General features: G+C 34.2%; 16 protein-coding genes, 1 non-coding gene and 1 pseudogene across 32 annotated transcripts in view; 9 read left to right on the forward strand and 9 right to left on the reverse strand.

Annotated features, from left to right (window-relative positions):
• LOC107432310 (uncharacterized) overlaps positions 1-532 on the forward strand; it is a 3,133-nt gene extending 2,601 nt beyond the window's left edge. For both annotated transcript variants that reach the window (XM_048466161.2, XM_048466160.2), the window contains exon 4: positions 1-532. This exon is cut by the window's left edge. In XM_048466161.2, coding sequence (XP_048322118.2) covers positions 1-287 — 287 coding nt within the window. In that variant the 3' untranslated portion in view covers positions 288-532.
• A 7,221-nt stretch (positions 533-7,753) lies between these two features.
• LOC107432311 (uncharacterized) lies at positions 7,754-9,380 on the reverse strand. Its single transcript, XM_016043423.4, has 2 exons — positions 8,197-9,380; positions 7,754-7,994 (listed from the first exon to the last, which is right to left on the reverse strand). Exons 1-2 carry the CDS (start codon positions 9,340-9,342, stop codon positions 7,929-7,931), a joined length of 1,212 nt encoding a protein of 403 aa, XP_015898909.3. The 5' UTR covers positions 9,343-9,380; the 3' UTR covers positions 7,754-7,928.
• A 5,053-nt stretch (positions 9,381-14,433) lies between these two features.
• LOC107432315 (probable L-type lectin-domain containing receptor kinase S.5) lies at positions 14,434-20,405 on the forward strand. Its single transcript, XM_060813009.1, has 3 exons — positions 14,434-16,581; positions 17,059-17,271; positions 17,360-20,405. Exon 3 carries the CDS (start codon positions 18,149-18,151, stop codon positions 20,129-20,131), a length of 1,983 nt encoding a protein of 660 aa, XP_060668992.1. The 5' UTR covers positions 14,434-16,581; positions 17,059-17,271; positions 17,360-18,148; the 3' UTR covers positions 20,132-20,405.
• Positions 20,406-28,632: 8,227 nt separating this feature from the next.
• Positions 28,633-30,431, forward strand: LOC107432313 (probable L-type lectin-domain containing receptor kinase S.5; annotated as a pseudogene).
• Positions 30,432-33,286: 2,855 nt separating this feature from the next.
• Positions 33,287-35,726, forward strand: LOC107408728 (probable L-type lectin-domain containing receptor kinase S.5). The gene has a single exon (XM_016016137.4). It carries the CDS (start codon positions 33,602-33,604, stop codon positions 35,591-35,593), a length of 1,992 nt encoding a protein of 663 aa, XP_015871623.3. The 5' UTR covers positions 33,287-33,601; the 3' UTR covers positions 35,594-35,726.
• Positions 35,727-36,837: 1,111 nt separating this feature from the next.
• LOC107409556 (metal tolerance protein C2) lies at positions 36,838-40,703 on the reverse strand. 2 transcript variants are annotated; one of them, XM_060812849.1, is made up of 11 exons: positions 39,950-40,703; positions 39,736-39,844; positions 39,554-39,593; positions 38,980-39,056; positions 38,749-38,837; positions 38,334-38,403; positions 38,157-38,195; positions 37,931-38,081; positions 37,767-37,856; positions 37,548-37,585; positions 36,838-37,134 (listed from the first exon to the last, which is right to left on the reverse strand). In XM_060812849.1, the coding sequence occupies exons 1-11, from the start codon at positions 40,404-40,406 to the stop codon at positions 37,113-37,115; spliced, it is 1,182 nt and encodes a 393-aa protein (XP_060668832.1). In that variant the 5' UTR covers positions 40,407-40,703; the 3' UTR covers positions 36,838-37,112. The 2 variants fall into 2 exon arrangements, with proteins under 2 accessions (XP_060668832.1, XP_048321806.1); XM_048465849.2 differs by lacking the exon at positions 36,838-37,134 and having other exon boundaries at positions 37,315-37,585; positions 39,950-40,699.
• A 621-nt stretch (positions 40,704-41,324) lies between these two features.
• Positions 41,325-45,571, reverse strand: LOC107409700 (nudix hydrolase 23, chloroplastic). 8 transcript variants are annotated; one of them, XM_048465107.2, is made up of 8 exons: positions 44,998-45,553; positions 44,004-44,135; positions 43,737-43,813; positions 43,434-43,569; positions 43,203-43,343; positions 43,047-43,105; positions 41,997-42,066; positions 41,325-41,805 (listed from the first exon to the last, which is right to left on the reverse strand). In XM_048465107.2, exons 1-7 carry the CDS (start codon positions 45,295-45,297, stop codon positions 42,006-42,008), a joined length of 906 nt encoding a protein of 301 aa, XP_048321064.2. In that variant the 5' UTR covers positions 45,298-45,553; the 3' UTR covers positions 41,325-41,805; positions 41,997-42,005. The 8 variants fall into 8 exon arrangements, with proteins under 8 accessions (XP_048321064.2, XP_048321062.2, XP_048321061.2 ...); XM_048465105.2 differs by having other exon boundaries at positions 41,957-42,066; XM_048465104.2 differs by having other exon boundaries at positions 41,325-41,790; positions 41,957-42,066; positions 44,998-45,552.
• Positions 45,572-45,860: 289 nt separating this feature from the next.
• LOC107409711 (uncharacterized) lies at positions 45,861-49,547 on the reverse strand. The gene is made up of 6 exons (XM_048465114.2): positions 49,302-49,547; positions 47,898-47,990; positions 47,270-47,402; positions 46,666-46,954; positions 46,493-46,547; positions 45,861-46,299 (listed from the first exon to the last, which is right to left on the reverse strand). The coding sequence occupies exons 1-6, from the start codon at positions 49,422-49,424 to the stop codon at positions 46,225-46,227; spliced, it is 768 nt and encodes a 255-aa protein (XP_048321071.1). The 5' UTR covers positions 49,425-49,547; the 3' UTR covers positions 45,861-46,224.
• Positions 49,548-51,616: 2,069 nt separating this feature from the next.
• Positions 51,617-54,533, forward strand: LOC107409643 (actin). Of its 2 annotated transcripts, none has more exons than XM_048465939.2 (5): positions 51,617-51,768; positions 52,548-52,617; positions 52,749-53,142; positions 53,299-53,912; positions 54,151-54,533. In XM_048465939.2, the coding sequence occupies exons 2-5, from the start codon at positions 52,558-52,560 to the stop codon at positions 54,214-54,216; spliced, it is 1,134 nt and encodes a 377-aa protein (XP_048321896.1). In that variant the 5' UTR covers positions 51,617-51,768; positions 52,548-52,557; the 3' UTR covers positions 54,217-54,533. The 2 variants fall into 2 exon arrangements, with proteins under 2 accessions (XP_048321896.1, XP_048321895.1); XM_048465938.2 differs by having other exon boundaries at positions 51,620-51,768; positions 52,545-52,617.
• A 6,482-nt stretch (positions 54,534-61,015) lies between these two features.
• Positions 61,016-64,843, reverse strand: LOC107432329 (probable protein phosphatase 2C 68). Its single transcript, XM_016043443.4, has 4 exons — positions 63,896-64,843; positions 62,657-63,021; positions 61,765-62,001; positions 61,016-61,665 (listed from the first exon to the last, which is right to left on the reverse strand). Exons 1-4 carry the CDS (start codon positions 64,194-64,196, stop codon positions 61,417-61,419), a joined length of 1,152 nt encoding a protein of 383 aa, XP_015898929.3. The 5' UTR covers positions 64,197-64,843; the 3' UTR covers positions 61,016-61,416.
• A 1,377-nt stretch (positions 64,844-66,220) lies between these two features.
• On the reverse strand, positions 66,221-68,186 carry LOC107432346 (uncharacterized). The gene is made up of 2 exons (XM_016043468.4): positions 67,665-68,186; positions 66,221-66,520 (listed from the first exon to the last, which is right to left on the reverse strand). The coding sequence occupies exons 1-2, from the start codon at positions 67,998-68,000 to the stop codon at positions 66,431-66,433; spliced, it is 426 nt and encodes a 141-aa protein (XP_015898954.1). The 5' UTR covers positions 68,001-68,186; the 3' UTR covers positions 66,221-66,430.
• Positions 68,187-68,758: 572 nt separating this feature from the next.
• Positions 68,759-73,533, reverse strand: LOC107432337 (DNA polymerase delta small subunit). 5 transcript variants are annotated; one of them, XM_060813065.1, is made up of 14 exons: positions 73,337-73,533; positions 72,895-73,021; positions 72,107-72,213; positions 71,885-72,011; positions 71,533-71,640; positions 71,164-71,279; positions 70,994-71,077; positions 70,587-70,655; positions 70,404-70,500; positions 70,264-70,330; positions 70,063-70,190; positions 69,688-69,789; positions 69,489-69,556; positions 68,759-69,041 (listed from the first exon to the last, which is right to left on the reverse strand). In XM_060813065.1, exons 1-14 carry the CDS (start codon positions 73,400-73,402, stop codon positions 68,985-68,987), a joined length of 1,323 nt encoding a protein of 440 aa, XP_060669048.1. In that variant the 5' UTR covers positions 73,403-73,533; the 3' UTR covers positions 68,759-68,984. The 5 variants fall into 5 exon arrangements, 4 of the variants coding, with proteins under 4 accessions (XP_060669048.1, XP_015898943.3, XP_060669049.1 ...); XM_016043457.4 differs by having other exon boundaries at positions 70,264-70,355; positions 70,429-70,500; positions 73,337-73,501; XR_009634997.1 differs by having other exon boundaries at positions 68,993-69,041; positions 69,489-69,567; positions 70,264-70,355; positions 70,429-70,500; positions 73,337-73,520.
• A 1-nt stretch (position 73,534) lies between these two features.
• TRNAA-UGC (transfer RNA alanine (anticodon UGC)) lies at positions 73,535-73,607 on the forward strand. Its single transcript has one exon. It is a non-coding gene; the product is annotated as a tRNA-Ala (tRNA).
• A 273-nt stretch (positions 73,608-73,880) lies between these two features.
• On the forward strand, positions 73,881-78,362 carry LOC107432334 (probable plastid-lipid-associated protein 13, chloroplastic). 2 transcript variants are annotated; one of them, XR_009634960.1, is made up of 8 exons: positions 73,881-74,227; positions 74,328-74,449; positions 74,550-74,633; positions 74,797-74,893; positions 75,164-75,380; positions 77,140-77,192; positions 77,591-77,929; positions 78,051-78,362. XR_009634960.1 is itself a non-coding variant. In XM_016043452.4 (8 exons), exons 1-7 carry the CDS (start codon positions 73,976-73,978, stop codon positions 77,684-77,686), a joined length of 921 nt encoding a protein of 306 aa, XP_015898938.3. In that variant the 5' UTR covers positions 73,881-73,975; the 3' UTR covers positions 77,687-77,698; positions 78,051-78,362. The 2 variants fall into 2 exon arrangements, 1 of the variants encoding a protein (XP_015898938.3); XM_016043452.4 differs by having other exon boundaries at positions 77,591-77,698.
• Positions 78,363-81,028: 2,666 nt separating this feature from the next.
• On the reverse strand, positions 81,029-81,853 carry LOC107432347 (VQ motif-containing protein 25). The gene has a single exon (XM_016043469.4). It carries the CDS (start codon positions 81,734-81,736, stop codon positions 81,191-81,193), a length of 546 nt encoding a protein of 181 aa, XP_015898955.1. The 5' UTR covers positions 81,737-81,853; the 3' UTR covers positions 81,029-81,190.
• An 11,029-nt stretch (positions 81,854-92,882) lies between these two features.
• Positions 92,883-96,408, forward strand: LOC107405111 (uncharacterized). The gene is made up of 5 exons (XM_060812614.1): positions 92,883-93,309; positions 93,397-93,489; positions 94,905-95,613; positions 95,707-95,850; positions 96,016-96,408. Exons 3-5 carry the CDS (start codon positions 94,909-94,911, stop codon positions 96,391-96,393), a joined length of 1,227 nt encoding a protein of 408 aa, XP_060668597.1. The 5' UTR covers positions 92,883-93,309; positions 93,397-93,489; positions 94,905-94,908; the 3' UTR covers positions 96,394-96,408.
• A 37-nt stretch (positions 96,409-96,445) lies between these two features.
• Positions 96,446-98,143, forward strand: LOC132799866 (uncharacterized). The gene is made up of 5 exons (XM_060812615.1): positions 96,446-97,089; positions 97,188-97,283; positions 97,355-97,483; positions 97,585-97,841; positions 97,944-98,143. Exons 1-5 carry the CDS (start codon positions 96,541-96,543, stop codon positions 98,080-98,082), a joined length of 1,170 nt encoding a protein of 389 aa, XP_060668598.1. The 5' UTR covers positions 96,446-96,540; the 3' UTR covers positions 98,083-98,143.
• A 6,479-nt stretch (positions 98,144-104,622) lies between these two features.
• Positions 104,623-108,887, reverse strand: LOC107432351 (delta(12)-fatty-acid desaturase FAD2). The gene is made up of 2 exons (XM_016043475.4): positions 108,724-108,887; positions 104,623-106,109 (listed from the first exon to the last, which is right to left on the reverse strand). Exon 2 carries the CDS (start codon positions 106,096-106,098, stop codon positions 104,953-104,955), a length of 1,146 nt encoding a protein of 381 aa, XP_015898961.3. The 5' UTR covers positions 106,099-106,109; positions 108,724-108,887; the 3' UTR covers positions 104,623-104,952.
• Between the last annotated feature and the right edge of the window lie 7,107 nt (positions 108,888-115,994).

A 115,994-nucleotide genomic window follows, 5' to 3' on the forward strand; every position in this document is an offset into this window, starting at 1 on the left:
CTGAGTACCCAAAGCCGCCGCCATTATCGAGCACCTCGAGCTCCTCGTCGTTGTTGCAGGAGAAAGATACGATTGCGAAGCCTGTTATGGTGGGTGACGAGGGTACAGCTGAAGATGAAGAAGAAGAAGACGAGAAGAAGCCGTTGATGATGACGAAGAAAAGAATGAAGCTTGGGATGGTTAAAGCGCGTTCCATTAGCAGCTTGCTTGGACAAAGTGCAAGTACTAGTGCAATTTCAGTGGTTGATAATAACGGCAAGTCGTTGACCAACTTTACCCAAAAATAGCAAGAATTAAGCAGTAAGTATTCCATTATCGTAGAGGTGTGTGAGATAAATAGATAGAAGAAAAAAAAAAAAAAAAAAAAAGTGAGAGAGAAAAGAAAGGGTGTGGTGCAACTTCTTCTTTCAAAAACTTTGCAGTTTGTTTGCATTATCAGAATTAAAATAGATGCTTCTTCTTTATAATCTCTCTCTCTCTCTCTCTCTCTCTATATATATATATATATATAGCCCTTAATCATCTTTCTTTATAGTCTCTCTTTCTCTCTCTCTATATATATAGCCCTTAAGGGTATTGCTCACCTTTTAATTCCCTTTATTTATTTATTTTTATTATTTTCTATTATAAAGTACGGAACTTCTGTAGGACAGCCTAACCAAGATGTACTACTAATAGTACTCCTGTATGCCTTTTGACCTGTGTTATTTTTCCAAATTCATAACATTGAAATGCCTTTTGGAGCTGAAAAATCAATGTTTTTTATTTTTTTTATTATTTTTGGGCCGTAAAATGTAGAGAAATGAATGGTTGGTTAGTTTTAGAATGCTTCTCAATTTATTTATTTTTTAATTTATTTTTAGGTTTGCATTTGAAACATTGGACTATTATAATTTAGAGAGAGCTAATTTATTTTCTGTCATATAATAAGTATGTAAATTATTTAAAAAAATGTGGCGTACTTTAATTAATTATTATTTATTTCTTTATCAATATATCAATTTTCTACATATGGAAACTAAAAAAATAATATTTTGGTTCCTTTATTTATTTATTTATTTTTAATGTCAAGACACGGATAGACACTATCAGTACAAAATTTAATTACTAGTTTTTTGGAATATTATAGGAAGATGACGGCTATTCTCATGAACCATCTCCAATAGTCTAGAATTATTGTTAGATGGAGGGACAGAATTATAAATAATTTAGGCCAACATGCCAATGTAGCCCCAAAAAAAAAAAAATGATTATCCTGTCAAAAAAATTAATTATTAAAAAAAAAAATTGTTTTCGATCTTTCTATACACATCTATTGGCAATTTCTACACTTCTCCATATGTGAGATGGTGGTTTTAGTAACTTTAATAATAACATTTTTTAACGAAAATAACATTAAAAAAACAAATAATAATGTTTTATTAATTTCAAAATAAAAAAATTTATTTTCATATTTATTCCAAACAAACATGAATTTATTTTTTTAGAAAAAACGTAAATTTAATTTACAAATTATCAAAATAATATTATTTTTGAATATATATATATATATATATACACATAAACCATATTTATTTACTTTTTTTTTTTTTTAAATAGACCACATGTCAAATTGACGTACAAAATTTCATTTTAATTTAATTAAGTCTATTTTAGACCACCTTACATCTTTGACTTTTTTTTCCTTTTTTTTTTGGTTAACAAGAAAAGTAAAATAGTATCTTCAAAGGGCCGTTTTCAAAATTTGAAAATCTCGAAATTTGAAAAGTTTATATCAATACTGGTGATCATTGTTGGAAGGATATGTAACTTTGCTAATGTTCTGTCTTCCCAAAATCAATCTTATAACAATTAAATGTTTTTTAAGTGATAAATAGATAAAGATAATTGTGTGCATGACCTAATTATATATATATATATATATATGTTTTTTAAAATGATCTGATTAGATTTAAAACATGATATGTTTTTGGTTTTATTTAATACGATTTGATAAGGTGACTAAGACATATTATAAGTATAGTATATACGCACTTATGTATTTATATTGAGGACATTAACAAATGGGTACGGGCAGTTTGTCTTCTTGGTCCCGGTTTCGTTCCATCCTAAAGCAAAAGACGACTGCGGAATATGGTTTACGAGCTTATACAATGAAAATACTATGAAAATATTGGATAAGTTGGGCACAAAATTTTATACTAATAATTCGTACAGCCCATTCTATTTCAAGATAGTATACATCTATATCGTAATAATAATTTAAAAATATATATTTTAGTATTTTCTATTTGGAATCAATTTCAATTAAGACTCAATAAAAGGGAAAAAAATATTGAGACTCGTAATTATATATATATATATATATATTTTCATAAAATAGGATATTTTGATTTGGATCATTATTCAATAAAACAATTATAGATTGATTATTCTTGTATAAACAATCCATCTTACTGGAAACTAAGCACATCAAAGTACTCCATTAAAATGCGAGTGAGGTTAATTTGATTGATATCTTATTTATATTCATAATAGATAAATTATAAATTTTAAATACGAGGAATTGTTGTAATTGATAAAAAAAAACTCCTAAAAAAAATAAATTAAAATCTTCATATTTTTTTTAGTTACACTGTAAGGATGCAGGACTTTTACCCCAAATTAAAAATGCATTAAATTTTAGATATATATTTTTATTGATTACACCATTAGATTAAGCCTATTCTTATTGGTTACACCATTCAATCAAGTCTATGAGTAGTTAAAATCCTCAACTTATTAAGTCGGACCAAACTAATGAGCACTAAAATACATTAACTTCAGTAATTAACATTTTTGGGTTTTGTTAATGTAGACTTTAGTAATTAGCACTAAAATACACAAAAAAGCTCTCCCATCTCCACCATAGCCTAGCGTAGTTAGCAGTAAGAGCATCCCTAATGAACTTTTTAAATGTAGTATTTTTATTTTTATTTTAAAGAGACAATGTTTAAAAAAGAATTCCAATGAATTTTTTATTTTGACTTTTTAATATAAAAAGTTGGTTTGGCTCTCCAAATGTAGAGAGCCAAAATCACTTTTTATTTTAATATTATATTTATTTAATTGAATGTAACATATTTTCCTATGCTACTATTACAATATTTAAAAGGTATGTAACTCATATAAAAAATAAAAAAGACTATAAGTAAAATAATAAATGTTATAGAAACACTTAAATAGAAAATTTATTAGATAACATTTTCAAATTTTACTAGTTATTTTAAAAAATATTTTTTATTATAAAAAATATACTCCTTTATTTTAAAAAGTTCTTTAGAAATCTAAATAGATTTAACCAATTCATTTCTTGTTTCCTTCTCTAAGCATATCTTGCGAAATACAGTGATCAACATCCCCACCCGAAAAGAAAAAAAGAGACTGCGAAAGACAGTGCCGTATTTTTTATTTTTTATTTTCTGTTGTACCCAAAAGTACATATATACTAAAAAGGTTGGTATATTTGTTTTTAATTTTTTTATTTTATTTTATAGAAATAGTAGCGTTACAACTTACAAGAACTTTAGATAGTTACTTATTCTAAGTAAATTAAATGCATATAAAGTTTCTTCCAAAAAAAAAAAAAGAAAAAAAAAAGAAAAAAGTCTATACAGTTAATTTTAAAATCTACTGGAAAATTAATTAATTCACGTAAAGCGGGAATTTCCTAGTAAATTATATTGTTAAAAATAAAATAAAAAGGGTTTTCCAAAAAAAAAAAAAAAGAAAAAAGAATGTTGTTATTTAGTAACCGACGACGCAGTAAGTAAGGAGGAGATAGTGAATCAGTTATTATCATAATTAAGATTGATTAAGGTTGAGTAATCTAGTATATAATGAACTTAATTTAACGTTAATTTAAAGATTGTTTCCCTTTTTAATTATGGGGAGTAAGATTTAAGAATGTCTTCAATAATTGATTATTATTATTTTTTTTAAATTTCAAATAAATTTATATGTAAGTGTACGATCTAAGCTAGGTATATAGATATGAATGATGGAATAGAAAAGATGCCAGACCAGAAAAGATATATATATATATATATATATAAGAAAAAAAAAAAGGGATACAAAAAACAGAGATGCTATATAACCCCCTGATGGCAACATTTTATTCGAGGAATTAGCTACTGTCGAAAAGCCTAATTTGGTTTTGTAGAACTCTTTATTTGCTTGAAGAAGACCATCATTGCCTCTTTCCTGAATTAATTTCTTATCTAAAACAAAGAAATTAATAAAATCTGTGTTCCACTATCTCCGAACAAAATTAACACAATCAGTCAACTTCAACAGGGATGAGAGGTCCCAAATGTGTTAGCAAAAGTCTCTAGTACCACCAAAAATATAAACTTATTTATATATATATATATATATAAATAATGGAAGGCCTTGATTTGGTCGATGGATCTTTCTCTTTCGACAGCTTTTATACTGTATGAAAAAACTGATTATGGAAAAAATTTCATCAACATTATGGTTTTTTGATTTTGCAACCCCAAATATATAACACAAAACTCCTCCTGTAAAAAAAGAAAAGAAAAAAACAATGGTATTTGTTTTGAATAACGATGCATGGCAAAACGTCGTTTAATTCAAATATAAATGTAGGCATACTAAGGTTTTTAACAGAGAGGATATAATTTTATTTTTATGCATGGTATATAATTAATTGAGTTTATATATAACAGCCCTTATGCCTTAGATAGCTCTAGTTGGTCCACAGAAATAATTCTTATACCCTTCACCGCCTTTTTCAATTATTTATATTCATGTATAGCTTCCATTTTTTTTTTCCTACAAAAAATAATTATTTTAATATATTGTTTGGCTAGGAAAGGAGGAAAAAATAAAAAATTGTCATTTTTGTGGTTTTTGGATACAATTAAAAATGTCACTCCTGTGGATGGACCATGAAATGTGACAATTTTAAAGAGATTCTTGTTGGGGTGGAAGATGGAGACCCCCATTGCCAAATCCTTTTCCAACAAAACCAAAGATTAATGCTTTTTGCCAGCTGGTTTGAAATCTCATATTCAACCAGAAATTTTAGGGCAAAAATAGGAAGAAAAATAGAGAAAATAAAAATTTGGAGCTCCATGAATAATATATATGTAAAAGTAGCTGGAACCCAGCTCTGGGATTCAGAAATCCTGATTGCACATTTCCTTCTAAATATGGAATCCTAACATGCAGGCTTGCAGGTCAAATTTGTTTATAAACATAATGAATGAATTACCAATCAAAATGTGCTCCGGATATTTTTTAGACTTTTTTTGTCATATAAGCCAAAAGGAAAAAACAAAGGGTGGGGTAAAATTTTTGTCAATCAAAATGGAAAATATATATATATATATTTCATTTTTTTATACAGTAATTTCCCATTTTTAAGACATATGATCTCTATGCATTGTATATCAATCTTTACTTAGCAGAATTGTCTTTTGAGAGACCCAATTAGTAATTGAAGTGGATCTTAGCCACCAAAAAAAAAAAAAAAAAAGGGAGAGAAAATTTACAAGGAATTAGCTAGGGTTAGCACCAAAGCAGTGTGCGAGCGTCAACATTGTAGGGCCCCAAACGCAAGCTATCATGGGGCTAGTTGGGTGGCCTGCCACTTGGGAATATATCGAACTTTTTCTATAGGAAATCAAACTAGTTATAAAATTATGTATTACAGTCGTAATCATATAAATATGATTATAAATATTAAGCGATCGAATTAAAGGTAAATATAGTATTTAAATAATTAATACTTAACTAATTTGTATTAATTAAAAAAATGAGGTATAATATAAAGTATTTGGAACAGGTAAAAGATAGCCGGCGGCGCAAGGTACAAAGACAATATTAATTAAATTAGAAATATGTGAGGCAGGGAAGGGAAGGGAAGGGAAGGGAAAGGTGAGTTTACAGCCAGGCTGTTGCACATCACAAAAATTAACGTCCCAACAAAAACCTGTCAAATGATGCAAATCACAATCATTTCATCTATGATTCAAGTTTCCCAAATGGTGGAGCCTTTAGAAATCTACAGTGCTCCGGTGCTTCGGAACCAGAAGTATATATATACTCCTACATTCATAATGAAATGGACCCCAATGTACAATTTTCTTTTTTGGTCAACACTATAATTGAGAAGTAAGGATTTCAATCAGGTTAAGGCTTGAATCCAAAATATACTTTCAATAGTTTTACTAGGAGACTAAACCTATGAATTCTAGGTTAACATGTATCTCCAATGTGAAAGTATGTATTATATTTTCTCAGAACACCAAACATTTGCTCTCCTTTTTATGGGCCCACTATGGTCTAAAAGATGGATGATATCAACTATTGATAATGATTATTATTTTTAATGTTTGTGATATTGGATGAGTGATCGATTTTGTTTGTGACTGAAAAAATCCATCATCTAGTTTAACATATATATAAGAATCTTTGATTCCCTTAACTTTTGAAAAGCTTAATATATATATATATATATATAATCAAACATTGTGGGATGGATAGGCAAGAAGAAAAGAATATACAGTAATTCAAAGAATATTATAATTGGAAAACTTCTTAATTATAACAACAATGTTGACAATGCAATTGTTAATACATTGGAAAATGTGTTAGAGAAACGGATAAAAGTTGAGACAAAGCTTCGATTGGATATTGTTTTGGCAATCTCCCTACATATCGAATATCAAAGAAAAGAAAAGGAAAAACAAATCTCCCTGCATGTTAGAAAATTATATTCCTCCTAGTGCCAATATATATCTATATATATTATCCTTTTCGGATACTGTTTTGAAAAATCATTAAACAGACAATTAACTATGAAATTTCTTTCCCATGTGATTCTTAGAGACTTTAAAGATATGGACTTCTTAATCACACTACAAAGTAGATATAATTCAACTCTTACTCAATTTGTCTTTCAGGTCTAATTCATTTTTGTTCTATGGGGATGCAGACTTTTACCATTTGCTTTCTTAATTGGATACATGAGAAAATTCTCCACTATAGCTATACCATCCATATATTCACAATTAGGCTTATTGCCAATTTGCCATTGATTCTATCAACAAATTATAAGTAGAATTTATGATATACATTGATATAAATTCAAAATATTATGCGATTCATAAATTAAAAAAAAAAACATTTAAGAAATTTTAACTATATATATTTGTCTCTCTCTCTCTCTCTCTCTCTCTCTGTGTATATACATATATATATATATAAAGGTGGGCAAATTGTACGTAGATTCCAATCCAATTGTGTGGCATCTATATATTTGGATCTGACGGAATGGGATAAAACTTTGATATAATAGAGATTTATTAAATATTAATTATATACTTTTTCATGCGCTATACTTCTTTGGAATTAATAAGTTTTTTTTTTTTTTTTTTTTTTTTTTTTTTGGTTATGAACTAAGTGCTAAACTGCAAAATTTGGACCCACATGCGAATTGCAAAGGACAAATAAAAATGCTTTTTTCTATAATTAATTATTATAAAAATCTGGTTTTCGTTGTCCATTAGCAAATTGTTGCTATTGGCACAGTACCACATATATATCGGAGTAATATATTTATATAAAGTCGGTGTCCTACCTTGTTTCTTGTTGGATTATCTGTCTTTTATAAAAAAAGACAGCAGACTAAGTTAATATGTACTATATATTTATACCTATGCTCTATGCTCTAGTATTATATATATTGATGAATTATTCAAGAAAAAAAAAAATATTAACATATGAAATCGATTTCCAGTTGTAAAACATGCAGTAATAGTACATAAAGTTTTCGCACACATCCATATAGGAAAAGAAAATATAGTTTTCCATGATCATACTTTGTACCCAATCCATCTGTGCAGTTTTGGTACTTTCTTTCATGCCTTGGGATTATAATAGCAGCATGAAAGGAGGTTCTGCCAACTTGAACGGCTAGACATAACCTGTAAAGAATGAAAAGAAAAAAATTGTATTAGTTTCAATTATCCAACACACATTTTAACGGTAATTTCTACAAATTAAAGAAGACTAACACCCAAAAAAATAATAATAATAATAATAAAAAAATAAATAAAAAACAGGGAAGGAATTCATGTGCATGTAATAGTGCATTTTAGCTTGTTCTATGTGGATGATTGAACTAACTGCATCTGATTTTGTGATTTGATCATTTCCAGGACCCAACTTGAGCTTATTTTCCTTAGCTTTCCTCTTCATCTTCTCCTTTTGAACCAATTCATCACATGCAAGAGCACTCCCACTTCTGATCAAGAAAGCTTCTTTCATTCTATTACCCTCTGCAGGTCCCACATTAAGAGGATAAATGGTTGTTGTCCCATTAGCAAAACTGGGTTGTTTCATCAACTTCATATTTGGAATCCCAGTATTTACATGTCTAAAATTAGCTCCATGAACTTCAGGAATATTAGTCTTTGCCACTTGATGATTAATAGCTTGAATATTTGCCTGATTATAGTTCGAATAAGACCTTTCCAAATCTATTGAGAAACATGCATCACTGAATTGATAACTTGGATTTATGCTCAGATCTTCTGAACCAGGAGTGGATGGACTTGGTCTTTGGCATTGTAATCCCTGATAATCTCCTCCAGCCACTACAACTGCCTGAGTTACCAACTGCATTAATTCGTTGGCTTCGCCGATGTAATCCAGTGGTCTGTCAATCCCAGCAAGAGCTGTTGAAAAATATGAACTCTGCCTTGTAGTCGAAGTATTGGGGAATGGTGTGATTGAATGCTGAAGAGAAAATTGCTCTTTTCCATTAGATATGACACATGAAAGATGTGTATCATATTCACAGATTTGGCACCTGTAAAGCCAACGAATCTTGTAACCGGGTTTAGTACAAATATCACAGCAGAAATCATATGGGGATGAATATGCCAGTTTGAGCTTGTGGGTGTGGGATGAAACTGCAATGGAAAGAGGCAGTGCTAAGCATAGAGTATGATAGTAATGGCCAATTTTAGCACAAGCATAATAGAAGCCATTAACATGACCTCCACAAGCCCTGCACTGCAAATTCCCATTGGAAGTTAAAGCGTTTGAATGGAGGGTTAGATAGTGGTTTGGATGAGCAGGGTGTTGGGTTTTTCTAGGCATGTTGTAGCAGACCTGGTGAAGGAAAAATGGACAGGTTTTGCAGGTGTAAAAGTCTTTGTCTGACAATATCTTGAGCTTGCAGCCTGAGCAGCTGATGTTTTCTTTAGGGGGTGGTGACCTGGTCTGTTCCAATTGATGTTCATGGCTGAAGTGGTAAAAGCTCTTCATTGATTTTGTTCCTCTTCCAAAAATTTCACTTTTTATGGTTTTCTTATCTTTCAGAAGTTATATATCAAACTACATATATATCATATAGTTACAATGTTATATATATAATTATATCTTGAGACATATTCTCAAAGTATCCAAGGCTGAATTGGAAAAAAAGAAAAAAAAAAAAAAGTGTGACAGACAATGTTATATATATAATTATATCTTGAGACATATTCTCAAAGTATCCAAGGCTGAATTGGAAAAAAAAAAAAAAAAAATGTGTGACAGAACTTTGACAGATAATAGTACTCTTGAGTCTCAAAAAAAGGTAACATTGAGCCGGCACATACAGCCCACTATTTGGCAACTTGCCCTTTTTGGCTAGTTGAATAGTAATACATATGAGAGTGACATTTTAATTTTAATTTTAATTTTTTTATTTTTCATCCACCAAATGGCTTATATTTTCATAGGCAATTGGCCCCTCTTCGATGGCAAAACTTTACAGACAAATTAAGCAGTGGATTATGTCTTTTCGTCCTTTTGTTAGAAATAAAAAAAATTAAAAAAAAATGTGAAACAGGCGATTAAAAAGAGTAACAAACGCCAAAGACAAAACAGCGAAACAAAAACGTCCTCTCTACCTGCAACCTAAGCTCTTAGCAGACACGATATGGCATTCCTCTTTATCCTTGATTAACTTTTCAATTGCTTCCAAGCTAGAGCTTTTTTACAAGGTTAAGTATTGCAAAACTTTATTATATTAATTTTTCCACTGATAAGCTTGGAAAAATCCGTCTCATGGATGACATACAGTACCAAGCTTTGTTTTATTTTTTATTTTTATTTTTTCTAAACTTTTATTACCATTCGTTTGTATTCATTCTGTCTCTGTCTCTTTTTTAGTCTTTTGAGACAAGATGGTTTTCATGGTCTAAAAGAGTTGGATGATAGAAAAATTTGGTATATGAGAAACTAGCACATAGCAGCCCCGGAAAAGCATACCCCAAAGAGATCAACATGCTTTATTTTCTTTCTGGTAATGCTTAAGGAATAATTTGTTATATGGCAGTCCATAAGATAACCACCCTTTCCCTTTTCTTCACACATGATTTCGATTTTATACGAACTAATTCTATAATCTTCAGCTAAAAGTTCAATTTTGATGTCCTGTGAGCATTACAAAACCAGATTAACTCCGCGCATTGATTTTGTTCTAAACGTCTCCTGTTTGTAGTTCATTTACTATATATAATTCAACTTCTAAAATTTGCTGAGTAACCATAATCTCTAAAAAGATGCAAGCTTCTTATTGGCATAAAGGTACAGAAACAAGTGCCTTTTTTCTGAGACTTCCTAGAATTTTGACTTCTTGCCAATAAAATAAATGGATAAAAATTAGCTGGAATTCTAAAATGTCATAATCTGATGGTTCTTTGAATTTTCTTTTAAGACAATGCTTTAGTGTCACGCAACTTGTTCTTGTTTGGATTTTCCTAATAATGATGTCCAAAATAAGACCTTGACTTGGTCCATTAAGTTGGAAAATTTTCTATCAATACTCATAGCTCCTTTTAAACAATTAGCATTCTCAGAGAGAAAGGCAGAATTGAGGGAGAGAATGGATGACTTGAAGCATTTCAGCCATCCTCATAACTTGATCTTCTATCAAGTTCAACAAGGAGACAAGATTTGTTGCTCGGGCCGCAAATCATCCTGCTCGTAATCTGCATACTACTACTGGCCATGCAAGTTTTTCATTCATGAACAATGTGCAAATTACAACGGGTCAATGGAGCACCCTTCACATCCAATGAACCATCTCACGCTTTTCCATATCAAACATATTCTGGCTCTTTCTTGTGCAATGCTTGTGGTGTAGAAGGAAATATCTTTTGCTTCCATTGTCCCATTTGTGATTTCAATTCCATGTCCATTGTGCATCTTTGCCTCAAGTTTTACAGAGCTTCAAACTCCTGCCCACAAGTTAAGCCTTACATATGCTCTCTCACACTATAACTCATCTGCACATGTTTGTCATATCTGTCACAAAGAATGGACTAGAATTTATGGACCTACAATTGTTTCGGCGGCAACTTTCGGGTGCACACTTATTATGCAACCATGGAGGAGAAGCCAGGACAATACAAAGAAGAAAATGTCTTGGTTGGGCTCCATATGAAGCACAAACTCAGGAGGAAGAGGATGGTTCTATGTCCGTTCTGGAGCAACTTGCAGAACAAAAGGCACAAACCGAAATCATGGCCTTAAGAACTCAGTGTGAGATGTATAAAATTCAGCTTCAAATGGAAATGAATCAGCAATTTGCACAGATGATGGATTCCTCGTTTAATTTTAGCTCTTTGATATGAAGTTGCTCATAATTAATATGACACTTTGGAAATAAAATAAAATAGGCTTAAATCTGAAATTGATATATATGTTGCCTTCGTTTCATGGATGTATTAGTATTTCTGAAACTTTTTATAAATGGATGACACAAATTTACTGCCTTTTTTTATTTATTTTAATAATTATTATTATAATTATTATCTTGGGCCAAGCAATTCAAGTACAAATATTTTATTATATCATTGCAATCCAAAAAAAAGAAAAAAAAAATAAAAAAATAAAAAAAAAATAAAAAAAAAGAGAGACTAGTCACGGATATTTGGTCAGTTCACTTATAACCAAAAATGTCATTCTCCACATCCTCATCCACATCCTCATTTTGCTAATAATATGCTACTGGACATTAATTTTGAGAATGACTAGTCTTTGCAAGTGGATATTGATGGCTTAAATATTTAGGTCTCAAGTCGATTGATTTTACACCTCCTTGTAATTCACTCTCATTATCAAAATCACTAAAGAAGGGACAAAAAGAACTAAAAGAAAAAAAATCCCTGCATATATTCCTTAGGAAAAATCAAAATTTTCTATTCACCTAATCAAACCAATAATTTCAGGCTCAGATTTTTTGTGCACCAATCTGAGAGTTCAGATGGAGAATATCGTTGATCGTTTCAGCCACAAGTACCAAATTGTTCTTGAAAGAGGCAGATGATCAGATCAAAAACAATAATGGTGGACCACTTTTTTGCTTTGGCAGTGAAGAACCAGTAGATCAAAGTAGTCCAACCCACAGTTGTACATAAAATCCCATGCAAGAGCAGCTTTCTTCTTCATAAACCATGTTCTAATCTACGCCATGAATTCCAACACCCTTTGCATCCGAAACACCCTATTTTTCGATTGAAAACCAGATGTCCGCATTATAAGACACATTAATGAATAGACCTTCTGAAGGATTGGTTTTTGATTGTGCCAAGTTCAGGATCAACATCCATAGAGAATGTTATACTCATGTAAAATTGATTGTCTACAAGAGAATATTCACAAATTTCCCAATGTGTGGGAATTCAAGGATTTGGGTCCAAGATACATATTAATTTAGGATCCATAGTAGTGTTTATCTGATATATATATATATATATATATGTATGTATGTATATCCAATTTGTCTCCACCATTTGTTCTTCTAACTAGGTTATTGTCTGCTTCAAATCAAAGTTGGGAAGTCCCCCTCTGTTTTTCACAATAAAAGAATTACCGTGAAAGATTGAATAACAACACCAAAAGCGTCTTGTAATGACAAACTAAGGAAAGCTTCAGCAAAAACTAAGCTTCAGCAAAAACTTGTCAAGTTGAAAAAGAAAAAGAAAAGCGACAAATCAGTTACTATTAATTAAATATTTTACTATTGTTAAAGTCTGTCCTTTGATACTAGACATTTTGTTAATTAGGACTTGCACTTGCAAATGGATATTGCTTATTCTATTTTGGATCTTCCAAATTGCAATTTGCTTTTCCAACTTCGTTATAGTATCTTATGATAGCCAAACACAGTAAGGAAGGAATAAAGAAGTAAGATTAAAAAAGAAAAAAAGGAAAAAAAAAAAAAGAAAAAAAAAAAAGAAAAAAAAAAAAGAAGAAGAAGAAGAAAAGAAAAGAAAAAAAGGAAAAGCACTGCATTCCTTTAGAAAAAGCATAACACTTTATTTCCACCTAATCAGTAATTTCAGACTCAAGTTTTGCCCACTATTCTGAGAAGGTTTCTACAGATTTCATCCTACAACATTTGAAGATTACATGTAAAGAGTCTTATGACGGACAGATGAGATGGTGATTACTGATCATTTCAGCCATGAGCACCCACTGATATTCAAAGAAACCAATCAGATTAAAAACCATAGTCGACTAGTATTCTGCTGTGAGGAACCGGTAGTACAGTCACACCTACAGTTGTAGTAGTAATCAATCGAACTACCTTCTTCATAAGTCGTGCGCTGATCTATCCCATGAAATCCAACACCCTTTGCACCAAAAACACCTTCTTCTTCTTCTACTGGTAGCATTGCCTTATGATGGAAGAAGGAATATCATTTGGGATGCCTGCCATACACTTTGCAGAAGCAGCTTCACTTACAATTGTTCTCTCTGCAACTTCGACCTTCATGCCAAAATTGTTGGGTTTCCAATTGGAACATTGCTCAACAGGAAACTCACGAACACCAGTTCGCCCTCTTGCAGAAAGAAGCCCATGAGATTCACCTGTGATGCCTGCGGGAAAGATGGAAATGCCATATCCTATCTTGGTGCCGTCTGTCAAAGTCTTTACCACGCCATGTTAGAATCATCACCAACAGTCACCTGGTCCTTCGAAGCTGATAACCCTGCAGATGACAAACTCTGTGAGGTTTGTGGTACTCTCTTGTCAATGATTGGACTTTGAATGTGCCAAGTGCAAAGATCAACTTCCACATATAGATGGACCTTGTAAGATTGAAAACTAATTAAGACGCCTACAAATAATTTTCTTTTTATGTTCCCACTTCCCAGTAGTGTAATTTCATTTTTTGTTTTGGATTTTTTTTTTTTTTTTTTAATGTAGTTGACAAATTATGTAAAAGTGACTTGGTTGGATTTCAAGCAGGTAACTTTATGCATGATTAAGGATTTTCTTATTATTATTTTCGGTCTCTTATTAACAGACGTTTTGTTTTTGTTTTTTTTTTTTTTTTAAGTTCTATTTAAAACAGTTTGATTAAAAGCCTGTTTTTCAAGTGGACGGGTGAGGAGTTGGTCCCAGCGAATTCATTTTTTTAAAATGTGGCACCATCCATGCCTTCAATTAGTCCTGGCAAACAGCAACTCAGCAAATAAAGATTTGACCAAAAAGACAAAAAAACCGCAATATAGATGAAAATTGGCAAATTGTACAAACAACGCTAACTATAATTTGTTGCAGTTCCTTTTTCTTTTCCAAGTAAAATTCTGTTTTTCTTTACTTGGCCAAAAAAAAAGTACAATTTTTTTGGATATTCAAAGAAAAAGAAAAAAGAAGTAAATTATTTTCTTCAATTCCCCAATCATAAGGCTCTAACTGGGGAAATTATATGGTTGTTCCCAGAGTCACAGTTTCATTGTCTCTGATCCCAGCCCAGGCCAGACACACTCGAACGAACGAGGACCACTGCAACTGTTTGCTGCTCTCCATCGGCCACCAGTGTCATCTTAGGGGCACTACGACCACTGTTTAGTGTATGTTTCATTGCATTCCATTGGTTTCTTCTTTTCTTTCATGGAATTCATAGGGACAATCCATCAAAAATGAAATTTTGATTCTAACCCATAATTCAAAAAATGATTTTTGTGATTGTGAATATCAATCTATGTAAGCTACAGAGTGCTAGGGAGGGAAAGAAAGGGAGACAGAGAGATTTGAGATGAGTAAGCACCCTGCTCATCATGAACACCTTCTCTCCCTCCACGGAACCCCAACTCTTGTGGATGGGCAGGAAGTCTTATGCAATGATTGTAGGAGTCCTTGCTCTGGCTGTACTTATAACTGTGTGTCCTGTCAACCTCCGTTTAGATTATGCTGTTAGGCAATGCACTTTTAAGCGTGAAACTCATAAACACCCTCTCACGTTTCTTGGATCATCTCCAAATTGTTCCAACAATTTTAGATGCAAGGTGTGTGGTGAAATTGGTTATGGGTTTTGTTTGCTTTGTGTGAGCTGCCAATATGTGTAGTTTATTGCCAGTGACTATAAGTAGTAAACTTCATGTGTACGAGTTTACGCTTACCCAAACCAACTCCATTGATGCAAATTCTGATGAAGCCTGCTGTGATTTTTGTGAGGAGGAAGCGAATCTGGGAGGATCGGTTTATTATTGTGAGAGTTGCAAGTATAGTGGCCATTTGGGTTGTGTGATGTCTGCCCCGAATCCACCTGTCAAGTTCTCTTATAAGGATGCTAATTATTCATCCACGGACTCTTTAGATAGACAAGAAGTGAATCAAAGAATATGAACTCGAATTTTGGGATTCAATTTGGTAGAAGCAATGATGATGCACTGCTTCAATTGAAGCATTGTAAAGTAGAATTTGGTTCTACTGGTTGTACTATTTCTGTTTCACACACACAAAATGAAAATTCAATTGATAATTGCAAGTTTCTTCATTCGGGGAAGAGACTTGAACACTTCAGCCACCAGCATCCCTTGATTCTCAATGATGAATATGGAGATGAAGTAAATTGTTTTGGGTGCTCACGACAAATATCTAGCCTGGCCTAGAGCTGCAACCAATGCAACTACTTTCTCCAAGAATGGTGTGCCATGTTACAACGCATTATTAAGCATCCACTTAATTGCTATGGATGTGAGGCCGGCAAAGAGCCTTGAGGTAACTTCACCTACAGCTGTCATTTCTGCAATTTCAGCCTACATGAGTGTGCTTCAACTCCAAGCACCATTATAAGTGAAGTCCATCAGCTTCTTCTCACACTTCGTCCCAGAGGAGCAAATTTCACTGGTTGTATGGCATGTGGTGAGGACTATATTGTTGCCACCTTCCAGTGTGATGAATGCAGTAATGGTTGACTTCCCATGTGCTTTGTTACCGTATAGGGTTGGGCATAAATGCCATGTACATCTCTTCACCCTCAAGTACTCTAATGTTGAAGATAATTCAGATGAGTTGTACTATGGTTTCTATGAAGAAAGAAGAGATCCAAACCTCTGGATCTACCGTTGTGAAGAAGCTGATTACCCTGCCCAAACCAAATGCTTGACTGCTGAGCTATTTGAGTATGTTCGATCAAGCAGTCTCATTTAACATGACCATCACAAGCACATTTAATCTCATCATGAATTGCCCTGACACACCCTAGCGAAATGCACAAGGTGAATTTGTTTACTGACCTGAATTTTTTTTTTATTTGCTAAAATTACTTTCCATGCTTGGAATAAACCATATTGCTTCATATTTGATTGTAATGGCAATTGAATTCCTCATACTTAAATATTTTTATCAACTGTTGTATCATATATAAAAGGAAAACAAATTCATGTTGTTAAAAAAACCCCAAAAACATATACAAGTTGATTATTAGTTTCTGCCTTTAGGCTTATAGCTTATGAAAGACTGATTACTTAACTGTTTCATTTTTCTGGCTGTTAAATATGTTAGTTTTTTGAGAGAGCCAAATTATCCTATACAGCATCAACATTAATAAAATCTATATATTTTATAGACATCTCTTCTATTTATTATTATTATTATTATTATTATTTTTAATCTGAATTTAGCTGCCCTCTGTAAAGTTTATAGTGATGATTTTTGCCAAGATATTCAGTCATTAGTAACTTTTATTTTTCCAGGTGAACTAATTCCTATAATCAGTTTCTGAATCACCACCTTCCTCACTGGCAATATTTGGACTGTGGAGCAGTTAATGGGTATCCCAATGGAATATTGGAAAAGTTCTACTTGATGGGCTGGAAGCCCTTTCAGAGTCAACTGGTCCTGATGGAATACACATCCTCATTGCAGTGAAATTACATAGAGAAACAAAAGAAAAATTTTCTGGTCCTGTAAGAACCTTCTAATAGATATCATTCTTATCTTTTCTGCTTATGTAAGCTCACCCTTTTTTTTTTTTTTTTTTTTGTTTTTTTTTAGTAGTTGTAAACTCACCCATTTCATTAATACAACATGCTGAAGGAGAAAGGTATAAATATTATGTGACAACGACTTCCCCAGCTGCTTCCTTTCACTTGCTCAGAATGCCGGTACTCTTGACCTTTTCCGGATATTATAACTTATATGGTTTACTTTCAGACTTGAATTATATTATGGAGGCGTGTTATGGTTTAGAAAATTAAATATCATATTGTATTTTTATTTTTTTAATATTCAGTTAAATCCCAAAGTTTGAATTTTGAATATTAAAAAAAAAAAAAAAATCCTGGTGGAATATATCAAGTTAGACGGTAAAACACATTATTTAAATTAGCATTTCGTTTAATTTTATATTCTACAATGCGACAAATCAAAATCCTGTCAACTTGATATCTGAAATTCTAAAATAATCAAATTCTGCTCTGTTGATTAAATAGCTAAACAAAATTCAGATGTTTATAAACAAAAAAAATTCTCAACTGGATATTGCCAAAATAATTGGAAGAATTTATAGTAGCCTGGATTATATATCAACTATAAGGACAAGCAAAGACCATGATGGTGAATATATAAATATATTTATTTATAGACTTCTTGCTAATCCATAGTGTTTCTTGTCTTATGAATCAAATTCCGGGTAAATACAGAAAAAGAAGGAACCAGGAAGTTTATTTAGTCTGATTTTAAGAAGACAATCACCTTCAAAATTTTCTTCCTCCAACTTTGAAACTTCACCTCCTTCCTTCCTTTTAAGTCCTTGAGCTTACCTTGGCCATCCATATCCAATCAATGCCGCTAAAACAAAGCTTGCTAATAGCCCTCTGGCTCTGCTTTGCTGCTTTTGCTCAAGTGGGATGCTTGAATTTTAGTTATCCAACATTTCAAAGAGAGGATGAAGAGAGTCTCCTTCTTTATAACTCATATGTAGTCTTTGGTGCCATCCAAGTTACACCTGATGTCTCTAGCGGTCCCTTGATCACAGATATGTCGGGAAGGGCTTTGTCCAGAAAGCCATTCAAGTTGTGGAGAAAAGGCAAAGGCAATAGTCGCATTATAGCATCTTTCAATTCCACCTTTGTCATTAATATCACTCCCAAAACAGTTCCGGGAGGAGAAGGGTTGGCATTTATCTTAACCGGGAATACCATTCGTCCTGAGAACAGTGAAGGAAAATGGCTTGGGATTGTAAACGCAAATACAAATGGATCCTCTCAAGCCAAAATAGTGGCAATAGAATTCGACACAAGGAAGAGTTATGAGGAAGACATTGATGACAACCATGTGGGTTTGGATGTACATAGCATCTACTCGAAGAAACAGGTGCCTCTTATTGACTATGGTGTCAATCTTTCCACAGGAAGTAATATAACAGTAAAAGTTGAGTATGATGGAAAGAATATCAGTGTCTTTGTTACTCTGACCAATGAAACAGCAGGGGAAATGAAGAATCCTGTTTTAACCATGCCTCTCGATCTCTCTGATCTTCTTCCAGAGAAGACTTATGTGGGGTTCTCAGCTTCTACAGGCATCCATACCCAGCTAAACTGCATACTATCGTGGGACTTCCACAGCACAAATATAAGTGAAAATCCAAACCTGTTGTGGGTTTGGATTACAGTCCCAGGGATAGTAGCTTTGTTAGGCGGAGGGGCTGCCTTTTATATGTATTGGATAAGAAAACGTGATAGAGAGAATCTAGAGGATGCATATCCAGGGATTGAAGAAGAGATTCAAGGTTACTCCATGGGCCCTAAGAAGTTTAGACTAAAAGAACTCAGAAGAGCAACAGGAAAATTTGACTTGAAGAACATGCTAGGAAATGGTGGTTTTGGGACTGTCTATAAAGGAGTCTTGGGAAATCAGGATGTAGCAGTCAAGAGAATCTCAAAGAATTCAAGGCAAGGCAAGCAAGAATTCATATCAGAAGTCACCACAATTGGCAGTCTCAGACACAAAAATCTGGTGAAATTGATAGGGTGGTGCTATGAAAGACATGAGCTCATTATTGTTTACGAGTACATGCCGAATAGAAGCCTGGACAAGTACATATTTAGTGATGATCAGAAGCTTGGCATGAACGTAGCAGAATCAATGGTACTGAGCTGGGAAAGAAGGCACAGAATAATATATGGAGTAGCTCAGGCACTAGATTATCTCCACAATGGCTGCGAGAAGAGGGTGCTTCACCGAGACATAAAATCCAGCAATATAATGTTAGACTCTGAGTTCAATGCTAAGCTAGGAGACTTCGGATTGGCTCGTACCATTCAACAAAGTGAGAAAACTCATCACACAACAAAAGAAATTGCAGGAACACCAGGTTATATGGCTCCAGAATCATTTCTTATTGGTAGGGCAACTGTTGAAACAGATGTTTATGCATTTGGCGTTCTCGTGCTGGTAGTTGTATGTGGAAGAAAGCCTGGATATCAAAATGAGAACAGTTACAACAATAGCATTGTGCTTTGGGTCTGGGACCTGTACAACAAGGGAAGGATCCTCAGTGCTGTTGATTCCAGACTGGAAGATTTTGATAGGGATGAAATAATTCGGGTGCTTATACTAGGTTTAGCCTGCTGCCATCCAAACCCACATCAGAGGCCCTCAATGAAAACTGTTTCGAAAGTTCTTACAGGGGAAGCTGATCCTCCGCTGGTTTCCACTGAAATTCCTTCTTTTGTTTGGCCACCCATGCCTTCATTCTCAGATTACACAGAAACTGGTCAACCAGGAGGCCAAATTACCCCATTTACAGAACTTACTGGAAGATAACACCATCTAAAGGCAAGAACTGTACCGTGTGCTGTCATCCTATAATTCCTGCTTCTATATAACTATGTACATGTTGCTTTTAACACCATGTTGGTAGGATGGTAATTCTGTATGCATATAATATATTTAGAGCTTTGGCTGTTAAATTTTATAAAGTTGCTTCACTCTATGTTCAATACTACAATAGAAGTTGGTATTCCTATGGTTGTATTTGCGTTAAGCGCATGTATATATATAATAAGCAAATGCAATATGCAAGCCCGCATGTGTTTGGAACCACATACAACTTTATTTCCTTCTCTCTTCTCTCTCTATATTACCATTATGCTGTTGAATATTATTACTCCATTTAAATGATTGGTCTTTATTGAGTTACTTAGGCTTTGCCTAGTTGATCTCAACAAGCTCTGGCTGATGGCTTCACTTGCTAAACCACCTTCAAAAGTAAGTAGGGTAACGATACATGGTCAAAAGGGTTTGAAACCTTGTTAACCTTTCCAAAGGAGATTTTGATCACTACACCATTTTTAATCGTCGGTTATGAACCAGATATATATATGTTTATAGTCCCACCTACTATTGTAATAATCAATGCAACTTTCTTGTTCATAAATCCATTATTCTACCTGCAGCATCTTATTTGATCAATATTATGAAACCCTGTAATTTGGACATCCAACCCCACTTCATGACATGTGCTTTGAACACAACTTCACCCTTTTATAATGCATTCTGCTAAGTTTGTACCGACATGCCGTATGGGAAGACAATCATGAAGATTTGGAACCCGGTGTACTGAATCTGTTGGCTATTGAATATCTGATACCATTAGGTGATGAAAGTCTTGCTACTGGAAGAGATTACAACTAACTAAATGTTCCATAGCTATGATAAAATTCTCAAAAATACTGAAAATTTATTACGTAATCCAAAAAAAAAAGAAAAAAACATATTATGGAGATGAGAAACATAAACCATTAAAAATCCAACATATTTTATAATCTTAAAAACTTCAATCTTTTTCCTCTCTCTCTATTCTCTTACTTTTCTTTTATTTACTGTATCGGATTTTAAGCTGCTAACTATAGCTAAAAATTCATGGTTAAGGAGTTTTTAAAGAAACCCGCAATTTCAACGATTTTCAATAATTAGCCCCAGCCACAGTTAACACAACATCCTAAAAGAGAGAAGTTTGCAAAGCAAGAAAGGCCAATCTATGCAATGAGGACTGCAACTGTTAGCTGCTGATCTCTGTTGGGCAGCAACTCCTTAAGGGTTATTTCACTGCATTCTTTAGTGTGTGTTTCATTGCTTTCTGTTAGTCATGGAAATCATAGACAGAGAGACCATCAAAATTATTTTTTTTTTTATGCTGATCCATAATTCAAAAATTGGTTTTTATGTTTGTGAACATTAAATCCATAAGTAACTGTGCTAGAGAGGAAAAGAGGGAGATGGGTATTGAATTCTTGCGGGCACATTCACATACCAGATCTGAGTTTTATTTCATCCTTTCAGATTCCGAAGCTCGTTGCTACATGTGCCAGCAACTTGTTTCAGCTTACAATTACCTTCGTGACAAATTCAACATTTTTCTTCACATATTATGCTCCATCATGTGAGAGATTAGTAAGAAATATTCAAATAGCTTTTGATGGGAATGTAAACTAACCCTTTTTCGTTACATACACGCATAAGAAAATGAGTGGCATGACAGTTATGTGGCAACAACTCCAACCAGACCTTCCTTTCGCTTGCTCTCAATACTGGTATTCTTAATCTTGACTTTGTCTGGTTGTTGAAAATTAAAACTCATATAGTATAACTTTCAGACTTCAATTACATTATGCAGGATTTAACTCCTGTTATGGAGGATTTAGATAAAACTCAAAGTTTGAATTTTTAGTAAAATAATATTCTTGATTAATGGTGTCCCTTTCTTGTGAAAAAAAGTGCAATCCATTGTGAATGTCATTTGAACTTTTCTTGCTGAATTTTTCAATCGGAAAACGGAGGGGATGGTAAAACATTTTATTTTAAATTATCAATTTTCGAATTATAAATTTTAATTACCACTTATCATTTTCGTTGACTTTTATTTATTTAATTGTAAGACTTGAAAACTTCTGCCTACACAGAAATCTGAATAGCCAAAGCTCTGAGGGGGTGACAGCTGAATAATTAGAGAAAACTTCAAATATTAAATAACAAATACCTATTCATCAACTGGCCCAAAAGAACTCGTAAGGGAGCTTATGTTGTGGCTTAGACAGCCACAGGCCGGTTATCGATGAAAACTTGAAAGTATCAACTATAGTGACAAGTAACAACCATGATGGTGATTCTGTAAAAAAAATTTTAAAAAATGGCCATGTCGGTGAATATATATAACATATAATAATATAAATAAATGTGTGTACTCCTTACTAAGCAATTTTATGTCCATTTTAATTTTTAATACATCATAAATAGAGAATAAGAAAGTTTCTTTAGTTTTCCTCTATATTAATAGCCAGGTTCACCTCTATCACCTGTAGTATCTTCTTCCAATAGTTTCGGAAATTCACCTTCTTGCTTTATGTGCTTAAGTTTGCTTTTGGCTTTTTATATTCAACAATGTTAATGAAAATAATCTTACTATTAGTCCTATGGTTTGCTGCTTTTACTCAAGTAGTATGCTTGACTTTTAATTATCCAACATTTGATGAAGAGGTTGAAGAACATCTCATTAGTAAAAATTCAGATGTAACCAAAGGTACCATCCAATTTACACCTAATGTTGGTGGAGATTCCATTGAGAACTCTTCTGGACGGGCCTTTTACGGGAAGCCATTCAAGCTGTGGAGAAAAGGCAAAGGTAATCATAGCATCTTTGCATCTTTTAACTCCACCTTTGTCATTAATATTGTTGTGGTTCTCTGACCACTTTAGAGAAGAAATATGAGAAGAAAATAAAAGAATTCTATTAATCTCTTAAAAATAGAATACAAAAATAAAAACTTCTCTCATGGAGGATTCTCTCTTGGAACCTCTCTCTTCACTCTCCAATTCTCTCTGGAATTGCTCACTCTTCTCTCAAGTTCTCTCTGGAACTTAAACAACTCTCTCTCTTGGAGTTTTCTCTTGCTCTCTTGGCTTGATTTTCATGGAACGGGAAGGAGCCTATTTATAGGCAAGCATGGCCACAATCTTCAACAACTTAGCCCACAATTGTTGATCGGTGCAGCATGTCAACAATGGTGGCTGTCAACAATGGTGGCTGTGGTTGGTGCGGTTGGTGTGGTTGGTGAGGTTGTGGGTTGGTGCGGCTGGACTTCACAATTCTCCCCCTCCAGCCGCATTTAAAACTGATGGTCATCTGCCATCTATTCCAGCTATGTCTCTGCATAGCTTCAGCTTCTCTTGAGCAACAACTTTTGTTAGCATATCTGCTGGATTCTCTTTTGTGTGGATCTTCATCAGTTTCAGCAACTGTTGATCTATTACTTCGCGTATCCAATGATAGCGGATGTCAATGTGCTTTGTACGGGAATGATACATTGAGTTTTTGCTCAAATCCATGGCACTTTGGTTATCACAATGTATCTTGTAGTCTTCTTGCTTGATGCCCAATTCTGTGAGAAAACGCTTTAACCACAACATTTCCTTACCCGCTTCCGCTGCGGCAATGTACTCTGCTTCAGTAGTGGATAAAGCAACACACTTCTGCAATCTTGACTGCCATGACACAGCTCCCCCTGCAAAAGTGTAGAGATAACCTGATGTAGACTTTCTATTATCAGGGTCTCCGGCCATATCTGCATCTGTATAGCCTTCTAAGATTGGATCACCTCCCCCGTAGCACAAGCACAGCTTCGATGTACCTTTAAGATACCTGAGAATCCATTTGACTGCTTCCCAGTGTTTCTTTCCAGGATTTGAAAGAAATCTGCTCACAACACCTACTGCATGAGCAATGTCTGGTCTGGTACATACCATTGCATACATCAGACTTCCTACCGCTGAAGAATATGGTACTGAAACCATCTCCTCTATCTCTTCTTTGGATGAGGGGCACATTCTCTTACTCAACTTAAAATGATTTGCAAGTGGAATGCTGACCGGTTTGGCTTTATCCATGTTGAATCTCTTTATCACCCGTTCAACATACTTCTCTTGAGATAGCCATAACCTTCTATTCTTCCTGTCTCGGATTATTTGCATTCCCAAAATTTGTTGAGCTGGTCCTAAATCTTTCATATCAAAAGACTTAGACAATTCTTTCTTCAGCTGACTAATCTTCATTGCATCTTGTCCAACGATCAACATGTCGTCCACATATAGCAAAAGTGCAATGAAGTTTCCACCTGAAAATTTTTTAATATAAACACACTGGTCTGCTGCAGTCCTTTTATAGCCTTGACTCACCATAAACGAGTCAAACTTCTTGTACCATTGTCTTGGTGCTTGCTTGAGGCCATACAAGCTCTTCTTTAGCTTGCATACGAGGTTTTCTTTCCCTGAAACCTCAAATCCTTCTGGCTGCTCCATGTAGATTTCTTCATGTAAATCACCGTGAAGAAATGCTGTCTTCACATCCATCTGCTCAAGCTCTAGGTTTAGACTTGCTACTAAACCAAAAATGACTCGAATTGAAGTCATTTTTACCACTGGTGAAAAAATCTCATCAAAGTCAATTCCTTTCTTCTGAAGAAATCCTTTGACCACCAATCGGGCTTTGTGTTTCACCACCCTTCCGCTGCCATCTTTCTTGAGCTTGAACACCCATTTATTCTTTAGTGCCTTCTTTCCTGTTGGACGCTCAACCAACTCATAAGTATGATTTTTCTGCAAGGATTCCATCTCATCTTGCATTGCTTGCAGCCACTTTTCCTTCTCTTGATGAGAAACAGCTTCCTGGAAACTCTCTGGCTCCCCTTCTTCAGTAAGCAGAATATACTCAGATTCTGAAAATCTCTTTGATGGAATTCGGCCTCGCTCAGATCTCCGAACTTGTAAACCACTGGTTTCAGGAGGTGTACCATCATCTGACCGCTGTGATGGCCCTGCAGCTGCTTGAGAGGATTGAGTCTCCCCCTGCTCATTATCCCCTTCTTCCTCCTGGTCTGCTTCTGGTATATCTTCATGCACCTCATTATCCTCTGTGGCTATTTGTGCTGGTGCTGGATTAGGACAAAAATTCTCGGCACTAGAACTATAATTAGGAGACATTCTGGGCTTTTCAATGTCTTCCATTTTCTGGTTTTCTTGGAATACTACATCCCTGCTTCTAATAACCTTCTTGGTTTTCGGGTCCCAAAACCTGTATCCGAATTCTTCGTCTCCATATCCTATAAAGATGCATGGAGTAGATCTTGCATCGAGCTTCTGTCTGAGCTCCTTGGATACATGTACATAAGCTATACAACCAAACACTCTTAAATGAGAGTAGGAGGGAATCTTACCCGACCACATTTTCTCCGGAATATCAAAATTCAACGGTACTGACGGTGATCTGTTGATTAAGTAGCAGGCGGCACGAACAGCTTCTCCCCAGAATGGCTTTGGCAGCTTAGCCATACTGAGCATACTTCTGACCTTTTCCATAATGGTTCGGTTCATTCTTTCGGCTATTCCATTATGTTGTGGGGTGCGAGGGACCGTCTTCTCATGTCGAATGCCGTGTCTTCTGCAGTAGGCATCGAACTCCTTGGAAGTATACTCGCCTCCATTATCTGAGCGGAGACATTTCAGCTTCTTTCCTGTTTCACGCTCTACCATGGTATGAAACAGTTTGAAGTAATCCAATACCTGGTCCTTTGTCTTCAAGAAATATACCCACACCTTCCGTGAAGCATCATCAATGAAGGTCAGGAAATACTTGTTGCCACCTAATGATTCCACCTCCATGGGACCACAAACATCAGAGTGCACCAGACTAAGCAACTCTGATCTTCTTAATGCAGAGGAACTGAAAGAGACTCTATGTTGCTTACCAAACAAGCAGTGATTACAAGGATCTAGCACAGCATCCTTGCAAACAGTGATAAGCTTCTTCCTTGCCAAAGTGGACAATCCTTTTTCACTCATGTGACCGAGTCTCTGGTGCCACAGATTTTGAGACGCCTCTCCTTCTGCAATATTGAGGCTGTCTGCACATATCTTCACATGAGTCTTGTACAACGTTCCACAAATATGTCCTCGGGCGACAACTATGGCACCTTTCGTCATTTTCCATGTGCCTTTGCTGAAGTAGTTGTCATAGCCTTGCTTGTCTAAGGCTGCTCCCGAAAGTAGATTAAGCCGAAGGTCTGGAACATGACGGACATCCTTCAAAGTGATTGTACAACCAATATTCGTTTTTATCTGAATATCACCAGTTCCCATAATCTTTGCGAAACTGGAATTTCCCATCTTTACCGTACCAAAGTCTCCTGCTTTGTACGTTTTAAAGAAATCTCTGTGTGGAGTGACATGGTAGGATGCTGCAGTATCGACTACCCACTCAACATCTTGGGTTGATATATGAAGGCATGTCTCTTCTTCGGTGGAGCAGAGCGCCACTTCTCCTGTACAAGTGACTAGTGTCTCTCCATCCTTCTTCGGCTGATTACCTTGGAGTCTCTGCTCTCTCAACAACTTTCTGCAGTTCTTCTTCATGTGACCCTCCAGGCCACAATGATAGCACTTATACGATGATTTTCTGCCGTCTGTAGATCTGCCTCTGCTCTTGCTCCTGCCTCTCCCCCTATCTCGACCACCTCTTTGCTGTCTTCCTCTCTCTGTGACGAGGGCATGTGACTGATCCATGCCAATGTCCTTTCTCCTGGCCTCTTCATTAAATAGGGCATCCTTAACCATAGACAGAGTAAGTTTGCCATTCGGGGCCGAATTGCTGAGAGAGACTACCAATGTCTCCCAACTGTCTGGAAGAGAGCTTAGAAGTAGGAGGGCCTGATCCTCATCCCCTAGTTGGTAATCCACAGCAGATAGTTGATTTACCAAGCTCTGGAACTCACTGGTATGCTCGGCTACAGAAGTTCCACTCTGTAATGTTAGATGTACCAATCGCTTAAGCAACAGGGCTTTGTTCCGAGCAGTCTTGGCCTGGTACATGTCCTCCAATTTTGTCCAGAGGGCATATGCATCCGTTTCCTTCGCTACATGATGGAAGACACTGTGGTCGATCCATTGCCTGATCTGACCGATCGTTTTCTTGTTTAATTTCTTCCATTCTGCTACTTTGCTGGGATCGGGGTTTTCGCCTTTAGCTTCTATAGGATCAAACAGATCCTTACAATTGAGGAGATCTTCCATCCGAGGTCTCCAAAGTGTATAATTTGTGGCAGTGAGCTTAACCATAGCTCCCGAAGATGATTCTTCCATTGACATTATGGCTTGACCAAAATTGGAGCTGAATTTGGCAAAACGGAGTTAACCGTTGCGTCCGGAACGGCCGAAAATGGTGGACTTGACTCTTCCGGGGTCAAAATATAATTACCAGAAATTTTGGGGCAAAACTGTAAATTCACAAAATTTCTGGGTCAACCTGCAAATACAGAAACTTCAGGGGTCAATCTGTAATTTCCAATAGTTCAGGGGCTTCACCGTAATTTCAGAAAACTACAGGGGTCACTCTGTAATTTCCAATAATTCAGGGCTGTTCCGTAATTTCCAAAACTTCAGGGGCTGTTCCGTAATTTCAGAAAATATTGCTGACGTGGCAGATGGTGCTGACGTGGCACCACGTGGCAGATGACGTGTCAGATGACGTGGCGACACGTGGCAGATGGCGTGTCGGCTGGCGTGGCAGATGACGTGGCAGGTGTGCTGACGTGGCTGCTGACGTGGCTGCTGACGTGGTCGTCTTCAACCTCCAGACGGCGCGTGCGGCGCGTGGGCGCGTGAACAGTTGCAGAAAAATTTCAGTCGGCGCGTGCGGGCGCGTGGAAGGTCCGTTTTCTCTCCGGCGAACTTCGTTGTTCTCCTCTCGTCGGGTACTTTCACCTGGGATTGTCAAATTAATTATTTGAGCAACTTTCCGAAACACCAACTTGAAGAACAGTAGCTTTGTTTCTTCAAATTTTGGACCCAAGCTCTCAACCAGGAGCTCTGATACCACTTGTTGTGGTTCTCTGACCACTTTAGAGAAGAAATATGAGAAGAAAATAAAAGAATTCTATTAATCTCTTAAAAATAGAATACAAAAATAAAAACTTCTCTCATGGAGGATTCTCTCTTGGAACCTCTCTCTTCACTCTCCAATTCTCTCTGGAATTGCTCACTCTTCTCTCAAGTTCTCTCTGGAACTTAAACAACTCTCTCTCTTGGAGTTTTCTCTTGCTCTCTTGGCTTGATTTTCATGGAACGGGAAGGAGCCTATTTATAGGCAAGCATGGCCACAATCTTCAACAACTTAGCCCACAATTGTTGATCGGTGCAGCATGTCAACAATGGTGGCTGTCAACAATGGTGGCTGTGGTTGGTGCGGTTGGTGTGGTTGGTGAGGTTGTGGGTTGGTGCGGCTGGACTTCACAAATATCACCCCCAAAACATATCCAAGAGGAGAAGGGTTGGCGTTTGTCTTAACTAGAAATACCACTATTCTGGAGAATAGTAAAGGAAAATGGCTTGGGATTGTAAACACAAATACAAATGGATCCTCCCAAGCCAAAATAGTAGCAATAGAATTTGACACAAGGAAGAGCTATGAGGAAGACATTGATGATAACCATGTGAGGGGAAGAGCATCTTCTCGAAGAAACAAGTATCTCTGGTTGACTATGGTGTTAATCTTTCCTCAGGTAGTAATATAACAGCACAAGTTCAGTATGATGGAAAGAATATCAGTGTCTTTGTTTCTCATACCAATGAAACAAGGGAGCTAACAAAGAATTTGGTTTTAACCATGCCTATTAATCTCTCTGATTTTCTTCCACAGAAGATTTATGTGGGATTCTCAGCTTCTACAGGCATTTATGCCCAGCTAAACACTATACTGGCTTGGGAGTTCCATAGTACAAGTATAGATGGAAAGTCAGATCTGACATGGGTTTGGATTACAGTAGGAGTGGTAGTAGCTCTGGGAAATGCATCTTTCTTATTCTTGTATTGGGTAAGAAAATTTGAAGAGGATCAACAAGGAGATGAACATCCAATGATTGAAGAAGAGATTCAAGGCCACTCCATGGCTCCAAAGAAGTTCCGACTGAAAGAACTCAGAAGAGCAACTGGCAAATTTAACTCCGATAACAAGCTTGGAAGTGATGGTTTTGGAACTGTCTACAAAGGATTGTTAGGAAATATGGAGGTAGCAGTCAAGAGATTCTCGAAAAATTTAACTCAAGGAACACAAGAATTCATAGCAGAAGTCACCACAATCGGCAGCCTCAGGCACAAAAATCTGGTGAAATTGATAGAATGATGTTATGAAATCCATGAGCTACTAATAGTATACGAGTACATGCCAAATGGTAGCCTGGACAAACTCTTGTTTGGTCAATCAATGCCCAGCTGGGAAAGAAGGCACAGCATAATACATGGGGTAGCTCAGGCACTAGACTATCTCCATAATGGATGTGAGAAAAGGGTGCTTCACCGTGACATAAAATCCAGCAACATACTGTTGGACTTCGAGCTCAATGCAAGGTTGTGAGACTTTGGACTGGCACGTACCATTCAACAAAGTGAGAAGACTCACCACACAACAAATAAGATTGCAAGAACGCTAGGTTACATGGCTCCAGAAACGTTTCTCATTGGTAGGGCAACCGTTGAAATTGACATCTATGCATTTGGGATCCTTGTGATGAAAGTTGTATGTGGAAGGAAACCTGCAAAACAAAATGAACTGAACAATTATAACAACAGCATTATTCTCTGGGTTTGGGAGCTTTACAGGAAGGGAAATATCCTTGATGCTATTGATAACAGATTGAGAGAGTGACATGGAAGAGATAGTTTCATGTTCTGATGTTGGGATTAGCCTGCTGTCATCCAAACCCAATTCAGAGACCCTCCATGAGAGCTGTTTTGAAGGTTCTTGCAAGGGAAGCTGACCCTCCACTTATTTCCACTGACATTCCTGCTTTTGTATGGCCTCCTATGCCTTCATTCTCAGATTACACAAATACAACTCTGGAAGGAGGCATCCTAATTACAGAAATCACTGGAAGATAACATTAGTAGCACGAGCCAAAGAAATGTAATTCTCTGCTGTCTGCTTTCTAATATATGAACAGATTTCTTTTCACATCAAAAATGATAATAGGATGGTAAGGAAAAGATCCTCTGCTTTATTTTATTATTTTTTTTTTTATGCTTGTTTTGTACTTGTTTTTGAATTTTGGTCATTCTTTTCAACTCCATTTAATCTAATGTTTATTATGAATACCACAAATTTAATTTAATGGCATAGGGTTTTCACATGATCCATTAAAATCAAAAGAAAAAGTCACACGTATTGCATATTATTGAGTTTTAGTTAGTCATGTGAAAATCACGTGACATTAAATTACGTCACATCCATAAAGGTTTTTAAATTAAATCAAATTGAAAAGAATGGTTAAAATTAAAAGGTATAGTCATACACATAAAAAAAACTAAGCAGAAAATGCTGGTTCATTTTATAAATATGTATACATATATATGATTTTGTAAATATGCAGAATTTTTTAAAGAATAGCAAATAAATTAATCTCCATGTTCTATGCTACGATTAATAAGAAAGTTGGTATTACTAGGGTCGTATTTGTGTTATGAGCATGTAAATATGCATTTTTTTTGTTTTTTTCGTTTTTGGATTTAAGCATGTATATATATATATATAGATATTATAATAGAATATGATCAACAGCTTGGCCGTTTCATAGACAAATAATAAAGCAATCCCGTATGAGTCAGGAAATATATAGAACTTTTACTCTCCCTCTATTACTTAATGATGCTGTCTGAATTTTTGTTACTTCTTATAAAATATAAAAAGGTAAAATACATAAATTATTCAAAGATTTTTGAAATTATCTCATTCAAAAACTTAGCAATACTTATTCTTCTTCTTCTTTTTTTTATTTTTTTATTTTTTTATTTTATTTTATTTTATTTTTTTATCTTCTTTACGTAAAACTTGACTGGTCGTTTGTATTTGGGTAAAATACACGTTACACTCTTGAAAACTTTAATTGTTTTTCATTTTACCACCTAAATTAAAAATGTTGACACATTACCATTTATGTTATTGTTTTGCTATCATTTCCTGCAATTCTAAATAGCTATTAAAAGCGAGCTAACGGAATACACACATATACAGCTTATGTGATCATCAATTGTCCTTAATTTTGGTCATATGAAGTGGACATGTGGCTATTTCAATTTAGGCTGCTCGACATTTTAATTTTCCTAAAAAGTTAACTAGTGGGATCCACCACTGACCCAATGATAATGGATTGATTTAATTTAATTTTTTTTTTTTTGACTTTGTTTAAAAATAAAATGGATAAGTTAATCTTTTAAGTTTTGTTACAATTATATTTGTAATTTTAAATTATAAAAATTAACTGATGAAAATTAATAAATGAGCTTTAAATGTGATTTTTCCTAAATATACATTTAATTCTAATTAAAAAAATAAAAACATGAATGAAAATTTTCCAAACTAAAATACCATATAAAAAAGTCAACCAATCGGTTAAAAGTAGCCGCCAAATTGGAAGTAAAATGGCATGTGGAAACTCAACTTTCTCGTGAAATTAATGACCATTGTGGAACTGTGGAAAAAACATGCACTGTGTTTTCTGTTATTGATCGTTTTTTTGGTAATTTGACCTACATTAAGCACAAAAAGAAGGGAAATTTAGGAAATAGATTATCCCAAGGGACAAGCTTCAGTTTCTTAAGGATTTGGACCAAAATAAAATATTGACAGGACAAGAGCAAATATTGATCTGATCATCCCAGAAACTACATGAATATATACCCAATTCTATAATTAATGTATGATAAATAAGTGTATATACATGAGATCCAAAGTTAATATCAGATTTTTAATTTTTAAAATTTTTAAATTGCATTAAAAGTTAAAATTATATTTTTTAATATTGAATTCTAATAAAATTTATTTATTTTAAATAAAATTTTAATTTGTCATTAAATTTATATTGTTTATTTTTAAATTTTAAATATTAATTATTGATGTGAATTAAAAGCTAATAAAAAAAAATCTAATATTAAAATTATCAAATCATTTTAATATGGCATGATTGAAGCAAGACTGGCCACCTACAAACATTGGCATGGCATGCATAAAATGAAAATTGCAATATTTTATTTTTAGTTAGAGGCAAAAATGAAGGATAAAAAAAATGGTATATATGGGTAAGAATGGAAATGAAGCAGTAATTTAACATTTAGAGGAAAAATATACATGGTACCGTATCTAAACAAACTGCAAGAACATGAACCATCTTCCTTCCCTGGAAATCATAGTGATTCGGCGGACCGTAGAATCGTAACCAATACGGAATATGGAAAATGTTTTAGAGACTTGATGGCTCTGATGTTGTCCTTATTCAGGCATGTCCATTGGTATAATTAATGTCCTCATTTCTCAGAAATTGCTTTGAGAAATTCACAAAATGAAAATTTCATAGGTCATTTTCAGCATGATTTAAAATATATAAAATTTTTTCGATATTTTTTTAAAATTTTTATTTTTTGAAAGGGTCGAAATAAAACAAATTTACATCATTTTTTATAATTTTTTTATTAATATTTGATATTTTTTGATACTTTCATGGAAATTTTTATATTGATTTTCAGACTGACAATGGAGAGAAAATTAATATTCAATCAGATTTTTGGTGGCTATTTTAGAAGATGGAAAAGCCATGTTATGAAGGACTTTCACATCACTTTCTTTTAAGTGTGCTCCAAATTTTCCGTACTTGTGTAGCCCGTCAAGCCATTATTTGTTACCAAAGATATAAATTTCCAATATGAAGAATAAAGTTCCCTAATTGTGTCTCTTTTGTGGGTCCTTTTTTTTTTTTGGGGGGGGGGGGTGGGTTTTCCCCAGTATTTCTGGATCAAATTAGAACATTAATTCCTTGCTGATAGTCAAATGAGAACAGGTTAGAATATGATCAAACAAGTTCGATTCAAAATTTCATTTTCATTGAACTACTTCCAACTATGAGCACAGAAAATTCTTCCCGACTTAGATTTACAAGTCTTTATATAATAGCTTACGCAATTAGAAGCCTGGATATAGTTCAAAGTACAACTATGGACTTTTAGTTGGTCCACGGTTACTCTTAAGGACTTATAAAGAAAAAGAAATTACGATGAAGTTTCTTTATAGTTTTGCTCTAATACAAGAAATGCCATGCATGTTATCCTTAAATATAATCACCTCTTCGACGATCTTCTTCCAAAGAACTTTGAAAATTTCTTATAGCTTTCCTTCTGCTCTCCACGATCCAATAATCAATTCTCATGGTTACCATGCATTTTTCCCTGCTACTTAAACAAATCCTACTAATAGCTCTATGGTGTTCAGCTTTCTTTGCTGATCAAGTGGGATGCTTGAGTTTTAGTTATCCAAAATTTGAAACCAAGAATGAAGATGATTTCATTCGCAGTCATTCGTACTTAGTCCAAGGTGCTATACAAGTTACAGCCGACGTCCGTGGAGGTGATATCACAAATCTGTCAGGGCGAGCCATGTACAAAAAGCCATTCAAGCTGTGGAGAAAAGGTAAAGGCGATCATCCCACCATAGCATCATTCAATTCCACATTTGTCCTTAGAATCACTCCCGACCCAAATCCAGGAGAAGGATTGGCATTTATCTTAACTGAGAATACCACCCTTCCAGAGAACAGTGATGGAAAATGGCTTGGGATTGTAAACCAAAATACAAATGGATCCTCTCATGCCAAAATAGTGGCAGTAGAATTTGATACAAGGAAGAGTTACGAGGAAGACATCGACAACAACCATGTGGGGTTGGATGTGAACAGCATCAACTCCGAGAAACAGGTGCGTCTTATCAACCATGGTGTTAATGTTTCCACAGGCACTGATATAACAGTGAAAGTTGAGTATGACGGGAAGAATATCAGTGTCTTTTTTCCTGTGTCAAATGAAACAGAGAGGAAAATGAAGAATCCAGTTTTAACCATGGCTGTTAATCTCTCTGACTTTCTTCCAGAGAAGACTTTTGTAGGATTCTCAGCTTCTACAGGTAATACTCATACCCAGCTAAACTGTATAAGGTCATGGGACTTCTACAGTTCAGATATAGGTGAAAATCCAAATCTGCTGTGGGTTTGGATTACAGTCCCAGGGATTGTAGCTTTGTTAGGTGGAGTACTTGTCTTTTACATGTATTGGACAAGAAAACATGACAGCGAGGATCTTGAGGACTCATATCCAAGGATCGAAGAACAGATTCAAGGTTATTCCATGGCCCCTAAGAAGTTCAGACTTAAAGATCTAAGAAGAGCAACAGACAAATTTGACCCAAAGAACAAGCTCGGAAATGGTGGTTTTGGGACCGTCTACAAGGGAGTCTTGGGTAATAAGGAAATAGCTGTCAAGAGAGTGTCTAAGGATTCAAGTCAGGGCAAGCAAGAATTCATATCAGAAGTCACCACCATTGGCAGCCTCAGGCACAAAAATCTGGTGAAATTGATAGGGTGGTGCTTTGAAAGCCATGAGCTCCTTATTGTTTATGAGTACATGCCGAATGGTAGCCTGGACAAATTGATATTTAGTGATGATCAGAAGCTTGGCATCCCCATAGCTGAATCGAAGGTACTGAGCTGGGAAAGAAGGCAAAGCGTAATTCATGGTGTAGCTCAGGCACTGGATTATCTCCACAATGGCTGTGAGAAGAGGGTGCTTCACCGAGACATAAAATCTAGCAACATAATGTTAGATTCCGACTTCAACGCTAAGCTTGGAGACTTTGGATTGGCTCGTACCATTCACCAAAGTGAGAAATCTCACCACTCAACAAAAGAGATTGCAGGAACACTAGGTTACATGGCTCCAGAATCATTTCTTATTGGAAGGGCCACTGTCGAAACCGATGTGTATGCATTTGGGGTTCTTGTGTTGGAAGTTATCTGTGGAAGGAAGCCTGGTAATCAATATGAGCAGAACAATTACAACAACAGCATTGTCCATTGCCTCTGGGAGCTTTACAGTAAAGGAAAGATACATGATGCTGTTGATTTGAGATTGAAAGAGTATGACGAGGAAGAAATGGTTCGTGTTCTGATCTTGGGATTAGCCTGCTGTCATCCAAACCCACATGAGAGACCCTCCATGAGAGCTGTTTTGAAGGTTCTTATAGGGGAAGCTGATCCTCCACTGGTGTCCACTGACATTCCTACTTTTATGTGGCCTCCCATGCCTTCATTCCCAAATTACTCAGAGACCTCTATGCAAACCAGGTTCACACAACTTACTGGAAGATAAAAGAAATCTTTGCTGAAGACCAGAAAAATGAATTGGCATGCTGTTTTGTAATTCCTGCTTATACATAACTAGGTGTAATTTTCTGCGGTCGGAAATGCGCAGTCTTTCCATATTACAGGTTTATTTTTCACAATTAGCAAATAGGATGGTTATTTTGTTTGCAGGTTAAGAGCTTTTCGGTTGTTAGGCCGTAATGCAGGCATTTCTCTTGATGCAAATAAATCTCTATTTTTCCTACTTTATAACAAAAAAGGCCCTAGCTGGTATAATAAGTTCATTACAGTTGAAACTGTGGTAAGGGAGAAAATCTTGCATGCAGCGGTGGTACCAGCTCACTTAGTACCACTTCAAGTAATTTTATGCCATATGTAAGAAAATGCCATGTCATACCTGCTCATCAACTCAATTAATTTTTTTTTTTGGAAAATGTAAAACTTTTGCACGCGCTTTACTGCTTCTTTCTTCCATCCGTATGGCTCCTACAGCTAACATTTTTTATAGATCTCTCTTCCTCTCCTGGTCGATTTCTTAAGAAATTGAAGAACACCAAATTGTTATGGGCTTATGGTAATGGTAGGTTTTTGAAGAACAAAAAAACTAAGAAAATACAAGATTCAACCAAAGGTTTCAAAAACAAAGCTCAGATGAAAAGGACAAAAAAGATAGCGGGTTTTATTTTTCTAAATTTGAAGGGCCAAAAAACGAATACAGATTGAATGTCTCCATGGCTTCAAACAACCTTAGCTTCACTAGATCTAAACCTCAACCAAACCCTTTCTTTTTGCGCTTTTTTTTTTTTTTTTAAATATAAACTTTAAAAGAGCCAAAAAAAAGAAAAAAAGAAACAAAAAAAATGAGGAACAGAGAAGATAGAGAAATACACAGAGAGATAGAGAGAGTTAAGCTGTGAAGCTTCATAAAAACAAAAAAATGATGATAAAGATATAGAAAAGTGAAGCCTTTTTTATGGGAAAAAAAAAAAAAAGAAGACAAACAATCAAACAAAGGCACTCCAAAGAAGATTAATAATGCTATTTATTTTTATTTTTTTAATTTTTAATTCTTTTAAAGGATTTGCAGCTTAGGTTGAAATGTGCAGATAAATGAAATTTGTAAGCCCTGGAAGGGAAAGGTGAGAAAGATAAACCGGTGCGTGCAAAAAGATTTCATCCTTAAAAAAAATAATTAAGATAATAATGAGATGATAAATTAATCTGATATGGTACTTTTAAAACGTGACATGAAAGGAGTTTGGAGTGGTATCAGCTGACCTGGTACCACCGTTGCATGCAAGATTTTCTCGTGGTAAGGGCATTTTGTTGTACAATACAGTCATCTCCAATTTGACAGATTAAAAAATAAATGCAATCACCAAGCCCCATGTGTTTTTGGAAACACTATGCTCTCTCTCCCTCACTTAAATTAAATAATATATTCAAAAAACAGAAAAACCGTAACAAAACGAAAAATAAAAACCCACCTGAATCATCCGGTTTGAGTCAATTCCGTAAGGCTTCATTTAAATGCCTAGTCGAGTATTTAATTGCTGAGAGTTTAAATCCTTTTTAACCCTCTTAAAGCAGATTTTTCTTTTTTTTTTTTGAAAAACCCTTTTAAAGGAGTTATATACCACTAATCAAGCTTTATTTATTGGTTATACTAACTATTTTCATCAACAGAATATAATACTGAATAAAATAATAGCTAAATATACTCAACCATTAACAGGAAATATTAATTTAATTATCAATAAAATTAATAGGAAATATTTTACAATTATCCACTACCGGCGTACACTGTGGTTGGTGATGAAAAAGTAATGACACCGTAAACTACACACAACCCAAAATTTGCTTTTATCAACGACCAATCGTCACACGGAAGAAATGCTCACACATTATCAACTTGCACTGTCAAGTCCCGTATGCCCAATTCATGGTATAAACCATGCACAAATTGGAAAATTGATCTATCATCCATCCCTTTCTTCACCTGCAAGCATTATCCGCCAAAACAAGAACAAAGTGCTTAATTTCTAAACTTTGAAGAAACATGACCCAAAAAAAAAAAAAAAAAAAAAAAAATCTGAACAAATAAAGGACTAATATTCACGGAGATACAAAACTGTGCAAGACTAAACTGGAAATAAATAGAGAACTTTTCAATAATTTACCTGCATTGTGAGTGAACCAACAACATGACCAGGCACCAACTCCCAAAAGCGAGCTTGAGAAACTTCAGATACATCTTCACGGGCAGCAATCTAACAAGAACATTGAAATTAATTAAAAGAAATTAAAAATAATATTTGCTTAAAATGAGATGGATATACATTACCTGTCTCGAGCATTTACTCAATGCTGATGGTGGAACGCTACGTGGGGCCATCTGAAGCAAGATACCACCAGTTGCCATAAAGAGCGGCATGACAAGCATAAAAACTGCAGCAGAAACTAGTCCGAGACACAAAACTTCAGCATTCTGAACCCTGCAATTGGAGGCAAAAATGAGGGAGGATAAAAAGGAGAGGTATGCTTGAGACAAGAAGTGAAGCAGTAATTACCCAAGTGACAAAAACCAGGATGCCAATATCAAACCTGCACTGAAAAACAATGGATGTACCCAACTTCAGTCGGATGCATATACGAGAAATGGAAATTAAAGATAAAAAACAAGATTGCATCAATACAAACAAATTTTAACTTAAAAGAGTTAAGAGGACCAATGGAACTTAACGTACCTGCGAATGGAATCTGCAAGAACATGCAGACAAACTGAGTGGTAGTTCATATCTTCTGCTTTTCGGTAAACTGTACAAATTCCCATGTGGGTTTACAGTTCAAAACTCATAATTATGGTTATGGAGACAGAAAAAGAAACCAATGAATTAAAATTAATTCCCTAGCTTTGTTCAACACACTAGTAGACTCCATCACCAGAACACAGCTTTCCAAATAGATTATCAACAAATATTAATGTCATGAAGCATCAATATGATTGAAAATAATAAAATAGGGAGAAAAGTCCATAATTCTCGAGAAATAAATAGTTAGAGTCAACTGAACCTCAAAGCATCCTCATTTTAAGTACAAAGAGGTAGTTGTGAGAAATAGAGAACCTCTCAAAGAAATTTCAAAGCTGCAAAAGGAACTTACCAAGATTAATACGAGCATAATTCCTGAAGAACCAGACACCGATAAGATTCACCAGCAGATTTGTCACTGCCGAAACAATCAAGTAATGCCTATGAATTGATAAGATAAGCAGTCAACAAATGGTATTGCACATGAACAATAAATATAAACCACGAAATAGGGAACCAACAATCTTTATCGAAATGTAACCCCTTAAATGCAATAACTACTTGATCATCCACATCAACTTACTTGTGCTCAGATTCATCTTCAATGAATGCATGAAGTGCTTCCACAGCCAAGGAGAATGACATAAACAACAGAAACAGCTGTCTACACACATATTAGCCCAGCATTGCAATTAACAGCACTAAAAAGTTAAAAAAGAAAAGCAATTATCAACTACAAATAATAACATAAAAAGAATTCTCATCCTATGCAAATTGGGAAATTTCAAAATGAAAGTGAAAACGGAATGGAAAATTTTTTCATTTAAAAGAGAGTGAATTTAGAGCCAAAGTTTATTTCACAAGCAAGTTGACAAAATATGATCTATAAATTTGTCCTAGAATCAGATATGCAAACGTGATCTCCTCCCTTTGATATTCATCGCAGAATTGGGCCTCCAAATGAAACCGAAAGCATGGAAAGTTCTATAAGTAACAAATATATTCTTTCATTTTTTTATCAACTCAAACGAACTTAGCATTGTAATTTCCAATCAACATGTAGCCTAAGAATGATAATATCTCTATATAATAATAGAAGCCCAATATATTAGAAAAGCCCGTACAACCACCATAAGAGGGGAATGCAAAATACTTACAGCATTGGTAAACGCAGACAAAACCTCGAGCCTTTTGTAACTGAAGATGCAGAGAATAATTAAATTAATTAAGACACTTAATCTTAAATCCAAAATGGAGTCAGTGCAATATCCATTATGGCAAAATAAAACAATCAAGCTCAAATTCACGGCTATAAACAGAGTAACAGAGTTAATCTCACCCATAAGTGTAAATTCCATCAGGCTTTTCTCGAGAAACAGCCATAGCAAACAAAGAAAATGTCAAGAGGCCGCAACCAAAAGTTAAATGAAATGCATCGGACACCAAACCTGAAAAACACAAAAGCAAAAGAGAGTTCTTAAAACACAAACAAACAAAAACGACAAGATCTTGGAGAGAATTTAGTGAAAGAAGACACCATGATTTGTCCATACCTACACGACCCGTCAAAAGCCCAATGAATAACTCAGCGGTCGAATATGCAACATTAAGCGAAATCAACAAGAACAACCTCTTCATGTACCTATTCCCAGACCTTATAACCCGAAACAGCGAAACCACGAACAACAAAACCGATAATTTCTCGGCCGAAGATTTTCGCACCCCGAAAAATTTCACATTATCCTCATCCTCGGGATGAGCCCCTGGAGGAATATCAATGCTAGAGACGCTACGCGAAAGGAAAGGTTTAGCGGAGGACTGGTTATGGCTATGGTTGTGGTGGATGGAAATGGGCGTGTGGGGTTCCTGGGGTTGCTGGAACGAGGCTTGGCGAGAGAACGCCAATCTCCGATCACCGGCGCCGAGTCCGAAATCTCCGTTCCAAGAATACTGGAGCTCTTTATCCAACGTGGTGGCGGTTCTGTAGTTGAATGAGCTGCTCTTCTCCATTAGCAAAGAGCGAGCCAAACGATAATAGAAACCTCGAATTTTAAGAGTCTTAGATTTGAATCTCAGGTGGCTTAACCTTTTTTTTTGGAGTAGGATCAGAGAGATTCCAAATCGGAGATTGAAATTAACCAAAAAATAAGTTAAAATTAAAAAAAAAAAAAACCCTAATTTATTATCTCTGAGAAGACGATGTACGGACTCAAACTGTGTAGTTTCCGGAGGGAAGGAAGACTGCAGGTCAAGCAAACAAGTTGGACTTTTTCAGTTGTGCTTATGAATTATTCCAGGTCGCAATCCCAGCGCGTGGAGCCCCACCCAACTTATTGTTTGGACTATATATATATATATATATATATATTTTTTTTTTCTTTTAGGGAACAAGTTTATGTATCATTTTTAGTAATATGTTATACGTATGGTATAAAATATTGATAATTCATCGTTTTTGGTAAAAAAAAAAAAAAAACTGATAAGTTGATAAGATATATTATTTCTAGTAAAAAGAAAATATTGATGAGTAATCACTTTGGAGATATTATCATTACAAAATCTAATCCTCTTTTGATTTTTCGAGTATGTCCCTAACAAAAAATCCTGTACCGTTCTCTAGTAGAGCTTTGACTTTATTTATAAATTATCATCAGTGTCAAAATTGTAATTACATTTTTTTTTTTTTATGGTAAGGAACAAAATTTTAATTACCTTATGAACTTAATTTAAGATATTTATTACCAAAAAAAAAAAAGGTTTAATTTAAGATATGATCCAACAGAAGTGCACTGCATTTTTCTCATCAAATGAGTAACTTAATTTAAAAATAAAAAAGATTAATGAAGGAAAACAGGAGCTCGCTCACAATGGCTCTCATCAATTTCAAATTTTGTTGGTCAATAATAATTCTACCACAAAAGCAAATAATAAGTTAAAAACATAGAAAACCCAACTTTCTTTCCTTTCTTTGAGCACCAATTTATCATCTGAGAGACAATCAGCAAAATGAAATACAAGAAGATAAATGTTGGTTTTCTTTGGAGCAACTGATTTATTTTCACTTCGACCTTTTTTTTTATGTACTTGCATATTACAATATCTCCTCCCACGGCTATCACACAACTTGGCTCTTTCCTAGGACAGGGAGGGAAAGAGAATTAACATTCATTTCAGATCAATAAATTGAGCGGCTGATCAACCTGACTTGTTTCCAATATCCAAATTGCAGAAAGAATGTCAGAATTTGATGTTAAACTCCACTGAGTAAAACAGAATCCATTGGACTCCAGGGCTGGAGAAGATACAGACGGTATTTTCCAAGGTTGTTCTACACCTCCAGTGTGCCCAATATACTTCGAAGCTCTAATTCAAACTTTCAAACACCGGCTTCCTTCTGCAACCAGCAAAGCTAGAGATCATGATGATCAAGAATCCAAATGGCAAATAAAATCCATGTTCCATTAAAGATGTAGACAAAGATCAACCCTACTATTATATGTAAAAACAACTAATAAAACTGGAAGCAAAAATTTTATTTCTGAACATTTATATATCATTACGTTATTTTTGCCACCTCACAGGATATGGAAAGGGAATCACCATCAAGTGTCACAATTGCATATGATAATCAAGGGTAAAGGCGTGAATGTCAGAAGGACTTGTGCCCGGCCTGACAATAGCAATTCAAAAAAGAATTAATCGTCAAGACTTAACTGAATGGCATCACTTTTAACATATCCTGCTCAGAAACATTCAGCATCAAAAAGAAATCCATATCAGACAATAATATGAGTTAAAAGTATCGGAGTTGGCAACAAGATTACAGTTCTAAGTTCAAGGAGGAGGTTAGCACCTTCATTTAGAAGCACTGAACTACCCAGTTAAAATATCTTGTCAATTCTTAAACCCCTTACCTATCATTTGCATAAATGATCACAACACCCTTTTTTTCTTCCAAGCATAGCATTTTCTTCCTTTTCTTAAGTCAACTTAAAATGGATACAATTATCTGCTGCTCTATAGATGTAGATTATGATATGACATGTATATGTTGGAGGTAAGTCCTTTGATATAACCTACCAAATATACAAAATAAACGGTTGCAGAAGCTGCAGATTCGGAACATTGCACTTGATTTTCTGGTTGTGGTGAATGAGAAAACTACATTAATCTTATTTCAGTCATATGGGACTTGCCATGCTTATGCTGTTCAGCTATTCTTGTATAAGCCATCTTGAACCAAAAAAAATAAAAATAAAAATTGGAAGACAAAGAAATCCACACTTTCTTCATAGTGTTTTTTGTTTAGCAAACAAAATGAAGATGAATATGGTCCCACAAACCACCATCATGACCAAAATCCCTTTTCTACACCCACAGCATCTATCACCACCACCTTCTCCACCAGATATCACTGAGGTATGTCCACCTAGCAAGTAGATTCTAATTGCAAGCTTCTTTCATTTTCAAATATAACAGTATTTCTTATGAAGCACCACCACATCAGAAAAATAACAATAGCCAACCCTGATTAGTCAAGAAATCAGGTTGAATTGCTTTATCTTTAAACTAAACATCAGAAGTAATATACTTAGACACAGAAGTGAAGATCATACTTTTGTAGTTTGAATATAGTTGAACTTAAATTACCTTTTATTAATGGTACCATAGTGGAACTTGAATCTTCCAGCCTTAACATCTTCAACATACTGCAGACACAGAAAGATATTGCACCACAACATAAGAAATATATCTGATAGTGACTTCACCATGTATCATGTCCTTGAACTACAAGCAGTACCGTACCAAATTCAAGGAAACCAGCATTGACGAAAATGCCAGAGAATTAATAGGTATATCATCAAGTGCAAAAAGCTGGCATTCTGATGACTCTGGACCAGGTGAAAAGTTGGGCTTCTTCAACTTTGCTAAGAAAATTATATAAGTCTGCTCCAAAAATCCCAAAATGCACAACATTTTTAGCAAGTTAACATGGAGTTTGAAAGGCAAATAAGTAAGGAGATTTTTTTGCCTCACCTGGCCAATCAGAGGGATGTCCAGTTGAGCAAAAGGAGATATCACTTCCACTTCTGCATTTGCTTCCTCCCATGTTTCCCTGATTGCCCCTTCTGCAGCTGATTCCCCAATTTCCATGTAACCTGCAGGAAGAGTCCTATTTGACAAAAAGCACGATCAATTATAGCAAATATCAAGAACAGTAGAAGCTATATAGAACAAAAGAAATCTATGACCTGAAGGCGTTTAAATTTTTTTCCCCCTTCCAGGTAAAGTTATGTTGGTTAACTCTTTCAAATAAAAACTTCATTCATACATACATACCAAAGATCATATGATGGTTGAATCTTCCTCTTGCAAAGTAGGACCTTGTTATCATGCTCGATTAGACAACCCACAACCTATTAGTATCAGTTTTACAAACATTGAACGAATTGACATCAGCAAAAAATGGAATTAGACCAGATATAGATGACATTTCATCAGAGCCTTGAATCAAAATGAAAAAGCTATATCTATACGGTATCAATCGATCCTTTTTCCCATATTTCTAAACTCAACAATAGAATATCTTGATCATCCACGTTTTACCATTTTTGGGTTCTGGTATGCAATTTTCCCACAAACTGTACAAATAGCTCTTATCTTCTCCTCTCCGTCAGGTATTTCATGCTTTGTTGCGCCCCCACACCACTGACAAAAGTTGATCTTGCGAGCATTACCCTGCATGACAATAAAAATGCACGGAATTTTAAGCTTATCCCGTAACTGAAACTAAAATAAGTGACTTCAGAGTTATGAATTTTGATGCGCATTATACAAGGGGGAAAAAAAACCTTTTGAAAAATACACATGTCATGGTAAAGCTTATGTACCACGAGTTAATAAGAGCTTGTTGGGCCACCGTAAAACAGAGATGTTGCCTTTATAAACTACTCAGATTCTGGTCTTTAACCTCCATTATAGTGTCAGAGCCTCAATCTATGATAGTACTATGTAAGCTACCTTAGTTTTTTCCTCCTTTTTTCTTCTTTTGGGAGGCCGGGTTTTATCTAAACAAAAGTGAAAACAGTTACCATGTATTCATATTTTGTCTATTTTTTAACCTTCGTAAATCAGAATGCCAATCCGTTCGACTGAGAAAAATGTGCACAAATAAATATCCACTCAAAAAGGGAAGGAAGCTTAAGCCTGGAGACTCTAGTTAAGAGCTTAACCAAATTTAGTAATCATCAAATACTGACAGAGATAAAACTAAAAAACATCTCTATAATGACAATGCAACTTAGTTATCGCCCATTACACGAATTCAACCAGGTTCAAACAGCAGGAAAAAAAAAAAAAAAAATCTTTAGAAATCATCAAGAAGCCCAAACTCATTCTGTTCTCCAACCAAATCTGCCTAAATTATGGATTAGATGAGAGATATAAGTTAGTAAAATCTAAGATAATGAACCCATTTCCCCATATCAACAATTAAATTCGAATTATAAATTACCCACGAATTAAAATTGATATGTGCTAGAAACTTCAAATCAAATCCATCAAAAAATTCAAAATAAAAGGGGTCGCCAGAGAGACGCACAGCTGACTGCACCGCAACTGACGATGATGACGATGAAGTGCCACCTGGGTTTGACTCAGAACGAACTGAGGAGGGAAATACGCTGGAACAATGAGTTCGGCTAGTTGAAGAAGACATGGGCAAGAACGACGATGAAGTACTAGTTGTGGCTACTCCTCTTAAACAAGAACGCGATGGTGAAGTAGATGACAAGGGCTTGATGGAGATTGCTACGAAGGAAAACCCAGCACTTGTATGGCGTTTCCAATGATGCGAAACGAATCCTGAAGAAGAACCCAGAATCTGAATAGCCTTTAGCATTCTATATCTTTTTTTTTTTTTTTTTCCCCCCAAATAGCCAGAATAGCCGTACCAAGATTGAAATTCAGAGCGCTGGGAACGATTCGGGTTTTGGTATCGTCGGCTTCCAACGCAAACCCATCATCGTCCCGCGTCAACTCGGCCAATCTACGCCACTTCCTGGTTGGAGTCTGACTCGCTCACAATCACCCACATCATTTTAAGAACTTTACGTTGAAATTTTTGATTTTTGATTTTTGATCGGGAATTTTTCAGATTTGGTAATCTTCCAAAACCGTTGATCATGCCACGTGAGCTCGTCCATGTATCCTCTATCCAATCTCTTATCAGTTAGTTGTCGTTTTTCTAATTAAAAATATATGTATAAATCCACAAATCCTTTTCTTAAATTTTATAAATTGCTAAATGAATTTGTGTTCCACCAAACAAAAATTGAATCCAAATTAATTTGTAAATTAAGAAATAAAAAAATAAAATAAAAAGAAAGAGTAAGCATATCTTAAAGTTCGATCAATGAAAAAATAATAATAATAAATAAATGAAATATATAAAAGAGAGAATAATAGAGGTTGGATAAAGAATGGTTGTGTTTCACTTACTAGTTAATAAATCAGAAGCAATACATCATATCCTCCCACTCATCCAATAATGCAAAATGGATAAGTATTGTGGAAATTGCCTTTGTTGAAAAACCACAGTGACAAATTCATGGTTTCTCAAAATTCTCAAACTTCTCAAAATTCTCAAACTACAAATTTGATACAATTTTTATGAATATGTTACATTCAACTAATATGTAAAACTACCTTAACCCCAAAAAAGAAAAAAGAAAAAAAAAAAAAAAAAGAACTAGTATGAAAAAATAAATAAGCACCAAGCAAGTCGAACACTATAAGATTCCGACTTGCAGGGTTTTGGGCGGCATTCTTAATCAGCTACCAGCTTATCACATAATGATTGATATGCAGCACTGCACAGCTTGAACTTCTCCTCTGCAACAGTCTGCTTGAAGTTCGTAATGTTAGTAAGACCCTTTTTTTTCTTTTTTCTTTTTTTTCTTTTTTTGTTCTGGTAAAATAGAAAGCACTGGTAGAATTGAGCAATCCGCATTTTCAAACGTATGGTAAACATACTTACAGTTTTATACTCAATATTTATGCATATGGAAAATCAGAATTAAATGCATGGTGAATACCTTGGAAGAGCCATGATGACGATCAGGGTGCCATTTTAGAGCACAGGTTCTATATCTGAAATTTAAATATCAATGGATGTTAAATATATTATATATATATATATATGTCAATGGTTGTGATTGATAAGGGCGAACAAATAGTTGAACAAAGAAAAACTAGTGAGGAAACTTACGCATTTTTAACATCTTCAAGTGTTAAAGGACCAGAAGCATTCAAGCCAAGGGCCATTCTATCTGATCTTGTATCCGAAGACTCTGAACTGTCATACTCAGATGAAGATTCATATTCTTCGTCAATCCGACGTCTCCAATTCCAAGACCTCCCATTGTAGTTTGATGAGCTTCTCCATTGAGGATTCTCTTCATTAATAAATGACCAATAATAGAATCGATTCCCACCAAATGCGGAACGGAAGATGGTCTCCATATCAACATCATCATCTTCACAAACCTGGAAACCTCCTGCCAAAGGTTTATCCAGAAATTAGCATGAATACATAAATAATGCACGATAAGCATAAACCATCTATGGGATGCTAATAGCTTGCAGGGTAAATCACAAAGAACTTTCCCAGCAACCTTTGGCAAACAAAAAACCATATTAAAGCTCTTAATATGTCTTTAACGTACAGTCCATAATATTTCAAGAGCAAATTCAGCCTAAACATTTCCTCTACAAAAGTCATTGAAGAGAAGGGCAGAGAATCCTATAACATATTGTTCGATGTATCCACGAGACAGATCACATAAATGCATCAGAACTTGAATAGTCCTTACTTCTGGTCCAGTACCGAGATCCTTGACTGCCAGCTCTTTCCCTTCTGGAGCCCTTGGCTGAGTATTGCTTTCTAAACCATGAGGTGCCTCTACTTGAAGATGGGTCATCCTCATCATACTCATCCTTCCAGCTCTGTGTCACCCAAAAGAATTGTCAGAACAATCATGACCCTCCGAAAAAAACATCACATCAAAGAAGGAAACTGGAAAAGGTAAAATTATGAAAAATATATATGGCAAAATACCAATATTAATAATCAGTTAAACTTTGACAATGTCAAATCAGTACTCAACCGAAAGTGAGATATCAGTATCAGAGAAAGAATCTTTGTTTTACTTCCGAAAGAAAAATCAACTCTCTGCTCTATTAATAATAGAATGATACTGTTTACTGTTAGATGTTTGATGTTTGATGTTTCAAACAATATATAATTCTACTCTTCCCCCTTCCCCCATACAAAAAGGAGAGAGAGACCACAAAAGTATATCAAAATTGTATATAAACTGCCGAGGCTGAAAAAAATTAAATCATTTGTAAGTATAAAGCAAGAATTAACAGAAGTATAAATAAAATAGCAAATATTTTGTCAATAATAAATAGCAACTTGATAATATGTCAAATTGAAACCTGAAACATGAAGTCTGCATAGTCACTGACACTGCGCAGCAATGATTGTTTTGCATGCAACTTTCTGAACCTTTTAGAATAATAGTTGTTCCTCTGCAAATAAAATTCTTGTTTAATATGAGAAAGAAGAAACAAAGTATAAGGGAAAGAAAAGAAAAGAATACAAATGAACTTTAAAAGCTGATATAGTTGTGTATATCTTATGTAATATGGAAACAGCATAAAATAAAGAAAGAAATTCCTGCAAGTCATAGATAACTATATAAAGAGTAAAAAATTACCTCCAAGCAAAAAGATGAACGTATAACTTTTTAACTTGTTTGCACAAATAGTTGGACGCTTAGTTGACAGCACAACAAGAATATGTTTTGAACGTCTAAAGACAGGCATATACCCTCCTCATCACCGATTAATCGTGCATCATATCAAGGACACGGTTACTACAGAATTTGTCTGATTCTGACTATTCTACAGAGTTATCGTGATTTATATCCATGAGTATTCATAATTCACAGTTACTAATATACATTTATATCAGATAATTCTTGAACCAAAGAAAAGCTTAACCAAATCAGTAAACACACCAAACCCTTTTCATTCATTTCGCTCTGTCTAAGGTTATATCTTCTGTTGCACCGTTGGACCTCCTGTCTGTCTTAACTATCTTTTCTTTGACCCTCTCTCATCTGAAGCCTTAAACAGTAATCTGAAGGAATCCTTTCTTATAAGTGCTTTAACTGAACTTCGTTGCCCAACTTGTTTTCAGTAATAGGCTGTGATTAGAAATATTTAATACTTTTGATGCTAGACGCACACCTACCCATATATATGTGAATTCGTGATCCATGGACCGCCAATCAGGAAACTGTATCCAATCTCCGTGGCTAGAGTATAATATTTCACATAGAATGCGGATTAAAATCCCAAAGCAGCAATATGCTAATGAAAGTCAGTTGAACTATCAGTGCAAGCAACATTCCAAAGTTTTTCTATGCACCTGAGATTAGTACAGAAGTTGCATATAATCCATAAATGTTAATATAAATGACCACCTTTTTGCCTTGCTTAAATTAAGCAATGACATGGAAAATAAAGAATCAATCTTGTCTCAATAACCAAGTAAATAAACACCTCCAAAATAATTTATTAGATGCTAACAGGACAATTTAATAATTTATTCCATTTTACAGATTGATTCTAAACCATTACTAAATGGTATAATATGCAGGAACAAATGCCACAAGGAATTCTTCACCTAAAATATAACTCTGGCAAACCCAAAAAAACCAAAATTTTAAGAAGACAATTGCAGAGATTATAAGGGAAACAAAATAAAAAAATGAAATTTAATAATGATTTTATTGACCATTACAAACATATAATATAATAGAGAGAGAAACTAACAGCATCCCAGTAATTGCGTCGTCTACGATCCAAGACAGGAGTGGAATGAAATAGGGCAGCCTTCACATAAATGGAGTTGTTAGGTTTTGAGCTTATCCACGCAGCTTTCATGGCGATATTCATTTTTGCTTCCCTCAAAACAACACAAAAAGACTCACCCTCAGCCTTGGGGATACAATTACAAACACACACAGTGACAGAGGGAATAAGGGATTGAGTGGACTAGTCCGTACCCCTGAACCTGCGCCTACGCTGCGCCGGTTATTTTTTCCGGGTCGACTCGGAGACTCCATCGTAATTCGGGTCAAATAGTTAAAACCGGATAGTATTGGTATTTTACTATTTCGTGCCACTTCTAGTTTGACGTTATTACAAATTCAGTACAACAGAGGACAACATGTCAGCCTGGTGCCTCCTATGAAACATACTAAAACTATAAAGGAAGTTTGGGCTAGGCTAAACCAATGGACTTCAGCATATGGATAGGTGACTTTCAATAACGCACACTTTGGATTATTTTTTAAAAGTATGTATTACTTTGTTGGCCATCTATATCCTTTTTGATACATAACATATAGGAAGATCATCCTTAATAATCATACTTGCATGGCATAATATTCCATAGACATTCTAATAAAGGAACGAACAAAAAAAAAAAAAAATTATAATAATGATATTGATAATAAAGAAAGCAAAAAGAAGCTCCCTTTTTGAATGCATAGGGGACCAAAAATTTCCATGATGAGAAGACCAAGAAAAGAAGATATTCACATGAATAAAGATGTCTAACTAGATCCCATTTATTTCTTAACTATGGGTTTACAATATTTCCACCTCATTCATTCTATAATGCTAAAAAGCATGTCTCGTGCTTACCAAATTAACCAAATCAAAAAATCTTAGCTAATTTTATTTTTATTTTTATTTTTAAAAGTTTAGCATGCATTAAGCTATACGTCCACCCACCCGAATTTGGACACCTGTCAAATGTCGGATCATAATCATTACTTACCGAAGATTCTAAAACATTTCCACCTAAATAATTGATCAACAAAGTAAAAACAGAACGTAAAAAACCAAGTCAACTCCACCAATGATAATTCAGCAGGATCAACGGTCTCCAATCAATTCAAGTGTCGTAAAGAGGTCACCACGTTGTCTGGTTAACGGCAGTGATGCAGTGCACGTTGTAAAACGTGAAACTCTCAATCTTCAGACAGCAGCAATTCGTTTGACCACGTCGAGAGGTCAAACAAATACTCGATCAGAGAGTCGAGAAGGTCATGTTTTCCGTGGATGTGAGCGCAGGAGAATAAACACGCCAACATGATCTCTCTCTCGGCAGTTGGGAACGATTGGGCTTTTTAGCACCATCCCATGTATGATTACAAGCACACCCATGACACAACGCCCACACACCTCCCCACTTCAAAAATAAAGTGATTAAAAAAAAAAATAAAAATAAAAGGCATCCAATTTATATAAATTTACCCTTTTCAGTAGGCCCTTTTGCTTCACCATTTTGCCCCTTTACATTTTATTATTTGACAACTAGTCATTCCATTTAATATTCAAAGGTATTTTTGGTATTTTAACATAAATGCCTGTTTTCATTATTTTTCAACAAAATAAAAATGTGCCTGTTATTATCAATTATGAAAATTGAATTTTCCACGACTCTGGTATTGGGCTTCTTCATACATTTGGCAAACTTAAATAATGTATCTAATTTTCCAATTCAGGTGTACTAAGGGTTTTCATTGTTAAAAAAAAAAAAGAAAAAAAAATCACCAACTATTTCCATGTGAAAACATTTTAAATAATAAAATTTTTTAATTTTTATTATTTAAAATGTTTTCACATGGAAATAGTTTTAATTTTTATTATTTAAAATGTTTTCACATGGAAATAGTTGGTGATTTTTTTTTCTTTTTTGTTTAACAATGAAAACCCTTAGTACACCGGAATTGGAAAATTAGATACATTGTTTAAGTAGTAATAATAATAATAATAATAATAGTAAATATTTAAGTAAATAAATAATAATAATAAAAGTAAATAAATCCACTAAAAAAAAGAGAAATAAATAATAAAAAATTCGCTTCCGAATATGCCCTTGTCCGAGACAGACGGGGAGTGGTGGGCCATTGCCACTAATGAGAGGGGCATATCCGGCAGGGAGAAAGCAGGAACCGAAAGCTAGCCAGCTGTTTCCAACATCAACGTGACGAGTCATGTGGTCCGTAGATCAGACATTCGAGAGCAACGGTCAGGATTTAGAGACAGCGAATTTGGGATTAATTTATTCTGAATTTCATTTGTGGGAGCTTCCTTATTTTAAACAAGAGGGCGGGTACCCAGGGAATAGGGTCCGTTACCACACACAAACACAAAACACACACACACAGAGACCCAAAAAAAAAAAACCAACAAACAAGGAAGAAGAATTTTTATTTCAATTCCAAAGGTATTGTTTTTCTTGTCCTGAAATTAAATACTGTTCTAATAGGTAATTTAATTACACTGATCTTTGATCTTTTTATTATTTTTATTTAATCTGAATTCTTTTTATTATTATTATTATTATTATTAGTGTTATTTTTTTTAATGCCATATCCATGATGTATCATATCTCTACCTCACGTGGATTGGTGTTTTTTGGAATGTGATTATTGAAAAATTGATGGGTTTTGATTGATCAGATAGAAAATATATCTAAATTCCCGTTTGATGATGATTTGTGTTTGTTTTTCTCTAATAAGCAATGAAAGGCATTTGGATTTGTGTTTTTTTTTTTAATTAAAAATTTTGAGTAATGATGCTTGATCCCATCATTATCGATCTTTCAAAAATTCTAGTTTTTTTTTTTTTTTTTTTCCTTTTAATGGCAAGGTTGAAGTATACAATTGACATGTAGCTGATCGTATCTGTCTCATATGATTCAAGTCTGTGTTTCGCGGTGGATTTCTTATTCCAAATTCTATGATCAACATGATCTGCGCTCAATCTGAATCGACCACCTTATGTTATGCATGTCTTTGTATCGACTTTTAAAAACGATCTGAGAGGAAATCTAATACTGTATTAACATGGATTGCCAGCTTTTATCAGCATGTTTTTTAATCTGGGTGGTTGTGGGAGAGTTAGATATCAAATCGATCATAAATTCATAATGTTCTGTTTGATCCATAAAAATCAATGGTGATCCATGGGATGAACAATAACATTAATTTTCTTGTGCAGCAGCCAATAGAAAATGGCAGAAAGTGAGGATATTCAGCCTTTGGTCTGTGACAATGGTACAGGAATGGTCAAGGTACTAATCCATATTCTATTTCCCTTCGTTATCTTTCCATGACTCAGCTTTAGAGAATTTAGGAATTTTTGCTTTAAGTTTGTTCTCCATACCTAGATGCTAACAATTATGATTGTTGTTGAAACTGTTAGGCTGGATTTGCTGGAGATGATGCTCCAAGGGCCGTATTCCCCAGCATTGTAGGTCGTCCCCGTCACACGGGTGTTATGGTTGGTATGGGTCAAAAAGATGCCTATGTTGGTGATGAAGCTCAATCAAAAAGAGGTATCTTGACTTTGAAATACCCAATTGAGCATGGCATTGTTAGCAACTGGGATGACATGGAGAAGATATGGCATCACACCTTCTACAATGAACTCCGTGTGGCTCCAGAAGAGCATCCAGTTCTTCTAACAGAAGCTCCTCTTAACCCCAAGGCCAATCGTGAGAAAATGACTCAGATTATGTTTGAGACATTCAACACCCCAGCTATGTATGTAGCTATCCAGGCCGTCCTTTCCCTTTACGCCAGTGGTCGTACAACTGGTAAGCAGTTCAACTGAGTATTTTGCTTGATCAAGTTACCAAATAGTTTTGCTCTAGAAGGTTTTTAGCATGGGCAATAGGTAGAGTGAGTATATGGAATTATGGATCATAAAAATTGAAACTAATACTCTTGGTTGCATATGTGTTGCTGCACAGGTATTGTTCTTGACTCTGGAGATGGTGTGAGCCACACGGTTCCTATATACGAAGGATATGCTCTTCCACATGCTATCCTGCGTTTGGACCTTGCAGGCCGTGATCTCACAGATGCCCTTATGAAAATATTGACTGAACGGGGTTACTCTTTCACCACAACAGCAGAACGAGAAATAGTAAGGGACATGAAAGAGAAACTAGCCTATATTGCTCTTGACTACGAGCAGGAGTTGGAGATGGCAAAGACCAGCTCAGCTGTGGAGAAGAGCTATGAGCTACCTGATGGACAGGTGATTACAATTGGGGCTGAACGTTTCCGGTGCCCTGAAGTTCTCTTCCAACCATCCATGATCGGTATGGAAGCTGCTGGCATTCACGAAACCACATACAACTCTATCATGAAGTGTGATGTGGATATCAGGAAGGATCTCTATGGCAACATTGTCCTCAGTGGTGGTTCTACAATGTTTCCTGGCATTGCTGATAGGATGAGCAAGGAAATTACAGCATTAGCCCCTAGCAGCATGAAGATTAAAGTCGTGGCACCACCAGAGAGGAAGTACAGTGTTTGGATTGGAGGATCCATTTTGGCATCCCTCAGTACATTCCAACAGGTAATGTGTTTAGTCTAGCATGCATTCTGGTATTTGTGTGATATCTCAGTTAACAATTTGGGAAATAAAATATTTATACATCATAATTGGAGCAAGATATACAGATGGAGGATATATACTTTAGCTAAAACCAGATAAACCAACTCAACTTACATGAAGCATGGTGACGACTTAATAATTTGTTCATATGTTTCATTAGAATTTTCTTTACTAAAATATTCTTTTGCTTTTGTTTCAGATGTGGATCGCAAAGGCAGAGTATGACGAATCTGGTCCATCAATTGTTCACAGGAAATGCTTCTAAACATCCAAAGGAAAGATGGAACAAAGAATTCATACTACAACATTTTGTATTGCAGAGAGGCTTCTAGTCAAGTGGTTGCAGAAAATTTCCTTTCTACTTATTTTTCAACTTTTCATTCATGTTTATTTTTCTCTGTGTTCGTCTTTTGTTATGTTGGGAAAATTGGGCATTGGGGGGCGCCGGCGGGGGGGTGAGAAAATCATTATCAAGATTATTATTATTATTATTTTATTAAATTACTACTTTTGTAGAGAAGTTGTGTATTGTTTACTTATTTGGTTTGGTTGAATCAGAAAATTCTTTCTATTACATTTAAATCTTTGAGGGCTATTTGAACTAATCGAAAACAGTGTATAATGTGTGATCATTTTTACTATCCTTCTATTACCTTTATTTCTTGTGTTATTATTTCTTGTGTTAACAATCTAGGGGTGGGCACGGTTTGGTTTGGATCAGTTTAGATCGGTTTTATCCGAAAGTTCCAATTGAACCGATCATTTGATTGTCTTTATAATATAACCCGAACCAACCCGATAAGAAGTGGAAATTCGATATTTAACTGAGTAAATGGGTTGGTTTGGTTTGGGTTTGGACTTGTCGGTTTGGGTTTATTATTGGGCCTTTGATTTTGGGCTTGATTTCATATTAGTGGGCCTAAGTTTATCTTTGGGTCTATAATTTTTGGTCTATTTTTTAACAGATGGGGTTGGGCCTACTTTCATACCTATACCTATCTCATCCAATTTTTTAGGTATGAAATGGCCAACTTTTAGGTATGAAATGGGCCAGTTTTTTTTTGAATGGACAATCTTGGATTTTTTTGGTTTTGGACCTAATAAACAACTTACACTTCTTATACATAAAGAAATAAACAGAATTATATAAAAAAATAAAAATAAAAAAAATTACATTTCTATTTGCAGCTGCATCTCTCTCAAGTATAATAAATTATAAATAATCAAATACAAGCATTTAACTAAATATTACAGGCTTATAAGTTACAATACATATACAAATTTAAAATACTAATGTCATGTTTAATAATACAAATACAAATTGATCAAGAATTCAACATATATCAAAGGGAAAATTGAAAATTAAGAAATGCAATGCCACTGCTAGTCTGCCATTGCCACGACTAAAAAAGAGAATGAGAAATGCAAACACAAAATGCAAATATCAAAATAACAAATTAGAATTCCAAAGTGCCATTGTCACTACCATTCCAACAGCCATTACCATTCTCCTATTGCCACTACCAAACCCTTTAAAAATCCAAAGCCTACAATCACAAAGGAAACCAAATAAATTAAACCAATACAATATTAATTTAATAATGTGATAATTATTAATAAATAATAAATAAAACAAAAAGAGTTACTTTCATTATGTCAAAAGCTTTCAAGTTTCAAGTCCATCCACTCCACAGTGCACAATCAATCCTTTTTGTTGCTGCTATTGTTTGGCTTTGGCATAAGTCTTGGAGTGACACCAAACAGAAGCAAATGTCATAAGCATAAGTCTTGGAGTGACACAAACAGAAGCAAATGTCATAAGCATAAGTCTTGGAGTGACACCAAACAGAAGCAAATGTCATAAAAACATTCAAAAATAATATGATTGGCATATAAATAAACAATAATTGCAGTTGCATATTACATTACCTGCATCTAAACTTTTATAATACGGCATTTCTTCAAAAAAAAATCTGTCCAAACTTAGAGAAGCATTAAGCCAATTTTGACAACATATCAAAGCCTCCACCATTTTAGCAGTCAAAGAGCTCCTAAACGGATCAAGTATCCTCCCTCCAGTACTAAAAGTACTCTCGGAAGCCACAGTGGAGACTTGAATGGCGTATACATCCTTTGCTATCTTCTCTAACACAGGATATTTCTCTCCATTAATCCTCCACCAATTAGGATATCAAAATCCTTATTTAAACTAGATTCACAAGGGTCGGCCAGATACCTATCAATATTATTTTTTACCTCCTGACATTGGCTTTGTTCTCTCTTCTTTAAATAAGCAATCCAAACCTGATCAGCATAACTGATCTGTTCTAATCCACTGCTATTACTATCCAAACTAGTTCCACAAGACTCAATACCAATGGAAGATTGGCAACAATTATCTGAACCCATTTCTTTTTCATTATACAAATTATACAGTCTCATTAAAGTATTTTTCAAACCACTTGTCAATTCAGTAACTATACTTTCATCGTTGTCATAAAGCATCCCATAGCTAAATGAGACATAATCTAACTTATATCTTAAATCAAGCACTGTTGCAACTAGAAGCAATTTATTGACATTTCCCATGGAACCCCAATATTTATTATACTTTTCTCTCATTTTCCTTACCATAAGACACAGCTGGTCATCCTCACTAACACATAAGACATCCAATTGTTTTTGTATGGAAGAAAATTGATGGAAATATATGTTGGAGGTAACATGTAAAGAGGTACTAAATTTAAGAGTCACATCATAAAAGTCTTTAACAAATTGGATAAAAACTTTGGCATCATCCCAATGCCAAGCTAAAGGAGGTCCAACTTTCTTTCTACCACTATCATCCTCTTCAAAATAGGAAGTATGATGTCCATCTTCCTCCTCCATCTCTCAAAGGCTTTTTGAAATTTCAAAGCTAACTCTAACATTAAGTATGTGGAGTTCCATCTAGTTGGAACATCCAAACATACTAAAGCTTTGCTATCAATTTTCTCTTGACTTATACACTGTTTAAATTTTTACAATTGAGAAGAAGAGGATCTAACATATCTCACAGTATTACGAATGCTAACAATTGAGTTATCTAATTTTTTCAAACCCTCACACATAATCAAGTTCACAATATGTGCACTACATCGAATATGCAAAAAATCAGCATCCAATACACAACTTTTCCAATGTACAATTTTCCTCTTAAGATATGCAATTACATTATTGTTTGCACTTGCATTATCAAAGGTTATTGTGAATACTTTTTCAATACTCCAATCATGCAAACAAACCTCAATTAGCTTTCCAATTGCCTTTCCTTTATGATTAGGAACCACACAAAAACTAAAAGTTCTTTTATGTAAGCTCCAATCATCATCAGCATAATGGGCAGTCAATGACATATAACAAACATTTTGAATAGAAGTCCATGTATCAGTTCTAAAACTGACTCTTTGTTGCTTTGCAACAAATAATTGATTTTAAATCCAACTTCTCATCCAAGTACAATTGATAAATGTCCCTCACAATGGTTCTTTTAGATGGGGGATCAAACTTAGGACATGCAACACTATAAAAGTGTCTAAACCCACAGCCTTCTACAAAACTAAAAGGCAACTCATCCAATATTATCATTTTAGAACATGTCATCCTACATGCCTCTTTGTTGAAAAATATAGCTGTCAAATTGCTACCACTACCATCGAATTTCCTATCAAAAGTTAAGGTCTTTTGCTTCTTTCATCTACTTTATAAGGATTTTTCAAACATTACTTCAAATGGTTCCTTAGGGTACTAGTTCCACACTTCTTAGAACCACATGCATAATCTTTATGGCAATATATGTATTCACATCTAGGATCATCAAGATCACTATCTTCTATTTTAACAAAGTGATCACATACATCACTTGCTGGCCTAGAAGGTTTTTTTTTTTTTTTTTTTTCCCTAATGGAGGTCGTGGAGGTAATGTTGATTTGGCATCAAATGATGCAGGTTTTAACAGTAGTTGTGATTGACTCTGACCTATTAGGGTTTAAAAGAAAGGTGCATTAACTGATGATGGGGAATCTGAGTCCATATCAAGCATATCTAGGGCACTGCTTAAATAAGAGGAAACAAATAAAAACAAGACAGCAATTACACTACAATTTAAGGCCACAAATTCCACAATCTCAATCTAATTAAATTTCAATAAATTTAACAGTATTTTCAAAAATGTGGATCCATCTGTTTCAAATACATATACCGGCTGCAATGCAATGAAATGGAATAAAAGAGAGATGATTTTAAAGCTTTGAAAAAATTGCTGTCTCTTAGACTCCTATTACTCAATAATGCTTAGCAATTAGAAATTGCACTAAAAAAATTCCTCTCTCGTTTAAAAATTGCTGTCTCTTAGACTTCTAGTACTCAAAAAATTCCATAATATTCAGAAACTACACAATATTTAACAATTCCACAAAAATTACAAATTAAACAGCAATTTACAAATTTCAGAGTCACAAAGGCTATGAAATATAAGCTAACCATTTTAAAATTGCACAATTGCAACTACAAACATACAAATAACTTGTTTAAACAGTTCCAAATTCAACTTCAATTTCATAATATTCCACAATATTCAGAATTGCAAAATATTCCACAAAAACTACAAATTAAACAGCAATTTCAAAAGTCAGAGTCACAAAGACTTTGAAACGAAAGCTAACCTTTTTTAAATTCAATTTTAGGAATTCAGAATCACAAAGACTTTGAAATGTAAGGTAACCTGTTTAAAATTACAATTTGAAAAATTTTGGAGTTACAAAGACTCTGAAATGCAAGCAATCTCATGATTTAAATTCAAAACTTCATAAAAATAAAGTTTCAAAGACAATTCGGAGATACAATTCACAATTCAGCATTTTAAAAACATATGAACTTTCACACTAAAACTACTTTAAAACCATATGAACTGTCATAATTAAACTATTTTAGAAGCAATTAAACATTTCACAGATACAATTCAGTTATGAAAGAAACATACTATGATACAACAGTTCACAAAGACAATTCAACCACACTTTATCCATCCACAACCACAACCAATGAGAGTTTGAGAGAACAGAACAACTTCCCATTTTCGTAGCTTTAAGCACAGAGCCACACACGAGCACAAGTGCACAACACAACCACGACCACGAGCCATGGAGCTGCCTCACCTTTGAACAACCAATTTTCTCAAAAATTAAAATCCAACATTCAGTAAACATTAAACAATCAATATTTGAGATTTGAGATCATCAAAGAAAATATATAATTTTGAAATAGTGATTTTATACAAATTAACTAAAAGGAAAAAAAAAATTGCGGAAAATGGAAATTTGCAAAATTTCCTAAGAATTAACATGGTGGTTGATGATAAGATGATGGGAATCAAGGCTGTTGATGGTCTCACAGCCACCGCCCCACTGCAGAGTAATGGTGAGAGCTAGGGTTTTGATATAGATCTAGGGTTTCGGTCAGCCGACTTGAGAATGGATATATTGGAAAGTGAGAAAGTGAGAGTGAGAGTAAAAAAGATAGGGAGATTGAATTTTAAAGCAAAAGATAGAGATAGAGAGAGTGAGTGGTCCGATCGAGAGGGTGAAATTGTGAGAGATTGGGATGAGTGAGAGAATGGAAGAAAGAGATTACTATTGTCGGAAAGATGGCGGGGGACCGGAGGAGATGCTTGTCAATAGTCGCTAGTGAGTGGTGACCAAGAGTGACAGCGTTTCAAATAGTTAGGGTTCCAAAGAGTTTTACCCTTTTTTTTTTTTTTTTTCAGAGACAAAAGGTGAAAGAGGAGGGGGAGAGAATGAGATCAAATGAGAGAGGCCCGAGAGTGAGAGAAAGAGTGTTTTTTTTTTTCTTTGGTTAAATCAAATTATTATAATATAATAATGTAATTATATATATATATATATATATATATATTTATAATAATTAAATATCCGGTTCGGTTCGGACGGTTTGAGCATATCTCAGTATTTAACCAACAACCGAACCGAACCACTTCTTCTTTTGTAGCAGACAAAGCGAACCGCCCAACCGATCCGATCTGTGTGTGTTCGATTCAATCGAGTTTACTGGTCCGGATCGGTTTCACCTGTTATTTGCCCACCCCTAGTTAACAAAAATATATATTAAAAATTATTTAGTATTAAGATTTACCTTCAGAAGAAATGGATTCTCCTAATAAATTGGCTGCAGATAAGAGAGATGGTCATGGTAATATTGAAAAGAGCATGTCACTTTGAACGAACTCTTTGGAGAAGTAATATGTATTGCAAGTTTTCACTGCTGTTACCAGCAGATAAAGCAACAAAGTAGACATCTAAACCTCAGCTTCCTTGTTGGCACTACGACGACAAACTAAAGTCCTGAATAGTATACAGAAGCTGTCCACTTGGGCAATTTATGCTGTACTTTTCACCCATATATTTTGTGCCACGTCTCTTGGGTACCTCAAGCTAAGCTCGTTAATTCAAAAAGTCAATTGCAAGCCTAACCAACACTGTTTGGTCAGCTAGTGATGCTGCCTATAACTCGCTGCATTTTTCAATCTTATTAAGGCCATTTTAGCATGGTTTTATAAGTGCTGCTTTTGGCTTTCTTGGCTTTCAAAGCTCAAAAGCAGATTTTGAGACTGCTTTGGATGGTATTTTAGAGGAGCTTCCAACCAAAGCCAGTAAAAGTCCATTTTCTCAGGAAGCTCTTTTGAAGAGATTGAAGCAAAATTATCCCAAACAAGACTTATGCTGCCTCTCCTACTCTGCAGCCCTTTGACGTATTGCTCCCTTTCTTTGGTGATACAATGACCTTATTCATTTGATCCGGTGTTTTTGTAAATATGATATTAAGCTTTCTTTGTGATATACTTGTTGGATTAAAAACACGACTTTCATATTCCAGACTAAATGAAATTTGGGAACACCTCGAGCACCAAGAATTGAACTCATGGAAATAACTCTGGAGTTGGAAAACCCTATACTAAGACATTGGAATTATCCATTTCAGAGTAAAAGGTTGGATCTATAAACTCATACTTGACTATAGAAACACATAAAAGAAGAGATTTATTAAAGCAAAAGTGTATAAATTCCACAACGAGTGTATACAGACCAACATATGAATGAAACCCCAAAAAAAATAAAAAAAAATAAATCCGTAGCTTTAGCTTTGCTTTTCAAGGATTTATCACCAGATGTGCATCTTAGGGAAAAGGAATCAGTTTCATGCTTTGCAATATAAGAAAGTCGAAAAGGAGAGAAAGAAAGACATCCAAGAAAACTAAAAAGAAAAAGAAGTAAAAAAGAAAAGAAAACTAAAAAAGAAATAAAAACCCCATGTTGCAAAAATGCTGACTTAAAAACTGATTTTCTAAAACCAGAGGAAGCCATGCATTCAAGAGGTTGGATGATACTTGAGGCAACAGACATTGCAATCTTCACATCAATCCTTGAATAATATTGAAACTTGATGGTCCAACGGTGTCGTTGAATCCTCTTACTGACAGCTCAGGCACCGTCATATTTTTCCCTACCAACTCATGATCTATAAAAATGACCACAACGGTAATATCATCATGAAAGAACCGCCTGATTCCCTTCTCAACCTTCTTAAGGTCATCGTATCTCATTTCTCTTTTCCTTGCTGCCTCATTTAAAGCTGCTTTAACAAGTCTTTTTGCAATTCCCTAAGATTCAAGGAAATGAAAAAGGGAGGATCAATACCTTGAAGAGCAAAGGAGAAAAAATAATTGAAGTAATGCATTAAGAGGAAATTAAAAACATACTGCTCGTGGGTTATTGTGTACAATCTCAGCAGCTTGCTGATTTGTTAAATGCTCCCAGAGACCATCCGATGCAAATATTACAAATTTATCATTGGGTTGCAGAACTCTAGAGTATACAGATGGTTCTGCTGTTAGCACAGGCCTACGGATGGGTTCAGGAATGTGAAACCGAGGAAATGAAGGATCAAGACAAAATTCTGGCCTCTTCAAGTATGCATCACCTATTGATCTAGATACCTGATATCATGACATAGAAACATAAAGATGATTATTATTTATCAAATTAACTGTCTATTTACAAAGCAGGCTACGAAACCCCAGAAAGCATAAATGACAATCAAATTCAAATAGAACATCAGGCTTATCTTGAATGGCATTTGAAGAGGAGATGAAATTAAAAAGGGGGAGTAAAATGAAGCTGTGAGGCCACACCCTGCAAAGTCTTAGTATCATGTACAATGACTAACAACATCAATATCCAAATTAAACATACATCACCCAATCAAATTACTAGAAAAATGTTAAATTATCTGAAAAACGAAAAACAAGTATGCCAATATTTCACAGATAATAAATCTAGATTTTGGAAAAGAAAACATAATAGAAAGGGAAGAAAAACGACAACCAGGGATATATAAAACCTAGCAATGACAGTGATGAAACACAGAGTGAAATAAGCAGTCACAGTAAAAGTCAAGACAAAACTCTGGAAACATTAACTCAGAAAAACTAGAAACTTCATAGATGCACTCATTTTAGAAGATTTCTCAAAGGAATAACAGGCAACAACAGAGAAGAGACCACTCCAACATGTAGTTAATGGATTCCCAAACTATAAATGACAAGAAACAAACTAGGAAAGCAGTTGGCAAAGGATGAAAGGGGAGGAAACCTGAATGATGCCTTTAATACGCCATACTCCATGCTTCATAACGACAATATGCGAATCATCTGGATGCAAGGTCCTTAGCTCTTGTCTAACTTCCTCCATACTTGCATTGTGATCCCTAGTCAACTGCTCAGCAACTATTTTATTCGATCTACCTACACAACCGATTACAGCTCGAGAATCCCCTACGTTAGCAATATATAATGTCCCTCTCCAGATAACTCCAACAAGACAACAAGAACCAATGGCCGCAATTAATGGTTTTATTCCACATGTCCTACGCACAAGAGTAAGGAACCCGTCCTCAGTTGCAGAAAAGGCACTTCTAAGGATATCTTCTGATATGGTTCCCCTTTCTCTCGCAATTCCTGTTGTACAATGAGTATGTAAGCATTAATTGTTTAATGAAACAAACAAACAAACAGGATATATATATATATATATATGTACGCATAAATAAGAAGAAGGATCTCAATCAAACCCAAGTTGTCATGGAAATCATTCATTGTTTTAGAAGCGTTTCATGGGGCAAACAGACAAATCTTTAGACAGATACCAAATTTCTTGTTAGTCTATATCATACTTCCCTCCACAATCGGGCAACACATGAGAAAGAACCTCTAAATTCCATGGACAAAATATATATATATATATATACACACACATTGATTGCAAATGACTTTCCAATTATATACAACTGAAACAAACAGATCAAATAAATAACGCACACGGCATACCCAAAGAGATTTAACCCCATTATTCAATCTTCCACCTTCCTCCTTAGTCCACTGACAATCACTTCTCTCTCCGTCCTTCCACTCATTTACCTTTTTATTTCAATTATTTATTATTTTTAAAAAAATAGCGAAAGAGTCAAATATCATTGCTTTAGCACCGTCATGAATTCAGCACACAACAAGACAACCCACCTGAGACAAAGAACGCATCCGGATTTCCAGGGGAAAAAGATTAATAAAAGAATTAATAAGACAAACATATAAATTGACCCAAAAAAAAAAAAAATAGCAGGGAAAAATAGCAGAAATTTACTTTATGCTGCATTTGAATTATCGAAAGGTCATACAAAATACAAATAGAAAATAAAAAAACAAAAATAAAGAATAAATCAAGAAAACTCCAAAAATAACATTAAAAAAAAAAATCACCACAGACCAAAACAAATAAATAAAAAATAAAAATAAAAAAAGAAGAAGAAGAGAAAAGAAAAGGAGGATTTCTCACTCATAAGGTGAAGGAAGAGATGGTCACAGATGAAGCGAGAGGCCTCAGGGCCTCCATGGCCGTCATAGACACCAACAAAGGTCGCGTGATTGCCGGTCTCGACCTGGCTCTGATCCTCAATAACCTCATTGGCCTGAACCACTGCGAAAGAGAATTCACCATACGAGTGCTTTTCAAGGTCTCTACCCCAAACAAGCGAGTCTTCAATGGAGGAGTCCTCAACCTCTTCCTTGCTCATACGTGCATATTGCCTGACTGGTTTCCAACAAGCCCACGCTATCCTTGCCAACCACGAAAACATCCCTCATTTCCCTTTTTCCCACTATACCCTTTTTGTAGTTTTAACACCAATTACAAAAATACAAAAACAGATTTTGATTCCCAAATATAGTTATTTTAACCCCCCAGAAACTTCAGAATTCAGCAAAGATAGCGAAAACCCAGAAGAAAGTAGGAGTGGTGGCGCTGCAAAAAGCAAGTGGTGGATCAAAAAGGAGTAGACTTTGAGAAGAATAAATGGCAAGACTTGATGGGCCGGTGTGTACTAAGGAGAAGAAAGACGAAGAAGAAACATTGAGAGAGAAAAAAAAAAAAAAAGACTTTTTGACTGAAAAATAGAGAGAAGAGAAAATTGGAAAACACAGAGAAAGTAAAAAGGAAAAATAAATAAATAAATAAATAAAAGAGTGGGAAACGGTAGAAGAGATCTGTCACAAAGTGTGTGTGTGTGTGTGTGCGTGCGTGTGCGTGAGAAGGAGAGAGAGAGTTTTTGCAGAGCAGAGAGCAACTGCTGGCTGGGAAATGGGAAGGAAAAGAAAAGTTGACGAAAGCGTGTGAGCATCACTTCCCTGCTTTATTTGACTTAAAAACCAATGGCTTACCCATCAATTTACAGATACGCCACTGATTTCAGAACAAACCGGCGCCGATCTGGGGCCTCTTCAATTTCGTGGGTCCAAAGTCTAAATTTTCAACCAAAAAAGGGGGAAAAAAAAAAAAAAAAAACAAAAAAATTGAGATCTAAATAAAGCCGCAGATTCGGAGTCCCTTCTTTTCTTCTTTTTTTTTTTTTTTTTTTTTTTGGGTGAATGATTCGGAGTCTCTTCTAATTACTCAATAAACGTGTACGATTATAACATTAATTTATTTATAAATCACTTTATATATATACATATGTTATATACGTACAAAGGGTTAGCAAAAGCCAACTTTGTTTTGGGTTTTTCATCAGAATTAAAGGCGCCAAAAAAAAAAAAAATCCCATATCAAATTATAACCTTTGCAAATTATTCTTTCAATTAATCTGAGAGAAAAAAAAAAAAAAAAAAAAAACTGGGTCCAACCAAAAGACTTTTAGTTGATCTTGTTCATAGCCACTAAAGGAACCCAATTGACTTTCATTTAAAATGAATAATACTATGGATACTCAATTCACAATCCATGTGCAAAAGTCCTCTTTGATAATAAGCAATATAACTTATCTTCATTTTTTTCAACTTCAACCTCTAATAGCCGTCTGATCAAACAACAGGACACGTGTGATAAGGAGAAAAGTGGGAGTTATGGAAAAGCCAACTTTGTGGTTTGGAGAGTGGTAAGAGGTAGAGGCATGTTGTTGTCCAGAAACAAAAACAAAAGGAGAGAAGCACAAGCGCCATGTGAAAAGTGAAAGCTCACAAGGGGTTTATTAGTCACAGTATTCAGTGATGAATGTTTACCTGCATTTTCTAATCCAATCCAGTCTCTATCCTTCTCGTAAATCCATTCATGGTTGGTGTAAGGCACACACAGTCAATAGCTCTGCTGCTGCAATTAAGATGTTGTTGCTACACACACATCCCATCACACGGTTGTAATTTATGGTCATGGTCAATGTCACGTGTACAGTTTTTAAGAGTTTTTCTTTTTCTTTTCCCTGTTTTTTGAGGAGAATCTAGATAGAAAATTTTCTTTTGGCCAATGGTATGACCTCCATTCTATTTGGATTGGTAAATCTAGTGCGATAAAGCATATGGGTTTTATTGGATTTTCAATTATAGATGACCTGTTCAATCATATTACCCCTACAATAATTCAATATAAGATTTCAACCTAAACCAAATGGTATTGTACAAACACATAACATTTTTTGTTTTGTTGGATTTGCTTGTTTATTGCTAGATATTTAACTGGGTTTAAGTTTGAGTATTAGTGGGTATCAATATCAGTTTGTTTTATTTGTTATTGATCGTGTTGTATAATATTTCATCTAATTGAAGACTTTCTCAAGGAGAGGTCGAGTTTTTCCTCTGACCCAAAATTGATAAAAGAACTTTCTGCAATAAATGAATCTAAATTGTGGGGTTCAACTTTCATTTATTTCTCATACATAAAAGAAACAATATCTCAAAAGAATAAATAAATATAAAATTTGATGTGGAATTTACAGAGGCTGAGTAGTGTTTTGTTTTGTTTCTTCTTTTTTCTTTTTCTTTCTTTTTTTTCCTTCTCCCCTGAGTTCCTGATCAATATGCTAGAAGAAAGGGCCTTCTGAGGCTAGACCATATCATTTATCAAACGCTTGTGGCGATTGTAATGCTTTTCCATAAAGACCTTCGAAGCACCTTCTATGGTTCTACGCCATGTCTGCAAAAAGCATTTAAAAATGACCCAACGAAAAGGTCCAAAAGGAATAAGCAACCATGTGAGAAGCTCGAGGTGAAGTAATGTTAAAAACCCACCACCTTTTTTTCTTGTTCTTTTTCTTTTTTTAAATAAAATAAATGCATAAGATTCAAAATGAATAAAGTTGACTTTTATTTTCTGTTTCATGTGCAATAATTTTCTATTCAGAAAATGGAGGTGCAAACATGTTACAGGAGCAGTACTGGGTTTGTATTACCCCCAAAAAAAAAAAAAAAAAAAAAAAAAAAAAGGCAGTCCTGGTTTGTATTTTACCATTTGATTTTGCTCTAAATACAAAGTATAATAATATCAGCAAAAGTGATTTACCAAAAAAAATAAATATATAAGCAACAGTGAACATAACAACACAATTTAATTAATAATCATAAAGAAGGTATATTCAAGAATATGGTCCTAATAATGTTAATGAGCCTCTAATTTATTATTTAAGACACCTCGTAATTTATTATTGAGTTGTTGTGAACGTTAACCAATTTGGAAGGTTTTTATTGTTTTTGTCTTTCACTTTTATCTCTATGGAAATAATTGTATTTCTACCACTAATTCATAGACCAATCATATTATATCATATCTTCACCAAAAAAATTATATTATATCAGATAAAAAAAAAAAAGAAAGAAAGAAAATTTCATAGACCAATCAAAGTTATTTTTCCGTATAAAAGTGGGAAATGGTTTTAATTTTCCCTGGTCCCTTTGCTAGTAATGGTAGTTGTACACAGAAAAATGGATCTGCCCCAAGTTTGGCTGGCACATTGGACCAAACTTTGTACCAGAGCTTTTAAGTCCTCGTAACAGAGAAAGACAGTGACAGACAGGTACGCTTCGGTGTGTGAACTATTAAAAAAAACCCCTGAAACGAAATAGTTGAGGTAGAGATGGGGTTTTTTGTTTGAAATCTCCAATTGCCTTGGAACACAGGAAAACCAGTTTATTAATTATTATTCATTTCCCATTTTCCCAAATACCCCAACATATTATATATCAATGTATTTTACCAAACTAGCTGGGCAAATTTAAAGTGAATTTCTATTGGAAAAGTAAGATTTCAACAATTAATAAATCATGTTGATAAAAATTCTGACCTTCTCAATTGTGCCCAAGAGAGATTTGTTCCTAAAATCTCTAGCCCTGAGGCTGAGATGAGAGCTGCCATGAATCCCAAGCTGTCTTAGCAATGCCGATTTCCTGCTGCCACCAGGAGGAAGCAAAGACCTCCTCTCCACTAAGCTATTGGTACCATTTAATGGGCTTTCACATCCACCACTTGTTCGGCTTCTCGTCCGGCGTCGTTTCGATAGCCGGAGCTCTTTCTTCGGTGGAGCCTTTTCTCCTGAATCCGAACCCATCTCGGCAAACTTTCTCAGTAACTCGTCGGAGGACTTCTTGTTTACATGTTGCACATTATTAGCAGACTCCATTAAATTTTTTAGTCTTTGAGAGAGAGAGTGAGTAATAGAGAGAAAATGCAATGGATGGTGGAGGTGGGTTTCTGTGTTTGTTTTGTTTTTGTTTTTGTTTTTTCTTTTTTTAGTGATGGGTTGGGTTTATTTTAGTGGGAAATGGACCGTTAGAGTGGAGGAGGGGGTTGAATTATTTGAATAATGGGGGAATGAGAAAGATATAGCCGTTAGGGGATGGAAAAATAGACACACAAAAAAAAAAAAAAAAAAAAAAAAAACAGTGCAAAAACAAAATAACGATGGCAAACTTTGTCCAACACTAATAATAATAATAACGCAAAAGATATTCAGAATTTCGTTAATTATAAGATCTGCATTTGCGCTCCCCCCATGTTCCTTTTTCTGACACTGACTAATAATGCAATCACTGGGATCGGGTCGGGGTTTGGGCCACGGTTTATGGGTTTGTAAGGGACGGGTAGAAAGAAAGAAATCCTACACTCTTATTACGGTAGTTTCATGTTTGTTGCTTTAGAAGATTATTGACCGTCCAAAATTTCTTCATATAATTTAATTAATAGCAAATTATATTAAAAAAAAAAAAAAGTTGAACACTTTCCATAAAAGAGAAGTTATTTCTTAAAAGGGCAAGCAACCCGAAAAAGAAAGACCTTGCCACAGGATACTAATTAGGTAAATTCATTTAAGTGGAATAGTAGGTAAATTTAATATCTGGATCTTATTAGCAGAAAATTAATCTCTGGAAAGAAAAAATGGATAAGAAAGAAAAATTTATATCAAAGTCTGAATACATACTAACCATCTTTGCTAACACTGCCACATCGGAAGAATATAAATTCATAAATAAAAGGGAAAATCCCTGAAAAAAAAAATCGCTTAGATTACATTCTACAATCTCAAATTTTCCGATGGTAACCACTTGGAGTTTGGCTTCAGGAAAATTGAAAACTCGGACTACGTAACTTCGTTATCATGTTCTTATTACATGAACTGAGTATCGAAACTGAGAGCATGACATTCAAGATTTCTCATGTTTAGCTGCAGAATAGTGAGAGACATCAGTTTACATACAAATGCAGAAAAGTTCAAACACAAAACCATGAAAATCTGCAAAGCATGATACATAAAATTTCTGTTAGGAAAGCAAAGCTCACGGTTTCCCCTATTCTCAATTTTCCTTTATTAATTATATATATATATATATATAAATATATATATATATATATATTATTTAATTTGTTTTCTTCTTTCTTCAATACATGACGTTGATGTTTTGAACAACTAATATGGTTATTTATCTGCTTAAAAACTTCAGATCTTTGCCCCTTTGGATAGAATTAAAGGCCTCTTCCCCATTAATAATGGAATGGAAGTATCAAACTTAAACTTATGAACAAAAAAATCTCAGAGAAGACCTAAAAAAATAAAAATTAAAAATAAAAAAAAGAAACACCCATCTGCAAGCTGAAAGATAAAACAGCTCACCACAACGGCAATTCCAGTCTCGCTGAATTTAGGAATGCAAATGAGTCTCACTGCCTGCCCTTCCGATCCTACATTTGGACTACCAAGTTCATCAAATGACACATTAAAAGAAAGAAACAAAAATGACATAATTTTTGTTCTTTCAATTACTTGGACAGTAATATTTTCATTTCATAATTGTCACTGTAAAAGAAAATACCCTTTAAAAGGCGACTATCGTATGTGGCCTGATTACCGACAAAGTAAACATGAGGACAACTCTCAATCAGGAAAGGGTCCCTATCGGTGAAAGGATAACACCCTGGAAGATATCAATAACATGATTATTAATTAAAACATGAAACACAATCTCATAAAAAGGTTGAACAAATTAATACAGTTTCCACATTTGCTTCGGCTGAATAAGAATAGAGGGTATCAAATTATTTAGTATTTTCAAGCTAGCTGATATTTCCAAGCCAGACAAGTCAAATGAGGAAAATGACTTGGAAGACCACTGGAATATAAACAAATAAATCAACCAAAGTTATCCAAATTAAAGATTAAAACACAAGCAAAAGACATAAATTTATACCAAGAGTATTAGGCGCTGTGGGCGCCAGATGTCTCCACTTTAATGTCCTCTCTACAAAATCAATCTTATCAGGTGCCTCTGAGTACTTCTCAAGATCATCTATATTCTGACCTGATGTTCCAAGAAATCTGGAAAAAAAAAAAATGTCAAAATAAATCAAGCTTAATTAATGCTAAAAGAAAGCTTTATCCACATTTTTACCTGATATCATCAAGCTCAAAGCAATGGGGGTTAGGACAAGATCTAAATGTGTTGTAAACTGATGAACCTGGGAAAAGAAATCTGTTCAAAGGCTGAAAGATAAATGATATTAGTAACGAACCAAATGAAGCAGATAATACACGTATACTTATAAGGACATAGAACCTGCTGTGGTAAGCAAAAATTTGCAGGGTCATTAGGACCTGGCATGATATCCACAGGTAAACCTGCTGCAATCTAGCACAAGTAAATTATAAGCAACTCAGTTTGTGACAAGGGAACATTAAGGAGGTATTAATAATAATCAAAATGATGAAAAGAACCTGAGTTAAAAATATATCCAGCTCTTTAATAGGCTCAGAAAGCTTTGATTGATCCTTTGCAGTCAGATTCTGCAAACATGAAAAATAATAAAGACCAAAGAAAATGTATACTTGTCATTTCAGGGTTATAAATCTTATGATTATCATAACCTCACTAGGAAGCAACATATAATTACTATAAGAAATCAATTATGGGATCCTATTATTTCCATTTCCATTATTTTGATCGTTTAATTTATTTATTGTTTTAGTAAACAGGAAGGATTTTATTTAATTTATATTTTTGTAGTAAATAGGAAAATTTTATCCCTCAAATGCAAATACAATACTCAATCAAATATGTCAAAATTTGAATCTGCTTCCATCCGTAGATTTCATGAAAAAAAAAAAAATATATCTCGCCTTACCTGTCCATTTAGAAGTCCACGAGGAATTTCAACAGAATTTCCAGCAATTACAACGTGAACTATTTGAGCTGCAATCTCTTGTTCCTATTTAATTTATAGTTCTATAAAGTGAGGAAGAAAAATTTACAGTTACATCGCAGCACAAATTGGACAGAAAAGAGAGTATGAACCTTTTCATCTCCCAAGTGTCCAGTTATGTGATCAACAAGAAGCTGAAACAGGAGAGGATTAGAAGAGCTGCTCCCAATGTTTAACCCTGAAAGAAGAACTACATACTTGTCTTCTCCTGCAAGCAGCCAAACAAAAGTTGCTTGATAAAAGGGGCCGATACCCAAAAAAAGGGAAAAAAAAAAAAAAAAAAAAAAAGCGCGCATCTGGGGACTCTATAGAGATAATCGGCTTCTAAGATAAATTAAGTACAAACAGCTTCAAATAAAATATGCTTTCCCACTTAGTTATATTGCAGAAAAAAGGATGAAGACAAGCAGAAAACTCCAGCATGTGTTTCATTGTGTGCTTCATAAAATTACAGACTGTACTTGATTTAAGGGGCTTTTCAATCTGGGGTGGTAGGCCAGCTTCTAGAAAATCTAGAACTAAGAAGTCACCAGCATCTGTCTCCTTTCCATGCAAAGCAAACACAACCCCTGGCACTTGTCTCATGTTAATTCCAAAAACAGCATGCCTCAAATCAATAATTATAAATGGGAAAGAAAAAATAAGAAAGGAAATCAAAACAGGAGAAATAACTGAATGATGTCTTTCCACTACTAGTATATACTGATATACATAGAAAGATGAATAATGTAGACGAGTGAAGTGATCATGGCATCTAGAATTTCATTGACATTACTCTTTGTTTTTTAAAGGTATTCTGCTCATGATACAGACCTGACACATAAATAGAAGGAGAAAGCACACTGCCACCAAGATGAACTCTTCCACTTTCATCTTCCAAAATGAGGTAGTCATCCGAGTGTATAAAATTATGTGGCTTGACAAGTGGTGTGACAGATCTCTGTAAATAACAATTGTAAACTTTTCTGTTTCTAAAGACCCAATTGCCTCTCAAAAGCCAAATAGTTTAAACATTCATCAAGACAACTGCAATACCTCCTTAGAGTATTCATCAAGAATACAAGGTTTGAGTTTCATATGCTTGTACAGGGTTCCAACAATGATGCATTCTTTGCCTTTTTCCATTCCCAAAATTTTGCATACTGCAACATACAACATGGAATACATTATCCCAAAACTATTCCATTCGACCTACCTACCAGTTCTTTTACCATCTCACCAAAACCGCAATTCATCTGATACCTAAATACCAACGAAAAAGGAAAACAGCAGCCAAAAAAGTAGTGAAAACAAAAGTTTCAGCCCACATCCCACCCAGTTACATGGGTAACATCTTCGGGCAAATATAACCTGATATCACCAACAAATTTAAAAGAATTTTAACCTTATGAATACTGCGAGCCTAATTACTGAACATATTTGAAATGCAAATTTCTACAAAAACATGCAAAAGCCAAACCATCTGACAGTTATAGCCAATCCAACCACAAACCTATAGCATATAGGTAATGTGTCATAAACGTCAACAAATTTTTTCTTTGCTCTTTTCATTGCAAAATACAAAACGCAAATAAAACCTCAGAAAATACCATTCCAAACCTACCCAAAACTCAAATATTCAGGAACATGATTGAAATGAAGATTTTTTTTTTTTTTTCTTGGATGTAGATTAAATTGAAGATTTGCAAAACATAAAGCCAGACACCAGATTGAAGAAAACACTGAAGAAAGATGTAAAACCTCTAATTAAAAAATAAAAAAAAAAAAAAAAAAAAAAAAAACAAAGGCAATTACCAAAAAAAGAAATTAGTCTTTGCCAAAACCTGGTATATGGGGTTTCCAATTAGGAACGAGGGAATAGATTATAGTCCTCATCATGTGGAGACGAGCAAAGTAGATATGGCTGTATTGCTGACCCCCATACTTCTCCTTAATTTCAAAAGTTTCATCCTACAACACCAGCAATAATATAAGATAAAATTTCAAAAAGAAAAAAAACCCGAAAACCAAAATTACAAATTTAAGAAATTCATCAAACTTTATCAATTTAGACATGAAATTGGACTTGGTTGCTAGGAAACCTTGAGAAAAAAAAAAAAAAAAAAAACATGCGGACTGAGGTCTTAAAGTTCCGAACTTTTTTTTTTTTTGTGGTGAGGAAACATGTTCTCATTGTTTCTCCACAAGCAAACAAAGAGAGCTAAAGGGGAAGAAAAGTAACTTTGTGCGTGGAGAGAAAGAAAGAAAGAGAAAAGAAATACCAACCAGCGACTTGTAGGTGGACTGCTTTCTCTGGAAGCATTTCTCCGAATCGATTTCCATGGCGTCCATTGGCGGGAAAACAGAACCAAGACCGCAACTTTACGCTCCCTCGCGCTCCTCACTTACTCAGTAGGGCTCTTTGTATAGCATTTACCAAAGATATTATTCAAAAGAAAAAGAATCGAAAAGCATTGCCAACACGGGGATGTAGCTCAAACGGTAGAGCGCTCGCTTTGCATGCGAGAGGTACGGGGTTCGATACCCCGCATCTCCAGCCCAATTTCAGAAAAAAGCAGAGTTACTTCAATATGTACTATTTTTTTTTTGGTTTAATAAAATAAAATTTACAGCTAGGCAAAGCTTGCATTTTTACATGCTTAAAAGGAAAAGTACAAAAGTACGGTAAAGTAAAATCGCACCCACCGCACACCACGAGTGTCTGTCTACGCCGTTTTTGTTTTATTTATTTATTTATTTATTTTTATTTAAATTTTAGCTGACGAAACTACCCCTCTATCTCAGCTACAGCCTCGCTTCTCCGTCTCTAGAAGACAAAAAGAGTGCCAAACTTGGCTGTACTGTTCACTATAATTTCCGTATCTCACGGAGTTTTTTGTTTTGTTTTTAAACTCACTTCCTCCAATGGCGTCTCTACAAAGTTCGCTCTCTGCAATTTCTTCCATCCGTTCTGGTTGTTCTTCATCAACTACCACCGCCAATTCTCCTTCCTGTATCTCCTGGTGGCCGGAGACTGACCGAAGGAGCTCCGGCGGCAGGCTAATTGGCCGGAGATCCGTCAGCAGAGCAATGGTTCAGCAGGCCGTACAGGGAGCTCCGGCCACCTATGCCAAGGAAATGGAGAGGCTTTCCGCTAAAGAATCGCTTCTTCTTGCCGTGAGTTTAGAGCAGTACCATTTTTGGCTTTCAATTTCGGAATTAAGCTCGATGAATCATAATAATGTAACCAATTTTTTTTGGTTTTTGGGTTTTTCAGTTTAAGGATTCTGGGGGTTTCGAGGCTTTAGTGGCTGGAAAGACAACGGATATGCAGCGAATCGATGTGAATGAGAGGATAACTGGGCTTGAGCGGCTCAATCCCACACCTCGTCCAACAACGTAAAAATTCTTCTTATACATTTAAAACAAAAAAAAGAGCATTTGAAAACATGCTTGGCCTTGTTTATTTGGATGTTTACTTGTTCCTTAAGCTAATCAGGTCGCCCTTCTTGGAAGGTCGTTGGAATTTCGAGTGGTTTGAGTCTAGAAGCCCTGGTTTATTTGCTGCCAGATTCATTTTTGAGTGAGTTCTTTTATTATTTTATTTTATTTATTTCTATTTTTTAAGCTTCATGTATGACTTACATGGTTGAAAATTTTATACTTTATATATATATATATATATATTGAAAATTGTTTGAAATCGAAAGTAGCTGATTTGTTTATTCGACTTCTCACTATTGCAGGAGATTTCCCTCTAATTTGGCTAATTTGTCAAACATGGACGTCACAATCAAGGATGGCTATGCTAAGATAACAGCCAACTTGAAATTTTTGAACTCGGTATTTCGACTACCTTGCAAATGTGTTTGCTCAATCGATGAAGCAATCTTTTCTTTCCCTTGATTTTAACTGTAACAGAGTAGTTCAAATGATGTAATTGACAGACAATAAGCTTTATTAGGTTCTGCAACTTATTTTATACATCTAGTTGTGCCTGATCTTATCATTACTAAATTCGTGATAACTTCTGTAGTGTAGTTTGAATTTATAGTCTTGACTGAAAAGCTGGTTTACGCTATCATCCTAAGTTTTTGCCTTTGTTAATGACAGATAGAAAACAAAGTTACTCTATCATCAAAACTATCTGTTGAGGGACCACTTCGATTGAAAGAGGAATATGTTGAAGGGATCCTTGAAACACCAAAGGTTATTGAAGAAAGAGTACCGGAGCAGCTAAAAGGTGCACTTGGCCAAGCAGTTAATACAATACAACAACTTCCTGTTCCTCTTCGGGATGCTCTTGCCGGCGGACTGAAAATCCCCTTAAGTAAGATATTTGATGTTTTTCTTCTTGACCTTTGCGTTAATATCTTATTTGAGTTAGAACCTCTAGTTCTCAATCAATCTTTTAATGAATGGTTCTAATTGTATGTACTCATTTATTAACAACGTGTCAAGTAATGATTTTTGGTCTTTTATATTGAACTTGAAACACCTGTCTTTTTGGGGACAGAAAGATGTTTGTAAATTCCTTTTGAGCAACTGTATCTCAGCCCTTCTGCAAGTAAATTGTTCCATATGTTGCCATTAACTAAAATGCAAAGGGTTCTGTACCTTTGGCAACTTTATAATTAATATGTTTTGTTTTTGACACTGGCAGTTCCCAACTTTTCTTCCTTGCTGTCTACATAGATTGGTTTTATATTACTGCTCCTTATTTTCATGGTTCTCTATTTGGCTACAATGGGTTTGACTTGCAATAACTAAAGAATTTGGTTAGTTATTGGAACCTACCTTGTCTGTCTTAAAATTTTGCAGACATTCATACTTATTTTCCTTTGAAATTGATTATTATAACTCTGTTTCTTCATTTTCTCTTTCCAATAGCTTAGTTCTGTGAGTTTGATAATTTTTTCTTTTGTTATATCCTTTTATTTTGGGGGGTTTCATGCTGTACGTGTGGGAAACGATGCAATGCCAAAATCCAAGGGGAAGGATTATTGTTCAGAACCCTTACTAGTAGTTGGTCATATGGTTTGATATCAGCTGGGAGGTTTGCTCTGTGTAATTTTGCATTTATAAAATTTCTACTGGCAAGGTCAAATATTTAAGAAAGAGGTATTGTATTGAATGTTAGGCATCTATAGGTTGTTCATCTTTCATTTTAACCAACTACTAAGGCATTGGTACTCCTGCATTGCCATCTTAGCATCTTTAGTTTAACTTTTTGTTATACCCTTTTAATTTTTAAGTCTTCCCAAACAATGTTATCCTCTACCAGTATGTTGTTTCTCATTTGTCTTGTTCAAAAGCTCTTTACAGCATGAGTTTATGTCGCATACCCATATATAACAAGTTCTTTTAGTTGAGTTCCAAGCATGACTTCAAGTGCTGTAAACCAGATATCTTTTGAACATAAAAGTTTTCAGTTGAAATGTTATTTCCTGGCAGACGCCAGTTTTTAATTTTCTCCTTTTTGTTTTTGTGAGTTTGGGAGAAGGGTTGGCTTGTTTTGTTTCAATATAGGTATGGTGCAATCAATCTCTATCGCTTTCTCTACTAGATAAGATATTGTAAGTATAGCTAGGAAACCAGGATGTTGGTTGGTTTTGTCATGGATGGCATATAATTATAATCTATGATCATGAACGCATACAGCAATAGGATCTATCATTCTGGCTGATGGTGATATGGCATGGTAGTTCATTTTGTTTACTGTGTAATAGTATAGTTGTCTCCTATGAAACTGCAAATGCCTCATTGCAGGTCATAATTTAGAAATATGATAATGGGTTGCTGTTGTCATACATAGCATTTAATCTATCACCATAATTGCAGCTGCAAAGTGGGCACTATCATCCTAAAACTGGTAACAGGACCCAGTTTTAGGCATAGGATGGTAGTGAACATGTTATCCTCTGTGACATGCATTTTTATTTCTTATTGAGACAAGAAGACACAGAGTTTGTCTGTGCATAGGGAGAAAGTTCAGTTGGCATCTAAAGATGCTTTCTTCTACTTTAGCCTGTAGATTCACGTAGTGCTTACTATGAAATCATGTTAAGTTTTTATGTTTATACCTGCAGATGGCTCGTACCAGAGATTCTTCATGATTTCTTACCTTGATGATGAGATACTTGTAAGTACTTTTGCTAATTTCTCGTTCCATCAAGATCATTTTGAATTTTCAATTTACCATTTGCTCTTTAAGGAGTATAAACTTCTACTGAAGTGCTGGTGCTTAGAAGTAGATGATTATGATGTAAACATAAGTTGTCACCCATATAGCAAAGGTAATAGGTTTTAACTTTGCTTTCACCAAATGCATGGCATTTGTGATGGGTCATTGAACCTAGTAACTTTAGATGCTTAGTAAAAATAATAAGGCGGCAAGACCGGCACATGCCTTAGATGCAAGAAAAAAGAGCATGTTCATGTATTGTCAAAATTGTAGTTGGATTTTGGAATATTCTGATGTGTTGAGAGCGGTAGACAAGCTCATATATGTTCTGAACCTTTTTATTGGTTTTGACCCAGATAATAAGAGATACCACTGGACTCCCTGAGGTTCTTACAAGGTTGGATGCACCTGCATCGCCCTTGGCAGACTCCATCGCCGAGTATGAGAGCTAAAGATACTTTCATGTATGGGATCTGTTTTTCTCTTCGTCTGTTTGTCAAATTACAATCCGCGTCCACTTTCAATAAGATTCTTTTTACTTTGTCATTTTTTTGTGTAACTTCTACAATCGGCATGACAAGAAAATCTAAGGTCACTCATTAACCAGTGAAACTTATACGTATGTATGAAATTCAAGTCTATTGACTAGGATGGAGTGTGTGGTTGATGCCGTAAAATTTGACAAGTTTTTCAGGGTCAGTATCTTGGCATACTTTTCCAGTGGTGTGGGTTTTATTTGACTATGCAATTCCCCACCTAATATGCAATTTGTAGTAGTTTTGCCTTCTTTTGATTTGCTGTAATTTTACTGGACAGGATAAGGAAGAAGATAAAATAAATAAATCAGAAAGGGCGGTCTGCAGTGTGAACATCTATGACTATAATGACATGTTTTGCTTGACTAAAATGTCGCTCCAGCTGTCTCGCTAATCAAAGTTCCACAGCATCTCATCTTAAATTCTCAAGTTTTGCCTTTTACATACCCCGAAAACCCACTTTATTTTTTTCTCCTTTCTTATTGTATTTATAGTAATATTTTTGTTTGGGGTTGTAGGTAGGTTGTTTGTATACGATCTTACTATTTTAGAACCATTAAACAACTCTATTTATTTTGTTTATTTTATTTTATTTTTTTCTTAATAAGACAATCTTTCTGGACCGTCTACATACAAGTCACCGTAGTTGACATTCATGTTTTTCCCCCGGTGGTCTCTCTTTGGCTGTTTTGTCACAGTTTTGACAAATTCATCCATACGTTACTTTGAGCTTGTCTCTTTGATGAAGATCTTCTAGTTTACATTGCCCAAGCCAAGTACTGTTCACTTGGGCGATCTCGGGTGACTGGACTCGAAAAACCATGTTGAAATTTCATGGCCAAGCCATGTCTCTTTTTCTTTTTATTATTATTATTATTTTGATGAATAATCCTCGTCTTTTTGCTTAATTTGGAATTTCAAATGCTTCTAACATGTGCCAATTTACTTTCCCAAGTAGCTCTTTACCATTAGAATTGTAAATAGTATGATATCCCACAATCATATATAATAATAATAATATATAGTTAATTATGGGAAGTGGGGTTTAGGACCTTGGTGATGATCAGGTACTTCAAATTGAAACGAAGACTATACTCTTTTGAAGAAGAGAGGAAAAAAAAAAAAAAAAAAAAAAACAAGAAACAAAAAACCTGTTCTACAAAAGTGAATCGCACCATGATGGTGCAAGATGGGTGATTTAAATGTGAAGTGGCATTCTATAATTTAAGTTACAATTATATGTGAGAGGCATTTTTAGGGTATGGTAATTTGGTGCCGCCCATGAAATCAGTATTTGCAATTTGCAAATTAAGTTTAGCCATAATGTTGACTTCCACTGACGCCGTTGTTCCCACTTCAAATATAATAATGCTAAACCTTTGTCCTACATTTTTTTTTCTTTTTTTAATTTTTTGGGTGCTATATGCTGCACTAAATTTTTTTCTGTATTCCCATGGATGGTGGCTTTTTTTTTATATTTATGTCGCTATATATATTTATATATATATAAAATCATCTGCTTCCAATGACTTTCACCTTTTTCCATGACAAAACTTTTTTTAGCTCGTGCTTTAAATTTGAAGAAATTAGCATCAAGATTGAAAAAAAAAAAAAAAATCACCACATTGAAAACTATTTAAAACTCAATGATACTAAAGATATCAAATAGTTTACCAAATAATTTACCAAATATTATGACTTTATATTATTAATTTATCTTGAATTATACTTATCATTTCAAGTATTTACTCATCTAATATGTAAGATATATTTATTTGTCTATCAATTAAAAAATAACATATCATCCATGTAATATCATCAATAATACTAGAGATATCAAAATATTTATTAAAATTTATTTATCAAATGATGTAGCATATAATGTAGTAATATTTAATTTACTTATCTATTCAAGAATTTCAGTTTTTTATATTCAAATTATATAAATATATCAACTGATAATATTTTTACACATGTTATTTGGTAAATAAATTTGGTGAATATTTTACTACTTATATCATTATTGATGCATCATTATTTTGTAAACATTTTGCATTATTTAGTAAACACTTTTGTGGACCATTTGATATATATATATATATATATATAGTATTTCTGTATAAAACTATTTATAAAATGAGATTTATTTTGATAATTTTTTTTTTTTTTTTTTGTATATTTGATCTCTCAATCAAAAATAACAAAAATAAAAATGTTACCGTCTATATATAGTAATTATTGATACCAATAAAACAAAATAATCATATGCATAAAAATAATAATAATCATCCAACTTGAGCATCATCTCCCTTCTATATATACTCTTTGATCAATGTGGGGTCCGGGGATGATAATATATTCTGCCAAGTTGGAAAAATTCGATCCCACATTGCAAATTGTATTATAGAAAAAAGAAATATTCGAGCAGGGGTAAGCTAAAAACTTGGAAAAGGGCGTGTTCGAAATTTTTGAAATGTATACTTGTAGCAGTTAATTTTTTTATATAAGTCTTTTCCCAACATTACAAGTGGGAGACGACTTCTTTTTCTTTATATGTAAAAATAAATAAAAAACAAAAAACAAAGAAAAAAAAAGAAAGGATAAGAAGGTATACATAATATCTTGCAAGAAAAGAAACATGTATATTTTCTGAAGCATATAGTTTTGCACGTTCTTGTTTGGTTTGCCAAACGCTGCTTTCTTCTCAGCCAGCCACAGACACACACACAGAGAGAGAGAGAGAGAGAGAGAGAGAGAGAGAGAAAGAGAGAGAGAGAGAGAGAGATCCATATGTTAATATTTGTATACATATACATAAAAAGACAAAAGCCCAGTTGATCCACATCCAAAAGGAAAGAAACAAAACCTAAAAATATATAATAATAAAACTTCTAACAGTAACTGAAAATAAACAAATAATAATTAAAATCAACAAATTTTCCGAGTTCTGCTTCTGTTACAATATTTGGAGCATAGACGATGGAGTTATGTAATGTGTATGGCATTTTTCTGCAGACCAAAAGCAAAGGATGTATACTCATAGACGATGGAGTTATGTAATGTGTATGAAATTTTTCTGCAGACCAAAAGCGAAAGATACATACTCCCAAAGTTAATAATTCAACCCCCTCTTGATATTTACAGCAGAGATAATATCAGAAATTTCAGAAGATTAGAGAGTCAAATCTCAGAATAGATAACACATGCAACATTCATCTAAAAATTACCAATTAGGGAAAAAAAAAAAACAAACAAACAAAAAACAAAAAAACAAAATTATTAATCATATATGATCCTCAACGTCAGACTGAAAAAATTAATATAACAAACTCAAAATTAATTATATTTCCTTCTCTTTCCTTTTTTTTTTTTATTTTTTTTTATTTTATCTTTTCTTCCCTTCAAAAATAGTACTGGTAATTAAACAAGCTGGTGAGGTCCTTCAAGCCCATGCATGTGAGAAGTATCCAAAGGAAGCATAGGGAATTCACCAAGCTCTTGAATATAATTAAAACCTTCCAAATCTGCAAACCTGTCCAAAAACCCACCTGAATTCTCTGAAATCCACATCCCTTCTTCTTCTTCTTCCTTTACTCTCTCTTTTGCATCCAAAGCCGCCCTAAACCCACTTTTCAGCTCTAATTTCTTGTCTGAAAAGGCACTGCTGCTGATCATCTTGGATTCTTCTCTTCCTGAAACTCTTGGCTTCTTGATCTTCTTCTTGCAGTGAACTACTTCTGTTGGTTTGCCGGTGAGTCTTTGCACCAATTCCCGGAAGTTTGCGACGTCGGTTTTGATGATTTCAGGTGCAAAGATATGAATGATGCGAATCTTTGGCTTGGTTTTGGATATTGTTTTTGAATCTTTATGAATGGCTAGTGGTTGTGAAGTTGAGAAAAGGTGGTTTGGAGATGTTTGTAGTTTCTTGGTCATTTCCTTCATGGAAAGAGAGTAGCTTGAGATCATAGAGGGAAAGAGAGAGGTTGGTGATGATGAAGTTGTTAATAATATGTTTTGTTTGTTTTGAGGGAAATTAAGGACTATTAGATGCTTATATATAGAGGAGAAAAAGAAAAATATAATAGGATGTGTAATTGGAAGGACAAATGAACCAGATAAATAAATAAATAAATAACAAGCTGTCTGGTGGGAGCAAGTATTGGATGAATCCTTGTCTGACAAAATGCTAGAGTCAATAAAGTGTTTGAAACTCAATGGTCCCAATTTCCCAATTTTTATAATTTAATTTTATAGACAGATATAGAGGAGGACTTGGATGTTAACAAAGTTTTTTTACTTTTTTCCCTCCAATCCCAATCTGAAATGACTTATTCATCCCTTTTTTTTTTTTTTTTTTTTCTATTTTTAGGATAGAACTGTCTTAATAACAACTTTTGCAAAAATGCAAGTGCTTTGTTTCTCTTAAATGCATGTTCTCTTTTTCTTGTCATACTTCCTTTGAAACCCAAGAATTGTGGTTGAAAATGGGCATTAAGTTTTACCAAAATAAAAAATATAAAGAAGCATTAAGTTTGCCATTTTTATTTTTATTTTTATTTTTATTTTTTGGTGTTTTCCCTATTCGAAGGGAAAATAGAGCCAATCAACAATATTATTATTGGAAAAGTTGTTTCCATTGCAGCATCCATTTGCTTTTAGAAATTTCAGTACTTCATTTTTCAATGCTCATTATATACTGTCACAATGAAAATATAAACTTTGGTACATATTGATGAGGGTATAACAACAATAGCCTTATTTATTTTTATTTTTTAGGAAAAATAATGGGGTTAAATAGGGCTGGAAATCCAATTTTGGGGCATGGATATAGGTATTTTAAATAGGATCATGGTCAGCAGTTATGTATGTGGGTGACATGGTTGGTGGGCAATTTGGTAATTAAATATAAATACTTATTTTAATGATAAATAAGTTGCATTCCACCACGAATTATTACACGAATCCACGTGGTTGCAACAAACCAAATGTCATGGGCCTGCACAAACCATAGCCGTACGATATCCGCGTTTGAGAATCATGATCAGACGGTTCTTCCTTGAATATATATAAATATATATAGACACACACACACACATATATATATATATATATGTATATATACTATAATAAATGTTCGGTTGTCTGTTAAATCCTTTATATCGTTGTAATTTCACTTTCTCTACCAAAGAGAGATTGTCGCTACTTGCCAATTAATCAATCAAATATTTATATTCCTCAATCATACAGAAAGTCACTCATCAAAATTTTTAGTTTAGTTAAATCAAATATGCCTGTGCTAAAGATCTAACCATTGATAATTAATATTTAATTTCAAATATAAAATTTTAGATGAAATGTGATAATATTTAGTATTTATTGCATACTCATCTATTTTGCATTTAATAAAATCAAAACGAGGGAATCTAAGTGGAGAATTCTTATATATAATCCATGAGCTATACCAATATCTGCATACATATTTTGTCCAATTTTATTCCTCATTTTTTTTTCTTTGTTTTCTTATGTAAAGGTTTTCCTCTCCACTTTACTAACCAATGAAATAATGTCATTTCAACCCAAACAAGGTGATGATGAGAATAAATAAATAAAGAGTAACTATTTTTTTAGATGCAATGAGATTCCAAAAATTTAATAGAAGATCTCCAGTATATATTTACCGCTTTCTCAAACATGATTTTGATCAAGTTCTAATAATTTTCAGTTTTAGTTTATTTATAACAAAATTATAGTCAAAAATAGATTTTTTTCGAATCTTCTAAGGTATATTATCAAACTATTATGAAAAATGGACTTCATTTTTATTTAGTTAGCTAAAGTAATAACTCCATCTTTGCAGTCTTTAGAATTTGAAAGAGTTAAATACAACAAAAAATTAAATTAAATTAAATTAATTAATAATAACAGCAGCATTATTTGTAGCAAAACTTAGTTATTTGTCTCTATATGAAGAAGCAGCTTGATCTCTTGTATAAAATTATACAGAGACTAGTTCAACCGTAATCATTTATTTAATTTGTTGCTTAATGTTTGTAAAAAAAAAAAAAAAGAAATGTAGTAAATTAAAGTTTATAATTTACCACCTTAAATAATTAATTAGCAAAATAGTGAAACATACATCCAGTTTTTTTTTTTTTATGACTAATTAATTATTCGATATTAAGATTACTCCCATGTAGCCAAAAAAGCAAAAAACAACATCTTCATGTATTTAAAGATAAACAAATAAGGAAACAAAATAAATAATAAATAAATAAAAGTACCTGGCGATAGCTGGTACGGACATGATGTATACAAAAATTATATATACACATATAATATGATCCATATAATATGATCTTACTTGCTTAAATTAATAATTATTTCTCATTATTCCTAGTTGAAGGGATTCAATTGGCTTTGTGGCTATACATACATATACATATACTCTCCATATATATATATATATATATATATACCATGGCTGGTTTTATTATTGTCTCTTACTCACTTGCGTAGCTTTCCACTTTTAACGTTAATGATCATATGCAAAATTACAAACAACCATATATATAGAAATTTTTTTATCCAGATCCTGAAATTTACTTTGTGTCCAATATCGTCGATGAAAGAATCTCACTGTAGCTATATAACATAATTAATCCTCCAATTCCTATTTAATTCTTAATCAACTTTTATGGCTTAATTGTCTTATAATATAAATTTCCAATAAAATGAACAATGTTGATGTATAATTTGGATGTGTGCAACATTTGTTCATGTATATTAAAAAGAATTGTTGGTCAAACTAATATTAAAAACAATTGTTAATGTGTTGCATGAAATTTTTATGGATAGCGAGGCTATATAATGTGACAAATTTCGGAAGCATCAAAAATTTTTTTTTTTTTCTTAACTGAATAAACTATACATATATATTTAAATGATTAGAGTTATTCTAACTCAAAGGCCTCCCAAAAGAGTTGTCCTTGAGAAATTAATGAGAGTACTCTCATGCTCATAGGTTTTGATTAATGATTGTACCATAATGAATACACCTTCAAATTTAAAATTTAATCCTTGTCCTGAATAAAAATAATCCCAAAATAAAAAAAAAAATAGACTTTACAATGATTTTGCAGCTTTAACTAATCAATTAATTTTGTATGATTTTTATTTAACATTGGAAATACATTTCTATATATTTTTGTTTGCTTCTTTATGAAATTATATCTCATCAATTAATTTTAATATACTTATATAGCTGATAATTTTGGCTATATACGGAAGATCATAGATATTGTTTACAAAATGTTATTGTCTTTGCTCTGGTATCTTAAAGAAACTTTTTATTTGTATTTTTATTATTATTATTTTTTTTCTCTGTGTAAAATTCTAATATTCTCATGAAAAGGATCAAACAATTCCGTTCACACAAAACAATCTAGAAAAATAAAATACACAAACAATTTCAAACAAAAATTAATAATTAATTAAAAAAAAAAAAAAAAGTTAGGAGTGGGTGGAAAAAAGCTTGGAGAGCATGATAGCCGGCAGCTGATTCGAGTAGATCTTGGGTGTAGAGAGAGAGAGAGAGAGAGAGTATAATAACCGTCAGATCTCCACGTGAAGCCAGACGTAACTGATCTGACGTCCAGATAACACGAAGATAGTGAGGCGTTGACGTCATTGAAGATGGAAGGAAGAGCACACAAGTCTCGTGCCGGCTGGGCCGGCCCACCGACGGCCCACATAGCTGTACAAAATTACCAACTAAGCCCTGAAAAACAGCCACGTGGTTCATTACGCTTTGTTTCCTTAGCGGGAGCCAACCCACGGAGCAGAAGAAAGTTCGTGCGGCGTTGACGTCCCTTGCAGTTGGGCTGCACGTTTGTTGGTGCAGCTGTTTCCTATTGTCTTCCTCCTTCTATTACCTGCCACATTCCTTTTTAAAAAAAAAGTTTCTTCTTTTCTTTTTCTGGGGCAGTATTTTTTTTTTTAATTTCTATTTCTAAATTAAAATATGGTATTAGGGTCTTGCTTAATTGCTTTCTCATGCACTGGCAACCACAAGAGAAAATTACTAATTTAAAAATAAAATAAAAAATGAAGTTACAGTTAAATTAGATTATATAAGGTGAATTTTGATGGACAACATTTATCAGTTTTCAGATAAGATTGATTTTTTTGGCGTTGATTGTGTTTATTTATTTGTTTTATAATTTTCCGAGGGATAACTAGAACCCAGAAATTTAAAAATTAATATATCCATGTTATTAATTTTTTTTTTTTAAATATTATAAGTTAGAATTACAGCATTTTGATAATCCTTTTGTCAGTTACCAGTTGCTTTCATTGATGCATATATATATATGTGGTCCACAAATTCATATCCTTTATCCAGTTTATTATCATTTTTGTCTTGTACAAAATATTTTCAATAATCGTACGCAAGATATTCTGCTGGGACAAAAAATTTTGTTTATACATGTGTAATAGTCGATATTTTCAACTCATACATGCACGCAAGGGCCAGTAAATTAATTTTAGGTTAATGTAAACTCTATAACTTTAAGTCATGGTTGTTGCAAAAAAAAAAAAATATATATATATATATATATATATACACACACACACTTTAGGTTATGGATTTTGGTGGTCAAGTCTGGCTTTCATTGGCATCGCAAACTCAAAAAATATATTAAGCACGATGGTCTTCAAATGACGCTGATGCGCGTTGCTGCACAAAATTTTTGTGTTCACATTGTACACATCAAGGATTTGTTTTGAAAGGTAGTCATGCATATGATTTTGACTTGGAGCTCACACTTATATTCGGGCTTTTCTTTTTTTTTTTCTTTTTTAATTATGCTTTCATTGAGATTGAAGAAATAATATCCATAAATATTAATTAAGTAAAACAAATAATGGAGTCTATGAATAGTATCAGTCTACCACGCAAAACTTGTTGGTAATGGAATATATATTATAAATTATTTTTTAGTCAAGAAACTTTAATAAAAAAGAGATATGGTAAATACTAAAGTTGCCATATATTTTATTTATAATTAAAATTTTAAATTTAAATATTAATTATTATTTTATTCAACGATTAAGTTTTTACGGATTCCCTAATAAAAGGTTTACTCTGTATGTCATGATTAAACCAACTATATCTCAACAATTTCATTTGTTACGGAATTGGAAGAAAAACAAATAACAACGGAAACAAAGAAAACGAAAAACAAACACACAATTTACGTGGAAACCTTTGACGGGAAAAACCACGGACAGGGAGAAGCAAATCCAATATCGAAAAATTGGTACAAAGGTGAACAAAATTGCGCGATATCCTAAAACTCCAATTACAGCCCAAAAAACCCCAAAAGCATAAAAATATATATATATATATATATATATATTGTACGGAAGACACCTTAAAATTGAACAGGTCCGTACCGCGGGGGCGCTGCCCGAGACCGTAGCCCACCACAGAGCCCCAAATTTTTCTCTAAAATTAGTTTCACCAAATGGGTCGCACTGCGAGCTTTTCGGGTCAAGTCAACAAGAATTCGGATCACTAACTCTAACAATCTCCACCTTGACACGAATTCCATATAAGGAATGAAAAAAACATACAAAACTCCAATCTTCGATAAAAGTTGCCATCCTCTTCCACAAAAGCCCCTAAAGGCAAAGCTCAACAACAAACACCAACCAAGTCCAAGCAATGCTCAAACTTGGCTACTGAAAGTGCCTTGGTCATCATGTCAGCAGGATTATCATGAGTACTCACCTTGCTGACAACAATATCTCCACGAGCAATAACATCACGTACAAAATGATACCGAACATCTATATGTTTTGTCCTCTCGTGAAACATCTGATCCTTAGTGAGATAGATAGCACTCTGACTATCACAATTGATGACCGTACTCTCCTGCTCAGAGCTCAACTCACCTATCAACGCCCTTAACCAAATAGCTTCTTTCACCGCTTCAGCTATAGCCATATATTCAGCTTCTGTAGTTGATAGTGCAACTGTTGCTTGCAAAACAGACTTCCAACTGATAGAAGTATCTCCAAAAGTAAATACATAACCAGTAGTGGACCTCCTTCTATTAAGGTCCCCAGCAAAATCTGCATCAACATATCCACTTACACCTTCCTTACTTCCACCAAACTCTAAACAAGTGTTAGTAGTGCCTCTCAAGTACCTTAGAATCCACTTGACAGCTTGCCAGTGTTGTTTGCCAGGATTAGCCATATACCGGCTCACAACACTAACAACATGTGCAATGTCAGGACGGGTACACACCATAGTATACATCAAACTACCAACAGCACTAGAATAAGGAACATGTGACATATACTCAATATCTCTATCCGACTGTGGTGACATATCAGCAGACAATCTAAAATGAGTAGCTAATGGAGTACTTACAGGTTTAGCGTTCTTCATTCCAAAACGCTCCAGAACTTTCTCAACAAAAGATCTTTGAGTCACGAAAAGTTTACCTGCAGATCTATCTCTCTCAATCTCCATACCAAGAATCTTCTTTGTCGCTCCCAAATCTTTCATCTCAAACTCACCACTCAATTCTGCTTTCAATCTGTTGATATCGGATTTCTTCTTGGCCACTATCGGCATATCATCAACATAAAGCAACAAATAGATAAATGAGCCATCTTCCAACTTCCTAAAATACACAAAGCTATCATATTGGCTTCTAGAATAGCCATGGCTAACCATAAACCCATCAAACCACTTGTACCACTGACGAGGGGATTGCTTCAAACCATACAAGGACCTTTTCAACAAACACATATGATCCTCTTTTCCTTCAACCTCGAAACCTTCGGGTTGCTGCATATAAATTGTCTCCTCAAACTCACCATGCAAAAAAGCGGTCTTCACATCTAGTTGCTCCAACTCTAAATCATGCATAGCAACTAGCGCTAACAAAGCACGAATAGAAGTATGTTTAACGACAGGGGAAAATATATCATTAAAATCAACTCCCTGTACCTGTGAATACCCCTTCGCTACTAAACATGCTTTATACCTCGCATATTCAACACCAGGAATGCCTTCTTTCTTTTTGTAGACCCACTTGCATCCCACAATCTTCTTACCCTCTGGAGGTAATGCCAACTCCCAAGTGTGATTTTTATGAAGCGACTCCACCTCTTCCTGCATAGCAATTAACCACTTTGCAGAATCCTCACATGAAATGGCTTCATAATAGTTGCAAGGATCACTGGGACTCTCGATCTCCTGTGCTGCAACACAAGCAAAAGTGACATAGTCAGCTAAACTAGAGAGCATCTTGATCTCCCTGCGAGGTCTATCCTTGGCAATCGAATGCTCCTGCACCTCCTCAATTCTCTCTTCTTCCACATGAGTGGGTGTCTCAAATGGGCCTGAAACTGAATCATTCTGTGAAGTACTTACTTCCTCCACCCTAAACTCCACTTGCTTTGGCACACTGTCTGAAACAACGAGCTCCTTTTTCGGATGCAGCATTGCCATCTCATCAAACACAACATCCCTGCTAATCACAACCTTAGATGACTTTGGATCAGGAAGCCAAACTCTGTATCCTTTTACACCCTACGGGTAACCAAGAAATATGCCCTTCTTCGATCTAGGCTCAAGCTTACCATCATTAACATGAACATAGGCAGGGCATCCAAACACCTTCAAATCTAAATAATTAGCAGGTTTTCCAAACCATACCTCTTCAGGAGTCTTGCAATCGATTGCTGCCGATGGAGAACGATTCACCAAGTAGCAAGCTGTAGCAGCTGGTTCTGCCCAAAAGTCTTGTGCTAACCCAAAATTCGACAGCATGCATCGGACTTTCTCCATAAGAGTTCTGTTCATCCGCTCAGCCACACCATTTTGTTGCGGAGTTCCTCTAACTGTGAGATGTCTAACAATCCCTTCGTTTCTACAAAACTCATTGAAAACACCATCACAGAACTCCAATCCATTATCTGTACGAAGGCGCTTCACCCTTCTTTCCGTCTGCTTCTCTACCAAAGCTTTCCATTGCTTGAAGATAGCAAATACGTCATTCTTGTGCTTCAAAAAATATACCCAACCCTTCCTGGAGAAATCATCAATGAAGGTCAACATATATCTGCCACCACCCTTAGAAGCAGTACGTGCGGGTCCCCAAAGATCTGAATGAATGTAGTCTAGAGTACCTTTGGTTTTGTGAATTCCAGTACTGAAGCTAACTCTCTTCTGCTTCCCAAACACACAATGTTCACAAAACTCCAACTTCGAGATACTCCGATCACCAAGCAAACTCTGTTTGCTCAACATCGCCAAACCTTTCTCACTTATATGGCCCAATCTCATATGCCACAAACGAGTAACATCCGAATCTGACATGGACACTGAAACAGCAGCCGACCCCATTACCACAGAACCCTGTAACCTGTATAATGTACCAACCAGGCTAACTTTCATCACCACCAAAGCACCCTTCAGAACCCTCAAAACTCCACCTCCACCAGAAAAAGAACAACCAGATTTATCCAAAGCAGATAAGGAAATTAAATTTTTAGACATATCTGGAATGTGACGTACCTCAAATAGTGTTCTGATAATTCCATCATGCATCTTCACTCTTACAGTTCCAATGCCAATGACACAGCAAGGATGATCATATCCCATCAGCACAACACCTTTATCCACCGGAACATAAGAAGAGAACCAATCCCTGTGGAGACAGATGTGAAACAAACAGGCTGAATCCAAAATCCATCCCTGCTTGCCCGAACTATCCTCAGTCACTGAATAAACATCTCCATCTTCAATTTCCTCATGTGTGACACTGGCTTCGGCATGTTCCTTACCCTTTTCATTATTTTTATTCTGAAGCTTACGACATTCAGTTTTGATGTGCCCTTTTTTCTTATAGTAGTGACAAATAAGGTTTCTGAACCTTGACTTCGATCTTGGCCGACTACCACCATTGTTATTTTGATCTTTAGATGATGTTCTACCTCTAACAATCAAACCCTCTCCTCCGGAACTCCCAAAGTTATTGTTATCCGAAATGCTGGTCAACTCCTTATCAAACAACTCCTTAGAATACAAAGAAGCTTTCACGTCCTCCAATTTTAGGGTTTTATTACTGTAAATCAAAGTCTCCCTAAAATTTTTATACGACGGAGGTAAGGAACGCAGTAGCATTAGGGCCTGATCTTCATCATCATATTTAATGTCCATGTTCGCCAGATCCAACAAAATAGTAGAAAAGTTATCTATGTGTGTTTTAATAGATGTACCTTCAACCATAGAAAAGGTGTATAGACGGTGCTTCGCAATCAGTTTCGTTGTGAGATTCTTTGTGATGTACAAAGATTCCAACTTGTCCCATAAGTCCTTTGCTGTCTTCTGATCAAGGATCTCCCACAAAACTTCATTGGACAAGCATAACTGAATGGTGGATAGGGCACGCTCATCAACCTCGGCTTTCTTTTCGGCATCCCACGAAGACGGCATCTGCTCCTTGCCAACCAACACCTTGTGTAAACCGTTCTGTGTCAAAATCGCCTTCATCTTGACTTGGCACATGGAGAAACTCATGTTGCGCTCAAATTTCTCAATGTCGAACTTTGTTGCCATGATCGAAAAAAAAAAAATTCCCAAATAGATCGACGCGGCTCTGATACCACTTGTTACGGAATTGGAAGAAAAACAAATAGCAACAGAAACAAAGAAAGCGAAGAACAAACACACAATTTACGTGGAAACCCTTGACGGGAAAAACCACGGGCAGGGAGAAGCAAATCCAATATCGAAAAATTGGTACAAAGGTGAGCAAAATTGCGAGATATCCTAAAACCCCAATTACAGCCGAAAAAACCCCAAAAGCATAAAAAATATATATATATATATATATTATACGGAAGACACCTTAAAATTGAACAGGTCCGTACCGCGGGGGCACTGCCCGAGATCGTAGCCCACCACAGAGTCCCAAATTTTTCTCCAAAATTAGTTTCACCAAATGGGTCGCACCGCAAGCTTTTCGGGTCGAGTCAACAAGAATTCGGGTCACTAACTCTAACATCATTAGCTCAAAAGCTTAAACGGGCAGATCAGACTAGGTTCAAAGTTTTTTTTATTTATTTTTTGGCTTGAAAAATTAGGTACCTTATTGTGAGCCTAATAGATTATCCCACATATGCCAGAAATAGTGTGTTGGAGTGATTAATTGCAAACACTCTTTTGCCAAAGAAAAATATATTGCAATATGTGTCTATGGCTTCCTTAAAGCCAAGGTCATAATATATTGTTAACACTAATTTTGTCTATAGGAATGGAGAATGTCGTTGTTGTTGATTTTTATTTTTATTTTTTTCTCGTATGAGTAAAGAATGTTGTTGTGAAAAGAAGCACTTGAATTGACTTTGCTATATTGCTCATCTTTGAGCACAGACCAATTTGTCTATGTTGAGCCGACTCCAACTCAGAATGGGCCACAATAACATAGCAAAGTCATGTACAATGCAACAACACAGTGGGGATGCCACAAGGCCAGGTAAGAGCATTGTTGAGTGATTTGTGGCCCATTGCCAAGTGGTGTAAACAGTAAATGTCCATCCATCTCCATTAGTTTTTGATGTCCTCATCTCAATCCATTATACCCCTCTGTTAAAATAAATTAAAAATAAAAACAATTTTGTGAAATTAGCTTCCACCCAGTTTTTCCCTGTTTGTGAGCCACATAAGCAGCAACAACAGCATCTAAATGCAACCCACATCTAAATGCAATCAAAATAAAGGACAAAAAACATAGGGTTTTTTTCAAAAATAACCACCTTATAAATCATTTGTTGAAGAATAGCAAATTTTGTTTTTTTTTTAAAAAGTAACCCACTTTTAAAATATCCGGACTAAAATACCCTCTATTACTAATTTTTCTTTTTATTTTTATTTTATTTTTTATCTCTTTTCGTCGACCAAAACACTTTTTCTGCTTTCCCTTTCCCTATTCTTTTTTGAAACACAGGAAGGTGCAGCGAACCCACTTTTTCTGCTTTCCCTTTCCCTATTCCCTATTGTCTTTCTATCATAAAAACTTCTTACTCTTGAAGTTGGGTCTTCCTCTATCCCAATCCTTGCATACTTCGGATCACCTTAAACCTTATTCTTTCTGTGTATTTGGCTTTTCACCCCAGTTTAGTGCTTGCATATATCCTTTCATGTGATGCTTGAAGTTTGCATCATGGTGAAAAATTTCTAGACTCAGTTTCTCAGCGTTCTTTGTTGCTGTTTTTTTCTGCAATTAAATGTTTTAACTAATATTGAAGTCTCTGCAGGGGAAAATCTTAGGTGTAGTATTAAAGTGTTAACAACTTAAACATCTAACTCTATCTTTCTCTTTCTCTTTGATATCTTATGATTCAGGCATTATCTCCTTGACTTGATGAGAGTCACTCCTCGTGATGCAAACTACACTGGACCTGGGTCTCGATTTTGTATCTTGAGACCAGAATTAATTACAGCTTTTTGCCAGGTAAAATTCTGATATATATATATATATATATTCTCTATTTGGATTAGATCAGTATGTACTATGATGTAAATTTTACAATTGGAGAAGGCCAAAGCTACAGAGAGATCCAAAACTAAGTCCACGTCTCAAGGAGATGCTCATATTGCCAGTAATTCTCCAAATGTTGATGGTGAAATACAGGTGAGTACAAGGCAAATTCAATTACAGCTATGATGATGTAAATTGTGTTATTTTTTAATTACTTTTTGCACCCGTATGTGATCTCTGTAGATACTCTATATGGATGGTTGGATTTAAGTTTTTCCTTGTGCTCAAAATGACCCACCGGTAACCTCAATTGCATGCTTAAAGCATTTGTTGCAACATGACTAGGGAATAGTTATGATGTGCGCTTCTCTTTATACCTCAAGTTCTATTGTCTTGCATTTCAACATAATACTCTGTCCTTGGTCTAATCACTAATTGGATAGAAATTTTTATTTTTTATGCATCACCTATAGCATGAGTACAACCAAAATAGTTGTAGGCTTGCAGTAACAATTATCTTCAGTTGTTGGGGCAAAAGTTACAGTTTTCCATTGTTTGAAATTTGTTCTTTGTGAATTAGCATTATTCTTCCTAATATTCACCATTGTGGACATTTAATCTTTGTATTGTTCTCTTCGTCTTGCTGTAAGGATGCCTATTGAACTGATTCCTTTTGCATGTGTATACTCCTTGTTCATTTTGTATGTTCAGAAACATGAAAAGGCAAATAATTTCTCGTTGCTGATTCCTTAGTTTTGTTATTTTTAATTTTATTTATTGTTATTATTTTTTTATTTACTAGTAGATTTCTGTCAATTGTTTGTTATTCTTATTTTTCTTTCTTGCAAGGCTATTGATTCACTTGTATCTAGGCTGCATTATTGTGATACTGATAGGTCATATTTAGGCAACCAGAACAGAGATTTTAACTGGAGTGTTAGTTGTTTTTCTTGGTGTTCATGTTGAGATCTGGCTTATGACTGGTTAGACATAACTAATTGTATGGATTATATTTGTTTAAAAGGGTTTATGCTTCTTGTGGTTTTTTTCTGTTGGTGGAAAATTTCCAAATTTCTCATATGCTCTTGTTCATATGCACATCTTACACATATAATATGCTAAATTTGATTGCTGCATGGTTACTAATATTGTGAAGTTGTGTTTTTGTTTGAATATAATGGGAGGTTTGAATGTGAAACCATAATATATCTATAGGTTATCTTTACGAAGCAATGTATAATGTACACTACTAATGTATAATGTATTATGCGCTGGTTTGAAAATCCCGTTAGGTGTATGTTATTTTGGTTCTGGAAAATTTTCCACCCCGAGGAAAATATTTTCTCTTTTTTTCCTCCTGGTGGGAATTTTTTTACTTCTAGAGGAAAAAATTTCCTCCAGGCGGAAAACCTTTTCCTCCTGGAGGAAATGTTTTCCTCCAGGCGGAAAACGTTTTCCTCCAGGCGGAAAATTTTTTCCTCCAGGCGGAAAAATTGTCCTTCAGGCTTTTCTCGTGTCGGAAAAAACGTTTCCTCCATCTGTTATGTTTTGTTGTATTTGATTTGCAGATAAATGGATTCAGATTACCAACGAAGGTTTTGGGACTCGGAGATATCGAGGGCAAAGGTTAATTGTAGATCGAACTTCTGGAAAGCCGTGTCGGATATTAAGTTCAAACTGACTCCAGCCCAAATAAAGAAGTTTGAGGATAGCTGTTTTGGCCACTTTTTGAAGGCCAACGAGATACAATTTAGTGGCCACATCGTCAACAGCATGCTGTATAGGCAATGTGTTTGCGACGACAAGGACTCTATGGTATTCAATTTTGGAGGGCGTGGTGCTAGATTTACACAGAGGGACTTCACCATAATTACAGGTCTACGGTTTGGTTACGAACCCAATAGGCAGGTTAACATCTCTACTCGTATTAGTGACACGTATTTTGGCGGAAAGCGAAAGGTCACTAATTCGGAGATAACCGAAGCTTTCCTGACTGCACAGTGTCAAGACAATGATGAAGCCGACGATGATAGATTGAAGTTGGCTTTATTATATTTCCTAGAGACGGTTCTTCTAGGCAAAGAAAGCATGGCCACCGCACCTCATAATCACTTGGAGATGGTGGACGATTTAGAGTACTTCAATAACTATCCATGGGGTACTTTATCGTATACTACCACCATTAGATCATTGAAGAGTGCTTTTGAGCATAGAGAGTCCATCGCTTTAAACAAGTCAAAGAGTTATAGTCTTTGTGGGTTTCCTTTGGCTTTCATGGTAAGTTTGTTACACTATTATTTAAAGTTTGTTACACTTGTATGTATGGTGTATATTTCGTTACTTATTGATTACTAATTAATTGTTTGACAGATTTGGGGTTTTGAGACAATTCCTTCGTTGGGTCAAGCATTCGGAAAGAAGTTGCCGGACATGGCATTCCCTCGAATTCTTAATTGGCATTTTTCACAAGTGCCAAGATTTGAGAAGGCCACTGAACTCTTCGATCATCGTGATGTAAGTCTATGAGTTCTTCCACTTATATGTACAAATATATATATATATATATATATAAATATACATTCCAACATAATAATATTATTTATACACTTTTGCAGTATTTGTATGAATATTAGTATTACTTGCTAATCACTTGATTATAATCCCTTTTGTCTTTTGCAGTATCCCGTTCATGGCTTAATGAATGTGACTGAAGTTGAGCATGCATATATCGGCAACTTGGCATTGGATGTACATCATGACAGTACTCCATACAATGTTGCACCTGCTGTTCGAGACAAGCCACCACAGGCAAGTCATGATGAAAAAGATGAAGGTATTCCACTTACAAGAAGTGGAATAAGTAAGAAACGAAAAGAGGCGTCTGTGGAAATTATGGGAAAAAGAGGGAGGCGGCGAATGGGACATAAGCCGACAGACCAGCCTTCTTCATCGACTGCAGGAGTTGCTGCTCATGTTCATGTTGAACCAATGACTCCATCCCAACCTCCAATGACTCCATCCCAACCTCCAACGACTCCATCCCATGATGAGGTTTGAATAAATTGTATGAATGTTTATCTTTTTTTCATTATTGCAAGTATTAATAATTATTATTTCTTTTAGGTACCTTTGAGAGAGAGATTAACAATCTTTGAAGGCGAAGTGGCTAGTGTACGGCAAGACGTTAAGGATTTACGAATCGCCATGCTTAGAGAGTTTGCAAGTTTGGACACCAAGCTTGATAAGTTAATGAAGCACCAAGGAGTGGGAGTTAGTGCTGACGGGTTGGGAGATGGGATGGACGGTCAAGGGGATGAAAATAAAGGAGAGTATGGTCCCGATGCGACCCCCGTTGATAGACAGTCACAGCCATATGTTGACGACGATGCAGGACCAAGTGTTACGATTATTGAGAAAGTGTCTCCATCAAAGTTTCCTGCCTGGAGACGTGCAAGAAAGGTAGCAGCTGCTAAGCAAAACATAGATATTGGGAGGAGGGATAGGAAGGCGGCAGCAGCTATTACAACTCCTTATAGTGTCGGAGGCTTGCGGAAAAAACTACAGCGCACTTTACCTGGTGCATCTTCTACTTTGAAGTTCGACCCATACAAACCAGTACCTACGCGACTTGTAAAAAATTTTGACAAATTTATGAAGTCTGGTTGGGCATCAAAGGTTAATATGGACATTTTGACTGCGGGTAAAGACTTTTTCCAGTTGCTTATAAACAGTGAAAAGTGGCTGAATCACGATGTAAGTATCAAGATTTTTATTTTATAATTTGATAAATTCCATAGATAGTTGTTCAACTGCATGGATGTAATTTAAAATTAACTCGTCTTTCAATGCAGCATATGGAAGTCCTGCCTTACCTATTTCGTGTACGTGCCAATCAATTTCCTGATATTTGTGATCCTAGTTTTGAGGTGCTAGATGGAGGATTTTGGGTAAGTAACGGCCAGGTGTCCTATATGTGGCTATTGTGATTTTAGATAACTAATAAATTATTTTGTTGTAGGTATACATTGAGCAATGTCATGGAAAGTTCATCGACAATCCATCTAAGTTCCAATTCTCATACGCAATGCAAGAATATGTGCTGGGGATTCGAATGAAGGAGTCCAAGCCATGGAAATACGTAAATCATGTAATATATACATGTCCAAATTGTGTAATGTTAACTATTCATTTATTCATGTGCCTTCCTTTATTTATTGTGCTAACTGAAATTCTGTAATGTATTGACAGTTGTTGATTCCACTAAACAAGCGCAACATACATTGGGTGGTAGGGCACGTCGACTTAAAAGAGCGTCGCATGACTGTATATGATTCAGATAAGGCTGGTAACCGATACAAGGGACAAATTTATTTCCAGAAATTATGCATAATGTTACCATATTTACTGCGGTCTGCATCCTTTTATGAGCAGCGGTCGGATTTTGTAGACTCCGTTGACGAGTTTACATGTGAATTGGCACAAAATACCCCTCAGCAAAGTAACGGGTAAAACCTCTTAATACTTACATGTTTGTTGGATAAATATTAACTATTGAATATGGTTCTAATAATACTAATATATGTTATAATAATTGTTTGTTTTTGTAGTGGTGACTGTGGCATATTTACACTCAAGACCATCGAATTCTTACATGCTAGATTACCATTGACATTCACACAAGATAACATGGAGTTCTTTAGGAAGAAGTATGCATATGAGGTTTACAACAAAGAACTTAGCATATGAGCTGCGTGGTGATGCTTTTTTCTTTCCTTTTTTCATGTTTATAGATGCATATTATTTATTATATTTGACTTTTAATTGTAAATATAATGGTGGCTTATAATGTTCATTTAACAAAGATAACAATGTGGTATTGATGTAATGATAAGTAAATGACCTTATAGGAAATGTGCCATGTTTATTTATTAGAATTCCGTTATGCACAAACGCCTTAAGAGCTCAATTTCAAATTTTAAAAAATTTTCCGCTTGTCGGAAATATTTCCTATAGGCCGAAAAATTTTCCTACTGGAGGAAAAATGGAGGAAAAACATTCCTCCAGTCGGAAATCCCATATGAAAAAAAATTGAAGCCTCTTGATAAATTTCCGCCAGGTGGAAAAATTTTCCTCCAAGCGGAAATAGTTTTCCTCCTGTTGGAAAACATTTCCTCCAAGCAGAAATCGTTGAATAATTTTTACTCCTATTAGAAACTAATTTCCTTCACTTGGAAAATCAATTTCTAATAGATTATATAAGTTAATAGTAGGGTAAAAAAAATTGGGAGTGGAGACAAATATTATATTAAGATGAAGATGGAATTAACAAAAAATGTAGTGACATTTAAAATCAATAACCATTTTAAATAAAAATAAAATTGATATATGTTTGTTTTTATTTTCAAAATCATTTGAACATTTCATAAAATGATATGTAAACTAAAGATTGAAAATCAATTCCAGAAAGCATCTTTTCATTTAGGATTAAATTCAAAAAAAAAAAAAAGATATGAAATAATTATCAAAACATATTAAACCATAACACTAAATTAAAACTTTTTAATTCGAAGCATAAGACAATGGATTCGTACATCTCTGCCTATAATGTCCAACACCACCGCATCGGCTACATCTACGTCCAATAACATCTTCACCTTCGGATGGTATGCGTTGCATCCTCGGTCTACCGGCTCGCCTACGTGTCCATCTTGGTGGAAGAACAATGCGACTTGCCACGTCATCCGGGACATGCCACTGTTTTTCATCTAACAAAGGATAAATGGACTCAGCATAAGCTGCACGATATGCATCCGCGGTGTAGTAATGAGAACACATGCCATAAGGAGCAATTTTTCGGTCTCTGCAAGCGGCAATACAATGATCACAAGGATATTGATCAAGATCGAAGACTTTGCATGAGCATGTTTTTGATTGGAGATTAACTGTACCCCTCAAACTCCCACCTTCCACAAGAAATTCATGCATATTAATGGCTTTCACACGTAGTCCGATGGACTCCAAATTTCGTAGTGTGAGTTGCTCTTCCATATGGTCAGTCACAGGCTTTGTCAATTTTGCACCTGCAGTACGTCGCTCATAAAACCACCTTTGCAGTAAATCCCGTATGTGCTCTATTAATGCTACTATTGGCATCTCTCTAGCATCTAGCAGAATGCCATTCAAGCTTTCTGCAATATTGGTGGTCATGATAGTGTACCTTCTACATGGACAAAGAGAACGTGCCCACCTTGTAGGGTCACATGATCGAATGTACTGGGCAGCCATACTGTTTTTTGCCTCAATTTGCTCCATATAAAACTCAAAATCTTCAACCAAATATGCACTAGCTGCGAGCATGAAACATTGTATTATTGATTCATCTTTCGCATGTCCATTTGCTTTAATATTTCTGCTTATATGGTACGTGCACAACGCATGGTATGCATTGGGAAAAACTTTGCGTAATGCCCTTTCAATAGCGGGGTGTCTATCACTCACAAACACCAAATCTGGAAAATCTCCGATGGCATCCTTCAGGTTTTGGAAAAACCATGTATATGCTTGCTCGTTCTCTCCATCTCCAATGCCGAAAGCCAAAGGATATATTTGCTTATTGCCATCCATGCCCGATGCAATATACATGTACCCTTTGTATTTCCCTTTCAATGTAGTTGCATCAACAGCCAATACGGGTCTTATGTGGGATTTAAATCCCCTAATGCTTGCTCCAATCGCCATAAAGAAATATACAAAATTGTTATTATCGTCTGTTTTGATACGTGTAACAGTCCCAGGGTTCTTCGACACTAACTCAAAACAGTAGGCAGGTAACTTAGCAAAATTCTCCTCTGGAGATCCCCTAACACTGTTAAGTGCATACTCTTTACCTCTCCATGCTTTGTTGTAGCTTATATTCACCCCATATTTCTGCAAAAAATCATGTTGAATTTCTTTGGGTTTGTAAACACGTGCAATACCTTCATATTTAGATTTGATACATTGCCCGATAACCCGGCTACTGGCTTGCTTGTGTTCTCGATGCACGATATCTAACGAGCAACTGTGTACATTATCAAAAATTCTCACAACAAATATTTCTCCATTTTTAAATGTGGTTGCACGTAGTCGCCATTTACAAGTATTTTCCAAGCATACAACCTCATACCGTTGTGTAGTTGATCGTGTCACCTTGAACTCCTTATTTTCTCGCATGCAATAGATACTCAGTTTATTCTGTAGGTCACGTTTGTTGCGAAATAATTGTCCAACTACTATGCTCTCACAGCCAGTGAACTTTGACGAAAATATGGCCATAGAACCACTTCTGTTGCTCGATGATATGTGGTCACTTGTAGCACGATGAACCCTAACATCATCAACTCCTTCATTGTTCATTTCAGGATGTATATCATTATCATTATCCGGTAACTCATGATCAAAATCTACATCATTATGACCAACATCATCCCCTGCTGCATTGTAATTCTCATCATGATTAATATGATGCAACTGCTCATACTCCTCGTCGTTAGGAAACCGTTCAGCATAGTCACCTCCAACATCAACTCCTTCGTGAATGTTAAATGATGTCCAGGCCCCCCCACGAACATCAACTTGATCTCTAAACTGAGTTTCTTGAACCATAATTTCCTGAGATGTAGCCTGAATTGGTTTAGTACCGGAAGCTTGTGGTAGATGACCGCCAATTGGATGACAAGAAAAAGAATGAAGATTACTCCCACTATCCGAAGCAAATGCTGTTTGATGAACATTTCTACATACATGTTCAACTTTTGAAATCACCTCAACATACAATGGAGGCCGCATCATTGTCATCCCTCCATTCCTCACTTCTTGAAGAAAGCATTTCACATCCCTATCACATCGTATTTCTGTAGGATCCAACTTTTCTGCACATCGTCCATATATCCATTTTAGCTTTAGCAAATATTCATTTCGATCTATCTCAATACAATTGAAAATCTCATCCTCTAACTCTGATTTTGTGCATCTCTTGCCGACGGAAACCATTACATTTTTACCATTTCGATATTCCCAATCACCACTATCATTTTGTACCAATGTTCCATTGTATAAAACCGCAATTACAATGTCATTATCTTCCATTTGACTACAAAATTAAATGAATAACGTTAAACTAAATCAATAAATATATAAAATTTTGAATAATATTAAACAAACATATTAACTGTATTAAAAAAGTTGATTCTGTTTTTTTTTTTGGGCCAAATATAGCTTTTTCCTACTGGCGGAAAACTGGCGGAAAATTGGCGGAAAACTGGCGGAAAATGGCGGAAAATTGGCGGAAATTTGCGAAAACTGACAAACTGGAGGAAATTGGCGGAAATTCATCTTTTTCGCCAAATTTCCTCCGTTTTTACTGTTTTTCACGATTTTTCAGTTTTACACAAAATTTCTCCCATTTTCAAACCATATGCCACCTAAAGTATCTTTAAAATCACATAGAACATCTCATAAATCAATTTCTTGCATACCCATATCAAATAAAAAGCTTAAAAAACCCTAAACTAATAAAACTTACAAGAAAAAATAGAAAGAGAAAAAACAAAAAAAACACATATATCCGTACTTTCATCTAATAAGAAAAAAGATAAAATTTTTACCTGATTTTTGTTTGAGATATGAGAAAATACAAAAAAATGAGAGTGAGAGGCGATGAGATGCAAAGAGTTTAGAGAAACCCCACGAACAGTTTTGTATAAACCCCACCCCCACGAACGAACAGCTGTGTAGAAGAAAGGAAAGCTTTTGTGTAATTTTCAATTTTATCAAGGGTATTTTTGTCCCAAGGTGGCTAGTTTTAAAAAAAAAAAAAATTTTTGCTATTTTTCTAAAATGGAGTTGTAAGGTGGCTATTCATGGGAAAAACCCAAAAACATATCCCTTTAAAGGGCCAAAAGAAAAAAAAATAAAAAAATCCCCAATCCTTGCTCTGTCTATTCTCTCTTCTGTCCCCATTTTTTTACTCAATACATTCTGTCTTTCACTATCTACCTTTATTTTTTATGAATCTTTCCCTATTTACCTGATATCGCATATGCTGTCCTATCCAACAATTAGTTTATTGGAGGGATTCCAACAGATTCATCACAATCTTCTAATCTTCATTTCTTTAAAATCTCATGTAATCAGTAGTTCGGAGGAATAATTTTTCAGCAAAAACATGGACTTTGAACACTTCTTTATAATTTTTCAGCATCTTCTTATGCCACCTTTCCTCCATTCCAAGTTTGAATTCATATATGTGGTTGAATTGAGCATGAAAAATTTATTAGGAGTTTTACCAGTATCACATCAAATTCAAAAAAATAAAAATAAAAATAAAAAACAAAAATTGTTGGCCTTACGCAATCAAATTTACTTTGGTTTTTGTTTATTTCTTAAGATCTGATTTGGATATACGAAACGTTAATGATGGTATATACAACCTCAAATAATTATAATACCATGCGATAGAAACAAAACAAAAACACATTTGTTCCCTAAAAAAAAAAAAAAAACACACACACACACACACACACACGCACGACACAAATTGGTAATGACATTACGAAAAAGGTTGTTGCAAATCAGCATATTAATAGCGGATCATTTTTAAAATACTATTCCGAAGAATAACCAACAGCTGCAATCAAGATTTCTTTCAGCCTTCAGTAATCTATTATTTTCAATTATTTTGAAATTTTTTTTTTTGTTTATTTTTTAAGTTGATGATTTGGATAAATGAATGTAGAACCTTAATGATTGCATATACAATACAAATAATTGTATTACCATTATAAAAAAAATTTATAAAATGCTTGTTAGAAATCGCAATTGCTACCATTCATAATTTTTACAGTGAATAACGTACTCTTTAGAAAAATTACCAACGGCTACAACTGATCATCATCTGGTAATTTACTTGTCGAATTTCATTTCCCATTTGAAGAGGTTTTTCCTAAGTTTGAAGACTTTTCCAATTTTACAGCTTGAGGGAGGAAGAATATGGGACTATACTAGAATCAAGCTACTGCATCTACTTCCTTCACTAAAAAAGCAAGGAAAATAACTTCTCTACTTAATGCTCCTAAAATCAAAGGAAAGAAAAAGATGTAAAGAAAAAAAAAAAATATATATATATATATATGTTATTTTCAATTCTTTTTGCAGTTTTAAGAAAGTTGGAAGAGATAGGGCATGAAAAATGTTCCACCGGAGGAACTCATTATTTGGGGAAGGCAATCAAAGAAATTTGCATAATACAAATGGCAAGATTAATGTGAACAGCGCAATATATAACGTCAGCATTCCGAAAACTATAAAATGAAATATTTTCTTCAGAGCGATGCAAACCATATAGGCTGATGATATTACTACCAAACCTATCTCTTTCAGAACTACACCTTTTAAGAAGAAAAATATTCTCTTCCTAGATTTCATTTTTGTTTGCAGTTGAGCTTGATTCACGTTTCTTCGAGCCTTTCTTTTGCTGTTGAGCTTGGATTTTCTTGAGAGGTGTAATTGCATCGTTGAATCATAAGGGTGGTTTGGGTTTGGGTCACGACTAAATAGTTTCAATTGGTTATGGGTTTGATCGGAGAAGGAGAATGAAAGAGAAAACCAAAAGCCTTTTTTTTTTTTTTTCTTTTAAATGGGTGCAAATGGAAACTAAAATAAAAATTATGGTAACCAAAAAGGTATCTATCGTGGAGGTTCAATTTGGGAGGCAATGGGCCAACAAAACCCGCATTTTCAATGTAGATGGTAAAAAGGTGTCAATGGTAAACTGTTTGCATCTATCTCTCTTTTACATTTTTCATTGGAGATATTTTTTTTCTAAAAGAGAAGTACCAAATCAAGGAAACAACATAAATAAAAATGAATGGACTTTAAATTTTCAGATGAGAAAGTTTAACTGTGATTAGCATGACATTAATGTCTCAACTATACAAATCTTTTTGGGAGAAGTTTAGATTTAGCTTACAGCATGAACCTCATCATGATGATGTTTTCCAATTATAATTTTTAAAAAATCCTCTAACATAACAGATCCAAGAACACCCAAAACAAAAACAGTACGAAAATTTTTATCTGTAAGGGATTTTCAAAAATCATTAGCACCAAGGAAAAAGAGAGTTTGTGGTTCGTTGAATCTCACTCCAACAGCAGAAGTCAAGTTCAGATAGGCAACAGCCTCAGGTAATCTAAAATAAAAACATGCAATGGCTTAAATAAAAGTGCATGAAATTAGAGTCACTGAAATATAGATAAACTACCAAAGGGTAGCACGATAAGAAAAAAAAATAAATAAATAACATGTTCAAACTACATTGCATTGGCTTCAAATTGTGCTAAGACAGACAGGAAAATAAAAAAACTAGATTTCTGCTCAACATAAAACCAAAATTTAAAAAGCTCTAAATTTTTTTTTATTTTTTATTTTTTTGCATTTCTGCTGCAACAAACGCGAAATTATTGAAAGAGCACAACCATGATTAGAGGTTCCAAGCAACCTATAAATAGATTAGGAAATGGGAACCTCTAACAAGACAGTAACCCTTTCACTACCTGCATTTAAATAAGTTATCATCATCATAACCTCTTATACCAAAAGACGCCTCTCTTGTCATTCTCATCAGGCTCAACATAAATACACTCCTTTGCCTCTCTCCACAATGCCTTGTATACCGGTGTCTCATCAAACTGATAGTAATCTCCCAGAATGGGCTTGATTGCTTTTGTAGCCTCCATCGCATTGTAATGGGGCATTGTTGAGAACAAATGATGAGCCACATGAGTGTCTGTTATATTATGGAAAACCTTGTCCAATATACCATAACTTCTGTCAACAGTGGCTAAAGCTCCCCTGAACCAGTCCCATTCAGATGAATCGTAATGTGGCAAGGAAGGGTGGGTGTGCTGCAAGTATGTTATGGTAACAAGAAATGCATTGACAACCAATAATGGCCCTCCATAAACGCATAAAACCCAAGCAAGCCCTTTTGCCAAGACAAGACGGTAAAGCCCATAAAATGCTGCAAGAACACCGGCATCAGAAATGAATATCTGCTGCCGTTCACGGTCAGAGTAGATAGGGCCATATGGATCAAAGTGGCAGGCAAACCGATTATAGGGCCTGCCTGAAACATTGAATGCTAGATATAAAGGCCAGCCCAAAGTGAGTGTAATGGTGATTGTCAAGAGTCTGCCAACTGGGTTGTCCAGGTATTTAGCATACCAACGAATACCTGATTTTTGCTTGGGTACAAATACTTCATCCTTGTCAAGGGAACCTGTATTTGAATGATGGCGGCGATGGCTATATTTCCAAGAAAAGTAAGGGACAAGAAGACAGGAGTGAAGGATGAGACCAACGGTGTCATCCAGCCATTGGTAGTCGCTGAAGGCATGGTGGCCACATTCATGTGCTATGACCCACACACCAGTTAGGATACAGCCTTGGACAAACCCATAAATTGGCCATGCCAGATAAGAGAGAGGTCGAGGAAGGTACTGGAAATAGTTGGTGGCAACATAATAAAGAAGAATAGCTAGAGTAAGGTCATAAACAACATAGGAGAATGAGCGGATCACAGAGCGTTTGAAACAATGCGGTGGAATGGCTTTTTTGACTTCACCAAGAGTAAATGGAGGCTTTGAGTGAGGAACTCGGTTCAGAGGGCCAAATTCAGACTTTTTAGCAGTGGGGGGAACAGACATACGGCCACCAGCACCCATTGTTCCAAAACCTGTAAAAGAAATGAAATAGTTAAACACTTGCATCATATGGGGGTGTAATGCTATGGTGTATGGTGAAGAAAATTCTATATAAGCTATAAATATTAAACAATCAATTCTACAATAAATGTAAGTAAAAAAGGTGACAAGAACTAGCCGGCCGAAGCAACTAATCACCTAGAAAAAGTCTCATTTTTGCCTGTGCAGCGGTTGAAAGAAAAAGTGGGACACAATTAATAGTTAAGTAAAAAATTGTATAACCTGTTCAGTCTAATGAAGAGTTCAGGAGAACCACTCAAAAAGATATACTAAGGACAAAAACAAAACAGGGAAAAAAAATAAATAAATAAAGAAAAAAAAATAAAGACAACCATGATATCCACCATAGACTTGACAAGAATAATCTTGTAGCTTAATAAATTGTAAGCAATTGCACCTGCTAGTAAATTTAACTTCTTCAATTATACTTGCTAAAATCCACTAAAACTAAGATCCCCATGTAAAATCATAAACATACTCTTGCTTTCAACAGCGCAATATCATAAGCCTATCTTATAATGTCCAAATGCTTGCCCTTCTTTGGGAGCCTCAACACAAACTTATGATCCTATCGCCATATGATTGGGAAATCAAAGTAAACTGCCAAGGTAATAAGTTCGTATGTTAAATAAAATTCTTCCTCTCATAATCTAGACTGCCTGCACATCAATCTAAAAATAGGTGAAAGATGAACGCGTCAAATGTGGAAACCTACTCGTTAAGGAAAAACCATATCTTAACACCTTGGTTTGGTTCCACCTTTAATTTAGGTATCGGAAAAAAATAAAATAAAAAGTCTTTCAGTAGTATTATATTTTAACATTAATTTTATTATAACGTAGAACAAAATATCATAGTACTAAAGATTTGGTAAATGGGTCCATACCACACGACACCGCAAAGCCATTCATTTCAGTAGATTCCCTCATTCTATCATTTCAAGAAAATTAATTAGGTAAGGTACCAGACAAAAGTAAGAACAAAAAACATTAACCTTCCGACTTTGTAACCAACATTAGGGTGATAGAATGACTGATTACGACTTTAACAAACACATTGTAGCTGTAACTGACCCACCACAAAATGGTGTCGCACTCGGAACGCCACACCCTTTTTACAAGACCTACCTCTCGAATGCGGACCACTACCTTTGATCGGTTCCACATTCATCTGTATTAAATCCAAGCCACATACGAAGACCCAAGACACTAGCAACTTGAAGCTGTTGTGACTTTTAACTTTTTCAGTGGCAAGGAAATTTCGGTGAAAAATACTATACAACAACTTGCAGCTACAGCATAATACACAGTGGGTATATCTATATAAATAATCGTAACCGTTCAAATTGAACTAATAAATTCAAATATTTTATTAACATAAATACCGACATCAAAAGGTGCTGTTTATATGGTGCGTATATTCTTCTTTCTAAAAGCAAAAGTCCCACTGCAACAGTAAAAGACGAAAGCTAGGCGGCTTTGGATTACGCGTGTTTTACCTGGTAGTCACCGTTGGATTTCTTAAATTCGACACCGCCATAACTGACCACCAGCATGGCAAAATTTTCATCGCCAACAAACGCAAAAATTCAAAAATTAATTTAAAAATAATTTTTTGCAGAAGTATAGAGTACGAATGAGAGTTGCGTGTATCCGGAATTGAGTCGAAAAAAATATAATTTAATACTTAACAGAAGGCGATTATAATTTTTTTTTCTTTTTATGAATGACGATTACAATTTTTTTTTTTTTTGGCCACCATGATTTTGACATTTATTATAAAATTTATTTAAAAAATTTTCACAATGAACGATCCAAATAAAAAAGAACAGCCGAAACGTTGATAACTTGACTAGGCAGTGCATTAAAAAGAGGAAAAAGTAATTATAAATAATTGTTTTTTTTTTTTTGGTAGTATTACTTTCCAAAAACAAACAAACAAATCTAACAAAAACTCGCCAGAACCAAGAGAGATAGCGTATGAGAGGTAGGTAGAACAAGGGTCAGATTCCTATTTAACCGCATAAATCCAAACTGAAATATAACTTAAAAAAAAAAAACAAATAATAATAATAATAATAAATTTGGAATGAATGTGCATCGTAAAAGCTGCAAATCACGACAAAGAGATCACGTGAACAAAAGCAGAATTTACAAGAGCAGAGATCCAGCGAGTCCGGTTCAGAGTCAGATCCAGCATTTGGAAAATGAAGCATACATTCACCCAAAAAAAAAAAAAAAAAGCTGAAAATATATAAATCGGCAGCTCACTTTTTCTTAAACTTGTCACAGATTGAATAAATATTGAATAAATTAGCTAAGCAATTGTAAATTTGTAATTAAAAACGGACTTAAAGATCTAAACCGCGGAGAAAGATTCAACGAAGAAAAAAAAAAAAAAAAAGGAACAAGATTCATGCGCAGATCTAACCAAAGATTAAACCATTCAAACGACGTTTTCCGGCTTTTTTTTTTTTTTGCAAGAATGCCGCCGAAGAATAAAATGTGGGAGAGAGGAAAAGCAGACCTTTGTTTTGGTGACAAAAAACATAGAGAAAAATTTGAAGAAAACGCAACAAAAACGTACCTGAAACAACAGAAACTCTTTCAACCTCAAAGCTTTCCTCACTCTCCGAAGCCTTTGCTTTCTCTCAGACTCGCTCGCTCTCTCTCTCTCTCTCTCTCTCTCTCTCTTGCTCGAGGATGAGAATAAGGCCGTTAGAAGCGCCGGCCCTTTCTGAGTCCTATAGCCAGACTGCCTGGTATTTAAGCTTTCCCTCCTCCATTCGGTCCCTCTAACAATCTGGGCCCCATAAGACATCCACATGTTCTTAGGACTGAACCATCGGTACACGTGGCAACTGATGAGTGCACTACTTTTTGTTGATTTCTTTCCTTGACCGTTCGATGCTTTGCTTTTAAGCCCCCGACTGAATCATCTTTAATCTTGTCCGTTCGTTTCGGGGGAAATCTCAGCTTCTCATGTTCCGTACTGTTGAAGATTATACTTGACCTCGCCTAAAAATATCTTCCAAGCCTCACATGAACGGGAAATATCTGCCAGGGACAAAATTAAATAGACCAAACTACCCCTGCACATTTTCGTTTGGTTTTTTCAAGTTTTTTTTTTTTTTTTTTTCTTTCTGAAAATTGTTTCCGAATATTTTGTTTCTAAGAAATAATTAATGGTCACCAATAAAAAACAAGCACAAATAATATTATCTTATTGGAACAAAATTATTAAAAAAAAAAAAAAAAAAACTATCCACCAACTTTTTTTTTTTTGTCGTTTCATTATTTGTGCCAATAATTTAAGATTATCGATTCGCTTTCTCAAGAACATTTCTAGAAGTATTATATGTTTATTTATTGTTTTAAAATTTAAAGAATATTTTTAGTTTGTTTTACATTTTTCAATTTTATAAATTATAATAAAGAAGAGTAATGTTATTGAAATCGACTTTAATTATCAATTAATACGTGGAAAGTAATGTGACAATATGATTAATATTTTTGTTTTATTTATTGAGGGTGAAGAAATTCAAATTCGAATATTTGCACATGAACGATGATTTTTATGAATGAATTTTTTTTTTTTTTGGTAAATAATTTTTATGAATGAATTGTCTCCACAAGGAACATATAATTAATGGTAAAAACAAATTAATAGGAATCAAACATAAATAGATGAATTCTTAAAGTGATGTAATTTTTATATAAACAATTTTAAGGTTGTTAAAATATTAATTAAATTTATTTATCTAATGATGTGGTAAATAGTATAATAATTTTTAAAAATTTTTATTATTTATCTATTTAAAAGTATACTTATTAATATTTAAGTAATATATTCATATATCTCATTTGATTAATAAATTTAATCAATATTTTATAAATACATATTAACAAAGTTGATCTCCTTATTATAAAGGAAAATATATATATATATTTGAAATCAAGTGGCGTCCAATAAAATAAAATTATATATATTATAGAGGGAAAAGAAATCAATTTGAAGTAGCGGAATATTATTATGTGGGAAAAAATTACCAAGTAGGGTTCTATACCATGTTATTCTTTATGCCAGATAATATGCCCGTCCATTTATCGATAGGTATATTCTTAATTTTATTTTGGCTGTCGAGCCCCTCCATTTATATGCGTGCAGCTTCGTATAACTAGCTATTTATGTAGATCCTAATTTTTGCACTAGATAAGTACAATGCATGTAAAATGTCCACCAAATTAATATTTATAGTCAATTACGAAACCAGTAAACTCGGAAATAATAAAGTATCAATGTCAATTTTCTTTCTTTAATGTCTTTTTTTGACCAAAGAAGGTAATTAAGTTTGTATTTTTCTCAATGAAAGACCCTTTTTTTTTTTTTTTTTCCTCTGCGTTGGAGTTCCATATATTTAAAAAAGGAGGAAATATCACAATATGCAGATAGACAATCTCTATTTTGTTATAGTTAAGGTTCAACATTTTGATAATAATGAAATTATCAAAGGTTCAAAATATAAATTTTTTTATAAATATATAAAAAAATATCGAATATAGATAAAAATTCATAAAAAATAATAAATTTATTTTAAAAAATAAAAATCTTGATTAAAACTTTATAATTAGCTCATTTAATCAATTAATTATCAAATTAATTATAAAAATATTAAATAGATATTATATTTCTTTTAATCAATTTAATTTATTATAAGCGGTAATGTTAACAAATAAATTATTATTAATAAAAATATGTAAAACTATATATACTTGATAAAAATTATTTATTAATTAAGATAAAACAATTATTATAATTATATTATATTTCATAAATATCATCTCAATATTTATAAAATTTTTAAACGGTTGAAAATTGTTGGTCTCTCTCTTGTTTTCATTTTGAGATGTGAAATATAAAAAAATAATTATTAAAAGATATATCTACTTAATAATTTTTTACATAATTATTAATATGTCAACTATATAGAACTTGTAACAAATGTAACTGTTTTTTATGTTTAGTATAATATATTCTATCATCTTTTTTTTTATTTGCTTAATAATATTAATTTAAATACTATTAATATCAATTTTACATAATGTTGTATTTAAATGTTATTATCTTATATTATTATTTAATATTATCATATAATCAACTATTAGTTTGTAATTATGGGATTCTAATGAATCTATCTTATACAAAATATATAGCAAGTATATATACTTTATCAATAAATAGAACCTATCAAGATTATTCAATTTAATTCACTCAATTTTATTCATATCATTAAATATTTGAAAATAATTAAAAGATTTAAAAAAAAAAACTATCATTAAATTTAATTTGATAAAATAATTTACTAAATATTAATAATATTTGTAAACTTTTTATAAAAAAATTTTAAAAAAATTTATAGATATTTTCAAAATTTTTATAAAAATTTATAAAATTTAATGAAAATTTTTAAACTTTCGATAAATATTATGAATTTTTTACCAAATTGATAAGGATTTGATGTGGATATTTTAATGAAAATTTTTATGAAAATTTCAATGGATATTATAAAAATTCTATCCATTTCTATTTGAGATTTAAACTTTTTTCAACTCCTTAAAAAAATAAAAATTTCTCCAACCAAAATTTTAATTTTGGATATTTAAAACTTTGATTATAGCATTATAACGCAACCAATTCGACCCTGCAATTTGCTACTTATTTAGCAGATGCATAAATAGAAGGTAAACGTATTAGTTGGTAGTTGGCTTTGATTTAATTCTTTCACATTTTTGTATATATATAATACTTGGATAGCTGGATAATATTCAGAAAAAAAGGAAAAGAACAAAAGGAAAAAAAAAAAAAAAAGGTTTCTATTTTTAATGATAAGGAAATAATTGGTGTAGAGAGATATGAGTCATGCTATAGATGATAAAACAAGATGATGAAACGTAGTTATTTATAATATCGTCTAGAGGGAATGAACCAACAGAAAAATTAATCGGATGCTACTATTTTGTATTTTAATTAATCATATAAATATGTAGTTTTGTAAGGGTAGGAAGAAAAAAAAAAAAAACTGCTCCTTTTTTTATTTTTTTTAAAGAAAATAGTAATAGTAATCCCATTGCCATTTCATTCCAAATATAAAGTAACAGTAATTAAAACTATAAAATAAAAATGGGTCATTTTTTGATTTTTTTATAAATACATTTTTATTTTCAACATTTTCACTATAAATTTTGGATTTCATTTTTGTTTCACTTTAGCTTTTTTAGTATATAAGTTGAATCAATAGTTTGACGACCAGAGAGGCTAAGTTCAATAAAAATTAAACATAAAAGGTTATAATGAAAATTTTAAAAATATAAAGATGTATTTGCACAAAAAATCCAAAATAAAGAAGTATTTTTTGGTGAATCCAAAAAAAAAAAAAAAAAAAAGTTAAAGTAAAGTTTACTTTGAAAATTATATGATGCGTAGCTTGTACCATATGCGAAGATCTAAATTCGAGTCCATTTAAGTCTATATGATCAAAAAAAAAAAAAGTCTATATTATCCGTTTCTTTCTTTTTTTTATTTTTCTTCTTTCTTTTTTGCCACACATAGCCAATGATATCCACGTGCGAAATTGACAATGGGTAGAGGGGATTCACCTAAAATAAAAAAATAAAAATAAAAAGGAAGGAAATTAATGGGCAGTTGAAAATTGAAAGGAGAAAAAAAAATTTGCAAGTAATTGATTTGCATTTTTCATATTGAAAGTATAGAATGATAAGAATAGACTCCTTTTACCAAAAAATAAAATAAAATAAGAATAGACTCCTGTTTGCCACATTTTTTCAACAATTCATTCATTTATTTATTTTTATATAAAAGTTTTGTCAAAATTTTGTATAAGTGCATATCAATATAACAATTTACAAATTAAACAATATTAAAGAATATCAAATAAATGTATTAAAATGGTGTAAAAAATCACATGTTAATATTTTATTAATTAATATATTATTATATTCCAGTGATAAATAAGTAAAATAAGTGTAATGAAATATAAATTAATTAAATATTGATACATTATTTTTTTATATATATTCTATATATTTATTTGTTATCTTTAGCCATATTTAGATTGTTTTAATTCTGTAAATTCAATTTACTATTGTAGTATTATTTAATTATTATTATTATTATTATTTTTTCTTAAAAGGGAAGTTTGGGAATTTGAACTTAGAACTTTGAAAAGTCAGTATATTTTGTCATTCCGCTACTCGTAGAGGGCTACTATTACTTTGAATAACTCTTAAAGGAATTTTTAATAATGATAAAAATTCATTATGCGAACAACCAATAAAGAAATGTCTAGATAAATGGATAACAAAAACATATTTTGCATACAATATTAAGAAAATAACTATGATAAATACCAGAAAATAACAGAAACTTTATTCTGTTGAAATTCTTAAATTGATCAAACAATTTCAGACATTAATTAAACAGTTATTATGATGCTTAGTTAGGGATGCTAAGCAATAAAAAAATGGAAGAAAAGTAAGGGCCCATTATCAAACAAATTTCTAAATAAGATGTCAAATTTCAAACCGTACATAAAGAAAGGTTTTGTCGATTTAGTTTTTTTGGGTGAATATTAAATTGATTTAGTTAGCAGGAGAGGCTGAAATCTTTAAATCCTCTGGAGAAATGGAAGTTTTACGAGCAAAGCAAAGCAACAAATTAATGAGGCAGATGAGACTTGAAGGTGGTTGGGGGGGTGGTGTGGCGCTTTTCTTTTTGATTTATTGAAAATGAAAGTACATGTGACTGCGACTTACCGACTACACGGTCAAATGATATGCCCAACTTGTCATTTTATTTATTTATTTTTTTTTTTCTATTTTCTTTCCCGTATAAAAAAAATAGTGCTTAATTATATAATATATTAATGAATAACGATGTTACCTTCACACATTTTCCATCCACTGAATGGCTTTGAAGTAACCAACAAAACAAAACTTGAATGGGCTTTGACCTTGCACGTACGGCCCAAAAATCAGAAAGAAGACAAAACAAAAAGTGACATAAGATGAGCCATTAAAAGTTCAAAATTATTTTGATTCGATTTAATTAATTTAATTTATTCAAAAATTTGGTTGACCCAAAAAGGATCTAAATCATTCATGCATATTTTATAAATTTTATTTTATAAGAAATCTGAATTTTGATTATTAATTAAAAAAAAATCACTTAATTTCCTCTGTTTGCAGATAAACAAAATCACATATAAGTGTGTGTGAGCTGAGCACATCGGCATCTTGATCACGTTGGTTAGTTGAGCACATATATATGATAAAGATGAGCAAGTGGGAATTTTGAGAACGTGGACGGTTTCTAGCCACAAGCTGGGTCATGAAAACAAAAATTAAGCACATGATTGAAAGTAGGAAGTTTTAACTGACACAAAAGAAATGGGAAAATGGAAAAGAGAATGTGTAAAAATGGGTATAAAAGAGGAAGATAGATAGACTCGGGGGAAAAAAAAAACATAAAAAATGAGGTAAACAGAATTTGGGAAACTTGTAACTAGATTTCATTTACGACACGCAACTAATTTTAACATTTTAGGTTTTAATTAAGTTAGCTCAAATATGATGTTAAAATCTTCTTCCCCAATTTATCAAAAAAGAAGTATTATTAAACTAGGAATTGATTTGTCATCCAAAAAATTATCTTCAAACTCAATCAATTATATCAGAGCCAATAATGTTATTTCAACTCCGAATGAAATACAATTACTTGTATGGTCAAGATATCTATACTAAGATTTTCTTTTTCTTTTTTTCCCATCTTATCAATCTTCTTTTCAATATATCTAATTAATTGATGATTGGACTTTAATTTCTTATATTTCAAAACAACAACAATCTTAATTTCCTTGAGAATAAATGCTTCGTCAAACTAGCTTTACCGTGTTGCAAACTGATATATGCAGGTACTAGGGTTAATTTGGTTTAACAACCACTCTTCTTTTTCATTACTACTTATTGACTTGGATTGATTCATGCCTACATATATACCAGTCTTACATGCTACAGATTATGTATATATATATATATATAATTTTATCCTACTAAACATAGTTGCAAAGGTTATGCTGAAGGAGACAAACTTTGATGCAGAAAATTTATCAATTACATGTAATCCATGTGCAAAAAAAAAAGTTTTTCAGGGGTAAAAAGATTGCAAACACCCAATAGAAATGGTACTCTATATGTATATATGTATATATATATATATACACACACACACGTAGATATTCTTGTTATAGTTTGGGTCTATGTATATGTGAATGATTTGGGACACACACACACACGTAGATATTCTTGTTATAGTTTGGGTCCATGTATATGTGAATGATTTGGGACTCAAAAAGTTTTAGACTTTTGTTTATTTTTATTTTGGAAAAACATTATTTTTGAATAAAATAAAAAGATTTTGAACGTGGGAAGTTGAGAGTTTGAAGTATTTACAACTCTTTATTGTTTAGAGTTGGTTACTTACACGTTCTTTATAACTTTTCTACAGTTTTTTACAGAAAATTTAAAAAAAAAAGAGTTTTTTTTTTTTTTTTTTTTTTTTTTGGAGTTGAACGAGAGAGAACAAAAAACAGTGGTAAAAGGAAGGTACTCAGATAGTTCGAAGAGAAAAGCTTCAGAGAGGTGCTGAATCTGAAAACTTTTGCAGCCGTTGTATCCTGGAAACATTCGCTACAAAACTCCTGTACCGGTAGGCGTAAAACGTCTTAAGTATACTGTAGTATCATACAGGTCTCGATCAACCTTTCTAGAGCAGATCAATTT

The sequence above is a fragment of the Ziziphus jujuba genome, chromosome 11 (assembly GCF_031755915.1).
Source record: "Ziziphus jujuba cultivar Dongzao chromosome 11, ASM3175591v1".
In the NCBI taxonomy this organism is placed as follows: domain Eukaryota; kingdom Viridiplantae; phylum Streptophyta; class Magnoliopsida; order Rosales; family Rhamnaceae; genus Ziziphus; species Ziziphus jujuba.

Bases quoted from the DNA above. Each gene is read 5' to 3' on its own strand.
- LOC107432346 (XM_016043468.4), bottom strand. From the start codon at position 68,000: ATGGAGTCTGCTAATAATGTGCAACATGTAAACAAGAAGTCCTCCGAC. The intron at 66,521-67,664 runs GTCAGAATTTTT...TGCTTTTTGCAG, and splicing joins TCTTGGGCACAATTGAGAAG to ACATGGCGTAGAACCATAGA.
- LOC107409556 (XM_048465849.2), bottom strand. From the start codon at position 40,406: ATGGAGAAGAGCAGCTCATTCAACTACAGAACCGCCACCACGTTGGAT. The intron at 38,838-38,979 runs GTAAGTTGATGT...ATCAATTCATAG, and splicing joins GAAGATGAATCTGAGCACAA to GCATTACTTGATTGTTTCGG. The intron at 38,196-38,333 runs GTACGTTAAGTT...ATTGTTTTTCAG, and splicing joins CTTGCAGATTCCATTCGCAG to TGCAGGTTTGATATTGGCAT.
- LOC107432329 (XM_016043443.4), bottom strand. From the start codon at position 64,196: ATGTTTTCGTGGTTGGCAAGGATAGCGTGGGCTTGTTGGAAACCAGTC. The intron at 63,022-63,895 runs GTGAGAAATCCT...ATTGTACAACAG, and splicing joins TCTCTTCCTTCACCTTATGA to GAATTGCGAGAGAAAGGGGA. The intron at 62,002-62,656 runs GTTTCCTCCCCT...TCATGATATCAG, and splicing joins GTATTAAAGGCATCATTCAG to GTATCTAGATCAATAGGTGA.
- LOC107409711 (XM_048465114.2), bottom strand. From the start codon at position 49,424: ATGAATATCGCCATGAAAGCTGCGTGGATAAGCTCAAAACCTAACAAC. The intron at 46,548-46,665 runs GTAAGTTTCCTC...TTTAAATTTCAG, and splicing joins CTTGAAGATGTTAAAAATGC to ATATAGAACCTGTGCTCTAA. The intron at 46,300-46,492 runs GTATTCACCATG...AACTTCAAGCAG, and splicing joins GTCATCATGGCTCTTCCAAG to ACTGTTGCAGAGGAGAAGTT.
- LOC107409700 (XM_048465107.2), bottom strand. From the start codon at position 45,297: ATGCTAAAGGCTATTCAGATTCTGGGTTCTTCTTCAGGATTCGTTTCG. The intron at 43,106-43,202 runs GTACGGTACTGC...CTGTGTCTGCAG, and splicing joins TGCTGGTTTCCTTGAATTTG to TATGTTGAAGATGTTAAGGC. The intron at 42,067-43,046 runs GTAATTTAAGTT...TGCTATTGTCAG, and splicing joins TATGGTACCATTAATAAAAG to GCCGGGCACAAGTCCTTCTG.
- LOC107432311 (XM_016043423.4), bottom strand. From the start codon at position 9,342: ATGAAGAGCTTTTACCACTTCAGCCATGAACATCAATTGGAACAGACC. The intron at 7,995-8,196 runs GTTAGTTCAATC...CATTCTTTACAG, and splicing joins AAATCACAAAATCAGATGCA to GTTATGTCTAGCCGTTCAAG.
- LOC107408728 (XM_016016137.4), top strand. From the start codon at position 33,602: ATGGTTACCATGCATTTTTCCCTGCTACTTAAACAAATCCTACTAATA.
- LOC107432351 (XM_016043475.4), bottom strand. From the start codon at position 106,098: ATGGGTGCTGGTGGCCGTATGTCTGTTCCCCCCACTGCTAAAAAGTCT.
- LOC107432334 (XM_016043452.4), top strand. From the start codon at position 73,976: ATGGCGTCTCTACAAAGTTCGCTCTCTGCAATTTCTTCCATCCGTTCT. The intron at 74,634-74,796 runs GTGAGTTCTTTT...TCACTATTGCAG, and splicing joins GCTGCCAGATTCATTTTTGA to GAGATTTCCCTCTAATTTGG. The intron at 77,193-77,590 runs GTAAGTACTTTT...GTTTTGACCCAG, and splicing joins ACCTTGATGATGAGATACTT to ATAATAAGAGATACCACTGG.
- LOC107432315 (XM_060813009.1), top strand. From the start codon at position 18,149: ATGCCGCTAAAACAAAGCTTGCTAATAGCCCTCTGGCTCTGCTTTGCT.
- LOC107405111 (XM_060812614.1), top strand. From the start codon at position 94,909: ATGGATTCAGATTACCAACGAAGGTTTTGGGACTCGGAGATATCGAGG. The intron at 95,614-95,706 runs GTAAGTTTGTTA...ATTGTTTGACAG, and splicing joins GGTTTCCTTTGGCTTTCATG to ATTTGGGGTTTTGAGACAAT. The intron at 95,851-96,015 runs GTAAGTCTATGA...TGTCTTTTGCAG, and splicing joins AACTCTTCGATCATCGTGAT to TATCCCGTTCATGGCTTAAT.
- LOC107432337 (XM_060813065.1), bottom strand. From the start codon at position 73,402: ATGGACGCCATGGAAATCGATTCGGAGAAATGCTTCCAGAGAAAGCAG. The intron at 72,214-72,894 runs GTTTTGGCAAAG...TGTATGTTGCAG, and splicing joins TTGGAAACCCCATATACCAG to TATGCAAAATTTTGGGAATG. The intron at 72,012-72,106 runs GTATTGCAGTTG...TGTTATTTACAG, and splicing joins TTGATGAATACTCTAAGGAG to AGATCTGTCACACCACTTGT.
- LOC107432347 (XM_016043469.4), bottom strand. From the start codon at position 81,736: ATGATCTCAAGCTACTCTCTTTCCATGAAGGAAATGACCAAGAAACTA.
- LOC107409643 (XM_048465939.2), top strand. From the start codon at position 52,558: ATGGCAGAAAGTGAGGATATTCAGCCTTTGGTCTGTGACAATGGTACA. The intron at 52,618-52,748 runs GTACTAATCCAT...TGAAACTGTTAG, and splicing joins ATGGTACAGGAATGGTCAAG to GCTGGATTTGCTGGAGATGA. The intron at 53,913-54,150 runs GTAATGTGTTTA...CTTTTGTTTCAG, and splicing joins CCCTCAGTACATTCCAACAG to ATGTGGATCGCAAAGGCAGA.
- LOC132799866 (XM_060812615.1), top strand. From the start codon at position 96,541: ATGCTTAGAGAGTTTGCAAGTTTGGACACCAAGCTTGATAAGTTAATG. The intron at 97,090-97,187 runs GTAAGTATCAAG...CTTTCAATGCAG, and splicing joins AAAAGTGGCTGAATCACGAT to CATATGGAAGTCCTGCCTTA. The intron at 97,484-97,584 runs GTAATATATACA...ATGTATTGACAG, and splicing joins CATGGAAATACGTAAATCAT to TTGTTGATTCCACTAAACAA.